At 31.7% G+C, this 105,385-nt stretch overlaps 6 protein-coding genes across 8 annotated transcripts; 2 read left to right on the top strand and 4 right to left on the bottom strand.

Moving 5' to 3' along the window:
• Positions 1-7,894: 7,894 nt before the first annotated feature.
• Positions 7,895-23,363, bottom strand: LOC134687361 (uncharacterized). 2 transcript variants are annotated; one of them, XM_063547598.1, is made up of 6 exons: positions 23,285-23,363; positions 18,659-18,836; positions 15,475-15,615; positions 14,529-14,962; positions 12,678-12,846; positions 7,895-12,226 (listed from the first exon to the last, which is right to left on the bottom strand). In XM_063547598.1, exons 3-6 carry the CDS (start codon positions 15,560-15,562, stop codon positions 7,992-7,994), a joined length of 4,926 nt encoding a protein of 1,641 aa, XP_063403668.1. In that variant the 5' UTR covers positions 15,563-15,615; positions 18,659-18,836; positions 23,285-23,363; the 3' UTR covers positions 7,895-7,991. The 2 variants fall into 2 exon arrangements, with proteins under 2 accessions (XP_063403668.1, XP_063403669.1); XM_063547599.1 differs by lacking the exon at positions 18,659-18,836.
• Positions 23,364-24,455: 1,092 nt separating this feature from the next.
• Positions 24,456-31,751, top strand: LOC134686252 (uncharacterized). The gene is made up of 2 exons (XM_063545924.1): positions 24,456-24,658; positions 30,479-31,751. The coding sequence occupies exons 1-2, from the start codon at positions 24,645-24,647 to the stop codon at positions 31,614-31,616; spliced, it is 1,152 nt and encodes a 383-aa protein (XP_063401994.1). The 5' UTR covers positions 24,456-24,644; the 3' UTR covers positions 31,617-31,751.
• A 12,759-nt stretch (positions 31,752-44,510) lies between these two features.
• LOC134687360 (mitochondrial glutamate carrier 1-like) lies at positions 44,511-62,628 on the bottom strand. The gene is made up of 11 exons (XM_063547597.1): positions 62,504-62,628; positions 57,519-57,588; positions 56,841-56,978; positions 55,712-55,767; positions 55,067-55,157; positions 54,173-54,291; positions 52,595-52,770; positions 52,260-52,274; positions 49,650-49,743; positions 48,458-48,533; positions 44,511-47,409 (listed from the first exon to the last, which is right to left on the bottom strand). Exons 2-11 carry the CDS (start codon positions 57,545-57,547, stop codon positions 47,256-47,258), a joined length of 948 nt encoding a protein of 315 aa, XP_063403667.1. The 5' UTR covers positions 57,548-57,588; positions 62,504-62,628; the 3' UTR covers positions 44,511-47,255.
• An 11,373-nt stretch (positions 62,629-74,001) lies between these two features.
• Positions 74,002-75,868, bottom strand: LOC134687359 (myticin-B-like). Of its 2 annotated transcripts, none has more exons than XM_063547594.1 (4): positions 75,822-75,868; positions 75,365-75,454; positions 74,678-74,885; positions 74,002-74,213 (listed from the first exon to the last, which is right to left on the bottom strand). In XM_063547594.1, exons 2-4 carry the CDS (start codon positions 75,411-75,413, stop codon positions 74,168-74,170), a joined length of 303 nt encoding a protein of 100 aa, XP_063403664.1. In that variant the 5' UTR covers positions 75,414-75,454; positions 75,822-75,868; the 3' UTR covers positions 74,002-74,167. The 2 variants fall into 2 exon arrangements, with proteins under 2 accessions (XP_063403664.1, XP_063403666.1); XM_063547596.1 differs by having other exon boundaries at positions 75,826-75,850.
• A 6,589-nt stretch (positions 75,869-82,457) lies between these two features.
• Positions 82,458-84,664, top strand: LOC134687358 (myticin-A). The gene is made up of 3 exons (XM_063547593.1): positions 82,458-82,610; positions 83,564-83,759; positions 84,335-84,664. The coding sequence occupies exons 1-3, from the start codon at positions 82,562-82,564 to the stop codon at positions 84,378-84,380; spliced, it is 291 nt and encodes a 96-aa protein (XP_063403663.1). The 5' UTR covers positions 82,458-82,561; the 3' UTR covers positions 84,381-84,664.
• A 9,414-nt stretch (positions 84,665-94,078) lies between these two features.
• LOC134687908 (ankyrin repeat domain-containing protein 50-like) lies at positions 94,079-96,121 on the bottom strand. Its single transcript, XM_063548366.1, has one exon. The coding sequence runs from the start codon at positions 96,119-96,121 to the stop codon at positions 94,079-94,081; it is 2,043 nt and encodes a 680-aa protein (XP_063404436.1).
• Between the last annotated feature and the right edge of the window lie 9,264 nt (positions 96,122-105,385).

The raw sequence follows: 105,385 nt of genomic DNA, 5'->3' as shown, positions 1-105,385 counted from the left end.
TAGAATTTGTAAAGTAAAGTTTGAGAAGTAAAGACGAAAGAATATTGTGTTAGACTCCCATAGGATTGCAAAAAACAGAAGTATTTTATAGGTATTGTAGCGATTTCAATTTGTAGGATGTTACTCGTCTATATAAGAAAAGACCAATACGAAGTATATGCAGAAATATCTATCAGGTGCTAAAATAACAGTAAACAGCATTAATTTTGAACCACTTTGTGGTAATACTATGCATACATCGAACCTAATTTTCAAATTGATATTAAACATGTATGACATGTCTGCAACACACACATGTGCAGTTCAAAATAATTCAAGCAGCGAGTCAGTTATCCTTCTTGATCTCGCACTACATCATCAATAGCATGTGGTGATTTGTCCGTGTTTGGTTAAAGTATGTAAACTGTGTAGAACAAAAACCCATCATATGTTGTTAATCATTTTTTTCAAGTTGATGTAAGTTGTTACAGCTCTTTGATTTACCATAACTACTTGCTACTTGAACATAACTAACTTTTATATAGACAAATATGAATAATAACTCAGAAAGAGATAATTCACGAAGAATACATTCTTCACTATGGATATTTATATTGGCTCATTTCTTTATAAATTATTTCCATTCATTTGGAGTCTTTATACATTTTATATACATGTAATGATAATTGTTTAAATGAAAATGAAAATAAGTGTCTTTGTTTTAATGGGACAAAAAACCTGACCCGGTATTCCTAAGTCGAATCCACAAACAAACTTTTAAATAAGATGGATCGTAAGCATACGAATTGTCCATGACTTACGTTCAATCTTAGTCTAAAGTATTTTTGTGAAACCGACTCCTGTCAAGTTACGGATCCATGGTGTGTTTCTCTCCGTTGGCGGATAAAAAAAAATAATTATCGTGCAAATGTATTTTCCAATATACTTTCAAATGTTAGGAAGTACGCCCCCGGTCGAAAAATGAAAAAGCACCAAACATACACACCTTAATAAACTTCAATTAACAAACATAACTTAACACAAGAGGCTAAATCGACAGTAGCATAACAACTAGGGGGGGGGGGGGTATGCTCACAAGGAAACGCACAAACGTACCACACATTTGATAGTTGTTTACATTTATTTAAAGATTTAGGGCTAGAAATCTGCTCTGCAGGACTCGGTCGAGTTTTATGAGAGAAAAAAAATGATAATTCAATCAATTGTGAAGCTGTTAGTAAATTAAAAGTTAAGGCAAAAACGAATAAACCCATATGGAACATTACGGATTACGATATGAAAATAAAACTTCTACACAGACTAAACATTCAGTAGTGGTTTCACAAAAATACTTAAGAGCCATTCTCTGTAAGCATCAAAATCATGTGGAAATGACATGTCACAGAATTAGTTAAAAATTTGTACAAATTATCTAACAGTTGAGATATACTGAAAAATACAACCAGTTTCGTGAAAAATTTTGTGGTTGCTATGGTAACAGCTTGAACACTTTTTGGTCAATTTTGGCAAGGAAAAAAGGCTAAAAATGTGCAATTTTAGTAAGATAAATACGACCTTCAAGAGAATAAAAAAAAAAATTTTGTTTGCTATTATGAATAAGTATGGTAACGACATATTTAAAAATTGCATTTAAAAAAATATATTTAAAAGCATGTATGGCAAGAACCTAGCTCCAAAAAGGGTCAAATTCCATGTGTATTGAAAATCCAATTTTACCCTGTTTTGAAAGCATCAAAAATTTTCAACCCAGATTTTCACAATATGGTTAAAATAATTTTTGAATAGTTTAACCATTGCTTAATCAAAATACAAAAAATTGGGAGGGGTATATTTGAAAATTTTGCTAAATTCAATTTTTTGAAAACATGGTTTTTCGAAATTGCTGTTTTTCATATTGTTACAAAAATAATATTGAAATTGACAAAAATGCTTTAAATGTCTGCAAATACTTAATCTTGATCATTCTCAGAAAAAATACATGTTATCAAAATTAAATATAACAACTGCTGAACCCTAAAAGCTCAATTTAAAGCCCCTTTTAGTTATTCCTGTGTATCAGGAGTAGTTTTTCCTGAATCACTCTTCAGACAAGAAGACACTTTTATTGTTTGTCTATCTGATGAGTTAAGCCTTTTTCTACTGATTTTTATAGTTCGTTCTTATGTTGTACTGTTATACCACTGTCCCAGGTTAGGGGGAGGGTTGGGATCCCGCTAACATGTTTAACCCCGCCACATTATTTATGTATGTGTCTGTCCCAAGTCAGTAGCATGTAATTCAGTGGTTGTCGTTTGTTTATGTGTAACCTATTTGTTTTTCGTTTTTTTTTATATAAATAAGGCTGTTAGTTTTCTCGCTTGAATTGTTTTACATTGTCTTATCGGGGCCTTGTATAGCTGACTATATGCGGTATGGGCTTTGCTCATTGTTGAAGGCCGTACGGTGACCTATAATTGTTAATGTTTGTGACATTTTGGTCTTTTGTGGATAGTTGTCTCATTGGCAATCATACCAGATCTTCTTCTTTTTTATATACAAACGTTTTTGTTAGGACGATGACAAATGTATTTAAAGTACTATAAACACAATAGAACGTGTTTTGTTTACCGCTCTCGGTTTAATCACAAATAAGACTGTTGAAAACATTCCTGGTGCTTTACTGAACTTGTGAAAATGAAATCATTCCATCAATTGGTTATTGTGCTAAATTATTTTAGTTGAAATTTTACAAATGTTTTTTTTTGTAATGTTTAACACATTCCCAACAATTGCTCATGCAAAATGCCATTTAATGGAGAAAGGAAAAGGAAAACTCTGTGCCTGGTGTTGAGTGAAATTGGAACACACCAAACATGTAGACAAGAAAAAGAAGAGATTGGGGCTACCAGTACTTGCTGTGAACCTGATGACAAGAGGAAATGTTCTGCCAGAAAGAGACATACGTACTTGTGAAACTAAAACAATATCAAATCTTTAACTGTATGAAATTATTGATGTGGGCGTTGGTACAAGGAACGGGACTTCAAGCCAAGATCACCATTTATAGCAGTATCTACCTGTCTATCAAACAGCTGCGCCATGAGTGCATGATACGTCCGTCATATTTTCAAAGAATAAAGTTCAATTACTTCTCAATGTCATATTAGCTAATGTATGAAAATCAAAAGTTAACTTGCATCAATAGATATAAACAATTCACCAAAGTTTTATGATATTGCCGAAAGCATTTTTGAGTTATTATTAAAAAAACAAACTTATAAATCCCCCTATCTTATGAATAAAACCTTATGACTTGGAAATGTAAATTGTAAAATTTGTAAAATTATAAAGAAAGCTTACATCAATAGATATAAATAATTCATCAAAGTTTCATAAGAATTGCTGAAAGCATTTTTGAGATATTGTCTGAAAAGTGGAAAATCCCCCTTTTTGACTCACCTGACCCGAAGGGCCAAGTGAGCATTTCTCATCACTTTGGTCCGGCGTCCGTCGCCTGCCGTCGTTAACTTTTAAAAAAATCTTCTCCTCTGAACTAATGGGCCAAATTTTACCAAACTTGTCCACAATTATCAATGGGGTATCAATTTAAAAAAAAATGTGTCCGGTGACCCGGCCCGCCAACCATGATGGCCGCCATGACTAAAAATACAACATAGGGGTAAACTGTAGATTTTTGCTTATATCTCTGAAACCAAAGCATTTTGAGCAAATCGACCTGGGAGGGGGGGGGATTTTTATTCAGGTCAAGTTCTATCTACACTGAAATTTTCATATGAATTGGACAACCCTTAATTGGTTATTTTAAGAAAATTTTACAGCTTTTTGTTATTATCCTGAATATTATTATAGAAAGAGATAAACTGTTGTCAGCAATAATGAACAGCAAAGTAAGACCTAAAAATAAGTCAACATACCCAAGATGGTCAATTGACTCCTTAAGGATTTATTGCCCTTAATGTTCACTTTTAAACAACTTTCATGAATTTTATACATTTTTTAAAAATATTTTCATAGTATTTCCCACTGTAACTACTAGGCCAAGTTCATTATAGATAGAGATAATTGTAAGCAACAAAAATGTTCTTTAAAGTAAGATCTACAAACACGTTACCATCACCAAAACACTATTTTGTCATGAATTCATCTATGTCCTTTGTTTAACATGCACATATACCAAGGTGAGCGACACGTGCTCTTTAGAGCCTCTAGTTTTATGAATAAAATCCTGTATACTGCATACCTGCCAACTGTCACTATTTGCGGGGGATTTCCCCCATGAAGGCTCCGAAATGGAAATTTTGAAAGAGCAATTTTGTTCACAATTTTAAACAAAACATTTGATTTTACAAGGGCTATAGGATTGTAACAGAATGAAGAAGCCTAAAAACAACATTAAAATATATATTAAGGCCCCCTTGAAGGTATTGTAAGACTGTAAAAGCAATATTGCACGCTAAACTGCCATGGGCATTTTGAAAAGTTAACAGCCTAAACAGGTATGATACTGGAAATGTAAAATCTAGAATTAAAAAAACAAAAAGGAGTCCATGTCAAAAGATATAAACAATTCACTAAAATTATTTGCAAGTTGGTAAAAGCATTTTTGATTTTTGTCCGAAAACTGGAAAATTATCTTTTTTTAATGAATAAAACCCTATAAACTTAGAAAGGTAAAATCTAAAAAAAATTAAAACCAAAGGGAGCTCAAGTCAATAAATATAAACAATTCACCAAAGTTAAATGCAAATTGATAAAAGCGTTTTTGAGTTAAATGTCCCAAATATTGATGACGGACGGACAATGAAATTGAGACTGAAAATGTGTCAAAGAGACAACAACCCAACCATAGAGTAGACAAAAGCTGATGGCCAGCAATGGGTCGTCAATATGTATCTTTATTCTCATAAACCAAAGTACAATGCAGTATACCAAAATACATCCTGTAAACAGGCGTATAAAAAGTAGCACAATTCTGTTGTTGACTAAACAGGTCAGGACATGTATTTCCATTCTCTAAAGTTAACCTCAACCAAATGTGATAAAACTTAATCACAATGATAATTACTACAAAATACAGATCAAGTTTAAATTTTTGTGATGTCACTAAAACTATTCAAGAGTTTGCCTGTATGCTAAACTTTTGAGACTACAAGCCGGAAGAATAATTATTTAAAAAAGTTTAGTTGGAAAAGAAGAATTTTACTTGTAGTTTAGTGCACAGACTGCGAGTTATATGTCCTTTAACATATAGAAGAATTTCTAAATTTTTCAATTCAGTTCTCCAACTTATATGTAAGTTTACCTAAACAAAATGTTATGAATTGTATACTCAATACTTATTGCCACACAATCGGACCAAGTACACATTGCATCACTCTCAACATCCCTCAATTATGTCTTATTATAACTTTATGCAAGCAAGGTCATTATATGTGTCCAATGGAATTTATTTAAATAACGGAAAAAACCCATTGCTTTCATGTTTCACTTTGCGGTAAAAATTTCCTAAAAATCGCCATATTTGGACGGAGCCCGGTGATGAATTTGTATTCTATATTCATATCTGTAGATTTAATTTATAATTTTACTGAAGATTAAATGTATAATTTGCCCACTGTTAATTTTTGAAAAGTTTGAAAGATCAATTTATCATTGAAAGCATTATAAAATTAACTAGGTTAACAATGATAGATGGTTTGTATGCCGCTTTCAGCAATATTGTGATATTTCGAGATGTTTTGGATGCAATTAGATGTCCTGAATATTAGTTCTCAACCAACCAGAATCAACATTAAATATTATACAAATTGAAATTGGTTCCCTGGCCCAAAGGAGATATGTTAATTTGTTCACCATGTTTCCCCCGAAGTTAGTGTCCGAGGGAAAATGTGTCTGATTTAGGGTAAACAAATCTAGGGAAGCCGGTTAGTGTCAGGGTAGAGTTTTAATTTTAAACTAAGCTAACTTGTTTAAACGACTTAGCTAAGTTGTTATAACGACTTAGCATATTTATCTTGTTATAACAACTTAGCTAACTTGTTTTAACGACCTAGCTTACTTGTTTAAACAACTTAGCTAAGTTGTTATAATGAGTTAGCATATTTATCTTGTTATAACAACTTAGCTAACTTGTTTAACGACTTAGCTTACTTGTTTAAACAACTTAGCTAAGTTGTTATAACGAACAAGCATATTTATCTTGTTTTAACAACTTAGCTAACTTGTTTTAACGACTTAGCTTACTTGTTTTAACAACTTAGCTAAGTTGTTTCAACGACTCAGCATATTTATCTGGTTATAATATCTTAGCTAACTTGTTTTAACGACTTAGCTCACTTGTTATAACGACTTAGCTTACTTGTTATAACGACTTAGCTAATTTCACTCGTTATAACAACTTAGCTTATACTCGTTATTCATTCTTTGCTTCATTTACTTTTTATCTTACTATAATCATTGCTGTACTAATTTTGTAGAAATTAAAAATATTTCTCTGAATAAAAACTACAATATCTTAATCTTACTATGTTGGATTTAAACCTATTATAGTATTTGGATCAACAAATGTATGCATTATTTGACAGAGATCAGTTGTCATTATCAATAGCACAATTAATATTAATGCAAGTTAATTCCATCACGTCAAGTTATCGAAACATAAGTTTTGATAGCAATAGTTTAGTATGGTTATCAGAAAACAATTGCGACACATACTATGTTAAAAGAAAAGGCAGATAATTGAAAGCTTGCAATTCAGTCGTTCATTATAAAGTTACCAGTTTCCAACAACTGGCTGGCAAAATGTAGATTTCAGTTGTCTAATCAGGGAATGTATGAAAAAAGTTGTATGAAAAAAGTTAAGACAATATCATTAGAAGGATTGTTTTTGGTCATTTTTCGTATAAAAAACATGATATTTATATCTCATTTTAATTTTTTTTCATTGACTACATGTATGTTAGGTATCAGAATGTGTGTAGTTTATTTTCATGTTATTATTTGATCATAACTAATCATCTGATATGATGAGGATTGCAATAATAACAGTTATGCCTGGATTTTTTTCCCTAAAATAAAAAAAAAAAAATCCAAAAATTCAAAAGTGACCTTTTTTCAAACAAAATTAAAAAAAAATTAAAAAATATACCCTCTGAGATATTTTTGTCAAGAATGCATCAGATGCAATATTTTATAATGATCATCTTCGTTTATGCCAAAAAATATGGGAAAAAAAATTTTGAAGCCATAAAATTGGGTTATTTTGTGATTTTTTGCAAATCTTGATTTTTTGAAAAACATCAAATTTTAAATTTCAAATTTTTTACTTTAGATGAAAAAACTTTCGAAACTTTCAAATGTATTTTGAAACACTAATATATAAAAGCTGAAGAGCAAAAGAAAATTGGGGATAGATGTGTCCAGTGTATTGGGAAAAAAGCGGTAAAAAAGGGTAAAAATGGAGTTTTCATCGAGCATTTTTGGCGTTTTTCAACCAAAATCAGAGCAACTTGTTTCCATGGCAACCAACACTTCAAATTTTTAAATGAGTATTATTTTTGTTGTCAGTGCACCATTACTAACCCATGATCTGAAAATAAAGGATATCCATGAGTATGCATTTCTCATTTTCTTTGAAATCCTTTGATGCTTACAGAGAATGACTCTTAAGACTTAGATTGAACGTAAGTCATGAACAATTAAGCACACTTACGATCAATCTTAGTCGTAAGTATTTTTTTGGTAAAATCGACTCCAGAGCATTAGGTGGAATATATTCCACAACTTCTAATTTGATGATAATCCTTTAACTTTCACAGTGCTTGAGATCATGGTTCATTTATTGGTTATAGTTGTAATATAATCAGTTTTATTAAATCTAGTTGCAATACATACAATCTATGAACTACCAACAATTGAAAACCTTTGTTCAGTTCTATAAACAGTTAAATTTAATGAGCAAAGTAGATCATAAAAAGTATCTCATATCCATATTACCACGACTGAAATGGTGGTAAGTTGTCTGTATGAATGCACAGAATAGAACCACTGTCTTTAAAAGATGCCCAACAGAATATCTTCTTTGTTGACAATGTAGTTCCAGCAAGAATACCACATTCATTAACTAAATAATAAAGTTCAGACTTAGAAAACTTTATATCAAGTGTCACACTTCTGTCGTATAAGCTTAGGGTCTTTTTTGGATTAACGCATCCATATTCCTGACCTGACTGAACTTTGACGATGAATTTTTTTATACTAAGTGGATTCGGTTTAGGTCCCTCCCTTATTCCCTTCAGTGACGGATCAAAACCCCGTATAGTAACATAGCCAGGTTGCACAACAGGTTTTGTGTCTTTCATTTTGATTTCTATAGTGTATTCTTTTTGTAAAAGTTTGCACATGTGTTTATGTTTTTTCCAATGCTTTTTCTGACATTCTTTTGAACAGTATGTAGCTGTTCCACAATTACTACATTTCTTAAGCTGAAAGGATGAACGGTAACAGGAGCAACACGATTGGATTATTTGAACTGCTTTTCTGGGATGTTGGACTCCAGTGTTATTGTTTCTTCTTATATTTCTGTTAGTGATAATTGGGGGTCTTGAATACTCTAACCGTTCCTCTGCAAACTGTATATTGGCCAACATGGTTTCAATCTCAATCTTTACGTTGTCTTTCAAACCAATTTCAGAAGAATTTATAGCAAAAATGTCCGGCCCGGTATGATCTCGTATGGTGTTTCCATCAATAATAACAGAAGCCGAATAATTTGTTCCAATTCGTATTCCACCACATTTATTTTCAAAAATATCATTTCCTACTATATACGCCGATGATCTTGATTTAATCATCATTCCCCACAGCCAGTTATCTATAATTTTATTTCCAGAAACTTCGTAAGTACCACCATCCAATGACATCCCAGATAATCCATTCTGAATGATAGTGTTCTTGGTGATAATTGCTTGAGATGTGTCTTCCGACTTCATTTCAAGCATATGTCCACTATCCGAATTTAACATTCCACCACAAAATATTCCTTCCTGTCCATTGCCTTGAATAAGATTTCTACTTATTACTGCATAACCTCTTGGTGCAATTGCAATTCCATGAAACTGATTATCAATAATAACATTGTCTTCGACCTTTACCATTCCACCATTTCTTGCTTCAACTCCCATTTGCCTCATATTTTGTATTGTACAATGTCGAATTTCCAGACAAGCGTTATTTCCGTCAGCTAATACTCCCCCACCACCACATCTATACAAGACACAGTTTTGAACAATCAATTTACCTCCAGAGCCGACCCATATCCCTGGTGAACCGACCTGACCAGTGGCGAAATTGGCAAAACCTTGATTTTTCCCTTCTCTGTTACATTCTCCTGTATTTGTCACACACCCTGAGCCACCATTACACTTAGGAAAGTCATCACATCCTTTCGGTCCATTCGATATTTTACACCTATAAAATGTTGCAATTGCATCGGAGAGGACTCCTATTTGGGCACTTCCTGTCACAAATGACACATTTTCAAAATGAATATGTATTTGTTTTTCACGGTGAAATGATATAGTAAAGGAAGAATCGGGCTGTCTTGTTATGAGAAGGGAGTACTGCAGGTAAATTTCAACATTGTCTTCTATTCCTATGATCTGAAGACTTTGTGTTGTAACGACAGGATATAAAATCCTGTAATAGCCGCTCTTTAACAACAAAGTAGTGTTTGGACGTTGTTCTAATGACGATATTTCCAAACCAAGATCATCTGACTTTTGAATGATCTTGAAAACAACAAGAGGGTAATATATTTTCATTTTGTATTCTAGTAAACATTCATCATTAAGTTCAGCAGCAATACATGCCGAAGCGAGACCTACTTTTTCAAATTCAGCAGGCAAGTCACCGTTTCTCACTAAGTTTGCCATAGCATAAGCTTTCCAACAATGTGCTTTCCATTGTGCAGGAGCAAGAATAATACATTTTTCAGCATCTTTCAATGCATTTTCATAATCGTTTATTTTGAGGTACATTAAACTTCGATTGGAAAATAACCTTACATCGACGAGGTCTTCTTTGGAGAATCGTATACCTTCACTGTAATATTGAATTGCATCATGATATCTGTTATCCTTAAATGCTTCGTTTCCCTTCATCCTCAACATTTCTGTTTCATCTGTTAACAAAATTTCTCTCTTTTCAGACTGTAATGCCAAAACTGCTGACAAAGAATCCTGAATAACAGATCTTTCTTTCTCAAGTAGAGGGATCTTGACAGAAGTAAATTCTGTACATAAATCTTGTGGAATCTCGATAGCGGTCATAATATTTAATAGTTGCTCTTGATCAGCTAGGGCTTCATCCTGGCGTTGATGTACGCTATGAAATACCGCTGTTGTATGAAAAAGACGTGCAATTTCAATGTTCAAACATGAAAAGTCTATCTTTTTGTCCCTGGTAAAATTTTGTATATGGCTTTTTAAAGTATTTGAATTTAAAGCTATTTTACTCCATAGATAGAGAGATCCCCTTTCCGAGGCGTCGCTTTTGTCAATACATAATGCTTTATAAGGGGACAATGCAGATTCGAGTGCTTTGTTGATCATTCTAGCGGCAAAATGTAAAATTCTTCTGATATGATTTAAATCTTGTATGGTGTCTCTGATGACTTCTTGTACAAGTCTGTGAACCGACAATGCATCTTCTCGATATTGCTGGAAAAGCGAAAATCTTGTTAGTATTTCTGTGACTTGTTTTACCCCAAATGTATCTTGCAGTGCTTCGCAAATTTCTTCGTCTTCTACTGAAGGTGAACCATTATTGATAATTTGAACCGGTATATCGTCAGGAAATAAAAAAGAAGCGATTTCCATAATTTTAACAGCAGTTGTTCCTAGACCTTCCTCCTCAGATTGTTTTTGAATATACTCAATGTTTAACTGCCACGTAGTTCTTACAGCTAGTCTTGCTTTTCCAATGTTTTGGCTTGTCTTTACGTGTATAGCATTCAATAGCTTCTGTCGGAGTTTAGTAAATTTACCCATATACTGAATGAATGTACATTTTTTGGTCTTAATGTATGCTCCAGCTTGTTCGAGTGCAAGAGGCAACCCTCCTAGTTCCTCAATGAGTTCAAGGATTGTTTCATTCTCATCATTCTTGTTTTTACACGTTCGTGTTTTCATAAACATCAACCCTTCTTCTTTCGTCAGAACATCTAAGTAAAGGCAATTGCATTCATCTATCTGTAAGGATTCCTCTACTTGCTGTGGCTCTCTTCTGGATGTTATGAGTATATGCCCTAATGTGTTTCTCTTCCATGATCCCAGCAATAGCTCTTTTGTATTGCCTAAAAGCTCATCAGCATCGGCATTGTCAACAACTAAAAGCCACTGGGTTTGTAAAGAAGCTATCCATTTTAGAGTTCGAAAAAGTGTTTCTTTTGCAGTTTTGCCTATTGTATTTATATCAATTGCGAGATTTGATATTGATGTTTCTAACGTTTCAGTTGACTCTGCGGACACCCAAAACACACCACCTGGGTAAAATGTTTGAAATTGCCAAGAATATTCTATCGCTACTGTTGTTTTACCACATCCTCCCAATCCACACACCACAAATGTATACTGTTCCCCTTTTCTTTTCAAGAAATTTTCTTGAATGGATCCTATCTCACGTGTACGACCAACAAAAAATTTTATGCGGTCGGGTGGATAAAAATAAACTTTCCCTTCTGGTCTGACGCTTGACGTGTACTTTAGGTTTTCGATATCTTCTTTAATCTCAGATATATTCTCATTAGTGCTGTTAAGATTTTCTGTCAAAGAGTAGACGTTTTCTTCCATTTCCTTTGTTTGTGTATTCAAGTTTTTAATCCCATCTAGTGCCTTTTGTAAAGTTTTACTAGAATCTTCAATCTTCTTGATATTTCGTTCTTGTATACTCGTTATACAAGTAGTTTTATCAATTAATCCTGAAATATCTTCTTGAGCTTTGGCAATAGTGTTCGAATATATTTGTTGATTGCTTTCAATTTGCTGAAAGCGCAGAGTGAAAGTGCTTAAATCATCTTGTACTGTGAGCAACTCAATTTCTACTTTTTGAAAGTTTTCATCTGTTTCATCTATAGCCTTCAGGACATACTTGGCGAGTGCCTTAGTATGTTTTGTAATTTCCTCCAATAAATCAAGTCCTATTGTGTTCCCTTGTAAAAACTGTATACCTAGATTAAAGAAAAATATAAATACCAGATTTATGATTATAATAACTTGTTCATCCTTTGTAATGCATAAACGATCACACAATGGCACATATGTAATAACCTAATTCAGAGACAACATGGACAATAAAGCGCATGTATTGTCCATCTGGAACTTTAGGTTGGCCTATAGAAATGAACCGATTATAATTCCAAAAAAAAAAAAAAAAATTGAGAGCATTTCGGAATTGACTACATCTAAATTGTGACTTCTTTTCTGTATCTTTTCTGTGTCTTTCGGGTGGTCATTTCTACTCTTCCAAATCAATATAAAATTAGGACGTTTTACAATTAACAAAGGTACTGCAATACATACTAATTGTCAAAGTCGGGTAATTTTGCCATAGGAAAGAAGATATGGATCTGATGAAAACTAGAAGATCAAACCTCAAAACTTATTTAAAACTTAGATTACCGTTTGATTCCCAGATCTGCAATTCTCCTAATATGCTATTTTCATCTCTAGCTGATAATGTTAGATTCTTTATCAACTGATGCATCATTTGGAAAGACGAAAGATATTTTATCGAGTCCCATTCTGTAAAATCACAATGCGCCCAAGGATTTCTTATATCTGATCGTATCTGAAAATAAAGTAAATTACATGACACGCAATGATTCGATTTCAATCATGTTTACATTTATACTGAACATTTTCTATAGATTTTACGAGTTCATGATACGATCAAAGGTGGATAGTATATGAATTTAACGAACACAATTTATATAAATTACTAACAGATTTTCGAAATTTACACAGTTTTCTTTAATAAAACAATTATTTGTATTTTATAAGAAAGGGTATCTGGTAGCGTTTCATACTTTGGTGCCATGTTGTCACTTCCCAGTTAATTTTACAAGTTTTCTGGTCAAAGTTTTTTATGATAGTTCGTTGCAACCCCCAAATGTTTGACGGATTCGAACAGAATAGAATCTTATCATATTTTCTTGAAACTTTGAAATACTTGGCCCTTAGATAATAATATTTAGTGTAGTTCACAAATAATGCAAGTCAGGTTTGAGTTATAGTCTTTAGTTATTTATGTTTATTTGCTTTTTATTAATCTCTTTATTTGTCTATGAGCAGTTATAGTTTTTGGTCGTATGAATCTTGACGTGATTTAGTGTTTTAGCTTATCCTAGCTATAACACAATATTTTTTAGGAATTGCTCGCGCCAAGTCACGAATATTCCGGTATATTTTTACCCGATTCGTTGGTTGATAGCGTTTGATTATGTCAGTTTTATAAACTTCCCTCTTTCAATTGCTAGTGTATTCAAAGTTGCAAGAATAGTAATGCCTATGTGCCACTTTTCGCGAGTTATATTAATATTTTAGATTCTGTATTCAAGCAATAATTAAACTCTACAAGTTAAAGAAACAAATTTAAATAAATCAATGAACCGAGAAGATAGCACAATATTGAACGTGAAAATAGAATCATCACATTATGCAATTTGAAACGTCAAAATACACTTAAATTTTGATATCTTATGACCTGTAGAAAATAGCCAATGCTTTCATCAACATTGTAAATGAAGGATGTGTAATACGGGCACATATCCGTCTCATAGATGTTTATTTGTTTCTTATTATGTGTTTTCCCTACCATTCTACTGTCTATAGTTTGTTGTAAAATAGATATTTAAGGGAGTTTTAGTTATATATAAAACCAGGTGCAACCATATAAATCCTCAAGTTTCTACTAATTGTTATTCCTATAATACTTTGGCGATTTAACCCTTTGTGCATTCATTGTTTAAGCATAGTTTATCAATATGTAGTTGCCGATGATCCCAAGAGGTGAGTTGCCAAGTTAAAATGTCATAACTCTCATCAGCACTCTGGTTGAACAAGAGTTAATGGTAACGTCTTACTGCTTGTAGAGTTAGACTTTGGTTGGCATACTTGTTTTGTTTGTATAAACTTTTAAAGATAGTTACCACAAAATTGTATGTTTTGTAGTGAAACAAATAATGTTTGGCGGGTAAAATGCTCCTGAATAGCTAGAAGGAAAAATTTGAGCAAATGAAAAAAAAACGCTTTGTATATTTGATGCGTCAGTCTTTCGGGATCAACATATCATACAAAATAGAAACGCCATATGGCATTCAACAACAGTAATGAAAAATTTCAAAACTTCTAGGAAACAGATTAATAAATAATACATAGGAATGACAAAAGGCGCATCTTCAACTTGATTCTGCGCACTGTTAAATGTTATGATTATGATAATGATTGACTTCTATCTTTTATTATACAAACCTTTTCTGCAACCTTTTTAACATTAGGTGGAAATTTATCTATGTTTATCAGGAGGCCAAGAAGTGCTGAGGAGTCACATGTGTGGTCGAACCCAGTGAAGTGGGCCATATGAGTAACCAAAAACAACTTTGAAAAGTCAACTCCATTTTGTATATCATAATTGTAACTAGGGAAATCTTTCTTTCCGCGGATATATGGTATGTTTTTATTGTTATTAACTGCTTCGTAATTGAGATCTCTGTTAGTAGGAAGATATTTCTTTAAATGATTTGGAAATACTTGTGTATGTATGCTATGACTCAGCTTCATAGAACTGTACAATCTGTTTATAACTGCAGCAACATATTGCCTTAAAGCAGGTGCAACGATAGAATTTAGACAAATACCAACTATCAGCCATCTCTTTTTTTCGTCGTCTAAATCAGGTTTGGAAACTGTAAATAGATTTATAGATTTATGATAAAAGAGAACAAGTTTTCCCCCATTGATTATATATAGTCTTTGACAATAAATAGTTTGTGAAACTAATTAAACAGTTTTTCTTTTTTTTTTTTAATCATTATTTGTCTCCCTCCATTCATAGTATTGATTATCTGTTTATTTTGAGTGAGTAAAACTAATAAAAAAATGAACTTTCTGAAGCTTTTCAACTTTACAACAGCTATTACAACAATCCCAAAGCAGTCAAGCAATGGTTTTAAATCATTTGATTTGATACATGGTTTTGAAAAAAAACCTTTTTTTTTTATCAAAATTACTTTTACAAGATGATGCATAACATTACAAGTTATTCATAAAATTGCAAACTAGTATTAGCTTATTCATAAAAAAACAGACAAATATGTAGGTCTTTCAGTTATGTTCCCTTAAAATGTAAAAAACAACAAACAACAAACTAATATTTCAACAATACTATTTTTGTATAAAGCTGTCACTTGTTATTTACCTTGGAATGTAGAACCAGGAATCTGCAAAACTTCAGCTGTTAATTCGGCAGGAATCTTGTCCTTTAATTGTATATAGTGGCAGTCCATTTATAATCACTCAAACTTTTGTATCTTATTATGGATAATCAAATGCATGTTTTCTAAAAAAGACAAAATAACAAAATATAATTACATTAGATGTATGATTCACTATAATACGTTATCCTGATTGACTAACTACACATCACGTGTTATCCCTTAAGAAATTGTATTACTCAGTAAAACTTTTCATGCATGATAACACGAGGTCCCACAATAAAGTGCACAGGTGAATTAAATAAAAAAATAATGATAAAATTCGTATTTTCATCATCCGAGCTAAAAAATGTAATTATAAGTATTGAATGCTTCTTTTTGTTACATTCATAGGGTTGTGAAAGCGTTGACCGTGCGCACATTTTGAAACAAAATGTACCTCGGTCAACGTATTTACACCCAAATGAAGTTACGCAAAGAACCATTCAATTCTTAAATATGAATTTAAAGAGATTGCATCAAAGCGTTTTCATGTTTTATTAACGGACCTCTCGCTGTCTGTCAGGATCCCATCCACCTGACCAATGACCATTTTATCACTGCAAAAACTTGTTGGTGTTTTTTTCTCTGTGTTGTCTTTTTTAATTGACTATCGAGTAATCAGCACATATTCAATGTTTTCAAAATTTCAAAAAGTCCTCTCCGTCTAGAAGTATGGTTCTTTCTTATCTCTCCGAACATTTTGTTCCGAATGCATTTGTATGTACATAATTCTTGACTTGATCCGTCGTTTGATATTTGGAGTCTACACATATTAACGCGTCCGTAATATGTTAAAAAAAAGATAATAATTTATAGAAACTCGTGGAAATTGAAAAAAATACCAATGAGACAGGTTTTTACAAAAAACGTTATAAATTAGCATCTATAAGTCATTGTTAGGCCTGCAACAATGAACAAAACCCTTGTAGTTTAACAAGGCACGAAAATGACTGAAATGGCAAATTTAAAACAATTTAGACGTAAAAACTGACGACCTGTTAAACATGTTAATTGAAATGAATACAATATAAAAACAAAAAGGAAACTATGAATTGCAAGCATCTTACTTCGTTCAACGCATCATTGTTAATGTGTCAACAGCTACTTTTGTCACAAAAATACCACACATTTGAAAAAAACATTACCTAATATATGCAACTGATTATTTTTTTCATTTTGTTCTTTATGTATTTTAGTGCAGCAGATATTGGGAACCTTCTTGGATAGCCAAAATTGTCACGACTTTGTTTTACATTTTACATGTTAGTTTATTTATTACATATATACACACCAACTTTATTGTTGTTTTTGTTTGATAACATGGGTTGTCCTAAGAACACAAATAAAATTGAGTTCCCTTAGATATTTAAATACAAAGGCAAACTGATTATTAAAGGGAAATATTATGAGCAAATATCTTTTATCCATAAACTTAGCAGTTCAATATGTCAAAGCCGTAGCTGAATATCGTGTATTGTAAAGATCTAGACAGTAACGTACATCCCTAAATCAATAATTAATGTATTTTTTAAAACCCTAGCATTAACCGAAAGCGTATTGGAATCATGCACCCCATACAGATGATACACACATGAAACTATATTGAAACGTTTAAGGCGAAAATTTGTAGAAGCGAAAGATGAAACATTTAAAAGTCAGAAGGTTCGAGTTCTGACATTTGAAACAATTATGAAAATATTTAATCCCAGACATAACCTGTTAAACATTATAAACGAAGTTCAAACGGGATATTTTCTCAAACCAAAATACCGTACATACGTATTCATATCAATTCCAAGCTATATAATCGCTGATAATGCCTGCTCTCGTCTCAAAGCTGTGATACGAGGATTACGGAGCGACGGAGCAGGGTGATATAGAAGGGAAGGGCGATAATCAATATTTCCGTAAAAATTAGGGCGTAATATATCTCTTTTTTTATGAAAGGTTTCTTAAGGTGTCACACCACCACTCCCTCCAATTTAGAACCTATGTGAAAGTAGGCCTACTCGGAAAAAAATGGTGCATTTGATGTCATTTTTTACTTAAACTAACCAACAAATTGCCAGAAATGAAACTGTTGGTGAAAGAAAAATATATTTAGACCATTTTGAGCAAAAGTTGGTAGTCTGACACCTCAAGGTTGATAAAAGCATACGGAATCTCAATCCTTCTGAATTTGATATAATCTTATGAGTTATTTGATTCCAGTTGCGAATGATAGATATATCTTAATAAGATTGACGGAATACTTGTATCGATGGAAGAATTTACAAAAAGGTTTTGATTAATTTGTAAACACGAAATCCCTGACATGATTATTGTGAAGGAAACAAAAGTTGTCAGCTGTGTATTTGTATTGCATAAGCCACATTCAGGTATAAAGTAACAACAACAAAAGAATGACGTTACAATGAAAGTTCCTTACCGACGTCCGCAGGACGTCACGCTAAAGTTCGTGAGTTTCTCAACAATGATATTTAACAGTTAAACATAGATCACTTCGTTGAACGGTTCACTAAAATCTAAAAGGTCACTGTAATCACGGGTGTATCGAAATATTTTAGAAATATAATATTAGGGTTCAAAAATTTATGATCCAGACAAAAGTTTCCATTCCGTGTTTATTTTGTTGATGTATACTCTTATGTACTATACAGTTCCACCACTTTGATTTTGAATGTATAATTTAGATCATAGAAATATGATTTTGTCTAATTTGAACCGACATTCGACGAGCATTGATTCTAAATAATGAAGTGTTCTCAAATAACATCAAAGTTTTCTGGCGTTCAATATCTATGAGTTCATATATCATGACTTCTGCATTTATTTGACAACTTTCCCACAGTGAATAGATACTTATATATATATATATATATGATATAGTGTGTATGCCAATGAATCATGAGGTAAATTCATATTAACCAATACGATATCATATATCATGACTTTATGACTGCATTTATTTGGCAACTTTACAACAGTGAATAGATAATTATATCTATATAATATATATAAAGTATGTATGTCAAGAATAAAATTATGTACTAAGTGATTAGATTGAAAATATCATACACAAATGTCTTATATCTTTCACAATAACGCATTAAAATATGAATTTACCTCATGATTTACCGAAATACTCTTCTTTCTCGTAATAATCATTCATTCTGTGTGTTATAATACACGTTTACTACTGTGTATCTCAGCTGTGTATACTGCACGGTAAGGACAAATAACTAATAACACGTCATTTCAGCACTAAATCTTAGTGTGAATATGGCATGACGCAACATTAAATCTAGAATAAAAATATGTATACTGAAACTAGGTGTGTTTATTCCCTAAACAAAGTAACATAACTTTATTTTGTATTATGCTAATTTTCATCATGGAAAACTTTCTCCACAATCAGGGTTTCATTAAGAAATGAAAAAAAGTTTGACATTTGTGATACGATTTAAAAAGCTACCAATGTATAACATGTATAAGTTTAAGTTGCAGTATAAAAACAATATCAGGTCAATGTCATTAAAAATATATAATTTGTTGTACTCGGCGCAAAACGAGAGAACGGCTCGGTAGAACCTCGCCCTTCTCCATTTTCGCAGCCTCATACAAAAAAAATATATTTGTCTTTCATTGGCGTTATACTGAATATTAAGCGATTTAGGCGTGAACTTTCTGATTGTATATAAAAAAGGGGACTATGATGATGTATATTGTGGGTACAACGTGGATGAAGCTACAGTATAAAACAGGTGTAAGGTCGTTAACATGGGCATGGAAAGTGTACGATGACATTTATTTTGCAGATGTTTTTCTCGACAACGACGAAAGTCGTCGATAGGTAAACATAGGCCTGTACTGCTTTCCCGCTGTAGTTAACACTTGTTTCTGCTCTAGTTAGTTTTAGGCAAGTCCTAATCTTTTAGCTTATATAGTCGTGTTTTACTCCAGAATTTTTACTCTGATTAACACAAATCTCTCGGAGAGGGGGACCTGGAGCAGTTGATTGGCATGTCACTTTATAAAGTGACTAGATTATTGAATTTTAAATACATTTATATTTCAGAAATTATAAACTTTTCCTAAATTATGAATTTCAATAGGGACAAAAGAGCTTTTTTCATTACCAGCATCCGTGGACCGTTGTCTGTGAATGTTGTCCGCCGTCTGACCTCGTCGTGATTTTTTCGTGTACTTTTGCCAAAAATAGTCTACTCTGAAACTAGTGAACCAATGGAGTAGGTTCAGTCAGACCCTATTTTGCTCCCAAAAATTTAGCAGTTTTGTAAAGTTGTGTAAATGTAATCTTTTCGATATTTATTGGAAATAAGAATGTTTCTGCTACACAAATATGGGCTGTTTTTGATAATACAATGCACATATATCGGGTACTAACATCATTAAGTCATGCTAAATTACTGAAATCTTCACAACTTTAGCATTTTAGTTAAATTTTGGATGGTTTCAGTCTTAAATGAAAGTGGCCACATCCATGTTCATTCATAATATTTAAATGTAAGTTGCATTTGATGATAAAACATAACATATATAAAGGTTGAGGATGAACACGGATGCCGCCATTTTCATTTTTGACAAAAACCATCTGAAAAGTGACGTTTTTTGGCATATTTGATAGATTTTTCATATTTAAGCTTGAATCTGAGGGTTTAATACGACTTAATTAGTTAAAATCTGTCACATACTCTAACTGAGTCAATTGAAATAGACACTTTAAAAGTTTAAAAAGTGTCTAAAATCTTTCGTTAGATGAACCTGAAATTTGAGGCCAAAATCGATCTTTACCGGACCTCCTCCTTTGACCAAGTTTTGCAAAAATCAACATTTGTGTGTCTTTAGTATAAAAATGTATCTGTTGACCCTGCCTGCCAACCAAGACGGCCGACATGGCTCGTACACTTCAATAAAATAGTGTTTCTTGGCTTTCAGGCTGAATTTTATTTCCGGTCCAAATCATAAATAAAGGATATTTTTTTAATCTTCCCTTTCAATAATTGTCAAAGTGTTAAAAAAAGGAGTATTTATAATTTTCGAGTCCTTTAACTGCTGTTTGTGGACTCTCACTCTTTCGATTACAGTAACGTCACAGGTCGTCTGGTGAACCGTAGGAGATGCGGTGAAAGTGCTTACAGAAACAATGTTCGATTTATAATGTGATTTTTTTGTGTTTTTTTTAATTTTTAAACTATACATGTATTATCTGTACCAAGGACTTTTTATTTATCAAAATATTTATATATATATGCAATAGGAGAGACAGAGACATAAAGTGCTGACAACTGGGCTGGTGATACCATCTGGGACAAAACGACTGCCAACAGTGGCATCGACTCCTTGGTATTAATAGTTATCAAAGGTTCACGGATTATAATTAAATACGCCAGACGCGCGTTTCGTCTAAGTCAAAGACATAAGACTCATCAGTGACGCTCAAATCAAAATAATCATGAAACCAAACGAGTACAACGTTGAAGAGCACTGAGAACCCGAAATTCCAAAAAGATGTGCCAAATACGACTAATGTAATCTATTCCTGGGATTAGAATATATTTAGTTTTTCGATAACTTCAAAGTTATAAACAAGAAATTTATAAAATGACTAGTGGCATATAATTGATATTCATGTCAACACCGAAGTACTGACTACTGGTCTGGTGATACCCTCGGGGACAAAACGTCCACCAGCAGTGGCATCGACCCAGTTGTGTAAATAGTTAACTTGTGTTCATCATGCTATATTATGAGGTCGAGAAATTAATGTGATATAACTAAAGACTATGTTGAAGATTGAATCTGAAACTGATCAGATATTGATTTTTTTTACAGATGATTTTAAAAGATTGGGTTTATTTTTCTACTTTTACCGGTTTGGGACCACCGTGATTATGTTGACTATTCTGTTACTTTTGTGTGCTTGTAAATATAATTTTGAATAAAATAAGAAAAGGTGCTATACAACTATTTAACAGTGGAGATTACAAACAGGAGCTAGTGATTTTCTTTTGTCAGGAGCCTCCTGGTAGATTCAATGCTGCTAATAGATGAAACTGAGGAGGATAAGGCATTCATTCAAATCCCTGATTATCCTCGGGTAGAATGAATCTTTCCTTACATTGTGGAATCTGGAAAGAGTTTGTGCCTATATTTCTTGAGATCTTGTCCGGTGGTACGAGTTTGTGGCTCGCTACAACATTGACCTCCCGATTGTTGATCCTATACAGCATTGATAGACGTGCGTTTTTCCTTCTTTCCTATAATAGTGTCCACTTTAGTTGTTCTTTAGAAAATCCGGTTAATAATAATAACTTGCACTCACCAAAATGTATTGAAATAATGCACCACATAAAGATGGTTAAAACATTAAACTATATTATAATGTTTAAGGCAGAAATTTGAAGAAGAAAAAAATGGCACATTTTGAAATCAGAAGGTGCGAGCTCTGACAATTAAAACAGTTCTGAAAATATCAAGTCAAAGATAATCTGTACAACAATATAGCCAAAGTTCCAACGTGAATTTTCTTAAAAACCTAAAATACCGTACACACGTATTCATATCAACTAACAAGCTCTTTAACCAATAATTTCGTTGATAATGGCTGCTCTCGTCTCAAATCCGTAATACGAGGATTACGGAGCGACTGATCAGAGTGATATAGTTGTAGGAAAGGACGATAATCAATATTTCTTTAAAAATTAGGGCCTTATATATCCCTTTTTTATACAAAAAATTCAAAAGGTTAACAAAAGCATTCGGAATTTCAATCTTGAGACCCTCTGATTTTGATGTATTTGTATGAGTTATTAGATGCAAGGTGCGATGATAGATATATTTTAGTTATACTGACGGAATAGATGGAAGAATTCAAACAAAGATCACTCCGTTCACTGAAATCTCAAACAGGTATACAGAGCTACTTTTGTATAGGTCTTATTTCTGTACTAAAAATATGTAGTACTAGAAATCTACTTTTAATATTCAGTACTATTTTGTTACTCTAAAATTATTGTAATATTTAGGTACCTGCATTTTACAGTACTTTATTTGTACTTGAAATTTAGGTACTACAGATTTTTGGTTACTACCGTTACATTATCAGCATTTTGAAAGTTTTTCTATTTCAAATCTCTTAAAATTATGATTTTCAAACATGGAATAATGTTTTATTTCTGTACCAAAATATTTAGTACAAATCAAGTACTGTTGAATACAAGTACCTTAATATTACACTAGTTTTAAAGTAAGGAAATAGTACTAAATTATAAAAATAAATGTCCAGTACTACATATTTTTAGTACAGAAATATCACCTCTGCAAAAGTACCTGTGTAGGGAAAGATTTTAGAAATATTACATGAGGGCACCAAAATTTATGATTCAGACAAAAGTTTCCATTCAGGCTGTGTTAATTTTTTAGATGCACACCCTTATGTACTATGCAGTTTCACCACTTTGATTTTGTATCTTTATTTGATCAAAGAAAAATGAGTTTGTATTGTTCGAACCAACATCCGACGACCAATAAACATTATATTTCTAGCGTACAATATCTATGAGTTCATAAATCATGACTTCTAAATTTATTTGACATTTTTCCTTTAATGAATACTGTGTATGTGTCAATAAATAAAATGATGTACTAAGTGAGAAGATTGCAAAATTATTAATATACACAAAAAATGTCTTATATCTTTAACAATAACGCAATACCATATTAATTTACCTCATGATTCATTGTAATACACAACTCATCTTCCTCGTGACATGTTAGATAAATAACTATTGTTGACAGTTGAGAATCGATAGTCTACAATTGATACATTTAAATAAGGGACCTTCTCAAAAGAGTAGAACTAATTATTTATTTACTCGGTACATAAGTATTTTCAAACATTGCTGCACATGCTCGGATCCAGCCATTAAAAAAAAAAGAGGGGTGTTCTTACATCTGGAACACCATGAAACATTTATATGATTTAAAAAAAATTGAAAGCTATGGGGGAGTTCCAACTCCGGATCTCGACGATGATATTTAGCAGTTGAGAGAGCAGAGTCACACTACATGTCGTGTATAATATTTTTTTCTATGAAATATCGATATATTAACAAAAACTTATTTCTCATAAATTATGATATTTTATTTAGTTTGAAAAGAATCAGATTCTGAGTGAATACCAAAACGTTACATCCCAGCTTCTTTGTTCTAACAGGGGCGATCTGAGCCGGATCACCCTACCAGATCACCCCATTTTGAGCTTCTTTGTTATGCATGCTTTCCTTTGTTCTGTTACATTTTGGCGGGAATGTCAAATCCAGTATAAAACTTATAATTAATTATACGGAAAAGACTATATTATCAAAATTCACGTAGAAAAACATCCAGTGTATATGCTGGGATTCGAACTCAAGAACCTTCAGCATATCAAGCCACGACAAATACCAGTACACCAGGACGACTGGATACGAACTGATAGTAATCTTAGTGGGGTTTACACCTTTTTCGTTAAGAAGTGAGTTTTCAGACTGATTGTTCATTTTGATTTTACACTTTTTCAAAATTGGGGCGAGTCGGTAAACAAGAGTGGGGCGATTTTTTTTTATAAAGTGTCGATAAAGGGTGGGCCGATTGGCAAGTGGGGCGAGTTGACATTGTTTGATATCTACTCATTGTGTTTGAGGGTCATAAAGGGTAAGCATCATATGTAATACGGAAAGTATATTGTAATATGTGTGGAATTCTAAACTAGATTTTATGAATTGTAAATGGTTTTTCGTCTAATCTAAAACAGCTGGGATGTAAAATAGTTATCCCACTCAGACTTGGTGTGTCAGTGTTATATCACCCTCTAGCCTCCTGACATCGGGGTGATCTTACACTGACACACCGCGTCCTTGTGGGATAACTATTTATTATCATGCATCAATTGACTTTACATTATAAATTATTTTCACGATACAATGTGTTTTGATACAAACCCTTTCAAATCATTATCGTCTCATGACTCTCGTTTTGTTTTTGTGAACAGTAATCATTTATCTAACACGTCTAATATTAGTCTGTGTGTAGTTACACGCGTTTCCTAATGTATACTGCACGGTAAGTATGAATAACTAATAACACGAAATTTATTGTCATTCGAATTTAAGCTTAGTATAAATTTGGCATGACACTAACATAAAATGTTTACAACCAGGACGTGAAACGTTCTGATTGTGTATAAAAAAGGGGGACTAAGGATATCAATTAAGGGTACAACACAGATTTAGCCATAGTATAAAACAGATGTAAGGGTATTTAAGTGGGCACACAAAGTGGACGTTGCCATTAAATTTGCAGTTTTTGTCCCGCCAATAAAGAAAGTCGTGGAAAACTAGACGTATGTGTTGCTTTTCCTGTGTAGTTAACAATTGTTTTTGCTCTAGTTAGTTTAATGTAAGTTAGAATTTTGATTTAGGTTATGAGAAAAACTATTTAGTTTTAAAATGTATCCGATGACCCTGCCTTCTCAATAAGATATGGCCGACATAGCTAAACAAAGTTCATAGGGGTTATATGCAGGTTGTGTCTCTCGTTTTAAAGAGGTTATCAATACAGAAAATCTTACAGGGCAAGAATTTTGAAAATGTTGAGCTCTACAAATTGTTCATTAAATTCAAATATGTCAGGAGTTATTGCCTGTAAAAGAAAAGTGGGACAATAGATACTAAAGGGACAGTCAAACTCATAAATCGAAAATAAACTGAAGCCATGGCTAAAAATGAAAAAAAAACAAACATACAAACATTACTCCACATGACACAACACAGAAAACTAAAGAATAAACAACACTAACCCCACCAAAAACTACGGGTGATTTCAGGTGTTCCGGAAGGGTAAGCAGATCCTGCTCCACATGTGGCACTCGTCGTGTTGCTTATGAGATAACAAATCCGGTAAAAAGTCTAATTCGGCAGGTCACATTCATGAAAGGGAGGAGGATTTTAGTTACGACGTAGGAAACATATCCGATATCATACAATTTTCATCCGTTATGATTTGAAAGCTATAAAAGATAGAGAGAAACTTCAAGTTGCAATAGTTACCAAAAGTACCAGGATTATTATTTAGTACGCGAGACGCTCGTTTCGTCTACATAAGACTCATCAGTGACACTCATATCAAAATAGCTATAAAGCCAAACAAGTACAAAGTTGAAGAGCATTGAGAATCCAAAATTCAAAAAAGTTGTGCCAAATACGACTACGGTAATCTATGACTGAGATAAGAAAATCCTTAGTTTTAAAAAAAAATCAAAGTTTTTTAAACAGGAAATTTATAAAAATGACCACATAATTGATATTCATGTCAACACCGAAATGCTGACTACTGAGCTGGTGATACCCTCGGGAACGAAACGTCCACCAGCAGTGGCATCGTCCAAGTGGTGTAAATAGTTTATGATTATAAAAATTACCAGGATTATACATTAGCACGCCAGACGCGCGTTTCGTCTACATAAAACTCTTCAGTGACGCTCATATCAAAATAGTTATAAAGCCTAACAAGTACAGAGTTGAAGAGCATTGACATTCAAGGTTTATGAATAAGTGTGAGATTGACAAAATCGCCAGGCAATCTCCTAATTAGAGATATAATTGCCCTTGAATGTTGATTTTTACCATAATTGTTCTCGCAATCTTGAAGTTCGAAAGAAAATTATGTTGTTGATTTGGGGATGTAAACTTGTGTTTGTTCATTAACGTGAAAATATTTTGACGAAATGTTTTCAAGTTCAGATATGTTGTGACTAAATAAAGGTCAAGTGTAATTTTCAGATTTTAGCTTTTCTCTTTGTTCAGGTGTAGAATTTTCAGAAGAGGTCGATTTTTTGAATACCTATTAATTACAAAATTTCTGTTCAAAGGGAAATCGTTAATCCCTGGGATATGTTTTATTTGATTTTAGTCTCCGATGTAGCAGGATGTTTTTTACTATTATTAATTGATATTGGCTTTGAATAGCTTTCAGTAGGTGCAAATACTCTCAACTCGTATTTTCGTGTTAATTTCACCTGTTAATACAATTTGTAATGTTTTTTTTTGGTTAATTAATGTTCACATATTTGCGGTTATATCTCGTATCTCTATTTTTTTTATATAAACCAGCTTTGATAAGCGTTTGGGATGACTATAAATTTTCACTTCTGTTCTCATCTATGAATAAATTTTTCATACCTGTGTACATTATTCTATTTGACAGCATTTGTACAAGGTTATGATTGCTTTTCTGAAATTGTTTAACATCTAACACTTATGTTATTTTGATCTTGTATTTTCGTTGTGTCATAGATAAAGTTTACATCTTTGTATATGTTTGTGTATGTTCATTTTTGGGCAACTGATCTTTTATGGTGTGTCTTTCTATCCTGTGATGTTACACTATTGATTCAGATAAGGGTAAAGGTGGGTACCTATTAAACGTTTACACCCGCAGCATTTCTTTACACCTGTACTAAGTCAGAAATCTGATGTTCAACAAGTGTCGTTGGTTGATGTGGTTTATAAGTGTTTCTAATCTCTCATATAGATTAGACCGTTGGTTTTCCTGTTTGAATGGTTTAACACTGATATTTTAAAGGGCCTTTTACAGCTTGCTGTTATGTGTGAGCTTAGACGACTCTGTTGAAGGCCGTACTTTGACCTAAAATCATTAACATTTACAAATTGTGACTTGGATGAAGAGGTATCTCATTGGTACGCAAACTATATCTTATATATATATAAATTAACTGTTCACAAAACTTTTGAATTTTTTAAATTCTAAGGCTTTTCTAAGTCAGGAATAGATTATCTAAGCTGTATTTTGCAAACGTGTTTTTGGATTTTGGTCTTCTATCCTCTTCAACTTCTGACTTGATTTAGCCTCTTTTTTTTTTTAACATTTTGGGATTCGAGCGTCACTGATGAGTCTTTTGTGGACGGTGCGCGCGTCTGACGTAAATACAAAATTTAATTCTGGTATTTGTGATGAGTTTATTTATTCTTATACCCAATAACTCAAATGCATTAAACATCAATTTTCATTTTGAGTTATTTTCCTTTTGCCAGAAATTGTTTAATTAAAAAAGTATTATGATAGACAGTACAATTTTAAGGACAAATGTGTGGTAATTGTATTTTTTTGTAATGATTATTGTCAGATATTTTAGTTTAAAGGGTTCGATACCAATACTCTGTCTGTACGATTTTAAGGATTTAAGTCTGTTTTTGAAACATAAGTTCTAAAGGGTCTATATTGTAATTCGTCTACATTTATGTCCAAAGGGTCTAGAATTATCTTGATTAGGGGCATGGCCAGCTGATAAGTTTTTGTTATATATTTATTAAGAATCTAGATTCAAAGATTTAATTGGACATTTAACATGTCTAACAATAATTATGACATCATGTTATATTTTAAATTTAAATTTTGGTTTACCTCAATTATTTGAAAGGTGATATTTTCAAAAGTATGTCCTGTTCTTAAGAGGTGTCTCGTAATTGGACAGTTTCTTCCTTTTGTATAGAACGACCGGTGATTGTTTAGTATTGAGGTAAACCAAAAATTGTGACCCCGAAATGAGAAAAAAGAGAGAAAGGTTTTGGATGCATCAGCTACGTACTCTTGAACAAGATGGACTTAATGAGAGGGATGCAAAACAGTTCTACCCGAAACCAAAGGAAGAAATCATCAATTTTACTTCTATTTAACTAAAACAACTATTTGTTTCAATTTTTGAAAAAATGTTTATGTACAATAAACGGCAAAAATTTGTTTTATACAGATCATCAATCAATATGTTAAACTTTTGTGTAGCTCAAGCTACACAGATATTTTTTGTCATGCATCCGATTTCACCTTGATAGATGCTCACACCCGATGAAGCTAATTTGTTTAGCGAAATATTGCGTGAATAATATATAAAATATAACACATAATTTCATAACACTTATTAGTGTGTTAAAGTTACATTCTTAGACACGTATATAATTTAATTTAGTAACTGCATCAGTTTATTTACAAACTGATCCACACCTAGATAGATTGAATGTTGATTGTTGCTATTTTTAGACACTATATATATATACATTTGGTTGGGACAGTAGATGATAGCTCTAAATGTTTGCATAGAGAAAATATTTCAGTTTTTGAAGATTATTTACTAGTTCAGTTTCGTTGGTCTAAGACTATACAATTTGGGAAGAGAGTTTTAGAAATACCAGTTGTTAAAAATTTATCCTCTCCGTTGTGTGCTTTTAGTGCATTTAAGGCCATATGCACAAAATTTCCTGCTTCAGTATCTTCCCAAGCTTTTCTTGTTTTATCTGGTAGAAAAACTAAGCCAGTGTCCTACAATGTGTTACAGAATTTTTTGAAAAACATTGTGGAGAAAATTGGGTTAGATCCAACAAAATATTCTTCTCATAGCTTCAGAAGAGGAGATGCAACTTGGGCATTCCAATGTGGTGTATCTTCTGAACTCATTCAATTACAAGGGGATTGGAAGAGTGACGCCTATAAATTGTATCTTAGATATGGTTTAAATGATAAGATGCAAGTCTCGTTAAAAATGATGTGTCGACTGTGATATATGTTTTTTATTTGGTGTTATAATTTTATTAGTTAATAATTTAAATTATATTGTAGGTTTGAAGGCATGGGGTAAACCCAGTTTAGTTATATCAGATTCAATTTTAAAGTATCTTCCAGAGATGAGGAATACGCAACTTCAGGCCTTTGGGGTCTGAGTTGTGAAATACTTTTAAGGAAATTAAAAAACAGGGTATTCACCTGGTACCATTTTAATAATATAATTGTACATGTTGGTACAAATGATGTATTTAATATAAATGCTAATTTATTTGAAAAATACATTCGTGAGTTGTCACTGACTCAGACGTACTTGTGAAAAATACATTCATAAGTTGTCACTGACTCAGACGTACTTATGAATATAATTATTTTCTGTGAATGTATCTTACATGAATTTGTAGGATCCTTTACTATAGATAATTTAGCTGATCTGTAACAATAACATCTACATGCCTTATATATCATGTACTGTAGTACGCCGCTAGATTAAAACTGACGTGGAAAGGTAACACATGCCCACCGAAAGCTTTACCCCAGGTGGTCGTGTGGTCTAGCGGGACGGCTGCAGTGCAGGCGATTTGGTGTCACAATATCACAGTAGCATGGGTTCGAATCCCGGAGTGGGAAGAACCAAAAATTTGCGAAAGCAAATTTACAGATCTAACATTGTTGGGTTGATGTTTAGACGAGTTGTATATACATTATGTACACAGCCATGTATCACCATCATTGATGGCGATCCGATGGATACATCTGTTGTAGAGTTGTCACTGACTCAGACGAACTTATGAATATAATTTTTTTCTGTGACTGTATCTTACATGAGTTTGTAGGATCCTTTACTATAGATAATTTAGCTGATCTGTAACAATAACATCTACATGCCTTATATATCATGTACTGTAGTACGCCGCTAGATTAAAACTGACGTGGAAAGGTAACACATGCCCACCGAAAGCTTTACCTATGTGAAGCCCAGGTGGTCGTGTGGTCTAGCGGGACGGCTGCAGTGCAGGCGATTTGGTGTCACGATATCACAGTAGCATGGGTTCGAATCCCGGCGTGGGAAGAACCAAAAATTTGCGAAAGCAAATTTACAGATCTAACATTGTTGGGTTGATGTTTAGACGAGTTGTATATAAAAAATCCTGACTGTGAACTATCGTTTATTGAGTCAACTCCTTGATGCTAGCTAAAGAGTTAAAAAGATCCAAAAGTTTAGAAACTAGAATAGTTTTAAAAGAAATTTATGACGTGTTTTTTCATTTTTTAAAAAGACTTACAGTCATTTGTTTTGTTTTATAGAAAAATGAATTCATCCACACAGATACTACAAGGGAAAAGGAAGAAATACGAAAAGGATGCAAAAGAGGTATCTATGCCTGACGACGAAAAAGATGTAAAAGAGTTATCTATGCCTGACGTCGGCATTGATGTAAAAGAGCTATATATGCCTGACGACGAAAAAGAAATAACACGATCGCTAAGAGATGACCCCAATTTTAAACTCTGCGTGAATAATCTATTAGAAATGAAGAAACAGCTCGTCTTACAGAATAACGACGCACATAGTGTGTTTTTACGACCAGAGTGTCGGATGACACCTGTCATGTTTAACGCTTACCCTGATTCACCAACAGCGCAACGATATATGGAGGCTTTCGATTTTTTCTTATATGGTTGGCTCATTCTTAAAAACTACAACAAAGATGTGGTTGATAACGAGAATGATTGTGATTTTTTACAGCCTGCATTTCATGCATATTGTTACGGTGAAATGACCGAACAACACCTATTTAGTCAATTTCAACCTCCAGAAAATACTTCAAATTTAATAAACCAGTACTTGAAATTACGACCAAGGGACGTTTTAACTCAGTATTTTAAAACAATTCTTGTTTTTAACCCCAACTTATCAAAGTACAAATCAGAATTTTTTTCCGATTTCGATTTCCAAAAAACAAAAATTGTAACAGGCGAGGAATTTATACATCAGCGTTTGCCATACGCTGATTTATCAGGAGTCGACAGATCCATGCTCAAAAATTTATATTATCAACTAGGAGCAGTTTATGTTACAACATTTCAGGTAAAAAGGGCACTGGACTCTTTCCAGAAATGCTATGATCTTGACAACACAAATGTGTCAGCCTTGTACGGAATAGCATGTCAGTATAGGGAAAAAGACCCAGAGAGAGCTATCAAATTGTTATTTCAGTTTATTGATCGAGCACCTGAGTGTGATAAACAATATCCAAACGCCCATTACCAATTAGCCTATCTATATTTAGGGCATTATAAAAATGATCAAGAAGCAATGAGATACTGTAATCTTGCAGAAAGAGCCGAAAAGAAAAGGCTTTCATTTTTGTATCCAGTTGACATTCCTCAAAAGAGGATGGTGCAAATGTTCAAGTCAATGTACCAGGAATCTACAAAATAAAAGCTAAATCATTCTGTTAGTTTTTGAAATAAAGTGTAAAGTTTAACTGAAATCAAATATACAAAAGGGAAACATAACTTTTAAATTTTCAAAACTTTTCTAATATACACAACACAAAACGAATACCACTAATGGAACGTGAATTTCTTACTCTTCCTTATCGCATAAGTTCACCGACAATATATGGCGATGATTGTGTTGGTCAATTTTTGTCTCGCCTTGACGGAGTCAATAAGTGAGACATAGGTATGGTGTTTCCGGCGTCGGCGGCGACGGTGGCGTCAACAATGTATTATTTTGGAATTAAGTTTAGTTTATGGTGATAATTGCATAAAAAAATGACAATGAAGAGTTGTGAATAGTTTACTTGAATCCGTAATCTTGATTGATTCCAAGTGTTTTCTCTGATACTGTTTAATATATTGAGTTAGCTTTTAAAGAGAGTTCAACTAGTTTACAACCAAATCTTCCGCGAACTTAGATGCTAAAAAGACATACAACAACAAACAAAATATTGTCGAAATAGACTGAACTAGTACAGTCATGAATTGTGGATGGTTTAATGAGTTTCTACACGTAAAAACCTACAACTTTGCACCAATAAACCATATGTCGTTAAAAAACCCATATCAAAACAACAACATATACGAATACAAAGTGACATTGTGGCAATGAAACAAGTCTCCTCCAGATTCAAACGAGCAAAACTAAGAACCTGAATCATGTGAAAAACAATTGACAAAAAATAAATAATATTGACAGTAATAAACGACAAAAACTGAATATCAGGCTCAAGACTTTGGACATGCAGGCATAAACAAAATGTGGCAGGGTAAACATGCTTTTGAGCGTTTAACCCTCCCTAACCTGGGACAGAGGTGTAACAATACAAAATAAGAAATCATGTAAAAAGGGTTTCACTTATGGGATCGATACAAAACACAAAAGACTCAAAGTACAGAACTGAGATAACTTAAAGCCAAAAACTAGACGAAAGGCGGCGCGGCGCGTCTGACGCAAATATTGAATTTTATTTCAGGTATCTATGATGAGTTTATATACAATTACTGGGTCGATGCCACTGTTGGTGGATTTTTTTCATTCCACGAGGGTGTAACCAGCCAAGTAGTCAGCACTTCTGTGTTGACATGAATTGTTATTGATATGGTCAAAATAGCGGATTAACTGTTTACAAAAAAAATGAATTTTTGGAACACTTTTCTCCCTCATGAATAGATTACTGTATTTGGCTAAACTTTTAGAAAGTTTGGTCCTCACTGCTATGCAACTTCGGTCTTTTTTTGGTTGGGTTTACATGTTTGACTTGAGTGTCAATGATGCGTCTTTTGTAGACAAAACGCGCGTCTGGTGCAAATATTAAATTTCAATTCTGGTATCTATGATGAGCTTATAATCAAAACTAAAAAGTCACGTCTTTTAGACTAAAATATCAATTATCCAGTACTCATCCACCATCCAATATATATAGTGTAAAGACGCCATAAACAGTCAGAGAAAACATGGCCTTGTACAATGCTAAAATATAAGCATCGACATAGATTGTAGGACCAACAGAAAAATACACAAGATATTATTGCAGTGTTAGGACAATAACAATCAAACCCATGGAGTAAAAACAAAGACTCACAAAACCAAAGGTTATATACATCAACAGTTATAAATAATAATTTAGAAACAACACGAACTCCACTAAAAACTGGGAATAAAATCAGGTGCTCCGGAAGGGGAAATAAGTAAACGTTTAGAAAAAGTTTACGTAAAGCATTGATAGGTTTACCCATGTCGTATCCTAATTTTCAGGCTCAATAACAAACATTACACACAGCAAAAATTAGGATGTGCTATATCGTTTGTAAAACGTTTTCTACAGGTACATCCGAACTTTTGAATCTTTGTAGTTCTATAAAATAATTTAGTGAAGGTTTCAAATAATTTTTGATAATGAAATCCATAATTTATCAGTTATGTATTACTATGTTCATTAAAATCAAAAACCTTCACTAGACACGGATAAAGCGAACGAAATTGCATAGTCCAGCCAACCACAAGATGACCCTTACATACATATTTGGAGACCTGATGTTTACCTCATACATTATCGATCCAAGAAAAGACTACTTTAGAAAATTATGTCATATTCTAAGCCAGATGTAATATGTTAAGTAAAATGTAAAGGTTTTTGGTGGTTCCACGACATTAAAAAATCAAAAATTAATAATTAGGATACATTTTCCTTTCTTTTGATTTGTTTTGGATTTTGAATTAGCCATTTTCAATATGAATTTTCATTGCAGATCCATTTTTTGTTATTTTACTTTTTACTGTTGTTTGTTGTTCAACATCGGCAGAAGATGACCTGAAATTTCCATTTAAAGGAGAAGGTGGTGTCAATTAGCCGAACATTTTATTGACAATTCGGCGAAAAAAATGCAATGCTTTTACAGAACAAAGAACATAGATTTGAAAAATGGCCAGGCTATTCTCATGTTTAATACATGCCTAATGTATAGAAAAGAGGGACGAAAGATAAAAAAAAAGGACATTCAAACTCATAAATCTAAAATAAACTGACAACGCCATGGCTAAAAATAAAAAAGACAAACAGACAAACAATAGTACACATGACACAACATAGAAAACTAAAGAATATACAACACGAACCCACCAAAAACAAGGGGTGATCTCAGGTGCTCCGGGAGGGTAAGCAGATCCTGCTCCACATGTGGCATGTAGAACACATGTAGAACCTCTACAAAAAAGGTTTCTTGAAATCATTAATTGGAGCGATATATATTTTTTTAGAATAGATATTGAACATAGATAAAGTGACGAAAATTAAAAGTCTAAGACGATTGATCAAAATATGATTATATAAAAAGACCACTTATAGTTTACTAAACATATAATAAAACCTATCTTCTCACAATTTATTTCAAAATTCTATCTCATAGTTTTTTCCATGCACAATCTAACCAAATATAGGCAATTTATAACGACTCATAGCTTGAAAAATAGCGCGGTGATCCATGCTATTTATTATATTTTGAAAAAAAACATAAAATCTTCATTTTTTGGCAAATTAAAAGAAAATTCTGTCTCAAAAAGTCTATACTTATGATCTACCTCAAATAAAAAAGTGCAGCCTGTTGAGAAATAGGTTTGGGATATTGTTTATCACAGGTGCTCAATCAGTATATGCAAGACAGGTCTTTTATCTCTTTTAGTGCCTATTCCTTATACCGGTACACTATTCTGTACATTGCTGATATTACTTGATTTTTAATCTACTTGACTCGGCGGCGTTTAACCGATTCGCTTATTCAATAGTAGTCCATCTATAGACAGGTGTGTCGGAATAAACTCACCAATAAAGTGTCCGCTTTTTCGTCCCATATATCATACACTCTGTTCATTTGTATATCCGTTTTGGTGACACTGATAGGTGATTAGAAATCAATTATATTTATAACAGTTATCATCCTTATCACAAACATCTTCAAATACATTGTTCAACTTCTTCTACCAATTAAAACGTAAGCTCCACCCGATCAGTTGAAATAGCAATGGTAATATATCTGTTTTTACTAGATCAAAGATATGACGTATCTGTTACGTTCGGAGGACGTGTTGTTCAACAGACTGTCGGCATCCCAATGGGAACAAACTGTGCCCCTCTACTTGCTGACTTGTTTCTTTATTATTATGAGGCTGACTTCATGCAGAACTTCTTAGGAAGAAAGATATGAAGTTAGCAATATCATTTAACTCTACTTTCCGCTATATAGATGACGTTCCTTCACTAAACAATTCAAAATTTGGTGACTATGTGGATCGCATCTATCCCATCGAACTGGAGATAAAGAATACTACAGATACAGTTAAGTCGGCTTCATATCTTGACTTACATCTAGAAATTGACAATGAGGGTCGGTTGAAGACAAAACTTTACGACAAAAGAGATGATTTCAGCTTTCCAATTGTGAACTTTCCATTTCTTAGTAGCAACATTCCAGCAGCACCTGCATACGGGGTATATATCTCCCAATTGATACGATATTCCCGTGCTTGCGTTTCCTATCATGATTTTCTTGATAAAGAGTTACTGCTCACAAGGAAGCTAATTAAACCAAGAGTTCCAAATGGTGAAGTTGAAATCATCCCTTCGTAAATTTTACGGACGCCATCACGAGTTGGTTGACCGTTATGGAATAACCCTTTCACAAATGATATCGGATATGTTCCTTACGTCGTAACTACAATACCCTTCTCTTTTATGAATGTGACCTACCGAATTATACTATTTACCGGATGTGTTATCTCATAAGCAACACGACGGGTGCCACATGTGGAGCAGGATCTGCTTACCCTTCCGGAGCACCTTTATTCACCAGGACCTTTAAATTTCTTCTAAGAGAAATCTATCACTCATTGTTTAATCTACCAGAGTAAAAAAAATATCTGCTAAATAAGATGAAAATAACATTTTTACTATTCATAAAAAACTGTATATGAGTTTGAATGTATTATATTTTCAATCTGTTGAATGTAAACACTGATTCAAACATAAATAAAAGTTGATTTCTGAAAAAAATCAACATTATTCCTATTTCCAAAAGAAAATTGAAACATGTAATTTCTATCAATTTAGCAAATAGATTTTTTTTAGAGCTATACGTCTAAAATACCTAAAATAAATAGACAAATTCATCTAAAGCCAATTTTACCTGAGGGAGTTGAAACCTTAGTTTTTTAATACTTTCCAAATTTATGAACGGACAATTTTATTAAAGTTTGTTAAATCATGCCAGTATTGAAATACTGACTACCGAGCTGATAAAACCCTGGGGGACTGATAGTCAACCAGCAGAGGTATCGACCCAGTGATGTAAAAAATTGAAAACAACACGTTTAATAATTTCTGGCGTCCTAGCGCTTTCTGGAATGAGCTTCACCAGGAACGCTCAAAGTCAAACATTTGAAATCCGAAGATGTATAAGTACCGAAACTGTTGAAGAGCTATACGTCAAAAATACATAAAATTAATTGCCAAATTCACCTTAAGCCAACTTTGCCTTATGGAGTTGACGCCTTAGCTTCTTAATAATTTCTAAATTTATGAACGGACAATTTTAGAAAAGTTTGTTAAATCATGTCAGTATCGAAATACTGACTACCGAGCTGATGATACCCTCGGGGACTGATAGTCCACCAGCAGAGGTTTCGACCCAGTGATGTAAAAAAATGGAAACAACACGTTTGATAATTTCTTGTGTCCGAAGCGCTTTTCTGGATTTACCTTCATCAGGACCGCTCAAAGCCAAACATTTGAAATCCGAAAATAATGTATACGATATACTAATATTGTTGGAATTTTAAAGATATTTAACTGTCAAAAACAAAAATTAGCAGTTAATTAATTTATTTTTTGTTTTTGGGATTATTTAAGAACATCTTATGCATGGTCTTCAAATATAAAGCGATGATACATTTAATTCAATTAAAACTTTAAACAATATCATGAAATTTATTACATGACGTCACAAAGTATATCGGTTTTTAAATATTTATATAGATAACCGTTCAATATGCTTTTTGCCATCCGTCGTTTTCATTCTACCTTCAAAAATACAGTTTTACATGTGACTATCCCTGAACAAAAAAAATAGTTAAATTATACGAATAATTGATATTAAAAGTTTACATTACGATATAAATAAGATGTGATATGAGTGCCAATGAAACAACTCTCCATCCAAGTCACAAAGTAAGGACTTTAACACGGAGTCGAGGCAATATTTCAAAACAAAGTTGACTGCTGTACTCCTTTTTTTACTTGCTTACCTATCAATTTGGTTTGATTGTTTTGTTAACACATCGTTGTCAATATAATGGAGTTTGATGCGACTGTCATACAAGTGAGAGGTTAAATGGTAAAGCTAGCTTTAAAACCAGGTTAAGACCTACAAATAAGCCAACAAGACCAAAATGGTCAATTGACCTTATAAGAGTTTATTGCCCTAAAATTTCAGTTTCATCTAACGAAAAATTCTTGACACTTTTTAAACACTTAAAAGTGTCTATTTCAATTAATTCAATTAGTTCATGTGTAAGATTTTATCTGATTTATTCATTAAAAACGCTCCGATTCAAGCTTAAATATGAAAAATCTATCAATTATGCCAAAAAACGTCACTTTTCAGATGGTTTTTGTCAAAAATGGAATTTGCCACATCCGTGTTCATCCTCAACTTTTATCTATGTTTTGTATTATCATCATACAACTTACATTTGAATATTATGTATGAAATCGAATGCGGCCACATTCATTTAAGACGGAAACCGTCTAAAATTTAAGTAAAAGGCTAATATTGTGAAAATTTTAGTAATTTAGCATGACTTAATGATGCTAGTACCCGATATATGGGCATTGTACTGTCAAAAAACAGACCATATTTATGAAGCAGAAGCGTTCGACTTTCCAGTAAATAGCTGAAAGATTACATTTTCACAATTTTGTAAAACTGCTATATTTTTGGGACCTACTCCTTTTTATTATCTTTTACAAAAGTCTTCTCTTAAAACAGCTGAGACAAATTTAACCAAAATTGACCACAATCAACAATAGGGTTTATAGTTTTGAAAATGTGTCAGATGACAGTGCCTGCCAACCAAAATGGTAGACATGGTTAAAAATAGGAGTTAGGAGTAAAACCTGTTTTTGACTTATATCTCTGAAACAATATTGAAAGTATAAGGGTTGCATTATTCTATGACTCAATAGTAAATAAAAATATCAGGTGAGCGACACAGGCTCCTTGGAGCTTCTAGTTTCGTAATAGTATAAAAACAAATACATCCACATGAATCTTTAATATTTGTTTTATTTTCTCGTAGGAATTCTGTTTTTACAAGGGAGTACAATAGGACTTGATCTATTGGAGAAAATCACAAATCAGACTAAAGCACTTGCTAGGTATGTTCTGAAGGCTACAGAAGAAACAGACGAAAGCTTTCGAAAAGTAGAAAATGAATTGTCGACAATACAAAATGTATTAGGAACTTTCTCGTAGCGTATTAAACAAGTTGAATGTTATCAGGAGGGATTATATACTGCTGTCGAAAAGGCTAATGATGATATTGAAGCCCTGAGGGATAACACTGCTACAATAAGAATTATACAAGAAGATACTACAAAACAAACTACAGTACTCAATGAAAGGGTAACTAAGATTGAAGAAGACGTTGAAAAGCTCAAGTACAATTCATTTGAAAGACCAGAAGGAAAAGTTAATTTTCATCCACCAGATCGTATCAAATGCTTTGTTGGTCGTTGTGATGAGATAGAAAACATACAAACACATTTTATGAAGAACAAAGATAAGCAGTTTACTTTTGTTATTTGTGGATTAGGTGGATGTGGTAAAACAACAGTAGCAATAGAATATTCTTGGCTTTTTCAGGACTTTTACACAGGTGGTGTGTATTGGATGTCTGCAGAGTCTAATGATTCATTGAACACATCAGTCTCAAAACTTGCAATAAATATAAATACATCGGGTAAAACGTCTAAAGAAACCCTTCTCCGAACACTGAAATGGATAGCCTCTCTACCGAATAAATGGCTTCTAGTTGTAGACAATGTTGATGCCGAAGAAATTGCAGGTATAACAAAAGAATTACTGCTTGGAACATGGAAAAGAAACACGAAGGGGCATATACTCATAACTTCGAGGAGGGAGCCACAACAAGTAGAAGAATCGTTACAGGTTGTACAAAATGATTGTCTTTGCCTCCATGTACTTACGAAAGAAGAAGGACTGATATTCATGAAGAAACGAACTAACAGAAGCAACGATGATGAAAATGAAACAATTCTTGATCTTGTTGCAGAATTGGGTGGTTTGCCTCTGGCTCTCGAACAAGCTGGTGCTTTTATTAAGACTAAAAGAGGTTCATTTAAGGAATATATGAACAAATTTTTACTTCTCCGGCAAGAGTTATTAAATGCCATACACGTAAAGACAAGCCAGGATATCGGAAAAGAGCGACTGGCTGTAAAAACTACATGGCAATTAAACATTGATTACATTCAGAAACATTCGAAGGATGAAGGTCTAGGAACTACTGCTGTTAAAATTATGGAAGTTGCTTCTTTTTTGTTTGCTGACGACATACCGGTTGAAATCTTCAATGTTGGTTCACCTCAAGTAGAGGACGAAGAAATTAAAGATACACTGCAAGACACATTAGGAGTAAAACAAGTAACAGAAATACTAACAAGGTTTTCTCTTTTCCAGCAATATCGAGAAGATACATTGTCAGTTCACAGACTTGTACAAGAAATTATTAGAAATACATTGAAAGATTTTAATCATGTTAAAATGATTTTACAGTTTGCAGCTAGAATGGCGAACAAGGCGCTCGAATCTACGGTGTCTCCGTATAAAGCTTTGTGTGTTGATAAAATTGAAAGAGGGTCACTCTATTTATGGAGCAAATTTGCTTTAAATTCAAATACTTTGAAAGGCCATATATTAACCTTCACTAGGGACAATAAATCGGACAAGTCTTTGCATTTGAACATAGAAAGTGCACGTCTTTTTCATACAACAGCAGTATTCCATAGCATACATCAACGCCAAGATGAAGCCTTAGCAGACCAAGAGCAACTACTAAATATAATGACCGCTATCGATATTCCAGATTATATTTGTACAGAGTTTATATCACTCAACATTCCTCTACTTGAGAAGGATAGGAATAACATTCAGACTTGTTTGTCATCAGTTGTACCATTAGATACCGATAGGAAAAAGACCTTTGACAAACCAGAAATACTCAGAATAAAGGGAAATGAAGCATATAAGGATAAAAGATACCATGATGCAATTCAGTATTATACTGAAGGTATAAGGTCTTCAAAGGAAGACGCAGTCGATTTCAGGTTATTTTCAAATCGGAGTTTAATGTATCTTAGAGTAAACGATAATGAAAATGCTTTGAAAGATGCCGAACAGTGTCTTGCAATAAATTGTACACAATGGAAAGCACATTGTTGGAAAGCGTACGCTATAGCAAATTTAGTGAGAAACGGTCAGTTGCCTGTGGAATTTGAAAAGGTGGGTTTGGCGTCAGCCTGCATAGCTGCAAACATCAATGACAAATGTTTACCTGAATATAGAATGACAATTAATTATCCTATAGTTGTCTATAAGGTGATTAAACACTCAGATAATCTCGGTTTGGAAATATCGTCACTATCACAACGGCCGTATACTACGTTTTTATTAAAGGGCGGCTGTTATAGGCTTTTAAATCCTGTCCTTACAAGTCAAAGTGTTCAGATAATAGGAGTAGACGACAATGTTGAAATCGATTTCAAACATGCCTTCCAGATACAGAATCTACCAGATTCTTGTTTTAGCGTCTCATTTCAACGTGAGAAACGAATACACATTCATTTTGAAAATGTGTCATTTGTGTCAGGAAGTGCACAAATAGCAGTCCTCTCCGATGCAATATCAACATTTTATAGGTGTAAAATATCGAATGGACCGAAAGGATGTGATGAGTATCCTAGGTGTAATGGAGGTCGAGGGTGTATTAGAAGTGAGGGAGAATGTACTCAAGATATAAATGTTACAGGTCTTGACAATTTTACCACTGGTCAGGTAGGATATCCTGGTATTTGGGTAGGTTCTGGAGGTAAATTGATAGTGCAGAATTGTGTTCTTGATAGATGTGGAGGTGGCGGAGAGTTAGCGGATGGAGATGGCGCTTATCTAGAAATCAGACATTGTACATTACGAAATATGAGACAAATGGGTGTTGAAGCAAGGAATGGTGGATTTGCGAAGATCGAAGATAACGTCATTATTGATAATCAGTTTCATGGAGTTGTAATTAGCCCCAGAGGTTACGGGGAATTAAGAAGAAATATTATTCAACGCAATGGACATGAAGGAATATATTGCGGAGGAATGTTAGATATTACCAATCAAAGAAAAATGAGGTCAAGCGAAACATCACAAGCCATTATAACCGAGAACACCATTATTCAAAACGGTTTGTGTGGCATATCTTTTGATGGCGGTACATATGAAGTTTCTGGAAATAAAATTGTAGATAACTGGCTGTGGGGAATGATTATTAAATCAAGATCATCGGTGTTTATAGAAGGAAATGATATTTTTGAAAACAAATGTGGTGGAATACGAATTGGAACAAACTATTCAGAGTCTGTTATTATTGATGGCAACACCATACGGGATCATACAGGGCCGGACATTTTTGCTATAAGTTTTGATGAGATGGGTTGGACAGACATCGTTAAAGCTGAGATGGAAAGTATGAAGACCAAAATAGAATTTGCTGAGGAAAGGTTCGAATATTCAAGACCCCCAATTATCACTAACAGAAATATTAGAAGAAACAATAACACTGGAGTCCAACATCCCAGAAAAGCAGTTCAAATAATCCAATCATGTTGCTCTTGTTACCGTTCATCCATTCAGCTTAAGAAATGTAGTAATTGTGGAACAGCTACATACTGTTCAAAAGAATGTCAGAAAAAGCATTGGAAAAAACATAAACACATGTGCATACTTAAAGAATACACTATACAAATCCAAATGAAAGACACAACGCCCGTTATGAAATTTGGAGGAATAAGAGAATTTGATTCCTCTTTGGTAGGAATAATGGAAGGACCATCTCCGAATCCACTAAGTACAAATAAATTTATTGTCAAAGTTCAGTCGGGTGCGGAGTATGGATGTTGTAATCCGGAAAAAGTTCTAATTATGTACGATAGAAGTGTAAAACTTGATATATATTTATCTAACCCTGAACTTTATCATTTAGTCAACGAATGTGGCATTCTTGCTAGTGGAACATTTACAACAAAGAAGATATTCTGTTGGGCATCTTATAAATGCAGTGGTGTTATTCTATGCATTCATACAGACAACTTACCACCATTTCAGACGTGGTAATATGGATATTAGTTACTGATGCATTCCTTCAAGGGTGCTATAAACGCTTTCGTATCAAAACACATGTGGACTAAAAATAACGATGGAGGGAATTTTTTTCGTGTGTACATATTTGGTGAAAAAGTTTTTTTTTTTTTCGTATTTTTATTAATAAAAATTTGTTTGTCAGCTTTAAAAAAAAAGATTAAATGACTAAAATAATTTTAAAACTAGATTAAATATTCATGTTTAAGGGGAGGCAACACTGTAAACTTCCTGTATTTTTGGAAATGAAAATTGAAAACTTTATTTTTAGCTTCTGTAGATCTCTACGAAAAAGGAGAACATATCTTGAAGCTATAGATTTTTTTATAACACCAGCTGAAATTCTAAGAAATTCATAGTTTTGATTATCCTAAATGTGCATGTATCTTGTCTACACGGGTATACACATAATGTGATTTCTGGTTCTTTATGATGAAATTGGGCTATCTATATTTTCTCCCACTGAACCTTTTTTCATGTTAAATAACACTTCCGACTATCTTGTAATTTTTTTCGTTTTTTATTAATAAAATTTGTTTGTCATCTTTAATAAAAAAAGATTAAATGACTAAAATAATTTAAAAAATTAGATTAAATATACATGTTAAAGGGGAGGCAACACTGTAAACTTCCTGTATTTTTGGGAATGAAAATTGAAAACTTTATTTTTAGCTTCTGTAGATCTCTACGAAAAAGGAGAACATATCTTGAAGCTATAGTTTTTTTATAACACCAGCTGAAATTCTAAGAAATTCATAGTTTTGATTATCCTAAATGTCATGTATCTTGTCTACACGGGTATACACATAATGTGATTTCTGGTTCTTTATGATGAAATTGGGCTATCTATATTTTCTCCCACTGAACCTTTTTTCATGTTAAATAACACTTCCGACTATCTTGTAATTTTTTTCGTTTTTTATTAATAAAATTTGTTTGTCATCTTTAATAAAAAAAGATTAAATGACTAAAATAATTTAAAAAATTAGATTAAATATACATGTTAAAGGGGAGGCAACACTGTAAACTTCCTGTATTTTTGGGAATGAAAATTGAAAACTTTATTTTTAGCTTCTGTAGATCTCTACGAAAAAGGAGAACATATCTTGAAGCTATAGTTTTTTTATAACACCAGCTGAAATTCTAAGAAATTCATAGTTTTGATTATCCTAAATGTCATGTATCTTGTCTACACGGGTATACACATAATGTGATTTCTGGTTCTTTATGATGAAATTGGGCTATCTATATTTTCTCCCACTGAACCTTTTTTCATGTTAAATAACACTTCCGACTATCTTGTAATTTGTAATAGTTAAGAACACCACAGAGTTAATTCCCACCTAAATTGAACATCCATATAATAAGGCATTTCTTTTTACTGACATATAATAATCAAAGTATAGGAGATCACTTAATTTGGCTATCATGTATAGTCTTCTTTTTTTTTTCAATCTTCAGAATGTGTAATGCACATTTCTTTAAGAATTTAAAATCTAAATTATTTGTCATTAATTTCAAGTTTCTGGTAAAAAATGATGATTGCAATAATAGTAGTATGTAGGTTTTTTATTTTGTTTTGTGTTTTTTAGGAGGTTTACAAAGAATACATAATACATGTACATTTCTTTGGGCAAACAAAATCAGCAAATAAATCAAGATATGTCTGCTTCATTCATTGGTACTGTCATATAAATAAGAAGATGTGGTATGAGTGCCAGTGAGACAACTCTCCATCAAAGTCATAATTTGTAAAAGTAAACCATTATAGTTAAAGTACTGCCTTCTACATGGAGCCTTTGCTCAAAGACGAACAGCAAGCTATAAAGGGCATAAAAATGACAATTGTAAAACATACTATTTCATTGATACTTTATTTTATAGTTTCATCATGATGACCAAATAATGTAAATACAAATTTGTAATTTATCAAGTTATCAAATTATGGTTTCACCATTCCCAAAATATTTTAATTGCATATTGCTTAAGGATATTCTGGGGAAAAAACTAATATGCAAAGTCATATTATAGTAATCAATGAGGTCATCAGGTTATTGACTAAATGCAGATTTTCCTTTAATTCATTTATATTCATAAGGTTAAGTAAATGATTGTAATAAGCTCTACAAAAAAAAATCATGGACAAATGCATTGCTTTATATATCTTACTATAAATTCTCACTTTTTGATATGGGAAGAGCTCTGACGTCCCACGGCCCAACCTTGTCTGGCAAAACAGCCATTGGACGTCAAAGTAATCTCGGACTATGGTGGTTAGTGCATCCCTAGAGTAAAATACAGTAATTTTCATAAAATATTATATAGTGAAATTTCAAGTGGCCATGCTCTTAAATTATCACAACACCCCATGTAAAGATTTGATACAACAATAATGATCCATATGTGTTTAAACAGATGTGGTACACCACACACAAAAATAACAAAAAAAAAATACCCACCCCAAAAAACATGACATAAACTTATGACACTAATATAAGTACAGACTAGTAACACAAATAATAATTTGACTTAGAACTAATTAATAATATACATACTACTAATTAAACTTATAATATACAAATAAAATATAAACAAATACACAGCAGTTTTTCAGAAAAGTGAAAAGAAATCATTTTTGGCTATTAGATAACAATTTAATCATGATCATTATACCATTTACATGAATATCACATTTTACAAAAACTAAAAAATCAAATGCTGATGAGAAACCAAAATGATGCAAAAATTCAAACACACACATATATTTCATTTAAAGGCAAGTGACTTTTAATCTTTACAGATTTTACTTTACCAGAAATAAAGAAATTTATCATTTATTTAAAAAAAATATATCAAGATAAGTGCAGAATAAGCGGAAGGAAAATGATGTTTCTGGATTTTAATATTGTAGAAGTAGAAGACTTAATTTATATTTCTCACATCAAAAGGTTGTAAAAATGATTGTCAGGTAAATTTGCTTTTTTCTTTTGGTTTCGATAAATTTTCATTGGAAGGACTCAATAAATATAAGAATTTAAAGTTATTCAATTGAAAAATTACAAATTACAAATCTTTGTTAGTTTTATCACCTGAAAAAATATATATTGACTTAACAGTACATTTGGTATCACAATTTGCATTCAATCCGTACTATATGGTTATTGTCAACAATCACTATAAATCAGCACATGTAATTTGATATCATAATCATAAAATCTATAATGCATCAATTACTCAATTGACTAAATTTTATGAGTTTTAACTTCTTTATGGCACATAAATTGAATTTCAATTTTTATAAGATGTAAAAAAAGAGTATGAAATATTAAACAAACATTATAAACAAAACAGAAAATATAAGTATATGTGTTATCAACTTTTACAAAATAAAAACAAATCCCTGGTTTCAAATATGAGGATTTTATTTCTTTGAGACTAGCTTCAAAAATCATATAGTGTATAGAATTGCAATTTATTTCAGAATGCCATACAATGGTTCAATCTTTTAGTGGAGTTTAAAAAGTATAAATAATAACAATACTATCAACCACTTATCACACTCTGTAAACATATAAAATACAAGCAGTGAGGACAATATCTGCATAACTTAATACTGGAATGTATGGGAAAGGGAACTAAAAAATCTAGAGTTAACTCCCTTTTTACATTTTAATTATTTTCCTACATATTTCCTGCAGCAGTAGTTTTGTAGAAAATAAACACTGACACAAACATTCAAAACAAGTTAAAGTTTACATATTTTTAAAATTTGATTGATATATGACGACAGTCACTAAAGGGAGACTAGTCACCTGAGACACAGTTTTAACTTAAACATTGATGAGCAGACAAGAGTTTCCTTTTCTAATTTAATAAATATATCCGAACAGTGAAAAACAAATGTTGGAGTAGCAGAGGAAATAAAGTTTATTCTAAGGTGTATATATTTGAATTTGGTTTTAATTAATAACATAAACTCTCATACTAATATTTTGGCAAATCTAAGAAAGCTGCCTATCTAAACTCAATAAAATTAGAGACTAAATGGAGCATGTATTCCTCATAAATTATAATTTAAGCATATGACAAAGGTTTCTTTCGTTCATAGTACCATTTACTTCACTAAAAAAAAAAAATAGGACATTGCTGAAATAACTTTTAAGAAAAGTTTTAGTAAGAGAGGTAATTTTGATTTGAAATGGACAAATTGGACCGAAGGCAACAGATAAATGCCGAAATGACAATAGCACACATTGTCCTTCTAGGCAAGGTAAGGTAATAAAAATATCTTCTTACAATTGAAAATTCATTAATCACTTTGGCTATGGACTCTTTTGTAATTCTTTGACATTTACTTTCGACTAATTCTGAAAGTCTTGAAAAGCAAAATATTGTATAAAAAATACACAAATTCTTTTAAAAAATTTCTAAAAAATCTATATCAAACTTCTATTATAAAAGAAATAATAATCAGACCTAGTAAAGATAAATACATAATTATGTACAATACACACTTTTGTTTTTAATTTTTCTTTCCACACTTAGAAATCAAATATAAATTGTTGTAGTAGAATTGTGCCTAAATGTTTTTTCTTGAAGGTTAAGATCTGTACTTGGTATAGAGTTTTATTGTATGCTCTACTGGTTCCAGCCAATAGACTGTCTGTGCCACACCAAACAAAATGGCAATAGCTATAATCCTACTGGTGCCACCTTTGTAGAAAGCTGTCCATCCCTCAGTCATGTATATTTTCCTGAAACATAAATCAATACAATTTTCATTAGTTATAGCACTATATACAGCTAGCATAGACAATTATCAGACCAACTGACTTTATATTAGTTGTTTTCTCCTAGTACCAATTGTTTGAAATTTAAAAGCCAAAAACAACTGTTTTTTTTTAGTTAAAGCTACGTAAACGTGGAGGGTTGAATGCTCACAAACATGTTTAAGCCCTCCCCCCCCTTTTCCACGTTCTTAATGTAGGATGTAGTTCATTTGTTGTTAGTTCAAGTCTGTCATATTTGTTTTCCATAAATTTGTTTTGATATATATTATGCTGTTTACTTTTCAATTATTTTTTTACATTTCTAGTGTCAGGGCCTTTTGTAGCAAACTATATGATACATTTTTTCTCATTGTTTAAGTCCCTATAGTTGTCTAAAATTGCTTACTTCTAATTCATTTCAACTGTTTCACATTTATTCATGTAAGAACCTTTAGAAGCTAACTACACAGTAATGGTTTTGATAATTGTTGGTAGTTAATTTCTTCCTTTAATTTCAACTTCATTTCAAAGTTGGTTGAGAAATGTTTCATTGGAAATCATACCACATTACCACATCTCACTTTTCATATTCTTTTTATGAAGGTAGAGTGTCTGGAACAACCTTCATCATCAACACTTGAAAAAAATATTTAGACCTCAATCTGATATTGGTAAAGAACTGCCGTCAAAATCGTATTCTACTGATTATACAAATTTTGTAATACAAAAAATAGATTGTGTTACCTTTCTTATTTTACTTGAAAATCTCAAAAAAAATAATAAATAGACACAAAAAGTGTAGGAACCTATAACACTTTCATCCTTATAATAGGTATACAAAGTAGATGTATAACAGTACAGTTAAGCAGTTATTTGCAAACTTTTTCTGATAGCTAGTATCAGTCTTAACTTTTCTATATTGTGTTTTGTATACTGTTGTATTTTGTTTGTATAGTTTTGGTTCTTGCCATGACTTTGCCAGTTTTTTTTCAACTTACAAGTTTTAATATCCCTTTTTAATACTTTGACTCACCTAAAACAATCAGTTATGCCAGCATAAGTTTTTTCATTCTTTCCTTTTGTAAGAGTCTGTAATCTTGTCTTTACAACTAAAAAGTATAAATAAAAATAAAATAACTGTTCTAATGAGTGTGTATCCCTTACATAAACTGATCTCATTTATTTGTAATTATGTGATCTAACAGATTCAAATAATAATACAATGTTATTCTACTAGCTCAAGGTATTGCAAGAAAACTTCCTCACAAATATTTGTTTGTGTCTTTAGATTGGCCTACTTTCTATGTGGTCTTATTGTTTATATTCTAGATAAAGTAATATCTCATTATGCACCAATTGATCATTATTGATTCCCTGCATTGATGACATGTTGTCAAATGTTCAAGTCACAGGTCCGATTAATAAGTATTTGTCTTAATGTGGATTATTGGTATTTCTAAATATTTCCTCAGTTAATCTTCTTATACTTTGCCAAAATAGAGATTTTTTAAAAGAAAATAATAACAAGTGTATTAAGTCCCCAAAATTGCCTAACAACAAAAGAGCAATAACTTTCTACCTTAAAGTGTCAGAAATGACATAAACTGTATGACCTGTTGACTCATTAACATGTTGTCAATGTTGCGTTTTGTGAAATATTAAAGTTAATTTGTCTTTTGGTAATTTTTTTATGGTCATGGTGTTGTTAAGTTTGCTTTTGACTCATCAGTTATATACCACTTTGGTATCTATTTCTTTCAATTGACAGAAATGCAAACAAATGACAAAAATATTCAATTGACAGAAATACAAACAAATGACAAAAATATTCAATTGACAGAAATACAAACAAATGACAAAAATATTCAATTGACAGAAATACAAACAAATGACAAAAATATTCAATTGACAGAAATACAAACAAATGACTAAAATATTCAATTGACAGAAATACAAACAAATGACAAAAATATTCAATTGACAGAAATACAAACAAATGACAAAAATATTCAATTGACAGAAATACAAACAAATGACTAAAATATTCAATTGACAGAAATACAAACAAATGACTAAAATATTCAATTGACAGAAATACAAACAAATGACAAAAATATTCCTTGACAAAATAAATTGGATTTTTTTACCACAAAAATGTGTTAACTTTGAAGTGCACACTTACTGCAAGAAAACTACAGCTGTAAATCTAACATAAAAGAACTTACCATCAAATGGGTTAACTGAGAGGGAAGCAACTGCTCCAGATATAAATGCTGATGAAAAACTAACATATATCTTTTTTTCATTTTCTTTGTGTCCCTGTAAGATAAATAAGGTTTGTTTAGAAAACTTTATCACAGTCAGGTAAATAAAATGACTGATGATATCAATGACAGATTTTTGCAAAGATCTACACAAAATACTTTTTTTTTCAATAACTTAATGTAAACAGAATCTATTCAAACCACAAAAAGGTACCAATGAAACTTTATGAATAGATGGTACTATACCAATACCATAAGATGATAGGGGTACATAATAACAAAAGTAATAGAAAATTCATTTTTTGTTGACTTAAATTTAATATAGGGTCACAATCTAAGCTTTTCATCTATAATAATGCATCACTAACAGTGAATTGTAAAATTTAGAATATTCTAATGCATATACAACATATAATACAAGCAAATAATTGTAAAAAAATCTTTTGAAAATGCAAATTTTGCAGATTTGGTTAACCTTAATAATCTATAACCATTGTTTTTTTTCTTCTAAAAATTGTTTGAATTAAAAGTAAGTTTTCCAATATATACTGCAAAATGATATTTTGAAAACAGTGCATGATAATACATACTGCAATTGTGACAACATTTCATTAAGGAATAAATAAAACACATAGCTATAAATATAAATAAATATATACTTTCAAAAGGATACAGCAGAGTTATTTATAATGTTTCGTTAGTTTATTTAGTGAAGAATTTGATTTTGACAGGTTCTATAGGCTTCCCCTTTTTTAATTTAACTTCAATTTTTTTTTTGTACACACTTTTTTTTAAATTGAAATACAATTGAAAAAGAAATAAAAAGAAAAGAGAAATGATAAGAAATGTGATCATGTAGTAAATATAATATTCAAACACATTTTGTAACATTTATAGATGTAAAAAATAAAAGTATCAGATTTGAGTCCTGCTTACATGCTAGTTCAACTTATTTTTAGAGGAGTTTGTGTTACTAAATCTTTACTTTCTGTGAAGTGTTTTGTGGATGACTATTTAAAACTGACAAAAGATATGCTGATACTTTTTATAAACTAGTGTGAGTGAAAAAAGAAACCACACACAATTTGCCTTGGAAATTAAATCTGCTATGTCTTAAGTGTACCTTTAGGTTAGTAATTATATTGTGCAGTTTAAAGAATAATTCTTCCACTTTCAAGTCAAACCTTTCTTTCTTTTTTTTGTGTGAAATCTACTCTTAGACTAGATACAAAAGAAAGATAAGTATAGAAAATTCGATTAAATTATGTTCTAAAAGATTTAAAACTAATATTTATTCAAGCATACATGTAGTGCAGAACATTTTTATATCTTTGTTTCTGTAAGTCAAGTAAAAGTTACTCAGTGCTAACCTCTCCAATAGACTGATTTTCATATTACTGACTTTTGACTCCGAAATTTATATTACCTTCTCTGTGGTTGGATAACTTGCTACTTGGTCAAGCAAGAGCAATGTTCAAAAGTAAATTCAAGAAGTAAATCGATACTTTTTTGAGGATAAGAAATCTATTTAATGCTATCTATACATAAATCATCATAAAGCAGTAAACTTTCCTCCCAAATTGTACCGTTTACTTTTTTGGGCTGCTCATAATTGACTGTGTACCAGGATGTCCTACCACAGAGTAAGTTACCTGTCAATTAATTGTAGAACCTGGAGTCAAAAGTGGGTAATATGAAAATGGTCTATTGATTAAAGATGGAAACGATAGCTGAAATTACATGATGCATATGTGCTCACACATACCTTATATAATTAACAACATATGCTGTTGCCAGATCATTAACAGATTAAGGTTTTAAGTACATTGTATCATTCTCTGATCAAAATTTGATATAACACATCTTCATCTTTGTCTGGCTCCTTATTAATCAAGAGCCCTTTTTATAGTGATTAAGGAATACGTTTAGTACATATTGTGAAATGTTAAAACACAGCAACTCTATAATAAAAATAAAGGGATTCTAAAAGACTAATCACACCACTAAAATCACAAAATGACTATATAGAAATTTTTTTGCCACTTTTATGTGTTATAATATTGATCATATAGTATCTACTTTTTTGTTGCATTTTAACAATAAAGATCTGCTCAGTGGACTCAATGCCAGAATTTTTGAAAATGTTAATCTGGTACAAATATAAACTGCTTTTAAGTTGATAGATTTTTTCAAATATTGAACAGAAACATTTGAGTGTGGTCAGCAATCTCTCAAATAACTTTTTATGTGAAATTCTTACAGATAAATTATTAGGAAATATAAAATGCAGTCAAATTTGGTTATTGAGGTTAAACTATGGTATCATTGATAAACAGATATATTGTGGTTATCATTTGCCAATGTCATATGCTACATTTCTTCAATTGAGTATTCCAATTTCAGCCCCCCCCCCCCCCCCCCCCCTGTATTATAAATAAGAAAAGTGACAATATTCCACAGAACACCTTTTTTAACACTGTACACATACACTTTAAAATAAGATTTTGTCCTTTAATCTATAAACATTACTAAAAATAAACACGTAAACTTAGCAGGCCTAGGTATACTTACTAACATCTTGATCATCTGAAAAAAAAATATATGTTGATGTTAAGTTTCAACATATTTACAAAAATGAAATCAGTAATTTCAAGTTTTTGAAGTATAATTAAGTACTCAAATCTAACTTTGTATTAATTATCATTAAGTACTCAAATTTAACATTGATAAAGATTTGTCTAGTTTTTAATTAGTGATCCCTCTAGTCAGTTATAAAAAAGATAGTCTTATGGATAAGCTGATTGAACAATACAAATTCTCACCATAACCCATTTAACTGTGGTACAAAATGTAAGTGTGTTCTGATGAGGACTTATATTTTTTTTTGTAAAGAAAATGTGCCTTACCCAATCATTTAAATAAGAAACTAAAGGGAAGTAAACGGTTGAAAAAATAACATCTCTCAAGAAGGTTGGTCTAAATCCTTTATACAGTCCCAAGAATCCACGCTCAGCGTATAACTGTTTACTTATTCCCAATGCAGTCTTCTTAGCAACTGTACCATCAGCATTTAATGCTACCCCTAAAATAAATAAAACATATAAATTAGGATGCATGTCTCTGCACTAGAGGTGGTTATTGTTTTATATGATTTCTAATGAAGCGTTGTAAAAAGCAAAATGTGAAATCAGGCCTGGAATGCTTTTCAAATTTTCAAGTGTTTCTTTGCACAAAAATTTTAACTTATCTAACACTTATTGTGTATTTTAAAAATAAATGTAATAAAGTCAAATTTAGGCAAAACAATTTCTGAATAAAAGCAGCTGATACAACAAGCTAGTGTGCACATATTGATGTGGAAGATTATTGTCTGTATGTAATTCATTTTTTTTATTTTAAAAATTATTTTGTTTACATGGAAAACAAGCATTTAGGAACCTATTACATTGCAACTTTATAGCTCAACATTTCTTCTAAAAAACCTTGGTGGCCTTTTCAGTACTATACCTTAAAATGTGGAGAATACTGTACAATTTCATGTTAATATTTGTTTCTACTTTATATATACTGCTACAGGGAAAGCTCAAATACGTCATCTAAAACAGTAATAAAAACAAGCAATGCAATGTCCCTTACTGGTAGGAACACTGATAAAGGTAACTCTTATATTGGACACAGTTTTATTCTCGTGAGAGAGTTTTTTTTAGATTTTTCATTTCAAAATGGCCCAGAGTATGAAATTTGGAACTTTTATTTTTTTCATTATTAAGTCCAGAATATTTGGCTATACATGTCATTTTTTTTAACAAATGCAGGCCCTCTAATTCCCTTGTTCATGAAATATATTAAGTAACTTATCCATCCTGATCCATGCATTACAGAATAATAATATGTTGAAAATAGAAATTGCAAACACTTTCCTATTACACAGGGCCACGGCTTCCAGAAATACAACTAAACTAAAACTTCTTGTGGTATAACTGTATATATTTGGAGTTGCATAGAAAGATTTGGTAGATATGTGTTTCAAAAAGATATAGAAAGGAACATACTGAAGAAAAGAGGTAAACAAGTACATCACTTTCTTCATGTTCTTTTGGTGCAGAGGTATAAATAAAAGAATAAAACAAGAATTTGCCTGAAGGCACAAAAGCCCCTGGTCAAGCTTTAAAATTCTAAAAGTTTAAAATGGGTATAACTCTAGAACAGTAGATGACTAACTACCCAAATTCAAACTCTGACTGCTAGTTTTAGTTCTCAGCATTGTGAATGAGTTTCATAAAATTTGGATGAGCAAAACTAAAGTAAGATAGGGTAAACCAAAATGGGATGGACTGACAAATATATAAATAGAAAGAAGGAGAGTCAAGGATAACACTTAATGCCCTTGTTGACTACGTCAGTGGCATACACATACTTAATCTAAACAAAAAGTTGAATAATAATGATGTTAAGTACATTGAAATACACAAAAAACTAGTTACCACTCCTGCCAGCATCTTGAAGTTGTATCTTTAACAATTCCATGGGTGTAGTTACTATAATCTGACAGGCACCTGCCAGGCCACCAGCACTCAAACGCCCATACCATTGGAGAGTACCACTAAAAATATAAATTAAATTGTTAAATAAAAATTGGAAAGGCAGCTTAGTTTCTCCCTTTAATGATGTATTAAATAAAAATAAAACATAACACATAATTATCCTCATTATTCATAGACGGTTACCCTTCTACCAAAGCAGATGCACAGGCAAGTGAGGGGTACTGGAATATAATGCTACATTAATGTAGCTTCATCCTAATATAGAACCTCTATTACTGTAAATGTAGATCTTTTTGTGTGCATTTATAATCAGATTGGTGCACTTCAGAGAAAAAAAAAGTCTTTTTTTTTTAACAATTTTCATGCAATTATTTTATTCTAAAAGAAGTTTTGAATTAATTTTTAAGTGCAAGAGTTGCATTCACCCAAGTTTAAAATGCATTTGCCATAAAATAGACACTGCCTTGAACTGATATAATCACATATGATTAAATGATTGAATAGAAATTATTGCTAAAGCAAGCACTTTGTTTTTTCATGACTAGCATGGTGAAAACTTTTTAAACTGATGAGTGTTTTTGATCAAATTATTTTTTTAGAGATTTTTCAATAAATGGACTAAAGAATAACATGTCAATCGGTTTAAACTCATTTATTTTACTTAAAAGAAACAAAATGTTTACTTCAAAATGTTTCATACTTAGAGCTGCACAAAGTGAGAATACTTTATACAATCACACCAAAGTCACTCATTTATTAAAACTAGGTCAGTAAATCAAATATCTCCATGAAAACTGATTGTTGTCATGATTGTAAAAAATAATAAAAACTTACTCTTTACCTCCAAAATGGTGGCAGAACAGGTCATTTAAACCCAACTTTATGCATTTCTCTGGAGTAATTAGAAGTGTATTCACTGCCCATCCTACAATATAGTAAATGTTAAATTGAACTTAAAATACTTATATTAAAATACTTAATATACTTTCAAATACATCTTAAACTGACTTTGCACAATGATGTTTTGTTGATAAGCACATCTATGTATTTTTTTTAAACACTTCCCACTCATCAAAGATTTTAAGTCTTGCAAGGAAAGGCAAGTTATCTCCACTTGTTATTCCACAGATGGCATAAAATTGGAAAGACTTGAATTCATAAACTATTATTAATATACTCTATTAAGGAACAATCTTGTGAAGTTTGGTTTGAATTGGTTCAGTAATTTGAGAGGAGAATACTTTTATAAAAATTCTGCAGACAACAGAAGATGCCAGACGGATGGCAAAAGTTCATCATTATATCCAAGATGAGCAAATACAAGAGGGAAAAGCAAAGATGAATTTTAAAAGAACTTTTTAACAATAAATCCTGATCATGACTGATAACAATCATGTTGATGAATGAAATGCTATAGATTAAACACAAGTCATGCTCATAGCATTAATAAAATTTGAGGTTCCTTCATAAACAACTCACCTCTGTACATTCCAAAGAAACCTTCTGCTTTATAAGTCTTCTTGGCACAATCCAACCTGTATATAAAGATATACATAAAATAAATTTTGCACAATCCAACCTATGTATACAGATATATAAAATAAATTTTGCACAATCCAACCTATGTATACAGATATATAAAATAAATTATTATAAACAAAATTTGCAGACATAGTGTGATGTTGATGAAATGAAACCCTTTGACACTAGCAAATTAAAATCATTTATCTTTAGTTTAAACAGAGAGAATAAAGGGATGGGATAATATATACAAGTGTGCACCAGATAAATACACTAGGCAATACTGTAAATTCATTAATATTTGTTAACGACTTACAAATTTTCTAAAGGAATGTATGTATACTTTGCCAAAACCACCAAATAAAAAATCCACTATTATGCAAGTTTTCCTCAAACCACGAAAATTGGTACCCACGAAAATAAATGAATCCACAGTACCCATCATTCAGTAGGTACTGAAGTTTTATTGCTGAGCTTTTTTCTTAGACAATTTTATTAAAAAGGTCTTTATTTAATTATAAAATAATACTAAATAGAGGCGAAAAGGAGCCTGTATTATATTGCTAACAAGGTAATGGATAATTGACAGTTACCTTGTGTGCAATACAGGCACCTTGGCACCTCTTCTCTTATTATTGAATATTGAAAAAATACACAATGCATGAAGAATATTTGGATTGATTTCCTACCATTGACAACCTTTAAATTGTAAAAATTATGAGCTTGATGGGTGTATATTCACTATCAAGGTGGTTCCTACATGGCATATGTAGAGAGAGTCTTTTGTTTGAAGTAGGCAAATGTACAAATGTACTTGTACTTCATTTGTACTTATATGAAATCTACAGCTTAACTTAAAACTTTTTCTTATCATTTCATGTTGAAATAAAGTTAAGAATAACTTGGCATGATGAAAAATGCATTTTATACTAATTTTAAATAGTCTTCATACATCGTTACATGTCTCCTATTTCTTGATTATATGCATTTATTTCAGAATTCTGCCCCATCTTAAAATCCTGAACGGTCCCCTAAAGCCAGGATGACATATAAGGTACATGTATCAAGTTCTGTTTAAAATACTTACAAGCTTTTGTAAATTTTCTCCCCATTTGGCCCTGTTTCTGCATTCTGAAGCCTAGTCTTACAAAGATCTACTGGAAAGTTTATTGTGACACCAGTAATACCAGCCACAGCAGCATTACCAAACTTTACACCTAAATTACTGAAAACATAAATATTTTGTAATTTGTAATAACATGTAGAACAGAGAATACAATTACATGTAATATGTACCTCTCATAAACAAGCAATTAATTTATATTTGTTGTCTGCATGATTTTGTTTTCTCAAAACTTGCTGAATGAGCATATACAATACTAGATTTTCTTATTTTTACCACAAATTTTACAAGGTCAATCCAAGATGGGTTTTTTAACATGAATCAAGTACAAGGTCAGTGGTTTTAGTAAGAGTATCTTTCTGTCTGCATGTACGTTATTTTATCATTCAATTAAAATATCAAAATTTTAAGCACACAAATGAGGATACTCCAAAATCGTACTTAAAAAGTTCAAATAAATGTTTTTGTAAATTTTTTATATTTTTGTCAAAAAGTCAAAGTAAATATTTTGCCCAAATTTTATGAAAATTATTAAAATGAGACAAATTAATTTTACTCAAAGTGTTTGACACCACCTTAAACTCCAACTCATTCCATTGAGCACAAGTTTGATATGAAAGATAATTCAGAGTTAATACTCACAATTCATTTCCTGCAGGCCTTGTTGTCATGATACAAAAATGCAGTACCTTATTCTAAGGAAAACAGCAGACTGAAAAATAAATAACCATTCATACATTTATTTTACATTCAAAACCTAACCTTGACGTAAATAATATCAAAAATATAACATGATAAATGTAAACTCCTGACATAAATGATTAGGTCAAATATTAAACAAAAGTCAAATAGGACACAAATGGCACACTGTACATGTACTTGAATGATATAACATTTATATATGAAATACATGTAATGTTAAAGGTCAACTCTGACATATTAACTGTACCAAACAAAATTAAAAAAAACTTCTGCACTAAACTCTTACAACCTCTACCCCTAGACTTGTCTAGCAAAATAACAAAATTTCTGTTTCCTAGTTGCTACCAGGGTTCTCGCTAAGGATTTTTGAAGGTGAGTCTAGGGACTTGTCATATTTAGCCATGACAAGTCCAACAGCAAGAAGAAAATATTTTATTGCAATATAATGCAATATTTTAGTCACCATTTCCTAATAGAGCAATGAAATGACATTAAATTCAGATCACTTTTAAACTTTTGCTATATAATGATGATATTTGTGTTTAACTGTGGTAAGTTTAATTCAAAATATTTCAAACTTGATGCATCTGTGGACTGACCAGTTTTGAAAATGGTGATGTCAGACAGATTTTGATGAGTCCAGGACTCATGGACTCGCCTTAGTGAGAACCCTGTTGCTACCACACTTGAGAGTTTAAGTCTTTCCTCCTCGACAGCTTTAGAGAGGGTGATGAAGAGTCCAAGGGCAACACAGTTATTAGATGAAGGGTTTGATCCAACACATGCCAAAAAACATAAGAATGCAACAACCTCACAACCTTACCAACAATACCAGCTACCAGTATCAAGAGTGTGAATTAGTGTTCTGCACATGATTTTTTTTGGATAGCACAAACTGGGTAACATGTGTGGACAGCTTGGTGAAATGATTGGTACCTTTGAATGTAATCAACAGAAAATAATTGTCTCAATCATTTGTCAATGCAACATACATTTACATCAGAAAGTAATATTTCATTTTATTTTACAGACTCTATTCAAATAATGTATTGTATACAACAAGACTACAAAATAAAATAGAATGTACCCAGGGTGAATACACAGGGATTCCAGGACATAAAGGAGATGTGGTATTATTGATAGTAAAACAAGTCTGACAACTATCCACCCTTATCAGCTCCGTTGGCGCCCAATATACTTTCGCACCCTACACGTTCACACCTCACATGTTCGCCCCCGAAGTCTGTTCACACCCTACATTGTACATGTTCACGCCCAATTTGTATTAGAATTTCAGTTGAATTATTAGAAAAAAATGCTATAATAATGGCTTTATATTATATTTTAATGAACTGATACTTTCTTTAAAGATTTTTCACAGCTGTGGGAGTATTTTTCCTGTGAAGTTCAAGGTTTCATCTTTCAGATTATGTAATAAAATTCTACTGTTCAGTGATACAAATTTCACGGTTCGGGGGTGTTGAAATTAGTGGGGGTTATTAAAAGAATGATACTTGAAGAAGTGATTTTTCGGAAGGAAATTGAGGTCTGATAACAAGTCATCTTTATGTCATTATCCTAGATTCAGTACAAGGTCATCACCTGAAATGACCTGGTCATCCTAGACATCACAGATGTTGGTTCTGATATGTTTAGAAACATAATTAGTCCCTGGATCATTAGTATTCTATATTTATAAATACAATATATAAAATTAAATCACTTCTTCTAGTGATTAATTTGTACAACTTAAATAGGTGATTATTGAAGAAAGACAACTCTAACTTCCAACCTTTATGGAAATAATTTTCATTGAATCCGTGATTTAGAAAATCACTTGTTTAAGTAAGTCCCCTGACCGTTTATATACATGTACATAACTGCATATATATTTAGCTTGGTATGACTAAAACTTTGAAGATTTTAAATAAAAACACGAAATATCATTGTTTTTAACAGCTTGTCTCCCTGATCTCATGTGTGTTTGGACACATATATATACATGTAAATGTCTGATGGCTAAAAAAAATATTTATAGCAAAACACTTTCCAAAACTTTATTACAAAAATTAATTGAACACAAAACCAATAAAATTTTGTCTCCACCGTTATTATTTAAAAAAATAAAAAAATATGAAGATACAATGTACGATTTATATTTCATAGTACATGTATATGATAGTTTAAATAAAACTTCGACACAAACGTGTATAAGCATAAGCGTTCAAACAGACTTTTGGTGGGAACATGAAAAGGGCCAAAGTGATAGGGAGAATGAATGGAAATGACATAAATGATGGGTCACTGTTCAAACTTCAACAATGAGAAAAATTCATACCTCAGTGTTCTCCCCAGGCCGATATGACGCTGCGGTGCCGCAGTGCCTTCATAATATTTTTGTAGATCCCGCAGCGTCTTAATTGGCCGTTGCCCCTTAATACTTGATCCCGCAGCGTGTTAATTTTCACATTTTCAATATAAATATTGGTTAAAATTGACAAGTTGCAAATCACCGCTGAGAGGTCAGTCAGTGTTACGCAATAACTGATACTGAACAAGATTTACCTGAGCCACGCTTATCTCAGCCTTTAATATCAGACTATGTTATCATCTAATAGCGTAAATGATTATCAAAAAGATAGATATGTGTAGAATAAAATTAAAACAAAAAAAAACTTCAGTGCAGAAATTAAAGAAATAGATCGCAAATTCATTGTATTTTCGCATCGTGTGTGTGATCACTTGACCATTTACATAACAAATTTTTTCATTGGTCGAGAAGAAGAATCTATTTTAACACGACAAATGAACGCGCTGATTACACGTGATAAATTTGAATACACATGAATAAAGATATTTACGATGAAAATTATGAATGAGAGTATTTGGGAATGAAAAAAAATAAATAAACTTTGATTAAACATGTTAAAGATAACTAGGGGTTATTTATTTTAATAGAAAGTGAAAAAAGTTGCTTGCAAGGTAAATTCGTCTCAAACTTGTGTTTTTAGAAATAAAATGATCATTGAACATCAATCGTAAATCCGTGCGTCGGGAAATATGTGACAATCAACACGGCCGGGTACGGATTCGCTGCAGCTTCTGTATAATGTCACTAGTAAATAATTTCAATGCTTTTAACTTTAACGAATTTGTAAAGTTTCGTTTATATCTACCTGCCAAAGATAAGTTTTAAGAATAATACACACGGGAGGGAGTAATGTCAAACTGTGGAAACTAGTCAGCTGTTCATTAAAACATTTTTGTTATAAAAAGTTGAATACCAAGTATCTTAACCGTAACCAATTTTATTAATTCTGAATGAACATGTTCTCTGCTAATAACAAAGGGTTGACTTCTAAGCTAAAGGCAGATGATGGAAGTAGATTTTTTTCTCTCAACCAAATGACTTTTAATACAAGAATACACCTTCCTCTACACTGACATTATAAGCAGATGTCATTGCTTCTCCTACATGTACCAACAGAGCTAAAGTTTTAGCAAGTGACAACAGCAAGCACCTGTCTCTGGTTTCAATGAAATAGCTGACTGATTTTTTCATGGCTTATAAATGTTTAAGGGGGTATAAGCAAAAGTTATTGTACATTTGTTGTAAGAGGGGGTTTTCAACCCTATTAAAAGAGGATAAAGACAAAATTGAGGAACAGATTGTCCAACAAAATATCATTATCTTGAAACAATACAATCCCTAGAAGGAGCAGAGAGTATAGAGATGAATATTTATATTTTGACTTCTTTTATAATTGACTTTCGAATATGAATAACTTTTTTGTTTAAAGTCATAAGAAACCTCAAATAAAAAAAAATAATGCATATGTTTTTTATAACTCAATGGATAGTTTTCATTATAAAACTTATGTACATATACTTTTTTCTGAAGAAAATTCTTTAATTTATGCATATTTAGAAGAAATTTACTTATTTGAATTGCTTCCTTCCAGCAAGCTATTCCCCCGACATATTTTCCGTATGCAAGGTGACCTCAGTGTGACCCATCTCGTAAAAATCCGGTGACCACAATACGCATGGATGTCCTTAAAATAAACTATTATCTGAATTTACATGTTAAACACGTGCTCAAGTTCCATGCTTTTTTGTTTATTTTTCGTCAATTGTTGACAAACAGGTGACAATCGTTAAACTTCGTCTTCAAAACACGAACTTTAATTACCTGCCATATTTTCACAACAACACTGACCGATTAAAAAAAATTTGACAATTATACGAAATTTACACGAAAAAAATGATAAATTCGAGCACAGAAGATAAAGTTTATGATGTTTGTATGCATTGGTTCAAGAATTGGAAGAACATTATTTTTCATCGGTCACTCGTTTCTTATGACTTTAAAATCATTTTATTTCATATACATTCTTGTACTTTATACTCTGCATTATTAAACACATAACACAAAACATTATTATTAATATAGCATGTCATAATTTATAACTGATTGCTTCAAATCACACAAGTTCAATCTAAAAAAAATGAGTTATGGGCCCTTGAATTTTGCGCCTTCAGAAAATCCTGGGGAGAACACTATATCTAATAGTAGTCCAAATAAGTATGACGTCTTGAAAGGCTTTTATGAAGTTAATCATAGAAAAAATTAGAATAGCCTTTCAAGACGTCATAATTATTTGGACTAACCCAAGAGTAAAAGTAGCTACATGAATAAAAGGTCAAAGTGACAAAATATTTGCGTTATTATTCATAGTGTAATGAAAGTTTTTATTTGGCAGAATTGATATATTCAACTTTATATTGCTCAATATTACATCTGCTCTTATTCAAAATATATATTATTTGGAGGTTCGTCAGAGGTCATCAACAACAACCTGCAAAATGTATTTAACTAAAAATTTCGGCCAGCAGAAGATATAAAGAAAAGCTTAGCGTTATACCTCTATCTACTGTATAAGAAAAGAACACTAAGTTATAAAGTATCGATATTCAGACAATGATATTCTCTTGTTATTATTGCAAAAAAGATTTAGTCCTTCTCCTGGGTCCAAAACAGATAAAGATGGTTTGGTACCAGTTTGTCAAACTAAAATAAACCTTAGACGGACTACGATGAAATGATTCCGGATTTTTGTTAGCCTATCTGTCAGTCAGTGTAGATGTCGATTGTTACCTGTGATATACAACTACAGTGTATATGTTACAGAAAATAGGTGAAATATACATGAATTTATTGAAAATATTTTTTGATTATTTTAAAGAAAAGTAAACACTAATTTTCAAGATATAGTTTCTTTTTTTTTTCTAGTAAAAGTGCATTTTGAATCTCCCCTTCAAAACAAATATATTTATCTTGATTCTTGTTCTATTATTGACAACTTTTAATGAAAAAAGCTGGCACAAAAAAGCACTACATTGTATTATGGATATTCTATACTAATATTCTTATGTTATAGTAAAGAAAGTCACTGATTGATTCCGTTTTTTTTGTAGAATTTTTATTGTAGAATTTTCCTCACAAATGTAACTTGCTCATTGAAAACGCATAATAAAAACATAACTGCCGCGAATAATCTAAAAATGAAAATAATCTTGGCTACCCTACAATCAATAGTTTTAAATTTTATATACTTTTTTTTATCACAACCATAAAAGAAAGCTGTACTTTTCCAAATGCGCACATGGTCAGTAAAACATGAGATTTCCATTTAAGTTTCCAAACATGTATATTTTCAACCCCCCTCGAGCTCTGAATATATCTCCATTCCTATAAATTGTGTTTTATTTTCTATCTTGATTATCTCTATCTGTACAAAGCACGTCTACTGGACCATGCACTTGTTCTTGTTTTTAATTTAATCCATATCTTAATTTACTTTTAAAAGCCAAAACAAATCTATGTTATTACCCATTTATGTAAATATTCCATATTACCCATTTCAAGATGTTCCTAAGATAGGAAGCTTATACATATTAAGAAAGGAAGAAAGCTCAGTGTAATTGAAGACATCGGAGGTAAATTGCTTTAGGTATGGTATATGATCAGACAAATCGTTTTCCGTGGACAAATTGCTTAACCATTTCAAGTTATCGACGGATGTAGTGAGTTAAGAATTTTGTAGAATTTGTCTAAGTCGTCTGTGGTTTTATTTCATGATATAAAACAATCCTCTAGAAATCTTTCCCACTGTTCATAAAAATAATGTTTGAATTCCGCTGTTCAAATATTGGCCACCTTTTTTGTCGTATAATAGTTTTCTTAGTAACTAAGCGATAACTATAAAAAATTGTAATTGATAAAGGCGCAACTTTTGTCCCTATTGCAGTTCCTGTAATTTGTTTGTAGTATTCAGCATCGAAATAAAAGATATTTCCTTCAAGTTTTAGAACAGTTAAATGAAAACGAATATTACACCTAGCTTCGTAAAAACAATCAGAAAAAACAATCAGAAACATTAACAATTTGGTAGAAGAATACACGAAAAGCACTACCATTGAAACAGCTGTACATCAATACTCTCAACCCCGACGATTTTAAACTGAGACCAATAGTTGATGACACTGAATTAACAGCTCAAAGAATGAATCATTTCTAGTTCTAATATTGAATATAATATATCTATATAATTCGTCAAAATATCAGTTCAACAATGTTATATCGGAAAGTTTTGTTGTTTTTCCCTGGCCGGAATTCGAGCCCGTGCTACTGAGATATCGTGGCACCAAATCGCCTTTCCCTATTTTTGACGTGCTAGAACGCTTGACAACCCAGACTACAATAACAAAGCCTTCGGAGGCATTGGGTTTCCTTTCCTCGTCAGTTTTTATCTAGCTTCGTTAAAAAAATTCATTCATTCAAAAAAATAAATAAACGGTACATGGATATATAAGGCGTGCAGAAGGAATATTTACAGATCAACCGACCGTGCAAGGGCTGTATAGCCAGTCAAGGTCGTTAAAAACTTCCATTTGTTGTGATTTACAGATCAGTTGAATTATCTATCGTAGAGGATTTTACAAATAAATGTTGGTTGAAGAAATAATTCTATTTTTAGTAAGTCTGAACAAGTGACACCTCTACAGTAATGATGATACCAGCTGAGGCCGAAAAAACACATTTTGTATATATAATTCTTCTAAATAACAACAATGTAAGATCTGTAAATTCTCGGTGGAATTTTGTTTTTGCTCTTCCCTCATCTATATATACCGGGATTCGAACTAATGCTACTTTGAGATAGCGTGACACCAAATCGCCTTGCACTATGCCCGGCACGCTAGACCACTCGACCACCTAGACTCGACAAAAATCAAGCGTTTATTGGCCGAGTGTAATCTTTTCTCGTTATTTTTTTGCGGAAGCAAATTTTTTGTCCTTCCCTAGCCGGGATTTGATGTGTGTATGTATATATAAAGATTCAAGAATTGCAGTGTTCATTGCTGGTTCTAGCTTTATTCAAACTCAGTTCTCCAGCATGGTACGACTCTTTAGTGTACACATTGACGTCGTCCTTATTGAGAGCCAAAATATCAAAATATTTAAAAGTGATATTAAATGTTTGTATCAGATGTTGTTTCGTTGTGTCTTTGCTGATTTTTGTCATAAATTGTAACTCATGACAATACAGACGTCCGCAAAAAGTGTTACACATTAGTTTCCATTGGAATTCCAATAACTTGACGATAAACAAAGTCTCCAAAAGCGAACAGAACTTAAAGTCATACTTTTGATAAGTATCAGTTTATATTCAGGCCCATATATTGATATAATATAATAATATCAATTTCAGAAGAAAAAACACTTAACAACTTGTTTCGCATAGATCGTTGTATTTCATTTGATGAGAAGAATTTCTACTCAGATTTATTTTCACTTCACACAAACATGACATAAATGTAGGATTATTTGTATAACTACAATATGTCTTTCTGGTATCGAATGGCCCAACATGTTCGTACTTTTTTGGTATTTTTGACTTTTTTGGATTCGAGCGTCACTGGTGAGTCTTTTGTGGACGAAACGCGCGTCTGGCGTATATACAAATTTTAGTCCTGGTATCTATGATGAGTTTATATATCCACAAACAAGAGTTAGGATGTTAAAACGTGTCCCTAGGTATGAGTTGGTGGGTCAGCTCTGCATTTATAGACGGGGATCCAGTTGATGACCATGATCAAGTTTTTACTATGACCCTCAGACCATCCATCGGTCCAGAACTTAAATACTGTAATATAACCGAATTAATTAATGAGAGTATAATTAAGAACACAAATAAAGGTCTCTTTAGATCCATGCATCAATAAATAAGACGAATTTAACATTGGTTCATCCCTTTCAAGACAATAACACATATTACATAGACTGTTACTGATTCTGTCTTATAATTTAATACGCCAGACTCGCATTTCGTCTACATACGACTCATCAGTGACGCTCAGTTCAAAATAGTTGTAAAGGCAAACAAGTACAAAGTTGAAGTTGATTGAGGACCCAAAATTCCAAAAAGTTGTACCGAAAAACCTTAGCGGTCAGTGAAGTTTAATAAGTTATACATGATACGACTAGTAACTTTTTCATATGGCTCGAGTTAAGATATCGCCACATATAGCATTAGCAAAGTGTTACTATTTAATTTCTATTTGTTAAAACAAAATAATAAAATTGAGAATGGAAATGGGGAATGTGTCAAAGAGACAACAACCCGACCAAAATAAAAAAACACAACAGCAGAAGGTCACCAACAGGTCTTCAATGTAGCGAGAAATTCCCGCACCCGGAGGCGTCCTTCAGCTGGCCCCTTAACAAATATATACTAGTTCAGTGATAATGAACGCCATGCTAATTTCCAAATTGTACACAAGAAACTAAAATTTAAATAATACAAGACTAACAAAGGCCAGAGGCTCCTGACTTGGGACAGGCGCAAAAATGCGGCGGAGTTAAACACGTTTGTGAGATCTCAACCCTCCCCCTATACCTCTAACCAGTGTAGAAAAGTAAAAGCATAACAATACGCACATTAAAATTCAGTTCAAGAGAAGTCCGAGTCTGATGTCAGAAGATGTAACCAAAGAAAATAAACAAAATGACAATAATACATAAATAACAACAGACTACTAGCAGTTAACTGACATGCCAGCTCCAGACTTCAATTAAACTGACTGAAAGATTATGATTTCATGATATGAACATCAGGCACAATTCTTCCCGTAAGGGGTTTAGTATCATACCATCATAACATATATGAGAAGAACATAACCCGTGTCATGCCAACAACTGTTTTTAGAATAAATGTGTTTAGTTCCGACGCAAAGACCTTATCAGTGACTCAATATTAACGCCAAAATATGCAATCTTTAATGACTTGACAACAGTATCGTAATTATATCCCTTCTTAATAAGTCTATTCAAAGGTTTTGTAAGTTTATGAGGTGAATACTGACACCTTTGTGCGTTAAAAAGAATATTTCCATAAAAAATTGGATTTGAAATACCTGAACGTATAAAAAGTCTGCATGTTGAGCTATATTTACGAATGATGTCTTTATACCGATGATAAAATTTAGTAAATGTTTTGACTAGTTTGTGATATCGAAAACCCTGGTGTAATAATTTTTCAGTAATACATAAATTTCTCTTGTTAAAATCTAAGACATTGTTACATACACGAGCGAATCGTACAAGTTGAGATATATAAACACCGTAAGATGGTGACAAGGGAACGTCACCATCTAAAAACGGATAATTAACGATAGGAAATGAAAAATCATCCCTTTTATCATAAATTTTAGTATTCAGCTTTCCGTTAGTGATATAGATATCAAGATCGAGGAAAGGGCAGTGGTCGTTGTTAGTATTAGCTTTATTTAAAGTGAGTTCACCAGGATAAATTTCATTAATATACATGCTGAAGTCGTCATTATTGAGAGCCAAAATATCATCCAAATATCTAAAAGTATTATTAAATTTGTTTATCAGATGTTGTTTTGATGGGTCTTTGCTTATTTTTGTCATAAATTGTAACTCGTAACAATACAAAAAGAGGTCCGCAATAAGTGGTGCACAGTTAGTCCCCATTGGAATTCCGATAATCTGACGATATACGGAATCCCCAAAGCGAACAAAAATGTTATCTAGTAAAAATTCAAGGGCATATATAGTATCAAAGCATGTCCAATTAACATAGTTTTTTTGTTTATTGCAACTAAAAAATGACCTAAAAGAGTTTGAACATATATATTCACATTCTGATTTTTTGAATGCCCATTTAATTAGATGTGTGAATTTTTTCTTAATGAGAATGTGAGGCAATGTGGTATACAGGGTAGAAAAATCAAAACTTTGAACAGATTCAAAATCACCAATATAAGCATGCAATTTATCAAGTACTTCCAACGAGTTCTTGACACTCCAAAAGTAATTTATTCCACTATTTTCGAAGGCCTTATTTGAACAATTTATTATAAGGTTTTTAATTGTACCAAGTGTGCTGGTAAGAATAATAGACAATTTAGTAGTTGAACAATGGCTTGAAGACGAAATAAATCTATATTTGTAAGGGGTTTTGTGTAGCTTCGGAAGCCAATACATAGTTGGAACTTTCATTGTATTTGGCTCTGCTTGTAAAGCGGTGGCTAAAAGTTTATGTTTGTTACAGATTTCGTTTTCTGAAAATGGAGTCAGTTGGAATGTTGGTAATTTGGTGATTTCCTTTTTCAGAACCTCGATGTAAAATTTACGTCAAACAATAATAATATTATTAGCAGCTTTATCGGCCGGGACAAAAACAAATTCCTTGGTAAGCAATCATATCGTTTTTTTACTTATAATTCTTTTCTTAAAAATATTTTTAAAATCCTACAAAATATATGAGAAAAAGGTAAAATCACAAAAATTCTGGGAATACTCCGAGGAAAATTCAAAACGGAAAGTCCATAATCAAATGGCAAATTCAAATGATAAAATATATAAAACTAATGGACAACAACTGTCATATTCCTGACTAATTATAGGCATTTTTCAAATGTAGAAAATGGTGTATTTAACCTGGTTTTATAGCGCTAAATCTCTCACTTGTATGACAGTCGCATCAAATTCCGTTATAATTACAACGATGCGTGAACAAAACAGACCTAATACGTAAACTATTCAAATTTGGTTACAGCAGTCATCACTGTGTTACAATCTTGTTTAATTATCTGCCTACGTTCATAATGCTTAAAATGGTTGTTTCATTAAATATTCATGCCTTTTATAAGATACAAGGAGTATATTTAAAAGTTGTTTTGAGCAAATGTTTTTTTCTTATATAAAAGTTGTAATTTTCTGTCACATATTTGCTACTTTGATTTTTATCTCTGATTTAAATAGAGAAATAACAACAACAAGGACACTTGAGATTTCCTTTAGTTAAAATGTATTTAAATGTTCACACAAACCTTTGATACTAGCAGTCAACTATACAACTATACATGTACTTTAAAAAAAATATAGGATATGTAATTTCCTGCTTTCCATTTACATGTGCGTTTATACGATGCAAGCATAAAATATTTCTTTTTAATCTAATTAAAGCAAACGAAAATGAAGACATATGATATGTCTTTGAATAAATAAATGTTTCTACGTACTTGATTTTGTTAACAACATTTTGGACAATTCTCAAATTATGAAATGTCAGTGACTATTTGGAAAGCTTATACATGTTATAGCTGTGTTAATAAGATACATCAACATTGTGACAGACAGGGAGGTTGTGAATGTTTATCAAAAAGTTAAAAAAAATCAAATAAAACTTCGAGCAAAAACTAAAACGAAAAGTACCTAATCAAATGACCAAATCAAACGCTCAAATACATCAAATGAATGGTTTACAACTATGCCATTCCTGACTAGGTACATTTCAAAGAGCCCGAACTATCAAACATGTTCATAAATTAACCTGAGAATGTTGGAAAGTAACCAACGACAAAAATCATAGTCGTCACTGGTGTTTACCAATTGTTGTGTTTTAAAAAAGGGAATCTTGTTACTGGTGCAACCATATTTTGTAATGTGTCTTGTACTTATTTTTGAATTGTCTATGTTGTTTCTACTAGTTAAAGTATATTAATTCTATCCCTAACTATAGTTAGAGAATGTTCATGGCGGATTGACATTTTCATCGTTAAAAAAAATTTAGGAGACTTTGTCCATTTTAGTGCTGAGTATTGTCTTGATGTGTTTGACTACTTATGACTCACCAGTAAACTATGACTGATTATAAAATCTAATTAAAAAAATTGGTATTCGTCATTGATTTTTCACCAATGTATTTCAATAGGAATAACTATCCGTGAAATATTTTATGCCAATATTTTCATCGGGAAAGAATCTGTGGAAGATGTTTTTTGAATTATAGTGAATACGATTCTATATATTATAAGATGGAATTACGACTAAAAAAACCAGCTGTTTAAAGCTGTTGGACTTGTGATACCCTCGTTTATGTATATGCTAAACAAAAAAAGTAAAATCATTTGATTTAAATTTTCCTCTATACACAGTATATCCACGAAAATAATTGTAAGTTCACATTGTTAATAAATAGAGTCAACAGTAGTGTATCGCTGTTCGAAAGTCATAAATCGATTGAGAGAAAAAAAAATATGGTAACAAAATATAACCGAGGGAAACAATGTTTCTTGAAAAATTCTACATTACAGTACTATGATTACGACATTTTGTTTTATGTGAATGGTTAATCATTCAATACCTTGATTGCAAAATTAAAAAAAAATAATCTGATAACAAATGTTATTTGGTCTTTAAAATATAGTTATGCGATATGTAATATCGTTATAAGCGACAGACCATAAGGATATATAGCCAAATGTTTTGACTTCCCGGCTATATTTCATTCCTTTGAAGGGATTTTGCAGTTTAGGACACCAGTTTAAAGATCACCCTTAAACCCTTTGGCATTTTCAGAAGGAGAAAATGCCATCAGTCGATTGGTTGCATGCAAGAAAAATTAAGAAGAGCAGGTGATCATTAAGAATTTATATCGTCGAATTGATAGACATGTGTATCAAGATTTCAAGAAAACAAGTGGTAAACAGAAAAGTCAGCGATAAGTTAGATATTAGTCATATAATCCTTACACGCATTTATATAACCACATGGCTCAAAACACAACTACGCGTTTAAATAAAATGCAAGGACAAACCACAATTTTCGTCTTTCCATTTCAGCGTATAAATTATATACTTATAGAAAAACTATACCACTAAACATTGTTTCAACTTCGTACGAAAGGTAGGTACAATTAAAAAATACTTCTATCATTCTATTGAAACTGAATTGATCGGTGAATAATTAAATAGTTTTCAGCATGATCTTTCAGGTTCTCTTTTATTACATTCATTTGAATTATGATTCAATTACGTAACGACATTTTGTGCACTATCGGAACATTCAAGCAGCGCCTGCAATTGGAGTATATATCTCCCTATTGATTCGAAATTTCCGGGCTTTGCTTTTTATCATGATTTCCATGATAGAGGTTTGCTGCTCACAGGGAAGCTAGTAAACAAACATTTCTAAATGGGGAAGTTGAAATCATCCCTTCGTATATTGTACGGGCGCCATCACGAGTTGGTTGACCTTTATGGAATACCCGTTTCACACATCTTATCGGGTATGTTCCTTATGTCGTAAATTAAATCCCGTTCTCTTTTAACGAATGTGACCTTCCGAATAAGATGTCTATATACTATTGTTTTTTCAGTTATTGAGATGTTTTTTACAGAAACATAAAAAATTAAATTAACTAATTTTAATTTGTTTCTATCGGTTTTAGTTTGTAATGAGAATTTAATTTCTCACAATTGATTGATGACTTTTGAACAGCTGCATAAGAAGAGCATTGTTATAAATAAGCAAATATACGACATGGGTTTTTTCTTCATTGTTGAAATCTGTTCTGATACCTAAGTGATGTTGGTATCTTGGTATGATACGGCATGTGATACGGATTTTGCCATGTATTATTCTATTTGAATTTAAACATAATTCTGATATTCAGTTAAAGTATTCTGAAATTGCAATGTATTGTCAATAAGTTTTCCTGGGGAAATACTCTAATATTTTTGAATATGAAAAAGTGTGGGAACAGATTTGTGTTGTTTGATTGGTAATTTTTCATATGACTTATCTATCAACAGATGCCAGTAAAAACTAAGACTGTGTGGGCAAAAGCGACTCAATTAAAAGCACATGAACACTGTACAGTAAGTTCACTAAAACGACAACTTCATAATGAGGAAAAAATGAATTAAAGTAAAATATATGTAAAGCATGAGTAAAAGAAGATGTAAAAGTACATTGTATATGAATTCCAATGTTGTATGGTATACGATGTAGTTGAACATTGGAGAAGAGTAATTCGATTCTTTTGATGTAAGGGTGAGTAGCATGCTTTAAGTTCATTGCATGGAATAATATCATTTGGATGATACTATAATACAGTTACAAAACATCAATGTTTATACTTTAAAATTCAAATATGTATAATTGACTTTACTTGATTTCTTCCTAGGGCTTTATATTGAGTTGCACGTCATCGCTATCATACAAGTGTGGACTAAAATGTATATACATGTACATATTTTCTATACATAGCTTCTGTTGTTCCACTTATACATGTAGGTTTTGTTATATATATTACACCGTTGGTTTTCCCGTTTGAATGGTTTTACAATAGTCAATGTTGATGCCCGTTATAGCTGGTTGTTCGATGTGAGACAAGGCTCCACGTTGTTTACTTTTTAAATTGTTATTTGGATGGAGAGTTGTCTCATTGACACTAATTCCTATTAGGTTGTAAGCATACTTTTCCAAAACCACGAAAAGGCAATTTTTCCTCGTTCCATGGAAATTGGTACCCACGAAGAGACATGAATCCTGTTAATACATTAACTATGACCTACTCTGATTCATGTTTAAAGAAAAAAATATTTCAATTTGCAAGAAGGAAAATAAATTCCGTTTAAAAATATTTGCATTATGTTCTTTATTTTTTTTTAGCATGACAAAAAACAGATGAGTTAATGCATGTATGGTTCAAAATAAATTTTTAGAATGAAAAGAAAATCATAACTATTCCCTTTTGTTGTGTTTTAAAAATCTGATGTATGATTGATTGATCGTTGTTTACTCCAGGTGCAGTGCCAAATCTTTCATAAATCTTCGATTGGTTGATTGTTGTTCAGTGGCGAATATTGCATGCATGGTCAAGACGAGAATAAATTTAAACAACGGAACCAAGGGCTAATGGATTATGTGAGCACACGGTTGAAGGGCTAAACAGTTATGTTTGGAAAGCCAATTCTATCTAATGGCTAAGGGTAATGTGAAACACTTAAAACTTTATAAATGGATAAAAATGAAATTGAATCTGCAGTATTATTTACATAGATAAAAAAATATTATTACAACTTGTTTTGACCTTTGAAGGAAGACAAATACTAGATAAACTTTTACTATTTATCAATCGATTACAGAACTGTGATTCTGGGTGGGTAAATTGAATATTTGTTTTACAAAACCGTAACAAAGAAAACAAAAGACTTTGCAACATGATTTTCACCCAAAACTTGGGGTGATCTATTCAGGCATGGTACGCAGATCTTGCTCTACATGTGACATCTGACATATTACCCTATAAAATACGCTAATGACCCATATAAAGTGACATCACGCAACTGCCGATTGGTAATTGACTCTTATATATATATATAAGACATAACCATATTCTGGACCATTGGTCATGTAAAATATTCCAACCCTGACACTTGATAGAATTTGAAATAACAAATGGGTCCTTCATTGGATAAAGGATTTGAATAGTAAAGTTCTTGCCATACATAATTTGTTCACTTAAATTAATAGTGAATATCAAAATGAATACTTGATTTTATTGATATTGACCACTTTGGTAGTTTTGATTTGGTCCCAAATACCTGTAAAACTACTGCTGCGTATTGGTTATTAAGACATTCAACTATAATAAAAGAGGAACGAAAGATACCAGAGGGACAGTCAAACTCATAAATCGAAAATAAAATGACAACGCCATGGCTAAAAATTAAAAAGACAAACAGACAAACAGTAGTACACATGACACAACATAGAAATCTAAACAATAAGCAACAACAACTTAACTGTGATTCTCGGTGGGTAAACTGAATATTGAGAGTGTTTTACAAAATCGCAACATACAAAACTAAAGTAATAAGCTTCTCAAACTATTTTATTTGGACATAACGACATCAACAAAGAAACAAAATATTCAGAATTGCACAAAAACATATTTTTGCATAAAAAGTGAAAGGAAAACAAATAGTGTGTACTGTAAAACTAACTACTACAGACTGATATAAATCAAAACGCACTACAAAGCATTATCTAATGTTTTAATGTTAATTCAAGCTGAAAACGCCGAAAGTGTATGACAGAAGATTTAATACATTTTCAAGTTTACAATAGACTTTGCACAAAGGGTTCACCATCGAGGAAAGAAGTATAGCTGATTTTCTAAGTTTGCTCTTGATCAAATATCTGTCTAGAACATATCCATTTCTTGGTCCAAATTTTCCATCCCATTCATTCTGAAACAAAGTAGATGTTCTCTTATATGTGGTGTTATTTTCACAAATTCAATCAAACGTTTCAAATTACATGGGTTTTTTTCCTGACTATTCTCGTGCAATTGACCAGTGATCGATTTATGTAAAAATGTTTTTGAATGTAAATAATAGAGAGACGCAATAAAAGATATTTTATCTGCCTCCCAACACTTTAACCGATCTAAGAAAAAATATATCCCTTCCTTCTCTTGCAGGAGTAGTTCACAGGTTCAGGTGTTTATTTTTTTCAATGACTGAATAATACCATTCAGGCGATAACGACATATTGAATTAAGATGAAATGTTATATTTTCAAAAATAATCAATTATCTGTTTCAAAAATTGGCAAACACCTTAATTACAATATATGTTGGCATGCAGAAAACTGTTTTTTTAAATTTCTAAATGTTTATATTGTGTAACGAAATCTAGTAATGAGTACTTACATTGGAGAGTTGTCCATCTCGTTGTTCTGCTCGTTCACATTCCTAGCGCTTCCAGAAAGTGCCAATGGAGACTCAGCTCTGCTACAATGAAGGCAGTAGCAAATTTTGCCAGGGTGAAGTAGGTAACATCCATATAATGAGCAACCAGCAGACCCACAGAACCTAGCACAGTAGGTTGATGTACAAGGAATTGATTGGGCTTCCTGAACTGAATAAGTAAAAAAGTAAAATGAAAAAAAAAAATGCTTAAGTTTCGACACAAATAACGATGCCTGTTCAAAAGAGAGGCTAATATACAACAGGGACATTTATCATCATAAGTTGAAAATAAACTGACAACGCCATGGCAAAAAAAAGGAGAACAAATTAAGACAAACAACAGTATATAAAGCATAGCATAGAAAACTACGATCTGAACAACACGTATAAACAAAAAATATTTGTTTGAATATTTGAATGATTTAATTTTTATTACAAAACATATTTCAGTTGTAAACATTAACAACTTTCATACTTAAAACAGTTATTATCAATGACAAATTATTACAATAAAGTAGTATAATTTAACACAATATACAAATATGTGACTCGCAATCAAATTTTGGAAAAGTTTTCTTATCTTAAAAAATGTTGGATCTATACTTTTAAAATACGTACACACAGATATATTTCAATAAAGATATTTACCTCCAACAATGACTGCCACAACAACAGCTAACAAGATTGTTGCCTTCATGTTGAATGTTTTTGAGTTTTGAGGAATACTAAATTAGAAACCTTAAAAAAAAAAAACATGAAATGTTTTATGTGATGTAGTCTTAACGACAAACGTCGTAGGTAAAGATTGTAAAAGGTTTCGATCTCAAAACACAACATGAGTATTTCTAAATAGAATGAACGAATTTTAGGAAGCAAAATTATATGAAGCAAACTGCATTGAAATAAACATTTAATAGTACGATACTTTCTTTATGTTGTCGTACTGATTTTATTTTTTTTCTGGGTTTTGAATAATTCTGTTTTTTCAGTTCTCGTCAATTTATTGAAACAATATTAGAATGAAACGATTTAAAGAGTTGAAAACAGTTTCGCCAATGCCAAAACAAATAAAGAATTTGAAGAGTAAAATAATCAAAATACTGACCTACCTTTCGTACAATCTTGTAGAAGTTAAAGACATGTATATTAATATAATGTATATATATGTTCTGAACAGGAAACACGGAAACTGTGGTTGCGCTTTGCACTAGATTTAAAAGCGTAGTATTTGGTCAATGTCAAACTGTCAATAATATTGCCAAAATGCATTGCGTAAAAGCCGACTTTTTTATTTTTCCTTTCTTAAAAGCTAATATAGAATATCTACATCATCTAATTAAATTATGGTCGTCTTCGATTTATGACTTATGTATTTCGAAACATCAAATTTAAGTTTTTCTTTATTTAAACTAAATGAAGGCAACAGTAGTTTACCGCTGTTTGAAATTCATAAATCGATTGAGCAAAAAAAAAATCCGTGTTACAAACCAAAACTGAGAGAAATATATCAAATATAAGAGGAGAACAAGGACACAATAGAAACATAATACTAAAATGTAACGTACACAGAAACGAACTATAATATACCTTGATTTTTCAAAACTTGAAAAATCAGCCTCTTATTTTTGATGGAATATGATAAAATATTTTTAGAATAATATTGAAACATAGTTTATGAAAACTATGGCATTTAAACAAACAAAAAAATGTTTGAAAAAAATTATTTATCTAACCACAATTTTAATAACAAAATGAAGTGTTTTTTGTACAAAAATATGCATTTTACAACTTTAAAATACGTTTTTTTAATCAATTTAGAAGATCAAGATATTCTAATTTCTGGAATTTTATTTATCCCTAGTTGACTAAGATAGATGATTTGCACGTACTAAAATTTTGGTATTAAATGATAAGAAATCATTAATATATCTCAAATCTCAGAATTTTTAAACGAGTTTTTTTGTGTTTGTCTTGCAGAATGTTCTCCGTGAATTCTGCTTTGCAGGGTACAAAAAATAAGAGCAGAAGGGACAAACAATTTTTACCCACTGGTATACTGATATAAAATCAATCCATCAAACCCAAAAATTATGTTGACGATCATTTAATAATATCATCTGCAATGATTTTGCTGTTGAGATCAGTGTGTTTTCAACAAAGTAGTATCTGTCATGGCTTGGTTTTATTTTTTTTTATTTTGTATATTCGATTCCCATTTTTATAGAAGACAGTTCCTATTAAATCAGATAAACGAGCCGATTTTCAAGGTTGCTCGGGGAACAAAAGTGATCAGTTTAGAAAAAAATCATATGTGGATTTTCTTCAAAATTAAATAAATGTACTTTTAATATATGAATATTTTTGAATTTTGTTTTACAACGAAATTAAAACGGATATGAAATACATAGTTTCTTTGATAAAACAATTCCTTAAAAAAGTATAAAACAACTAACTAATTTTCAATCAGTTTTCTCTCGTAAATTTATTGTCTTTTCTTATACTGTTTTGCAAAATAATGCTGTGAACGCCCGACATTAATAGGAAAAAACAATAAAAAGCATTTCCTAAAGTATTAATATGAATGTCCGACCAAACATGCGTGTAAAACCCCTAAATACGTGATCTGCATCGTTTTCCTTTTAAAACAACACAGCAACATCGGATATGTCAAGAATAAAAGTACAAGTTCTCAATAACAATGTAGACACAACCTTGTACTTTTTGATGGAATGACAGGGAAATCACAATCTGCTTTGCATCCGTAACATGTAATACAATTAAAAGTTGTAAATTGTTATTGACTATTAAAAAAGACTCGTTAAATAACACATCATAATAATTAATTTCAATGTTAATAACTTCCAAAATATCAGAAAAAAGGCGAGACTTTCTTGTTTCCTCTATAAAAATGATATAGTCCTTTTGAAATTGGTCACTTGCAAGGTTACAACTATTAAAATATGTTCCCTATGAATACCAATTGGGGATGCAATGTCGAAGAGCATATGACACCGCCAGTGAAAAACGATGATAAAGACGAACAAATCCTCAAAATGTTCTGTTCTGACACAAATAATTAAAACAGTCCACTAAACTAATGATGACGTCTGTAAACTTTGTAAGGGAGGACTCCAACTTCAGTGATTTGAACGGTTTGTCCAATAGTTTCCTTGTGAAAAGAAAACATCTATCAAGCTAGGATATCATGAAATACTATCTCTGGAATATCGTATCACCTTGTACATATATAATATATAAATAGAAGTTGATGAAATGTTTCTTATCAGAAAAGGAAAGTTGACAACTTTGAAGCTGACATCATCCTATTTGTTCTGAACTGACCTTCAATGTCAATTTCTAGATGTTAGTCAAGATATATGTCAGACTTAATTTTATCTGTGGTATACCATATTTTACATTTGTCTAGAATGAGATGTTCAAGAAAGTCATAAAAATTTGGGTTGTTTAATGAGATGACAACATCTTTATAACTAGAAGGGAAGTTTATTATAATATCATTGTTAGCTTTTTTTTCTTCTTCTCAAGAATCGATAATGTCAAGAGAATATTTTGTTTAAATCATAGTGATTTATTTTATAAAGTATGATTTCTAAAAGAAGTAGTTTTATTTATGTTGACAATCCCTTTTGATAAAACAAAGTTCTTTAAATATGTCTTGAAGTTTGGAATAGGTTTATTAGTAAATAAATAGGAAAGAAGTTACACATCTCAATACTATTGCTAAAGGGTATATACTTAGATGGTATATGTACACAAACAAATCTTTATATCATTTAAAACCATTTAAACGAGAAAACCAACGGTATTATCTATATAAAAATTTGTAAGGGTTCCGCGGAACCCAGTGTCTCGCCTTTTTTTACTGTTGATCGCAGGCTAAAAAAAAATGAGGCAAACAATATTCCTCTTGATACTATCTTATGATTGTAAGAAGCTTCTGTCCAAGTTTGGTAAAAATCTAGGATATTTAATGAATCTGATAAATATTTCGAAAACTTTAACTGCAGACTGTGCATAATGTTAAATGGAAGAAAATCTAAGTCCATTTAAAAGTAAAATACAGCAAAAATGGAGTTATCTTTTTACAAAATTTACTTCTAGATACTATCTAATGATCATGAATAAACTTCTGTCCATTTTTGGTACAAACCCAGGATAGTTTAAGAAAGTTATTAAAATTCTAAAAACTTTAACCACAGAGTGAATGTTATTGCCCACGCAGAAAAAAACTAAGTCCATTTATAAGTCAAATATGTAAAAAATGGAATCTTATTTTTACAAAATTTACTTCTGGATACTATTTTATGATCATAAACTTCTGTCCAAGTTTGGTACAAACCAAGGATAGTTTAAGAAAGTTATTAAAATTCTAAAAACCTTTAACCACAGAGTGAATGTAATGTTTCCCCGCAGAAAAAACTGAGTCCATTTATAAGTAAAATACGAAAAAAATGGAATTTCATTTTATACAAAATTTACTTCTGGATACTATCTTATGATCATAAACAAGCTTCTGTCCAAGTTTGGTAGAAATCCAGTATAGTTTAAGAAAGTTTGTAAAATTTCAAAAATTTTAACCACAGAGTGAATATTTGTTGACGCCGCCGACGACGCCGACGACGACGGAATGTAGGATCGCTTAGTCTCGCTTTTTCGACTAAAGTCGAAGGCTCGACAAAAATGAGAAACAAGAACAACTTATGAACCACGTCAACAAACGACAACTACTTAAAATCAGGTTATAAATAAAAATGAGAAAGGAAATGGTGAATATGTCAAAGCGACAACCACCCGACCATAGAGCAAACAAAAGCCGAAGGCAACCAATGGGTCTTCAATGTAGCGAGAATTCCCGCACCCGTAGGTGTCCTTCAGCCGGCCCCTAAAATATGCATAATAGTACAGTGATAATGGACGTCATACTAAACTCCGAATTATACACAAGAAACTAAAATTTAAAATCATACAAGACTAACAAAGGCCAGAGGCTCCTGACTTGGGACAGGCGCAAAATTGCGGCGGGGTTAAACATGTTTATGAGATCTCAACCCTCCCCCTATACCTCTAGTCAATGTAGAAAAGTAAACGAATAATAATACGCACATTAAAATTCAGTTCAAGAGAAGTCCGAGTCCGATGTCAAAAGATGTAACAAAAGAAAATAAATAAAATGACAATAATACATAAATAACAACAGACTACTACCAGTTAACTGACATGCCAGCTCCAGACCTCAATTAAACTGATTGAAAGATTATGTCTTCATCATATGAATATTAGGTACAATCCCTCCCGTTAGGGGTTTAGTATCATACTATCATAAAATATATGAGAAGAACATAACCCGTGTCATGCCAACAACTGTTTTTTTTAGAAATAAATGTGTTTAGTTCCGATGCAAAGACCCTATCAGTGAATCAATGTTAAAGCCAAAATATGCAATCTTTAATGACCTGACAACAGTATCGTAACTATATCCCCTTTTAATAAGTCTATTTAAAGGTTTTGTTAGTTTCTTAGGAGAATACTGACATTTTTGTGCTTTATAAAGAATATTTCCATAAAAATTTGGATGTGAAATACATGAACGTATAAGATGTCTGCATGTTGAGTTATATTTACGAATTATTTCCTTATACCGGTGATAAAATTTAGTAAATGTTTTGACCAGTTTGTGATATCGAAAACCCTGGTGTAATAATTTTTCAGTAATACATAAATTTCTCTCGCTAAAATCTAATACGTTGTTACATACGCGGGCGAATCGTACAAGTTGAGATATGTAAACACCATAAGATGGTGACAAGGGAACGTCACCATCTAAAAATGAATAATTAACAATAGGAAATGAAAAATCATCTCTTTTATCATAAATTTTTGTATTAAGCTTCCCGTTTATGATATAGATATCAAGATCGAGGAAAGGGCAGTGGTCATTGTTATCATTGCTTTATTTAAAGTAAGTTCTACAGGATAAATTTCTTTAGTATACATACTGAAGTCGTCATTATTGAGAGCCAATATATCATCCAAATATCTAAAAGTATTGTTAAATTTTTGTATCAAATGTTGTTTTGATGGGTCTTTGCTAATTTTAGTCATAAATTGTAACTCATAACAATACTAAAACAGGTCCGCAATAAGTGGTGCACAGTTAGTCCCCATTGGAATTCCAATAACTTGACGATATACGGAATCTCCAAAGCGAACAAAAATGTTATCAAGTAAAAATTCAAGCGCATAAATAGTATCAAAGCATGTCCAATTGACATAGTTCTTTTGTTTATTGCTACTAAAAAATGATCTAAAAGAGTTTGAACATATGTACTCGCATTCCGACTTTTTAAATGCTCCGTTAATTAGGGATGTGAATTTTTTCTTAATAAGAATCTGAGGCAAAGTGGTATATAGGGTAGAAAAATCAAAACTTTGAACAGATTCAAAATCACCAATATATGCATGCAATTTATCAAGTACTTCCAATGAGTTTTTGACACTCCAAAAGTATAATATGTTTGTTAAGCTACCATAACAATTGGAAAAGTGGACCGACTACATGATTGTATGAAAATATGTTACTGCAATTAAAAGATAACATTGCTGATGTCATAACCGTAACCTACTACCACGTTCCAGTTTTTATTTATTCATAAAATGTGTATTTTAATTTTTTTTCTACATTTGTCGTTTTATTTGTTCAAAAAGAGCAATTCCTATTAAAATCAACACTAAAACACACAACACTTATAGTAACATTTGTACGTTTTATAGATCAAACACTGTTTTTGCATCGAAACATCAGAGACTGCGTAAATTCATTACAAGTTGTTGCATTCAATATGTGATTGTGCGATTTCATCTCGGTATTCCCACTTCAAATGCTCGCCCAACTATATGTGAATGTAAAACTATATATAAAATATTCTGAATACTCTGAACTTACAGAAAAAAAGCGGCATTATAATATGATTAAAACAACATGCTATAAATAAAACTAGTGGAGATCTTTTCCGGCCGATTTTTAACCGTTTTGCCACTAACTCTGTGTATATCAAGATGAGAAAACATGATATAAATAGAAAGGTTGATCGCATTGACGAATTTGAAAAAAATGACATGTTATTGTGAAAGGTAAATGAAAAAAAAAGCGTTTTTAACGCATCATAGTTAAAATGTTTATATTTGCAACTTAAATCAAGCTCGTCTAAGACGATTATACAAAGTTGATTTAACAGGAAAAAAGTATGTTAACGCAGACGACTATGAAGTAATATAATGCAAATGATTAACGTTATCCTTCCGCACAAACATTAACAAATATTGTCGGTTGATTTTTCTGTATTGTCACCAAAAGCATACTACGCAGAGAGAAATTGTCAGAAAATCAGTAATTATACAAGACAAACAACTACGCAATAAAAACTAGATGCTCAGATTAACCACAATGTCCGTATTTCCTGTCTAGAACATATGTATATATATACTATTCAAATTTTTATATTTTTGTGTTTTCACTACTGCAAGAAAGGTAAGTTAACCTACAAATTATTACATTCTTAAAACATAATTTTAGAAATAGAAAAATAAGAACAGTATCATCGTTAAGGGGATTTCTACTGAAAGGTTAGGGTACTCCTCTATTTTGAAAAAAATATATATGTTTGTTTTGGATGTTTTTTTTACTAAATACATCGTACAGATTTGCAGATATATTATTACCATGAAGCTTTTCTTTGTTCGATTTGATTTATTATCATTTCTTGTATATATTTTTCCCAATTCAGGATAATATTTCGATTAAACTCGAAACTCAAAACGTACAACATGAAGGCAACAATCTTGTTAGCTGTTCTAGTGGCAGTATTTGTCGCAGGTAAATATGATATACTGTCAGTAACCATCGAGATTTTTTCTAAAGGGAACGATCATTTAACAGGGGGAGTGGGAGTGTGGATATATGTTTGTTTGTCCCTCAAATATACTCTGACCCAAAATTTGGTTGGAAAATTATTCTGAATGCAGATTTTCCCCTTAATTTGGAAAAAAATAACTTGATTGATAGCGTCGAAAAATTATATACATTTGTTCGTGAAAATAATTATAACTATAAATCAATTATAAAACATAAACCAATGTCATCCCCTTTTCAAGTTAAATGGTTGCTTTCTTAACATGTATAACATATAAAATAATTTGTTTATAAAATAGTCTCTCTAATTCTTCTTTAAACTTTTGTTTTTTTTATTAACTTTTCGTTTGCTTGATGTAAGTTTTTCATTGCTAAAACGTGTTAATAAAGTCTTGTTTTCTTTCCTGCCTCTCAGTTTGCTATTGCGAAATTACGATAAATTTTGCAGTAAGAGTATAGTTTTAAAACATTGATGAATCAAATAATTTTGTATTTCACTCGATGAAGTGAGAAAAAAAAAAGGTTTCTTAATTTAGAATTTCCCGTTTATTTGACATTTGAACGACTGATTTGTTGTAAAATAATTTACAATGTTATAAAAAAAGAAGATGTGGTATAATTGCCAATGAGACAACCTGTTACTGTTATTTAATTTACTTCATCTAAACTCAGTTATTGTTTGAATGTATCATGTTTTAATAAAGTCGTGCAACGCCTGGATTCGCTGTAAAAAAAATAACACGTTTTATATAAATGCAATCTCCGAAGAATGAATTACAAAGTAACCGGTCTTGTCCATTCGTTTTTGATGCGTTTTGTTATTTGATTTTGCCATGTGATTATGGACTTTCCGAATTGATTTTCCTCTAAGTTCAGTATTTTTGTGATTTTACTTTTTGCATTTCTTTATCTTGAAGGTACGGAAGCTCATTCGCACGCTTGTACATCATACTGGTGTAGTAAGTTTTGTGGTACTGCTAGTTGCACACATTATCTATGCAGAGTACTCCATCCCGGTAAACTGTGTGCATGTCTTCATTGCAGCAGGGTAAACAATCCTTTCAGAGTTAATCAAATTGCTAAAAGTATTAACGATTTGGATTACACTCCAGTGTAAGTATGTTATTCCCGATTATGTTGCATTACATGTATATCAACTTTTATCAATTTACAAAACGAAATTAATCAATAGACCAACATACGTTATATAGAAACAAATCTAAGCATGATTATTATACATTTTTATATGCATAACAATAATTAAACTTAAAATATTAATTTCTATCTTAACATGTTTAAGTGTACGATTGGTATGCCCTTATATGCATGTTTGGTACAATATGAGTAATTAGACCATACGCTTATTTTAATAAACATATGGATATATATGCATATGGTAGTTAATGATATTCACATTTCTTATTTTAATACGCTAGAAACTGTACGAACTTTTGAATTCAGGAGGTTTGTGTAGTTTACTACCATGAATGATAGAGAATGAGGATGTATTATCTTTCATTGTGCTACCTTCATTCATCGTACACGACAATATTTAATTTATCAATCAAAACATGACTGGTTAATTCTACGAACATATTTAGAAATATAGAAATAGTATTTGAAAAGATTTTATTCAATTGCGTATATGTCTTTATGTTTACTTTATGAGAAAACCCTTAATCTTTCAGAATAAAGTCGATGGAAAACTTGGACAATGGAGTGGATATGTTATAAGCAAACTTATGACAGAAAGAACACAACTATGTTCCTTTGCTATCATTCTCGCTGCTTTTCTCCTTTCTAAAAACTTTGTACGAAACCGGTCAACACAAAGTTTATCATCAACCTGAAAACTATCAAAAGTTGAGTCATGTATTTTCAGTTTCAAGTCCAAAATTTATATTATTATATTGAATGAATAACAAAGTATAAAAAACAGTATTTTTTCCTGCAGCTGTTTTATCTTTTTTTTTCTCAGTTGTAGTCTTCTGATTGTAATAAATAGCTTGAAAAGCAAACTAGCGTTGAATTATATTTATTTTCAAATAGAAGGTTAATAAACCAGACTTTTAAGATATACTGTATTAAGAAAACCTTCTGGTCTTCTATGATTTGAATATACTTAAGGGACAATGATATAGGACCAGACAAAAATATATAAAATACGAAAAAAACACCTCTTCAGGAAAGCATTATGCAATTAAAATAAAACGATATAACAAAACTTTGGGTATCGCTTTTACCCCAAAGGTTAACTAGACAGGATAGATAAAAGATGAAATACACAAATTGTTAACTCATAAAGTCTTTATGAACGAACTGACAAAGTCATGAAAAGAATAATAAAAAACGACAAAACAATCAAAACAACACGACCCTTCTTCCCTCAAGAAAATCCAACCAGGAGTTTTCCTAGGTACTATGGAAGTGGAATCAGATCCTTATTAACAATTAGAAACCGTAGTATTGTTTGGGTCATTACAGACCCCGTGATAAGTTTATTTATGTAGATTAAATTAATGAAAAGAGGAAGGGATTGTGATGACAAATATATCGTCAACTTTAAAACAACTTTTGTGAGTTCCATTATTAATATTCTGTTGTAAAAGCCAGTTCTTATCGAACAGAAGAACAAACATCCTCAACAAACATAGAATTTAAAAAAAAACTAGAATTATTAAACTGTACAACATCTCCCATCTACCACAAACATCATCTGAAATCCCTATATATGGATATTTCAGGGGAGAAAAATGAAATCCAGTTAAATGCCGTCTTTTAGGAATTTTGGTCCTCAGTGCTCTTTAACTTCGTACTTTATTTTGCCTTTTTAACTTTTGTGGATTCGAGCGTCACTGATGAGTCTTTTGTAGACGAAACGCGCGTCTGGCGTATATACAAAATTTAGTCCTGGTTTATTTAATTCTGTCTTATGGTAAACAAAAGCCAATGTCAATACGAGACAACTACTTCGTTCTCTAAAATATGTTGACTAAATCAACATATTCATAACTGACATCTACAACAAACACTAAATGTAAGTTACCTCTTTAAAAGCAGAACGGAATAACATAAAATTAGTGTCAACTATGTACTGGCTTACTAAGCTTCAGAAATACACAATAGATTTAAGATTCCTTATATCGTAACTACAATATCGTTCCCTTTTTATAAATATGACATACCGAATTAGACTGATTACCGGGTATGTACTGAAATGAGCAACACGTGGAACAGGATCTGATTACCCTTCCAGATCACGCGAGTTCACACCGAGGTTTTAGTTGGGTTCGTAATGCTTAGTCTTTTTTTAATGTGTTACTTCTGAATTTTCGCTCTCAATTTACCAGTCAGTGATTAATAAGGAAGTGCTGTTGCAGGACGGTTGTATTTTCTCTGCAGTTAGGACTACCATATTTGAGTAAATAATATTTTCTAGATGGCATTCTAAATTTTCAAAAATCTCAAATGGTCTATTGCAAAAATTATATATATCTTAGATATACCATCTGTTGGTATGCAATCAACTATAATGTTTTGTCAAATTTATCAAAGTCGATATTGTTGAATAATATCTTGAATTAGATACTTATATTGGAGTGTTCACATTTCCAGCACTTCCATAAATTGTAAATAACAACTCAATTTTTCTTCAGTGAAGGCAGATACAAATTTTTCCGGGGTTAGCGGTGTAGCAATTACAAAAAGAGCATCGTACAGTCCTTCAAAACTTACTTTATCAATAAGACGAAAAACCAAAAATTTAGAGATAACGTCACAGTTGTATTTTAACTATCAAGGCAATCCTCATAGGAAATGCAAGAATAAAGTATCAACAGGGAATAATATACGTAATTCGTAGGCACTGATAAAATGTTCTTACATAGGAAAGTGCATATCTTAAAATCTGACATCAATTTCTAGATAAAAGTCAAGCTATGCGAAGAAGTTAGCTGTATCTGTAGAATACTTTGATTTTGTTGAGAATAAGACGTTCAACAATGTTATTCAACATTTGATAGTTTAGTCAAATGACATAACTTAAATGTATATGACTGGAATAGAAGGGCAGTTTAAGAACATAAATAGTTTCTTTATCATTTTTCCTGAGAAACTCCTGTATACGATATGTCTCATATGAGCTTGAGAACAAGACTGCATGACGAAGGTCACAATAAATGTTCATAGGAATTCCGATTGTTTGTAAAAACAATACATTGTCAATAAAAAAAAATGCATCTGGACAATGTAAATTTCCTAGAATATCTTGTTTGAATCATTGTGGTGTATTTACAAAGTACGACTTATCCCTTCCTGTAAAAAGATATTATACTATTTGTATTGAGAAGATAACACAAGGATATGAAGAAATTACATATAAAGTATTATATAAATTACAAACCTTTAGCAAGTTTTAAAGCTAATATTTTCTCAAATGTTAGATGATGTCAACATATTCACCGGATAATATGTCCGTTAAACTACAGGACTATATGCATAAAGTCATATTACTGCAATGCACCAGTACATGACACTTGTATATATATAAAAAGTCGTTAAACAACCCCTTTTGGTATATAACTGCAGTCCAAAGTTCACAATATGATAACTAAAGCATTCTGCAAAAAAATCGCAATTTGAATTTAGGTCAGAACTGCTTAATTTTCATTTGTCATTAGTTTGCCTTACTTGCAAAAAAAAGCAAAATACCTTCCCCAAAACAACAGAAGATTATAGTTTAACATAACAGCAACTTACATTTCACCCACTATGTAAATAAGTGGGTAAGTATGGTATATGGATACAATTCATAGTTTGCTTTCATAATGATTGCTTTGAAAATGCCTGTACCAAGTCAGGAATATGACAGTTCCTGTCCATTCGTTTTTTATTTGTTTTGTCATGTGATTTTGCCATGCGATTATGGACTTTCCGATTAAATTTTTCTCTGAGTTCAGTATTTTTGTGATTTTTCGTTTTTTTTTATATTGAAACAGAAAAATTAAATGGGAAGACAATTGTAATAAGTTAAACATGATTTACTCCGCCTAATTATTTGTGTGTCTGTCCAAAGTTACGAGTTTGTATTTCATCTTTAATATTTATTTTTCGTTAATTCATTTATCTTAGTTGCAGGCTGTTGAAATTTTATTGCATTTTATAGTTGTTATAGAAGACCATATATTATGTGTTTCGCTGATTATTGATCGTTGTTTAGTTATTTGCATCTACGTATTTTGACCTCAGCAGAATAGTTGTCTCATTAGCTTTCATATCAAATACTCTTTCAATATTTGTGTACGTACAAAAAATTCATACGAAAATAGATATGTCTTTTCAACGTACAAAAAAGGGCTGAAAATGTCAACAATTACAACTTTGAAAATTTCGTGTCCACCATTCCTCTGAAAATTATACAGCATTGTGCAACAAATGAGGATGTGATTTATTCTAAAATGTCTATTTTATGTTCAGTATCGTGTAAACATGTAAATGTCCAAGTTAGAAATATGACGTGTTTGATAAATTTACCGGCCAATCTACTGTTTTTCAAGAATTTAACAACACGTTGATCCGTTCAAATTCATTCTTCTATTAACACATTAAATATTATTAGCGCAGTTATTGGTAATTGTGAAACACAGGTAATTTGTTTTTAGAAATTAATTGGTTTTACACTTTAAATAAATAGCTTATAAATGTTGCAATTATATGTTAACTTTCTTCAGAAAATGCTTTTAAATCAGATAAAAGCTTCATGAAAATATAATTGGAGTAAAATTATGTGCATTCAAACTAATGAAGAAAAAAATTCTTTCGATTCGTCCATGCATTTATTTCTGTCGTCCGTGCCAAACCGTTTTGAATATAAAGATGAAAAAACATCATATCTGTCAAAAAGTATCATAATGAAGAATATGCAACCTAGATCAAATTCTCCCTTCTCTCACCATAAATATACCACGCAAAAAAACAATTGATCATAAAATTAGCAACTAGACAAGTAAATACAACAACGCAATAAAAAATAAATGCTTGGTTCAACCACAATGTCCGTCTTTTATGTCTAGAACATACGTATAGTATATTTTTACTACTTATTTTACATTTTTTGTTTTTTAACGATTGCATGGAAGGTGCATCAGTTTACCTAAAAATTATAAAAAAAAATTAAAAACAGATTTAAATAGAATAAGAGTGGTAGTAACATTGTAAAGTGGGTCCATGTTAAAAATAAAGGTATTGCCTGACACATACACAAGTGAAATATTCTAAATGTAAATAAAATATCGGAATGGGAGGTTTAGGGAGGCGAATCACTCTGAATGCCTTTGAATGACGCAGATCAATGAATGAGATTTGATTGAATTGAAAAGTCTATTAATAAATCTAGTTAATTGAAATTTTTAATCGTTTTTATCAAGATTCTTGTTTTAAAAGACTAGCGAAGGAAGTTGAAAACCATATCTGATAAAGACTGCGATAAACTTTCAATGAATGCACCATCAGTTATTATTCAGAATCATATGTTATACGTCAGTACACAATTCCAGGAGTATCAATATGTTAACAAATCACTATATATTTTGTTTAATCTAGTTGTACTACTAAATTTGAAAAAAAACATATATATATTTTTTTATTATTCAGATACTCCGTTTAAATTTGCAAATATGTTCCCTGAAGTAAGTCTTTGTCGCAGGTAAATAGGTTTCTCTCTATATAAATAAACTCGTCATAGATACTATAACTGATGTGTGTAGACTACATAACACATAGCTAAGAGGTCATAGAGCAGAGAGTACAACTTTTGAAAAACACATTGTCAACCTTGGATACGAATGGATTTACAATGTTATCTCGTGGTATCAATCTGCTGTATTCCCCTGTAATCAATGTGTTATTTTTAGAATGTTTGCCAGTTACGTTTATTCATTTTCGTCTACCGAAACTTCGTTATTTGATGTACAAGTGGGATGTTAAGCTAGCTATTCATACATATATATTTATCATATGTTTAGTAGTAAATACAGTTGTTTTGAATATTTATTAAAGATCCTGCTGTTTAATCCATATCGCGCAACTTTGATGCGCACCCTTTATCGCATACCCTTTATCCCACCCCTACCCTTTATCGCATACCCTTTATCACACCTTTACCCTTAATCACATCCTACTTTTTGTTTTTGTTTTTACACAAAGTCAGTTTTTATTATTTAAACTTAAAAAGAAATATTTTTTCTCAACATAGGTCAAATAGAACGGGCATTCGGGCGTGACGCAATTGATGTAATGACGTCATTGTAAGGTATGAACATGTGACGTCACGAACGTCAAGTTTTCATATTTATTGGCACACTAAATGCTACTATAAAAAATACAAAACACACAAAAATACAATAATAAACAAAATATTTTTAAAATAACAGCACGCAAATTGTAAGGTATCCCAGGTACTTCGAGTTAGTATTTGAACAGTTCTTTAAAAGGCTTTCAAAACAAGTCAAAAGTAGAACTGAAAGTAACCCAGTGCTATAGATAAGAAAACAGTTCATATAATATAACTCTCCTGTTGAAATATATGATAAAGCGTATAATACATGGCAAAATTCGTATCACATGCCGTATCACCCTCGACCAATATCATCCCTCGGGTCTAAAGGCCCTTGGGCTGATATTTGTGTCTCGGGATGATACGGATTTTGCAATATATTATTCTCTCTCTCTCTATATATATAAGAACTTGTTAAACCTTTCAAATAATGTCTATCACATTATCAAATGAGCCCTAATACGGACAAATTAGCATGTTGAATACTGATGACGTTGCCCTGTCGATATAAATCAAAAGTTAATATTGCTTTCCATACAGGGTCAATACAGAAAATAAAACTAATTGGTCCATGGGCTAATAGGGAACGTTTACTTCCGGTCTCAATTTTCTTACGCATTAGCTTTTTTAACTTTGAAAGTAACGTTATGCAGAAAATACATTTGATCTCAATTTCATGTCTATATCATAAAAAAAACGTTTAAATGACATTCATATATAAATGATATTTTATATTTTACACCCTTTTAGAATACGACAGTCGATTATTACCACTGTTTCCGTTTATCAATCATTTGAACGCAGACGATTCAAGAGTAAAATAGTTAAACTGTCTGATTTATTGTTACGAGCTACTTTTTATTTGATACATAGTTATCAAAAGTACCACGATTATATACATGATATGAATTGTATAAGCTAAGATTAAGTATTTGGACAATAAATAAGAAACTGTACATCTGTATATGTTGACAAAAACCCATCTTAAATGCAACATGACAAGTTCAAATTTGAATTTCTGGATCTTCTTCATATGGTAAGTTTCTAATTTTAGTCGAAAAATTACTATAACTTAATAAAAGTGTTATTTTCTGTATTGTCCCTGTTAAAGATACTCGATCGGCTGTATTGGCTCTTGAATCATCGAGTTTTGGGTCAAATACAGCTAACCTTGAATCAATAATAGGGTCAATACAGAAACAGTCAGTTTAGACACTATATTATAAAAGCTGATTGAATGTTTGAATTGCCTTATAGACTCGATTTTGTATGATTATCATTTTTGTGTTTATTTTTGCATTTAGCGTATTTGATAATACAGGCACATCTGTGATGGTATCTCTTGAATTATGGCACACATTTCTTGATTCTAAACTATAAGAAGTTTTCATAGTAAGCAAGCACTTCGAAGTTGTTGCATGCCGGATTTCTACCTTTTATTTTGTTCACATATCGTTGTCAAAATTACAGTATTTTATGCAAAGTCTGCAATACAAGAGAGAGGTTTATTTAGCTATAAAACCATGTTTCATCCATCTTTTTCTACATAAGAAAATGCAAGTTAGGAATTTTACAATTGCTATTCATTCGTTACAATTGATTGAGCTTTTAATGCTGCCTTTTGATTGGGGACTTTCAGTTTTAAATTTTCGTAGGAGTTCAGTAATTTTGTTAATTTACTTTTTGATATATTATTGTGTCACTGCTGTCTCAAATATATCAACTTAATACTCGAATGTGTAAGAAGCAAATAAGGATTAACGATCAAATAACTCCATCAACATAACTGATTGTGTAGTTAGAATTATAACACGAAGTAACTCTGCCTTAACCAAACACAAGTATAACTTTTCTAGTAGCTTCATGTTTATACCTGATCTAAGTCAGGAATCTGATGTTGGGTAGTTGTCGCCTGTTTATATGATTTATAAGCGTTTCCGTTTCTCCTTTTTACATAGATTAGACCCGTTGGTTTTCCCGTTTGAAAGGTTTTACACTAGTATTTTTTGGGGGCCCTTTAAAGCTTGTTGTTAGGTGTGAGCCACGGCTCCGTGTTAAAGTCCATAGGTTGACCTATAATGGTTTACTTTTATAAATTGTTACTTGGATGGAGAGTTGTCTCATTGACACTCATACCACATCTTCCTGAATTTAACTATCAATTAACGGCACGAGTGAAAATAACTGCTATTTGATTTGGAAATTGATCTCAATTCGTTAGCAAAAATGTAACATTGCACAAAAAAATACTACAAAACTACGCTAGGCAAGTATAACTTTTCCAGTAGCTCATATGAATTGCAATTTGACCTCCTACGAAAGCATACATAATTAAGGACACATTTGCACATTTGCACTTCATCGTTAGTCAGGCAATGCTTTATACTTTTGCTTCACCATGTGTTTTAGTGTGAAAACGAAAACAGTCAAACTTTCATTTTCTTTAAATGGCCAACAAGAAGTTCAACTACTTCGTAGTGACAACCTTCTTTGGCTAGTACTAATGGTTCCTGCTGTGAACAATTCGCAGCATTTATATCAGCTTCGTATTTCAAAAGAATTGCAACTGCATCTGACGTTACGCACGATACTGGTGTCACTTCTTACTTTGACGTGTATTAACATTTGGATGGCGAATATGTACTTCAGTTAGTAAAACAAAACTGTATCATTATATACCAAAATATTTCGTTTTAATTGTATTTTATCATTATTAAATTAGATAGTCGTTTTATAAAATGTGTGTTTGTCAATCCGCCTGTTTAAACCAAAATTGTAATGAAAATAACTTGTAAGATGTAACAAAATTTAACCGTAATCACTCTAGACTTCTTTTAAAAATATTGCAAACATTGCATAAATTCCGCCAAATTTCACTCAGTAACATCATAACTAACAAATTAATTGTGACGTCTTTTTTGGCGAAAAAGTCATGTTAATAGGCAAAATTGTGGCGGAAAACAATAAAGGTTAGCATTGTAATCATTTGATTTTAACGTCACTAGATTTGCATATAAAAGTTTCTTCTCTAAATAATTGCAATATTTTAAATGACTAACACTATTTAAAAATATAGAAAGACGGCTCATAAACTATACTTCAACGTATAAATGTTTGCTCAAAATCGTGTTTGTTTTGAAAACCAAACAAGCCATATTTCTCAGTCTTACAAAATGTCCCCTTATTCTACATTCAACGTTTCCTTACACATTTTCTTAGATTGTGTCATCTCCGTTCAGAATGCGAAGCTTTCACACTTTGTACTTTATGCTTATCAGATTGCTCATGGATTAAGCTTTAAAATGGTACCCATTGTATTGGTATAGCCGTTTAGTTAATTAATAATATTTTTAACTTTCTGAGACTTACAAAATGTCCACTACGTCTTTTTTCGTATTTCAACGTAAATTTATCTTTTTTTAACGTCACCTTTCTTATGCGTCAATTCGACGTATTTAATTTGCGATGTGTTTTAAATTAAAGATATTTTTGCAACTGTAGGTTCCATCATGAAATCAAAAGGTAAAATTGACAAATGTATAGAAAAAGGAAAAAACAACAAAAAAGTGAGAGAAATAAATTATACTACGAAATGAAACGACATGATCCGAAAAGGAAGTTTAGTTGCCTTATATACAGACGATGAAGGATAAGACTTTTATCTAATGAAGGCAGGATCATGTCAAGAAAAACTGATAAGTTCGGAAACTGACGATTGGCAGGGTCAGTACCCAGAAGGAACTACCGTTATTCGTGGATTATATTACAGAAAAACAGAGCCTTTATCGTACAGTTTAATTAAACGTAAAAATGTAATTGTGAGTGTCAAATCTGTCTTATATGTAACAAATGATATTTTGACGGACTCCGTTATTGATTTGTCCTTGGCCATTCACGAAGAAATAATTGGACTGGCAGAGCAAAGCAGTTTATAACAGACTATTCGGAATAAAATTGAACGAGTTATTTTGTCTTTGAATTGCTCTTATATTTTGTATATTTCTTAAAAAGTAAACAAACAAACATTAAAAAAAACAAAACTAAAGAAACAATTAACGTAAACTGAAAGGGAAATAAACAAAACAAACATACACTCAAATTAAAAAACAATCCAATTCAGTCTTTCAATGCCGTCGTTTTTCAACGTTTTTTTTCCATGTAGAAAACGTCGTAATTCGACGTTACGTTTGGTGACACCAGTATCGTGCGTAACGTCATCTAGGTGTCCGTTTTTACAAGCACCTTGAAGTGGGGTACCTCCATCATCTTCCTGATGGTTAACAATAGCTCCACTACTCAAAAGAATTTCTATCACATCAAGTTGATTATTTCTTGCAGCATAGAATAAAGACGTTTTACCTCCCCCTCCACATGCGTTGATGATTGCCCCGTGATCTAAAAGTAGTTTAGCTATTTTTGCGTTTCCTTTTCGACAAGCATTATGCAAAGCGGTAATATTGTCACAGTTTTTTGCATTTATATCACAGTCGAGCTTTATCAGTAATTCGACTGTATCTAAATTGCCTTTTGAGGCATACAACAATGGTGTAAACTTTTCATGATCGCTCTGATTAATATTTGCGTTATGATCAATTAATAACTTTGCGATATTAAAGAATCCATTTGCACAAGCTACTAAGAGCGGCGTTTGACCTTTGTTATTAACTGCATTTACATCTATGCCTGTTTCAATTAATAATAATCCTACTTCGATGTGTCCGTTATAACAGGTAGCATGTAAAGCGGTGTCACCCTGGACATCAGTTTCCTTAAGATAAGCACGTTTTTTTATTGGAAGGGTATGATGACTGAACTGAGTGGAAGAAGTCGGTTTATCTGACGAGGAAGAATCATTTATGCCTCCACGATTTCTTTTGGAATAATGTTTACCAAAGAGCAAAACTTTTATAATATCAATGTTTCCATAATAGCAAGAAATGAAAAATGGACTTTGATTTAAATCGTCCCTCAGATCCAATGCAGCTCCGTGTCTGACTAGTAAACGTGCAATTGCCGTATGATTACATAAACAGGCATAATGAAGGGCTGTTGAGTTGGTGTCGTCAGTAATATCTAGCGCGGCATTGTTTTTAAGAAGAAATTCAACTATGTCTACGCAACCCCTATAAGCTGCAGCAATTATCGGAGTGATACCAGTGTCCATTGGCTTATTGATTAGCATATCGGTTTTATGTTTTGTCAAATTTCTCTTTTTATATGGAGCATGCGAAATTGATTTGTCTTTATTCATTGATTCGTGTTGTAATAAAATCTTAGCAATATCTATGTGTCGTTCGAGACAAGATACATAAAAAGGAGTGCAGTTGCTGTTTTGAACTTGATGGACATCTTTGTCAACGTTTAAGAGATACTGAACAACCTCTGTATGACCTTGTTTACACGCAATGTATAAAGGTGACCTGTTGTTCTCATCCCTTTGAAATATTTGTTCTGGACATTTCTCTACTAGAAATTTTACGAAAACTGTATAACCCTTATACGCTGAAACAAACAAAGGAGTCGAACCATCACTTCCTAACGTGTTCATATTCAATTCTGTTTGACTTAAAAAAACTAAAAATATGTGTCGGTATTTTTCCAATCTGGTTTGTATGTTAGAAAACACATCCCAGTGATGTCCTTGTTCGATGTCCAATTTAATCCTTTCAAAATAGGCACTGTCTAGCTCAGAGGGAAGAAGCTGCACAAAATCATCAGATTTCTCAACAAGTGAAGTAAGCTGAATCCGATTTGAAAGCAGCGAACTATTTCCAAATTTAATGACACTCGAAAACATTAAAGGAATCAAAATAGCTGTTATAATGTCAAACATTTTATCGTGTACTGCCACATAGGCTGTTCCATTATCTGTAACAAAAAGTTGAAGTTTATTTTGAAGACTTTTTTCAAATTCTACTAGAGAGCTACTACAATCTACCTCGGTTTCCATTGAAATCATTTCAACGCAGTTACTGATAAGTTGTGTATTAGTTTTGAATATTTTTTTATCTAAAGTATTGTTGTGTAGAACCAACAAGCAAAGTGCTACAAAAGAAGATGGCTGTCTCTGCTTAATGTTTATGACTTCTTGTTTGATCAGTTTTAATGGATATTTAAAGAAATTAGGATCTTGTTCAGTCATGTTAGAGTAAAGCTTACACATTAAAGGAAAAAAAGGAAATTGCTCATATATTGAAACATCTATATTAGCAACTGTTTCCTCGGATAAATAAGATTCCGCTATTGACTTCATTTCCTTAATTGAAAGTTTACAAGTACCCATAAAGTTGCACTCTTTTATATCTAAACATTTGAAACGTGGTGAGTTCACTCTTGTTAATACCGAATCTTGTAGTGAGAAGAAATTTAGCATTCGTATGTGGCTTTAAGACTTTTTCGATTTTTGAGTCATTTTCTGTCCATTGGTCAGCTTTTTGTTGGTCGATTGCAATTTTTCCGCAAACGTCCTCTATCAGAAAACATTGTTTTGTATTCGCATTATAATATTTGACAATTTCATCAGGATGATCAATTTCTATAATTTCGTATCCTTTCTCCTGTCTTATCTTTAAAGCCACATGCTTAGCTGTTGCTGACTTGCCACATCCTGGATGTCCGACTAGGAGAACAGCTTTTTGATTTGTTATTATTTCAGTGACGACTTCTGAAATTTGTGTTATAACAAATTTGTTTTCTTCTTCTTGCCAAACAGAAATTGTCTTTCTCCTGATTTCTGAAATAATAGACTAGTGTTTTTTAAAGAAGCTTATTTGCACTGTTTTGCCAAATAACATAAATGTAACCCTCCTCCTTAGCAAAACATATGTGAATACCTAATTATGCATGGTTAATAATATAATATCCAACTTATCAGAAGTGTGGACATCTCAAACCCATAATGTGTTAAATTATACATGGTCGCTATCAATCAAACACATATCTAACAATCAAATGCAACGGCACTTTTAAAAAAAGAAATTGCATTTGCTTCTGCTTGGTAACAAAAAGAGAAAAGATACCGAGAGGGGAACAAAACAATCACGAGTTCAATAAAACTGACAACACTGCAGCTTACAAGAAAATGACAAAACGACATGCAACAATTGGAATACAATATACAGATAACTACAACTGTTGTATGATTCAATAAAAGAAATAACTCACCCGTCAGCTAAGAACAAGCAAAACCATGGTAATAAAATACAATAAACAAACAAACGTCAGTTCACAAAACAGCTGTTAATTATAATATCGGTAGTTAAAAGACTAAACTTGACATTTTGACTTCTGGTAAGAAAAAATCGAAAAGTGCAATATTAGTAAAATGCACTTTAAAGCACGATGGCTTATTTTAAAGAAAAAAAAATAATGACAAGATTTTATGTTAGCATTTAAAGAAAACATTCGTTATATGTTTTTTACTATTATAGACCTTATTTGTTCACCTAATTTGCAAGATTTTGAAAAAAGTTGATCCAGTTTATCAGTTTTGAAAGAGTTTTTCTAAACTACGAATATTTTGCTTTTAATAGAGTATGTTTCAATTAAAATTCCTATTTGTTTTCGCTCAATGTAAAATAATCGACATTTATATATTATTTTTATACGTTATCAATACGACAATACCAAATTCATTATCCCAGAAACATAATTTTGACTTGGAATCTTTGTTAGAGTTCCACAGTGACATTAACAACAATTCAAGCCTAATATGATGAAATGGATAATAATTCATAGTCTTCATCAATAGGAAACATGGATCTACTATATTTGGTGTATGGAATTATTTTATGATTTATATGTCAGTCGCACAGGTTTTATATGACCTTGACCTCATTTTCACGGTTAATTGCTCAGTGTGTTGGTCTGTTTTTCTTTAACTATAAGCAATAGGTCAACTATATGTGTTGTATGGAAGAACTATTAGCTGTACATGCTTGACTTGCATAGTTCATCTGACCTTGATCATTTTCATGGTTCATTGGTCAATGTTCAGTTTTCCTAGTTAATGTTAAGTTTATATGACAGTTGTAATAGAGATTTCCAATAAAATGACATACGTACTTAACTCGACGTACGCAAGTAACGGGACCGGTTATTACTAACCAATTTATTTTGTTAAATGCGTTGCTCAAGTTTTAACAAAGTATTCCTAAACTATAAAACCAATTAATAATAAATTTGATCAATATCTCATACTTCGAATGAAAAACGAAAGAAATCATGATTTTTTTTATATATCACGTGATTATTGAGATACCCGCCTAAACTTCACTGTCATAAGACCACGTATATTTGAACGTATCTTTACCTATGATACGATTCATTTGAGTTGTTTTTCCGATATACTGTATGCAAAATTTAATTAACCTTTTATTATTTGATATTTGTATTGCTTTTGTTTGTCGTTATCAGATTAATAGCTCTTCTTTTTTTCGTTTTTTAATGTTTTATAATATTTAATTTCCGTGGGTGTTTATTATTAGATAGATTTTTTTAACTACTTAAAAAAAAATGAACTCAAAGTGTTAATCAGAATGTGTCTCTGTTAAAGTTGCGAACTGTGATTGCATCATACTTTATTAAGCATCATTTTAAACGTTTTCTTCCTTTGCAGTTGATCTCCTTAGTTTACAATCTCCTTTTTCTCAACAGGGAAAACGTTTGTCAACGGGAAGTGTATGTTTAAAAAAATAATACAGGTCTTGTAACTGATTAAGGTTCATCATAACAAACGGACAAATATGGCTGTATTTACATGCCAAAAATTACTCTGAGTACAGACTTACCTGTGGAGTTGGAAAAGTTTTAATGCCTAGCATCCACTAGATATAATAAAGTTAAATGCATTTTGTGTTTCAGAAAGATAAAAGATAAAATCTCTTTTTAATTTTGATGGGCATTTTTTTTTCTTTCATGCAAAAGTTGTGAAAATTAACTAAGTTGTGTTATAACTATGAGATGCTCCCTCAGGTAAAAACCGGTTTGTATTATTTTGATTGTCCTTAATTGACATGGACAAGAGGTATCCTCACAACTACATGTGAGTTTAAGAGTTTGTCTGAGTCAGTGAGTGGACAGTATCAAAGTAATTCAGGTTTTTGTTTATAATTTCACCTTCTGCAGAAAGGAAAAAAAGGCCCATCAAAAACCAAGAAAGATATTATTTTTCTTAAACACAAAATGCATTTTACTTTCATATATCTAGTGGATGCTAGTGGATGTCTTTCTAATGAAAGTGACCGAACATTGAACAAAAGAATATTGTAATTGACAATAATGTATGTTAATAAATGTGTACACAAATTCGTTATATAGATTGTAATTTGGAAGGCGCACTTGATTAGCAACTGATGACTAAGAATATGAATATAAACATTGACCACGGTTGAGATTAAACTATCAATTTATAGTACATAGTAAATGGCTAAAACTATCCTGTTCCCTAGTATCTCTAATTAAAAGTGAATGAGAATGCCAATTAACATAGTCATTACATTTTGAGACAACTTTAATGTCACTTCAGATTTTACGGAATGTTCTTTACTCTTACTTATCTAATGAGAAGTAGATTATAAAGCTATCACATATATTGATTGATTTAGCGGAAATTTGTATTTTAAAATTTTGTCTCGCTTTGGGGGTATATATATAAAAGTGACAACTATGCGACTGATTCATAGACAGGATCACCAATAAAGGTGTTACACGACTGAAAACAAAAAGATTTTATATTCATAATTACATACTTGTATATGAGATTGACTGGTAGCAGGCTATCCTCGAATACGGATTCCATTATTTTATTGGACCCCCTGATCGAATGACTTTCAGACTGTATTTTTGTGCTTCTCCACAAAGCATTAAGCATTCACGAGTAAGAGCAGGTATTGCTGTACTTGTAGAGACAACTGTGTTTTTAAAGTGGTTAATCATCATCATCATCATCATCATCATCATCATCATCATCATCATCATCATCATCATCATCATCATCATCATCATCATCATCATCATCATCATCATCATCATCATCATCATCATCATCATCATCATCATCATCATCATCATATCATCATCATCATCATCATCATCATCATCATCATCATCATCATCATCATCATCATCATCATCATCATCATCATCATCATCATCATCATCATCATCATCATCATCATCATCATCATCATCATCATCATCATCATCATCTGAGTAAGGTCGGTTAATTTTATTGGAAATCTCTAATAGAGCTTTAGTTTTAGGACTTTCAACATGATATCAATGATATGTAAAAAGGCGAGACATCTCAGTATGTGCACTCTTGTTTCAAAAGTGATGATTTTCTAAGGGTTGTTACATATTTCACTGTGGTGTCTTGCCTTGGCTTTGTTTGGACTTGTCTGTTTGCTTTTGGCCTTGAATACTTGTCCCTAATTATTTTATTACATATTTATGTGCATTCAGGTATCGGAGATCAAATTTATTCTTTGATAATGTTAGGGCTTCCAATTGATATTTTATCGTGTGTTTTTCTATGTTTTGATCTTATACTATTGTTTTAGAAAAAGGGTGAAGATTTGGCACCATTATCATGATTAACCTGTTTAATCCCGTTTAAATCGGGAATCTAATGTACATTAGTTATGTAATTTATACTTGTTTCTCTTTTCTCGTTTTTTTATATTGATTAGACTTTTGGTTTTCCCGTTTGAATACTTTTCACTAGAACTTTGGGGCCCTTTATAGCTTGTTGTTTGGTGTGAGCCAAGGCTCATTGTTTTAGGCCGTACATTGACCTACAATCTTTTACTTTGATAAATGGAATTTTTTTGGATGGATAGTTGTCTTATTGGCACTCCTACCACATTTTCACATAAGCAAATTGGTTGTGTGGTGCATTAACGACATTCAAATACTGATATATATTTTTCCTGAAGTCATGTTGCTGTCAAAAGTTCAAGCAGAACGAGAGGGTAATTGGTCACCTCGTTTGAGATCGTCAATAACCCTAAGCCGATAGGGTGGTAGTGCAGATTGATACCTCGAGAAAACATTGTTCATCGCGGCGAAGCCAAGGTTGACAATGCATGTTAGAGTGGTACCAATCTGCTCTATGACCCCACTCAGCTATGTGTTATTCAATTTTTTATACTGAATGTCCTACCATATAGTCTTTTAGAGATTAGTTTTATTTTGAAAGTATTTTTTACGACGTCACGTACATAACAACGGTACGGGTGTTAGATAAAACAACAAAAGTTAAGCAAGATGTTTTATTTTTTTATTTTGACAGTCAAATAATAAAATATAGCTGAGCCAAAACGTAGCACTTAATCACTGTATTTTAAATTACTTGATGTACTTTCAGTTCATTGTCCTTTAAACTATAGATTGATTGGTCTAGACGAAAGGTTAACATTAAAAAAAAACTGCCACCCTCTCAGCAGTGTGATAGAGCATTTACACCCTCGTATCAGCCAATCAAAATATGGCATTTTTACGTGAAGTATAATAATATTGTTCGAATTTCATATGCTTTAACTTCCAGATACAATCGTCTGTTGATTTGTTCTCATTAGGAAAGATATTACTGATATTATGAAAGTGTTGCAGCAAACCCTTTGCTCCTAAAATTTGATAATATACAAAAAAGTTTACGTTTTCGTCACTAGCACACTATGCAACTAATTTTTCTTACCGACTATCTTAACATGTGAAATTAAGACTAGTGACCTACCAGAATTTAATACCGTTAGCATTAAGAAAGTACTTCCATTGGTTCTATAAAAATAGTTGGCAACATTAACAATTTGTTAGGCTTTAATTTGTTTTATGATTTCATTTTAATCTTCATCATTAATTTTTCGACTGTTGAAATATTTATCAAAGATATCAGGATTATAATCTAGTACGCCAGACGCGCTTTTCGTCTACATAAGACTCATCCGTTACGCTCGTATCAAAATATTTATAAAGCCAAACAAGAACAAGGTTGAATAGCATTGAATACCAAAATTCCTAAAAGTTGTGCCACATTCGTCTCAGAAAATATATACCAGGACTAAAAAAATCCTTAGTATTTCGAAAAATTCAAAGTTTTGTAAACAGGAAATTTATAAAAATGACCACATTATTGATATTCATGTCAACACCGAAATGTTGACTACTGGGTTGGTGATTATCTCGGGGACAAAACGTCTACCAGCAGGGGCATCGATCCAGTGGTGTAAATAATTATCAAAGGTACCAGGATTATAATTAAGTACGCCAGACGCGCGTTTCGTCTACATTAGACTCAAGTGTTTCAAAATATTCAAATTTTTGTAAACAGGAAATTTATAAAAATGACAACATTATTGATATTTATGTCAACACCGAAATGTTGACTACTAGACTAACAGCTCTTCAACCTGCGTATGCGATTTTCAATTTTAAATTGTATGAAATTGTAGAAATGGTATTTCTAAATACTGCTATACAGGCTGTGTCATATAATAAAATTTTGAAGAAATTTTTATTATCAATATTTACCTGATCTATTTATATTCTCTGTCTCTAGTATTGATACTCTTTCTGTCAATTCGTCTAATTGCTTCTGTTGAAAAACTTCCAGTTTAATTGCATTAATATCGATAAAACCTTTCAACAGAGATGAAATTTCCTCTTTGATCATTTTGTCTGGAGAAAGTCTTTCTATAGCCTATAAAATGAAATAAAATTATGTTTATAGTAAAGAAGAGTTTGTTTAAGATAGAACTACACATATTGGATGTTTGTAATTTATCAAAATAACAGTGTGTACTGTATTCGCTCTACAAAGTGTTTCAACGGTTAACCTTTTTTGTTAACTATTAAAGAAAAAAATTATTAGAATACTTTTTTTTTTAAAATGAAATAAATCTTAAAATGTGATATTGTAAAGACATGATATAAGTTATGTGTAGTAAAACGATAAAATGAATATATATATATATTATATGGTATACTGCTATTGAAAATTCATAAAGAGAATAATCGAAAACAAATAACAACCGGGGATCAGAAGAGGGAAAAAAAAGAAAAAAATAGAAACTCTAAACGGCAACAAAAAATAATCGTAAACATACATATATAATAAACGAACTATTTGATATTAACTGCCACATTCTTGACTTTGTACAGAACAATTTAAGACTAAAATAATTGCGCATTAAATCTACACTTATGACTAGCACAACTCTCCACTTAAAAATGTAATGTTAAGAAAATCCGCTAAAATGATAACATTATGTGACAAGAAAACGGTAGCAATAAACACATAGACACTCTTGTAAATTTATGACAGTACATCACAAACGATGTGCAAATACCGCGTCATACGAATATATCAACGCCAAAAAAAGTGACGCTTTTTTTTACGCTGATATTATCACAGAAAAATTTCTAAAGATGATATAGATTTGTTTTATTGTAGAAACGAAAAGGATATGAAATTGGGGTTGAGTTTGTTATGGTGTTATTTAATGTATTTCTTACCATGACAATAGTACTAAGACAATTACAAGCAAAACCAAGAAGTAAACAAAGACTCATAAAACTAAAAGACATTTACATCAACCGTTACACATAATAAATAAGAAACAACACGAACTCCACTTAAAACGGGGAGTGAAATCAGGTGATCCGGAAGTATAAGCATTTATTGCACAGTATACGGCATTCGTCGTGTTATTAATTTGTTCAGTTTGGAAATGAAGGCAGGTTAATATGACTGAGGAGGTATATCAGATATTATTTCTGACACACTTTTGTCACAATGTCAAATCAGCTTATGATGACGACCATAACATTTTTTGAGTGATGACCTTAATTTGATTGATTCATAGCCCTGTCTAAACAACTTTCGAGAAAGCAGTATTCTTCGTTCAACAAAATCAACGTATTTTGAACTAGCTCCAGAGTAACTTATCAATTGAGACACATACACATATACTCCGTATGCTAGAGCCGCTGGGATGTTGATACACAGAAATGGAAAAATGACCATAGGAAAATTAAAATCATCGCGTTTGTCATAAATTTTGTATAAACCTACCACCAGTAGTCATGTCGAGAAACAGATCTTAATATGTAGCAGATCAATATGGTTCGGTAGTATCTTTAATTTCAAGTTCACTTGGATATATATATATATATATATATATTAAATGTAAGTGATCATTGAATCTATGACTATTAAGTCTTTTCTGTACAAGCCCTTGGATTAATTCTGTTTCATATGAATACAAAAACAAATCTGCAAGTAGAGGGGCGCAATTGGTACCCATTGGGGTTCCAATAGTTTGTTGGAAGACCAAACCGTCAAATTAAACAAATATGTTGTCAATTAAAAAGTCCAGCATGGCAGTACTACCTTCTTCTGTGTACTTTTTGCTTGACTTTGTAAAATCGGTTGTTTTGTTAAAGAAACATAAGCTGATGAGATATTTCAGTCGAACTTTAAGTGTAGAACATCCATGTGGAATAGTGGTAAATGGTTGAAAATCAAAGGTTTTAATTTTGATACAATGTTTTAATGATTGAGATTGTAAATTCACCAATAACTCTTTTGAATTTTTCAGTATCCACATCTGCAAAACAACACTTTTTGAATATGCCGTTTCGGAATATTTCTGAACTCCTTCTTTAACTGCAGTCAGTATTACATTCCGAAAGAGTTGCAACTTCAACCTTTTCTCTTTTTGCCCAGTCTCTTGCATTATCCTCAACAGAATCCATTAGTAGTTTGAAGTTCTGCTTCCAATTGATTGGCTGTGGCTCTCTGTATTTTGGACCCTTGGACAAACGTTGTATCAACTTGTAGTGATTTGCTATGTTAAGGTCTCTAGAAATTACATTGCCAGACTAAAACGCAATAATGCTTGTAATTGTGTTATTATTTTGTTATCTAACTATGTCGGTCTTTCTTAAACAAAACTATGGTTAAATATAGCAAATCTGTTTTCATAGTACATTTGTAGCGTTTAACTTAAGACTATTACAGGTGAAATAATAATATAAAAGAAATAACCGATTAATCATCTAAACATTTATATAGATATCGAAAATAAAAATACAAAATTACACAAAATATAAGGCAAGATAATGTACGACCGAACAGTTAACACAGTACACTTGGAAACAGCAACATATTGTAGACGAACCACTATTAAATCGATTATACTGACTAAGACATGTGTGAAATGTAACATAACATAATATCTAACCAGACTAAGCGGTCCGTGTCTTAACTTATTTACATGCGAATTATTTAAATCCTTGATCTTTTATTTTTCGTACTATATGTTAATCGGCTGAAATATTCATGCTGATAAGAAGTTTCCCTGCTTTTAAAATCTTTCTTTTTGAACCCAGATTCCCGATGGTT

This window comes from Mytilus trossulus, chromosome 10 (assembly GCF_036588685.1).
Source record: "Mytilus trossulus isolate FHL-02 chromosome 10, PNRI_Mtr1.1.1.hap1, whole genome shotgun sequence".
Taxonomy (NCBI): Eukaryota; Metazoa; Mollusca; class Bivalvia; order Mytilida; family Mytilidae; genus Mytilus; species Mytilus trossulus.
This window is presented reverse-complemented; position numbering and strand designations above follow the sequence as displayed.

Coding starts and splice junctions, on each gene's coding strand:
- LOC134687361 (XM_063547598.1), bottom strand. CDS start 15,562: ATGGACTGCCACTATATACAATTAAAGGACAAGATTCCTGCCGAATTA. Junction 12,847..14,528: donor TTAAAAAGGTTGCAGAAAAG/GTTTGTATAATA, acceptor CTTTATTTTCAG/ATACGATCAGATATAAGAAA. Junction 12,227..12,677: donor GCAGATCTGGGAATCAAACG/GTAATCTAAGTT, acceptor TCTTTAATCTAG/GTATACAGTTTTTACAAGGG.
- LOC134687360 (XM_063547597.1), bottom strand. CDS start 57,547: ATGACAACAAGGCCTGCAGGAAATGAATT. Junction 56,979..57,518: donor AGGCCTGCAGGAAATGAATT/GTGAGTATTAAC, acceptor TTATGTTTTCAG/TAATTTAGGTGTAAAGTTTG. Junction 55,158..55,711: donor TTTCTTTGGAATGTACAGAG/GTGAGTTGTTTA, acceptor ACTATATTGTAG/GATGGGCAGTGAATACACTT.
- LOC134687359 (XM_063547594.1), bottom strand. CDS start 75,413: ATGAAGGCAACAATCTTGTTAGCTGTTGTTGTGGCAGTCATTGTTGGA. Junction 74,886..75,364: donor TGTGGCAGTCATTGTTGGAG/GTAAATATCTTT, acceptor TTACTTATTCAG/TTCAGGAAGCCCAATCAATT. Junction 74,214..74,677: donor GAGATGGACAACTCTCCAAT/GTAAGTACTCAT, acceptor ACTTTGTTTCAG/AATGAATGGGATGGAAAATT.
- LOC134687358 (XM_063547593.1), top strand. CDS start 82,562: ATGAAGGCAACAATCTTGTTAGCTGTTCTAGTGGCAGTATTTGTCGCA. Junction 82,611..83,563: donor AGTGGCAGTATTTGTCGCAG/GTAAATATGATA, acceptor TTTATCTTGAAG/GTACGGAAGCTCATTCGCAC. Junction 83,760..84,334: donor GATTTGGATTACACTCCAGT/GTAAGTATGTTA, acceptor TTAATCTTTCAG/AATAAAGTCGATGGAAAACT.
- LOC134687908 (XM_063548366.1), bottom strand. CDS start 96,121: ATGACTGAACAAGATCCTAATTTCTTTAAATATCCATTAAAACTGATC.